The sequence below is a fragment of the Nerophis ophidion genome, linkage group LG25 (assembly GCF_033978795.1).
Source record: "Nerophis ophidion isolate RoL-2023_Sa linkage group LG25, RoL_Noph_v1.0, whole genome shotgun sequence".
NCBI classification, from domain to species: domain Eukaryota; kingdom Metazoa; phylum Chordata; class Actinopteri; order Syngnathiformes; family Syngnathidae; genus Nerophis; species Nerophis ophidion.
Genome location: NC_084635.1, coordinates 22,600,021 through 22,744,199, shown reverse-complemented (window position 1 = coordinate 22,744,199; position 144,179 = coordinate 22,600,021). Strand labels below are relative to the sequence as shown.

Genomic DNA, 144,179 nt, shown 5'->3' with positions numbered 1-144,179 from the left:
TCACTTATATTGCTTACTGTTTTGCTTCTAAAATCAGTAGCTCATCCTCCTTATATTCAGGTTCAAAAATATACAGTTCTGGATCATCATTTCTTCAAAGTGGTTTTAGCTTCTAAAATCAGTAGCTCATCCTCCTTATATTCAGGTTCAAAAATATACAGTTCTGGATCATCATTTCTTCAAAGTAGTTTTAGTTTGCTCTAATAAAGTCTGCCATTATTAGTAGTGTTGTTAAAGTTGGAGGAAATAGCAAATGTTGTGATGGGCTCTGTGAAATCAATGTGCCGCTGTAATGCTTAAAGGCCTACTGAAATGAGATTTTCTCATTTAAACGGGGATAGCAGGTCCATTCTATGTGTAATACTTGATCATTTCGCGATATTGCCATATTTTTGCTGAAAGGATTTAGTAGAGAACATCAACGATAAAGTTCGCAACTTTTGGTCGCTAATAAAAAAGCCTTGCCTGTACCGGAAGTAGCAGACGATGTGCGTATGACGAAACAGGTTGAGGAGCTCCTCATATCCTCACATTGTTTACAATCATGGCCACCAGCAGCGAGAGCGATTCGGACCAAGAGAGCGACGATTTCCCCATTAATTTGAGCGAGGATGAAAGATTCGTGGATGAGGAAAGTGAGAGTGAAGGACTAGAAAAAAACACACACAAAAAAAAACTAGACGGCAGAGCGATTCAGAAGTTATTAGACAAATTTACTCGGATAATTCTGGAAAATCCCTTATTTGCTTATTGTGTTACTAGTGTTTTAGTGAGATTATATGGTCGTACCTGTACAACCTGAAGGTCGGAGGGGTGTGGCCACAGGTGTGGTGACCGCCAGTGTCTCCGAGGGAAGCCACGTTTTTCGACGAGGTGAAGGCAGCCGATGCTTCCTCCACGTTGGAAGCATCCGACGGTCGGGGGCGTCTGGTGGAAGGAGGCAAGAGAGTCCGCAGCTGCCTCTTTGACAGGTGCAGGACGACGCAAGCTCTCCGCTCATGTCTACGGTAAGAGCCGACTTATTACCACCATTTTCTCACCGAAACCTGTCGGTTGACATGTGGTAGGGAACCATGTTCACTTGACCACCCTGTTCCATAGTAAAGCTTCACCGTCATCTTTCGGGAATGTAATCAAGGAAACACCGGCTGTGTTTGTGTTGTTAAAGGTGGCCGCAATACATCGCTTCCCACCTACATTTTTCTTCTTTGACGTCTTCATTATTAATTGAACAAATTGCAAAAGATTCAGCAACACAGATGTTCATAATACTGTGGAATTATGCGATGAAAAGAGACGACTTATAGCTGTGAACGGTGCTAGACCAAAATGTCCTCTACAATGCGTGACGTCACGCGCACACGTCATCATATCGCAACGTTTTAGCATGTTACTTCCACGCGAAATTTACAATTGCAATTTAGTAAACTAAACCGGCCGTATTGGCATGTGTTGCAATGTTAATATTTCATCATTGATATATAAACTATCAGACTGCGTGGTCGATAGTAGTGGGTTTCAGTAGGCCTTTAAAATGAACAAAATCCGAAAATATCACGTTATTAAAGTGCCTGTTACTACATTACATATTACAGCATGTACAGTATATAATATGTTAATGGAGGTTTTTTTAGAGTGCTTCATAGTCGGAATAGATCCAACCCCCTCGCCATGTCACGCGCACCTAGGACTGCCCAAAGTCTGCCGTCTTTGCCCAGAGTGTGTAGCTTTGACCAGTTTGCTATGGCACGAGGCCTTTCTCGCGGCTCCCTTCTGGTAATGGATCTTCTGCAGTTTCACCTACAGAGAGCTTGTTACCACATTTACTCTCACTCATCTAGATAGTCAAATTTGACAGTCTTCACAGTGCTGTGCCAGAACCAAAGCTGCAAATCATCCCATTTTCGCCGAGTTGCAATTGTGATGTTTATTTGTGGGATCCCCATTAGCTGTGCTCTTGAAAAAAACAAACAAAAACAAAAAAAACGGTAACAGAGATTTGACTATAGACAAAATCTGACCAATCAGATTTGACGGTAGAAACTAAGTCGAAGACAGACCCATCACAAATACTTCAGTTAGCAACACCTATCAATGTAACAATGTTTGTATTTTGTTCTAGCGTTCCGATAATATAGTAAAAGGTCAATCAAATGGTTCACTTTTTTTTAGAATTTTACCAATATTCACAATCCCTATGTAAGATAAGCACACGTATTGTATGATTTTCTTTTTTTTAATGCACTCTAATGCGTAAAAGCAAAAGTCAGCCAACAATGGGCCAATGAAAATCGCTCTAATATGCTTCCAAAAACCTGCATAAAAATGTTTAATATACATGCTGTAAGTACTGTACTGTATGTAATGTTTAAACAGACACATTTATAATAAGAAATATTTACATACTTTACTAATTTTAAGCATATGCCGGCACAATAATTTCAAAGAGCCATCACAGCATTCACTTTTCCCTTCAGCAACACTGATGACAACTCACGGCAGACTTTGTGAGAGACAACAAAAAAAAAAACTTACTGTACAATGTCTGCTCTTACAGTGATGACAACGGATGGTATGTTCATATCTTCTCATTTAGATGAAAAATGTATCATTATCCTCACAACAGTTTAAAGAAAGAAAAAATGGGTGCACACCAGCATCTTTTCATGTCTTTCTCGCCTATTCCGGGTCTAAATTGGCTGTCAAAGTTGACCAACTCCTCAGTTTAATGGCCACATCCTTTAACTATCCAGGGGAAACATGATTTATGATATATAATTAACATTCACAAGCTCAGAGGCGAGAGAGCAGCTCACCAGCTCATGTCAATATAGCACAATGGCTCGTTATCAATGCGGCACTAAAAGTAGGTCCGTAACATTAGTGCTTACAATGACAATATCGCTAATACTTGGTTAATATTAAGGACAGGAAATGTAAATGGAGTATTGTTGGTGGTTTTTGGATGTTTTTAATGGGTTTATTGGGCGCAATAGACGCAATTTTGTCATGACTCCCATTAGTTCAGTTGTTGCTGGCTTTGCTAGCGTTTAAGCGAGAAAAAAATAATAAAAAGTTGTGTTCTTGTCTTACATAAGGACTGTGAATGATGGGGAAAATTCCCCCACAAAAGAGCAGTTTGCCTGCTCTATTCATTCCAAAACCAATTATTGTTCTGTTGGAACACCAAACGATGTCCAAGTTTCAACCTTGAATTTGTAGTAAAGTTGAAGAATGTGGACAAAGTCCTCCTCTTTTATAATTTCATCCACTTTGTACAAAAAACATTTCCATATGAGTTGGGAAATTGTGTTAGATGTAAATATAAACGGAATACAATGATTTGCAAATCATTTTCAACCCATACTCAGTTGAATGCACTACAAAGACAATATATTTGATGTTCAAACTCAGACTTTTTTTTTTTTTTTGCAAATAATAATTAACTTAGAATTTCATGGCTGCAACATGTGCCAAAGTAGTTGGGAAAGGGCATGTTCACCACTGTGTAACATCACCTTTTCTTTTAACAACACTCAATAAACATTTGGGAACTGAGGAAACTTATTGTTGAAGATTTGAAAGTGGAATTCTTTCCCATTCTTGTTTTATGTAGAACTTCAGTCGTTCAACAGTCCGGGGTCTCCGGTATCGTATTTTACGCTTCATAATGTGCCACACATTTTCGATGGGAGACAGGTCTGGACTGCAGGCAGGCCAGGAAAGTACCCACACTCTTTTACTACGAAGCCACGCTGTTGTAACATGTGCCTTGGCATTGTCTTGCTGAAATAAGCAGGGGTGTCTATGATAACGTTGCTTGGATAACAACATATGTTGCTCCAAAACCTGTATGGACCATTCAGCATTAATGGTGCCTTCACAGATGTGTAAGTTACCCATGCCTTGGGCACTAATACACCCCCATACCATCACAGATGCTGGCTTTAGAACTTTGCGCCTTTAACAATCCGGATGGTTATATTCCCCTTTGCTCTGGAGGACACCACGTCCACAGTTTCCAAATATAATTGGAAATGTGGACTCGTCAAACCACAGGACACTTTTCCACTTTGCATCAGTCCATCCTAGATAAGCTCAGGCCCAGCGAAGCGGGCGGCGTTTCTGGGTGCTGTTGATAACAGGGTTTGGCTTTGCATAGTAGAGTTTTAACTTGCACTTACAGATGTAGCGACCAACTGTAGCTACTGACAGTGGTTTTATGAAGTGTTCCTGAGCCCATGTGGTGATATCCTTTACACACTGATTTCGGTTTTTGATGCAGTACCGCCTGGGAGATCAAAGGTCTGTAATATCATCACTTACGTGCAGTGATTTCTCCAGATTCTCTGAACCTTTTGATGATTTTAAGGACCGTAGATGGTAAAATCCCTAAATTCCTTGCAATAGCTCGTTGAGAAATGTTATTCTAAAACTGTTCGACAATTTGCTTACAGAGTGGTGACCCTCGCCCCATCCTTGTTTGTGAATTACTGAGCATTTCATGGAAGCTGCCTTTACACCCAATCATGGCACCCACCCGTTCCCAATTAGCCGGCACACCTGTGGGATGTTCCAAATAAGTGTTTGATGAGCATTCCTCAACTTTATCAGTATTTATTGCCACCTTTCCCAACTTCTTTGTCACGTGTTGCTGGCATCAAATTCTAAAGTTAATGATTATTTGCAACAACAAAAAATGTTTATCAGTTTGAACATCAAATATGTTGTGTTTGTAGCATATTCAACTGAATATGGGTTGAAAATGATTTGCAAATCATTGTATTCCGTTTATATTAACATCTAACACAATTTCTCAACTCATATGGAAACGGGGTCTGTACTTCTTGTCATTATGGTCAAGTAACTCAATCTTTTATAAGAACGCATCTCAAAATATGTCACAGATAAATAAATTACCACAAGGATTACTACGAACCCTGTTACTGTACCTTCTCCCAGTGGGTCCAGTGTGTGGATCATCAGCTGGAAAATGGTGCTCCTTAATAATGTGTTGTGGAGGGAGGCAGCGCTCCCGCCTCGCTGCAGAACAGGACGTACCTGCATAAATGTGGACAAAAAAAATTAGGGATGTCGACTAATCGGTCGACCGATGGAATTATACCGGCATCCTATAGCTTTGTGGTGTGAAATTGCTTACAATTTGCAATACAACTGTAAAGTGCTGGTTATATGTGGGGTGAGTAAAGTGGCTTCCTTCAATACATCTAGTCACTTTCAGCCAGTGGGGACATTTTGGTCCAGATTGGCCCACAAGAAAACACCAATTTATAAACAATGTAACTCAAACCAAAATTAATTTTGACACATTTTAGAGTAATAATATTGTGGGAAAAAATTTCCAAAATGACTAAATATATAAAAAATATAATAAAATAAAACAAATGACTATCTAGTACTACTCAGCTATAAACAGTTAAAAGACAAGACACAAGACAACAAGGATGAGTCGAAAGACGAATAGAGAAAATATATTTCTAGCTGTTAGATAAAGTTGTTATCTGCAAAATGTTACACATTTAATGTGTATCGATCTCAGAAACAAATCACAACTACTGAAGAAAAAACACCAGTGAAGCATGAAGAAATAAATATCCAAATCGTGGGATTTCTAAGATTTCTATTATATGATTTTGGAAGGGATTACAAACAAAAACCAAGGTACCACTGTGCTACAATTGGAAAATATTACACTAGATTGAAAACAATGTATGTCACATTAGTTGGCTACTGTAAGAAGAAAAGTTCAACCAGGAAATTGGAGGGACTACAGATCAAAATAATCCTGATGATGAAGAACTTCAAACTAGAAACTCAATTAATTTAAATTATTTAAAAGTTTCATGTCTTTCTTATGTGATGGAATACATTGTACGGATGGAAAACCTTCTAAAATGAGAAACATATTTGATAAGAAACTTTCAATTCACTGATGCATAAAAAAAAAAAAGCTTTTTGTACCCTGAGTTTGTCTTTGTCCTCTTGTAGATCAGGTGGCTTGCTTGATGGAAGAGGGCTCTGAAGAAGCTCCGATTGATGCTTGGATTTATCTTCTTTATTTTTCTCAGCGAAGGCAGCGGGACGAGGTGGAGGCGAGGTTGTTGGGTCCCTCTCCTGTTAGGTCAGGGTCAGCTATGGTTTGTCATTTTCAAGCATTCACATTTCTAGCTGTGATCACGTCACGACAATACACTGTTTAGTACAAGAGGTTAGTTCCAAAATATAAAGGAATTGTGCATTTTGGGATAAAAGCATGAAATTTGGTACATTTATAGCCAAAGGCATTCTCAAAAGATTTGGATGTAGAGCCATCATGAATTTTCAACATGGCCCCCATGGCAGCCATCTTTCAAAATGTCCGCCAGCAACAACTGTTTTCTTATGAATGATGAATTTAATATGATATTTCAGACTTACTTACCATTCATACTACTTGGTAAATGTATTTTGGATAGTGGAACATTTTCATAGAAAATTCAAAATGGCCGCTAACTGGTTAGATATGGATGATCTCTATGTTTAATTATACATTTATCTTGATGCAGAATTTGAATTGGGAACTTTGGAATTTCTAAGAATCTTCTTTCTATCTCAAAATACTTATGTTAAGCAAGGGAAACCTAGGGTCTATCACAGGGAAGACTAGTCACACTCGCCTTCACAGACACAAAGGGCTGTGCACGGTAAGTGGGATTTTTGGCACTTACACTGCCCAACACAACCCTTCTTGCATTTGCATGAGACAATTTTATAACTTGACTGTCCTGCATCTGGTAGGCATGTCCAGAAGGGTTCATAGTCCCCCTCAGGTGACTTTGAGCAGCCCCATTCGCACGGTGAAGGTAGTTCTGGTGTTGACACCAGGACTGTACCCCACACGTGCTCTCCTTGGTATACAGCTCTCTTAACATGCTCTTCTAGGGCAGCCTTGGTAGGGGGGATTGTTTGCACATTGTGCCTCTTTGCAAATAACTTCTTCCTTGCCGTATTGATTTCTGTACATGTGCTGGTTCGGTCATAGACAAAGATAATAAACCTCTCAATTGTGGTGGCCATTACCTCCTGTGGTATGTCATCTGGGGCTGAAGACACATTCAACAGGGCATGTGTAAGTTCTGGAAGCACAGACCATACAGCCCATGCAGTCTTTTTCCCATGGCCAACAAAGCTTGACACAGTATCACAACCCGTCAATGCCTGGAACCCTGGTAGTGCACATGCTGTCTCGGGCCCGAGCTCTGCTGCAATTTCATGGGCTGCCAAATATCGAAAATTCTTACCAGTACCGAAAGCCAACCAAAGCTCATCCTCTGTTGTAGAGTCTGAGCCACTGCCACAGCCAGCACCACAACATCAGTATCAACTGTTTGAATCACAATTTTGTGGTCGCCATTTCTTGCTGCATGGGCTACGTGCAATAACATGCGACTATCCGCTTCCTCGTGCGTCCAAGGAGCAATCGATGTCCTATCTGGGAGAGGTGGCTTGCTAAGGACTTCCATGTCACTTGTGATGACAAGCTGTTTATCCTCATGCACAAACCATCTGAGCAAAGCCTCTGAGAGAATGGCAAACAACTCAGTCTTATTGCTGTCAACTCAAAGAAAGTTTTGCCAGTTCCTGGGAATGGCTGCATCACCTACCACATGTCTCTGAATTCCAGTGCCACACTTTGCTCTCGTAGCAGCTTTCAGAGAGTCAGACAAGTAGCGGTCCCACATCAGATCAAGCCTGGACACAGTTTTAAACTTTCTGGTCAGATATGGAATGAAGATCACATGGGCATAGTCATTGAAGGTTTTTACTGAACTTGGTTTCAGCATCTGGATGATGGCTGCCCCATCTACAATGGTGCAGGTAACCTTTGGACTGTCAGAGTATGCACTGTGAACTTGTTCCAGGCATGGAAGCAGATCACTCTTCACTCCCAGTCGGAGACCTCCCCCATCAGAAAGAGCTGGTGGACATGGTTGGTTCTCGTGTCGAAAGAACTTCTCTAGGTTTCCATCTCGGGTCTGGCAAGCAATGAATAACCTTGAAAAGAGCTCCATGTCCTGTTTGAGAGAGACCATTTTCGGTTTCGGTTTTGATACTCTCCTCATGGTTGAAGTACAAAACACCAGAAGCTTATTTCTTGGTATGGTGTTGTCCACTGTCTTTGTTCTCTCAACAAGGTGTTCTTTGGCGAAAGCTTCAAATTGGTGCTCTCCTATCTGCCTCACCTTTCTGACTACCTCAGCAGCTGAAGGTCCAGCAAGTTCCTTTGAGTGGAGAACAATCAGGTCCTTGCTTTCCTCTTCAAATGGATTTCCAAAGTGTTCCATTGCACTGACCAAATATTGTACATCTTTGATGAATGGGACCTTTTTTTTCATTGGGTAACATTTCAATTACAATAAAATAGATGATAGTGTACTTGAAATGATAGATTTAATTTCAGAAATATGGCTGCCATCTAGTTGTAGGTGACCAGTGGTCACCAAGTGTGACTATTGTGATCACCATTTCTGAGTTAGAGGGAAGCTTTTGGCCAATTGTAAAGTTTCCAAATTTGAATTCTGCACAAAGAAAAGGAAATAAAAAATAATACTGGTTTGACAGTCATAAAAGTGATGGCTGCAATCTTGAAGATGTCAGCCATCTTGAATATTTAATGACACATTTAGATTATCCAAAAGACATTTACCAAGTACTATGTATGGTAAATAAGTCTGAAACATCATATTATATCCATCATTCATAAGTGAACAGTTGTTACTGACAGCCATTTTGAAAGATGGCTCCCATGGGCGCCATTTTGAAAATTAATGGTGGCTCCACATCCAAATCTTTTGAGAATAACTTTGGCTATAAGTGTACCAAATTTCATGCTTTTATCACAAAATGCATGATCGTTCTGGTTACCAGCTGCACTAGTTGTCTCTAAATGTTAAATCAATTGACTTTTGAAGAAGAACGAGACAGTCTAACAAAATAATAATCTAGTATGCATTTAGATTGAGGTTAAAGTTACGTAAGAAAGTCTTTATTAAAATGTGCAGTTCAAGTTTTGTTAGAGACATAATATTTCCTCCAAGCAATCCTAATACATCCCTTCAAGCATCGACTTTGCTTACACAAACTGCACACTTCACTGAGTACACTAGAGCAGTGGTTCTCAACCTTTTTTCAGTGATGTACCCACTGTGAAAATTTGTTTTAATTCAAGTACCCCCTAATCAGACCAAACATTTTTGTTTGAAAAAAAGAGATGAAGTAAAATATAACACTATTGCATCAGTTTCTGATTTATTAAATTGTATAAAAGTGCAAAATATTGCTAATTTGTAGTGGTCTTTCTTGAACTATTTGGAAAAAAAGATAAAAAATAACAAAAAATTGTTGAAAAATAAACAAGTGATTCAATTATAAATAAAGATTTCTACACATAGAAGTAATCATCAACTTAAAGTGCCCTCTTTGGGGATTGTAATAGAGATTCATCTGGATTCATCAACTTAATTCTAAACATTTCTTCACAAAAAAAGAAATCTTTAACATCAATATTTATGGAACATGACCACAAAAAAATCTAGCTGTCAACACTGAATATTGCACTGTTGCATTTTTTTTCACAGTTTATGAACTCACATTAACATTTTGTTGAAGTATTATTCAATAAATATATTTATAAAAGGATTTTTGAATTGATATTTTTTAGAATATTTTTTAAAGATCTCACATACCCCATGGCATACCTTCAAGTACCCCCAGGGGTACGCGTACCCCCATTTAAGAACCACTGCACTAGAACAACATTTCTGCCCCTGCAAAGATAATTACCATAGAAATGCGTGGTCACAGACAACCACGTTATAATTCCACCAGGCATGCTCGTGTGCGCTGGCCCTCAATAAGCGCACGCATTTGAGGCCCCCGAGCTGAAATTAAGCATAGATTTTGACCATCCAATTACACATACATCCAAATATAACCTGCAATGCCAGCAACAAGCACAATTCAAATAAATGTTCTTTCTCACATTTATTCTCACACCCATTCTCCTAATTTCGGTGAACCACTTATGCTGGCGCATCGACATATAGGTGTTTCACTGTATGTATAAATTATGCAAGAAGAACTAAGAAGTGTGCATCTTGTTGCAGAGAAGTCTTTCTCAAACTGTTCTATGAAAAATGGATCGACTTATGTCGACATGTGTGGTAGGACTGTTAACTTAATCATTATCACAAAGTAGCGTAGAAAATAATCACTGTCTCGTTAAGCAGCATAAAAACATGCACACAGGGATTTCGTTTTCATTGAGAAATTAGCAAATGAAAGATTTTACTACAGCAACTAACAAAATACACATATTTCTTTTTTTGGGGGATTGTTTGCCACTGTAAAAAAGATGTTCACATGTATGAAAGCTTTGTTGTCATTGTAGTCAAGAAATACAATTAAATTACGACAGCAGCTTTGTTAGATGGGAGTATAACATATATGAAAACACAAGAATCTAAAGAAAAGTATGTGCAAATGGAGGAAAACCATTAATGGAAAACCATTCTCTTAATGTCTGCGGTCTAAGTCACATGTAACTGTGCGACAGTGCAAGCATTGGCTAGTTTTGGTTCCGTTAATGTCAGTGACTGCCTATAAATCTTGACGTTAGTCAGCCATTCCGTGGGTGTTCCATTGTACTCTGACTGGCTATTTTATTACATACACCGGGGCAACCAATTCAATGCAAAAATCTGTATAAAAAATTAAGCTATCAACCAAATAATAATGCTTCTGTCACAGCTCAAGTGCATGCCGCTGCGCATTCCTCAACATGCTCCGTTGAGCAAGCCGCTGCGCGCTTTTGCTCCAGCTGCGCAACTCAATCTACAATCAACACACCTGACGCTGATGAGGCTCCACTCTTAAGCCAGCGCAACCTGCATTCCAGTGACATAACGTAGCGACTTGTATCATACCGTAAGCCTTCACGTCTCTAGCTCCCTCTCCATGTGCATTATCGCTCTCCGTGTTTCTCCTCATCTGTGCTCATCGTGTCTTGTCCTGTGTCGTCATCCAGCAGCCCCTCGTCATTCCCTGGTTTCGAGCTGTGTGCCACGTTTTCCCGGATTCCCTCTGGTCTTCTTGCTGCCTTCCTAGATCTCGACCTTTCGCCTCGCACCTCACTCCAGCCACTCCAACACGCACCTTCAACATTGTACGGTAACACTCACCAGCAAGACGCATCACATAGTCACACCATACGTATTTTGATTTATTACGCACATCATTTTATTATATTAATAAATACGCCTAGGGCTAACAAACATCCCTGCCTCAGTGCCGTCTTTTTCTCTCCTGTACAATTTCAGCTTCATTAGTATGGAAGGAAATCTAAAAGGTCATATGTAAATACGTTGACAAGTACATATAAAGAGTAGAGCACATCTTGCAATGCAGTAACAATCTGTCCACTTCAGAAAACAAGCACATGCAATCTGTGAATGTGCTTCAGGCTAATTGCAGAATGTGCTGGTGGATACCTCAAATACAGAAACACTGCCATGAATATAAATGACAACACGTATTCTGGATGCAATACAACTACATTTCTGATCCAAACATAGCAATAATAACACATTATTCATTTAGGTTAGCGAGCCCAATGCTGGTATTTTTGTTTGCATCACTTTATTCCTGTCACAACACCTGGAGTCCTTTCTGCTCAGCATCAAAGGCCTTTGCACACAAACATCACCTGCTCACACTGTAACAGTGTTCCCCTCACGCTGGATGTGAACAGGTCTTACTTGTAGCTGTGTGCAGATGAAAGCACAGATAATATACTTTGTACATTGGCTCTTGTGGAAGCACTGTGAAAGCACTGACAATGCTGAAGGTTGCATGATTTTGTCAAGATTAATCACATATGTCTTAAAAGCAGCTTAACAATACCACCAGGGTGTCCAAACTTTTGACATATGGCCGCCAACTAATGAATCAAAGAAAGTCAAAATTTAAATTTTGATTCGTAGTACACTCATTTTATATAAAGCACTAAAAACAATCAAATATGTTAGCAATTGCTATGACTGGGAAAAGGGTCAATCAATCAATCAATGTTTATTTATATAGCCCCAAATCACAAATGTCTCAAAGGACTGCACAAATCATTACGACTACAACATCCTCGGAAGAACCCACAGGATTAAATAAGATTTTCTTCTTCCTACTCCTTTTCGAACATGTTGTAAATAGATATGAACATAAGTAGTTTTTAAATTATGTATCCGAGCGTCCACCCTGAGATTGGTAGGTCGTGAGTTCAAACCCCGGCCAAGTCATACCAAAGACTATAAAAATGGTACCCATTTCCTCCCTACTTGACACTCAGCATCAAGGGTTGGAATTGGGGATTAAATCACCAAAAATGATTCCCGGGCGCAGCCACTGCTGCTGCCCACTGCTCCCCTCACCTCCCAGGGGTATGATCAAGGGTGATGGGTCAAATGCAGAGAATAATTTCGCAACACCTAGTGTGTGTGTGTGACAATCGTTGGTGCTTTAACTTAACATTGTATCTGTTAACATGTTCGAAACAAATTAAACCATAACCATAGCCATACTAAGGAGTGGTGTAAATTTAACAGGAATATGTATATCATACAGTGTATTTGGTATTAACATTAACATTTCTAACCCTAGTGGTGTAATAGGACATGTTTCAGTGCTTGATTCCTTGCCAGGTTTGCATCGGGATGGACATCCGGTTTAAAAAGTGAGGTAAATCATCAAGCAACTGTCTCGCTGAAAAAGCTGATACATAAAACCTATGAAAATTTTAACTTAATATTACATTTCACCATTTTCCTTTTTTTTTTTTTTTATGTACGGTGCCGAAAATTATATTAGCTCCAGGGACGCATTTTGGGCACCTTTGGTGTAAGCCAGCGGTTCTCAAATGGGGGTGCGCGTACCACTGGGGGTACTTGAAGGTATGCCAAGGGGTACGTGAGATTTTTTTTTTAAATATTCTAAAAATAGCAACAATTCAAAAAATCCTTTATAAATATATTTATTGAATATTCAAGAAAATATGAATGTAAGTTCATAAACTGTGAAAAGAAATTAAACAATGTAATGTTCAGTGTTGACAGCTAGATTTTTTGTGGACATGTTCCATAAATATTGATGTTAAAGATGTATTTTTTTTGTGAAGAAATGTTTAGAATTAAGTTCATGAATCCAGATGGATCTCTATTACAATCCCCAAAGAGGGCACTTTAAGTTGATGATTACTTCTATGTGTAGAAATCTTTATTTATAATTGAATCACTTGTTTATTTTTCAACAAGTTTTTTAGTTATTTTCATATCTTTTTTTCCAAACAGAAATACCACTACAAATGAGCAATATTTTGCACTGTTATGCAATTTAATAAATCAGAAACTGATGACATAGTGCTGTATTTTACTTCTTTATCCCTTTTTTCAACCAAAAATGCTTTGCTCTGATTGGGGGGTACTTGAATTTAAAAAAATGTTCACAGGGGGTACATCACTGAAAAAAGGTTGAGAACCACTGGTCTAAGCTATACCATAGCTTTTTTTTTTAATTAAATTCAAGTAAATTGTAAGAATGATATACTAATTAAATTAAATTCTTAGCATTAAAATTAAACTGTAATTCTCAAAAATATTTTTCTATAGACAAATAATGAGACGCATGTTTAACTTTAGGAACCTCTGTGAAAAGAGAGTTTAGCATATTAAACAAACAATAAGCTGTTATGTTAGATTAAATTAATTTAGCAACATATATACAAGTACATTGAATAAATACTCGCTTTAACGTTTCAACTTTTTTTCTAGGGACATGCCGAACAATTGGCCACCGATCAGAATTAGACTAATTTCGTAAAAAAGCATGTTATTGGTCCTCGCCAATTAATGCCTTTCTTTGCCGATCCCCTCTGTTTGATTCTTCGCTGAAAAAATATCTGCCCCCTGACCAATAACTTGTGTCTAAAAATACCATCATGGTTCCTTTACAGGCCTATAGCAATCCGCGCAAATAGTAAGAATTAAATGCAAAGAACATTGTTGATTGGGATGAAAATCAACATCTTCATGGTCCATGGTTCTCGCCCGGGAAAGGGTGGAGTGCCATCTCCGGGTTGTACCTCGGAGATGGCAAGTACCTCGGAGTCTTGTTCTCGAGTGAGGGAAGAGTGGATCGTGAGATCGACAGGCAGATCGGTGCGGCGTCTTTAGTAATGTGGACGCTGTATCGATCTGTTGTGGTGAAGGAGCGGAGCCGGAAGGCAAAGCTCTCAATTTACCGGTCGATCTACGTTTCCATCCTCATCCATGGTCATGAGCTTTGGGTTATGACCGAAAGGACAAGATCACGGGTACAAGCGGCCGAAATTAGTTTCCTCCGGGTGGCTCGGCTTTCCCTTAGAGATAGGGTGAGAAGCTCTGCCTTCCGCGGGGAGCTCAAAGTAAATCCGCTGCGCCTCCACATGGAGAGGAGCCAGATGAGGTGGTTCGGGCATCTGGTCAGGATGCCACCCGAAGGAGGTGTTTAGGGCACACCCGACCGGTAGGAGGCCACGGGGAAGACCCAGGATACGTTGGGTAGACTATGTCTCCCGGCTGGCCTGGGAACGCCTCGGGATTCCCCGAGAAGGGCTGGACGAAGTGGCTGGGGAGAGGAAAGTCTTGGCTTCCCTGCTTAGGCTAAGTGGAAGAAAATGGATGGATGGATAATTTTAATGAGAAACGTTGTAGAATGATGTTGGACCCTGGGCTGCACCTTGGGACTCCTGTAATAAACGAATGATGGTGACTAATTGTCAACATCCCCCCAGGAATGGTTGCCTGTATCGCATACATGGATTTTAACTTTGATGCTCCCTCTCAGTGACTGACCTTAGGGTCCTGGGTGCTCCATGCTTGCACGATGCTCATGTGCTTGTTGAGCTGCGTCTTGACCACCTGCTCGATGTGACTGTTGAACTTCATGAAGCACACATAACTGACGTAGCCCAGCACCAGCATGGCGCTCTCCCACCACAGAATCATGTTGTCCAGGAAGAAGACGATAAGCATTATGAGGTCCAGGGTGTAGAAGGACACGTCCCGGAAGAGCGGCCACCATGTCAGGTGCAGCACTTCGCGGGAAAAGATGGCACACATGCCTATCACAAAGAGGATGTTGAAGACGGCCGAGCCTATGATGGTGCCGATGCCTACGTTGCTGTGAGAGACGAAGACGCCGATCAGTGACGTAAAAAGCTCCGGAGCCGAGCCGCCAGAAGCCATGAATGTGGCGCCGGCCACATCGTCGGAGATGTCCAGCTTGTTTGTGATGACCTCTAAGGCCGGAACGAAGAACTCATCGCAGACTATAGCGAGGGCCACAAACATGTAAATCATCCCGCTGGCGTGTAGCACCACCCAGCCTTGGCGTCGCTGCTCCACTGAGAAGATGTCCTCTGGGTATTCACCCTTTCTGTGAGGCGGCTGTGGTGGAGGACGTGGTGTGGGCGTGATGGTGGTGGGAGGAGGTTGTGGTTCAACGTAAATACACTGTTCGATATCCGTCCTGTTGACGATGATAACTACAGGGGTGGATGGGGTGCTTGCAGGCAACGTGACCTCTTCTTGCGTCACATTTCGTGCAATCGCCTCCCGAACCTTGACCTGTAAAACATCATCACCTTCTTTTTCTTCTACGTTTGTCTGGGTGGAAAGCTCCGACAGCCTGGCTCTCAGCATCAGTGAGTAGAAGAAGCACAGAAGCACGCCTATGATGAAAAAAAGGACACGGCTGCACCTGAGTCTCCTCTGAGGTGGATGAACATTTATCGTCCTCATGGTCCAAAAAGTAAATTATGTCCAACACATTGGACAAAGTGCCGCTAAGTGCTGAGAAGACACGCATGGAAGTGTCCAATATGGTTCATCCTATGGCGGATGCTGCTACCTGTGGTAAAAGAATTCAAAACATAAGATAAATACATCTGATTTTTAATAGGGTTGATACTGCTAACACCAGGCCAATATTGTAAATCCCAATACTCTTTACTTGTAAATTTTTAAGAAAAATAAATTACTTTTTTACTTTTGTGGCTATGCATAGAAGTGGCTGGTTGCATCAGCTTTGCTCTTTTAATGTATTTAATGTCCTTTGTGTTCTTTTATGTTTTCCTGTTACACACGTGTTTATGTGTGCTATGGCTATGAGTTTTTTTCCCCCCGTCCTCAGTCTGGATCCCCTCACAAGGGGCCTTACCAGTTTGTCACCTTTTTTATAAGGGCCGCCGGAAGTTGGCAGACTCGTCAGCAATCCTGTTCTGTCTCCCTGTAATATTTGTCTGCTCTTGAATGGGATTGTGCTGAAAATCTTAATTTCCTCTCAGGGATTGTTAAAGTATTTCTGATTCTGATTCCGAAATACGCCTTTATTTTGTTGATGATTATATACAGAATAAAACAAAGGACAATATTGTGTGGCAACAGTTTGGTTGCCAGTTAGAGCCGCTAGAAAAGTTGCTACTGTAAATAGTGTTGGGATATACAGAGGTCCCTTGGTTTTTGTACACTTCGTACAATTCAGTTTTCCCTGTGGAGTTTGCATGTTCTCCCCGTGACTGCGTGGGTTCCCTCCGGGTACTCCGGCTTCCTCCCACCTCCAAAGACATGCACCTGGGGATAGGTTGATTGGCAACACTAAATTGGCCCTAGTGCGTGAATGTGAGTGTGAATGTTTTCTGTCTGTGTTGGTCCGCCCGAATGCAGCTGAGATAGGCTCCAGCAACCCCCCGCGACCCCAAAAGGGACAAGCGGTAAAAAATGGATGAATGGATGTACATGTTTGCCATCAATTTGTCCCGTTTTTTCCCATATACCGTCATTTTTATTGTACGGCTACACATTACACATCACAACCTAGTCCGTATCATTCCTTGGAATTGAGTTCCCAAACAAAACATCCCCCATTGCAACTGTAATATCAGCCACTTACAGGCCATAAGAAATTGTTAGTGACAGCACTTTGATGAAGAAGGTGACAAACACATAATTAAATTCAACAACAAACTCAGAGTGAACAATAAAGTATAATGGTGCTGTCCCCTCGGCCCTCTACGTCAACAAGAATCAAATGAATGTATTTTGCGTTAATAATTTAGGGTGTCTGGAACAGATGCATTTGATTTACTATACTTCTTATGCCTCCTCTCTGAGCTGCTACCTTACCGTGGTAGAGGAGTTTGCGTGTCCCAATGATCCTAGGAGCTATGTTGTCTGGGGGTTTTCATGCCCCCTGGTAGGGTCTCCCAAGACAAACAGGTCCTAGGTGAGTGATCAGACAAAGAGCAGCTCAAAGACTTCTATGGAATTACAACGAAATGAACCCAGATTTCCCTCGCCCGGACGTGGGTCACCGGGGCCCCGCTCTGGAGCCAGGCCCGGAGTTGGGGCACGATGGCGAGCGCCTGGTGGTCGGGCCTGTTCCCATGGGGCCCGGCCGGGCACAGCCCGAAGAGGCAACGTGGGTCATCCCTCCAATGGGCTCACCACTCATAGGAGGGGCCATAGAGGTCGGGTGCATTGTGAGCTGGGCGGCAGCCGAAGGCAGGGCACTTGGCGGTCCGATCCTCGGCTACAGAAGCTAGCTCTTGGGACGTGGAACGTCACCTCACTGGGGGGGAAGGAGCCTGAGCTAGTGCGCGAGGTAGAGAAGTTCCGGCTGGATATAGTCGGACTCACCTCGACGCACAGCAAGGGCTCTGGAACCAGTTCTCTCGAGAGGGACTGGACCCTCTTCCACTCTGGCGTTGCCGGCAGTGAGAGGCGACGGGCTGGGGTCGCAATTCTGGTTGCCCCCCGGCTCAAAGCCTGTACGTTTGAGTTCAACCCAGTGGACGAGAGGGTAGCTTCCCTTCGCCTTCGGGTGGGGGGACGGGTCCTGACTGTTGTTTGTGCTTACGCACCAAACAGCAGTTCAGAATACCCACCCTTTTTGGGTACACTCGAGGGAGTACTGGAAAGTGCTCCTCCGGGTGATTCCCTTGTCCTACTGGGAGACTTCAACGCTCATGTTGGCAACGACAGTGAAACCTGGAGAGGCGTGATTGGGAAGAATGGTCGCCCGGATCTAAACCCGAGTGGTGTTTTGTTATTGGACTTTTGTGCTCGTCACAGTTTGTCGATAACAAACACCATGTTCAAACATAAGGGTGTCCATATGTGCACTTGGCGCCAGGACACCCTAGGCCGCAGTTCCATGATCGACTTTGTAGTTGTGTCATCGGATTTGCGGCCTTATGTTTTGGACACTCGGGTGAAGAGAGGGGCGGAGCTTTCTACCGATCACCACCTGGTGGTGAGTTGGCTGCGATGGTGGGGGAGGATGCCGGACAGACCTGGCAGGCCCAAGCGCATTGTGAGGGTCTGCTGGGAACGTCTGGCAGAGTCTCCTGTCAGAGAGAGTTTCAATTCACACCTCCGGGAGAACTTTGAACATGTCACGAGGGAGGTGCGGGACATTGAGTCCGAGTGGACCATGTTCCGAACCTCTATTGTCGAGGCGGCTGATTGGAGCTGTGGCCGCAAGGTTGTTGGTGCCTGTCGTGGCGGTAATCCCAGAACCCGTTGGTGGACACCAGCAGTGAGGGATGCCGTCAAGCTGAAGAAGGAGTCCTATCGGGTTCTTTTGGCTCATAGGACTCCGGAGGCAGTGGACGGGTACCGACGGGCCAAGCGGTGTGCAGCTTTAGCGGTCGCGGAGGCAAAAACTCGGACATGGGAAGAGTTCGGGGAAGCCATGGAAAACGACTTCCGGACGGCTTCGAAGCGATTCTGGACCACCATACGGCGCCTCAGGAAGGGGAAGCAGTGCACTATCAACACCGTGTATGGTGCGGATGGTGTTCTGCTGACTTCGACTGCGGATGTTGTGGATCGGTGGAGGGAATACTTCGAAGACCTCCTCAATCCCACCAACACGTCTTTCTTTGAGGAAGCGGTGCCTGGGGAATCTGTAGTGGACTCTCCTATTTCTGGGGCTGAGGTCGCTGAGGTAGTTAAAAAGCTCCTCGGCGGCAAGGCCCCGGGGGTGGATGAGATCCGCCCGGAGTTCCTTAAGGCTCTGGATGCTGTGGGGCTGTCTTGGTTGACAAGACTCTGCAGCATCGCGTGGACATCGGGGGCGGTACCTCTGGATTGGCAGACCGGGGTGGTGGTCCCTCTCTTTAAGAAGGGGGACCGGAGGGTGTGTTCCAACTATCGTGGGATCACACTCCTCAGCCTTCCCGGTAAGGTTTATTCAGGTGTACTGGAGAGGAGGCTTCGCCGGATAGTCGGACCTCGGATTCAGGAGGAACAGTGTGGTTTTCGTCCTGGTCGTGGAACTGTGGACCAGCTCTATACTCTCGGCAGGGTTCTTGAGGGTGCATGGGAGTTTGCCCAACCAGTCTACATGTGCTTTGTGGACTTGGAGAAGGCATTCGACTGTGTCCCTCGGGAAGTCCTGTGGGGAGTGCTCAGAGAGTATGGGGTATCGGAATGTCTTATTGTGGCAGTCCGCTCCCTGTATGATCAGTGTCAGAGCTTGGTCCGCATTGCTGGCAGTAAGTCGGACACGTTTCCAGTGAAGGTTGGACTCCGCCAAGGCTGTCCTTTGTCACCCATTCTGTTCATAACTTTTATGGACAGAATTTCTAGGCGCAGTCAAGGCGTTGAGGGGTTCCGGTTTGGTGGCCACGGGATTAGGTCTCTGCTTTTTGCAGATGATGTAGTCCTGATGGCTTCATCTGGCCGGGATCTTCAGCTCTCACTGGATCGGTTCGCAGCCGAGTGTGAAGCGACCGGAATGAGAATCAGCACCTCCAAGTCCGAGTCCATGGTTCTCGCCCGGAAAAGGGTGGAGTGCCATCTCCGGGTTGGGGAGGAGACCCTGCCCCAAGTGGAGGAGTTCAAGTACCTAGGAGTCTTGTTCACGAGTGGGGGAAGAGTGGAGCGTGAGATCGACAGGCGGATCGGTGCGGCGTCTTCAGTAATGCGGACGTTGTATCGATCCGTTGTGGTGAAGAAGGAGCTGAGCCGGAAGGCAAAGCTCTCAATTTACCGGTCGATCTACGTTCCCATCCTCACCTATGGTCATGAGCTTTGGGTCATGACCGAAAGGATAAGATCACGGGTACAAGCGGCCGAAATGAGTTTCCTCCGCCGGGTGGCGGGGCTCTCCCTTAGAGATAGGGTGAGAAGCTCTGCCATCCGGGAGGAGCTCAACGTAAAGCCGCTGCTCCTCCACATCGAGAGGAGCCAGATGAGGTGGTTCGGGCATCTGGTCAGGATGCCACCCGAACGCCTCCCTAGGGATGTGTTTAGGGCACGTCCAGCTGGTAGGAGGCCACGGGGAAGACCCAGGACACGTTGGAAAGACTATGTCTCCCGGCTGGCCTGGGAACGCCTCGGGATCCCCCGGGAAGAGCTAGACGAAGTGGCTGGAGATAGGGAAGTCTGGGCTTCCCTGCTTAGGCTGCTGCCCCCGCGACCCGACCTCGGATAAGCGGAAGATGATGGATGGATGGATGGATGGATACTTCTTATGGAACAATTTGCCTCCGCTTTTGTAGAATTCAGTTTTTGTAGGACGTTTTGAAACGGATTACTATCAAAAACCAAGGTACTTCAATACAGTGCTGTTACGGAGATGCCAATAAAAGACTGATTTTATCCTGCCGACATTACAACAATAATGAATCTTACAAATATAATAGGGATGTGCATTGCCTACGGAAAGTATTCACAGCGCTTCAGTTTTTTTCACATTACAGCCTTATTCAAAAATGGAATCAATTAATTTTTGTCCTCAAAATTCTACAGACAATACCCCATTATGATAAACCAAAAAGGTATTTTTGGTTTTCAACCAGTATGTCTCTGTACATTGCTCAATTAATCTTTCCCTTTATCCTCCCTAGTCTTCCAGTTCCTGCCGCTGAAAAACATCCCCACAGCATGATGCTGCCACAACATTTAACTGTAGGGATCGTATTGGCCTGGTAGTGAGCGGTGCTTGGTTTAACCCAAACATGATGCCGGCATTCACGCCAAAGACTTCAATCTTAGTCTTATCAGACGAGAGAATTTTGTTTTGTCATGGTCTGAGAGTCTTACAAGTACATGTTGGCAAACTTTTAATTAAGACATGGCTTCCGTCTGGCCACTATATCATACAGGCCTGATTAGAGGATTGCTGTGGAGAGGATTGGTCTTCTGGAAGGTTATCCTCTCTCCGCAAAGAAAAGCTGTCGCTCTGAAAAAGTGACCATCGGGTTCTTGATCACTACCATGACTAGACTACGATGAATGCCGCAATGTATAGACACATCCTGGATGAAAACAAACACTTACCATCCAACCTGATGGAGCTTGAAAGAGGAATGGCTGAAACATCCCAAAGTTAGGTGTGCCAAGATTGTGGCATCGTACTCAATAAGACTTGAGGCTGTACTTGCTGTCAAAGCATGAACAAAAGATTGAGCAAAGGCTGCAAATACTTTTTTTGATTCTAGTTGTACTAAATTTGCCAAATTACAAAAAAAAACCTTTGCACATTATCTTTATGTTGTATTGTGTGGAATTGTGAGGAAAAAATTGTATTTATTCCATTTTGGAATAAGGCTGTAGCATAACAAAATGTGGGAAAAGTGAAGGGCTGTGAATACTTTCCGGATGTAGTGTAACAATAAACAGTAATTATTATAACCGCTGCAAAGCTTCCAATGGTTAGAATTAGCGTCTTAAATTAAAATGATGGAAAAACTGATTGATAACTGCACTTTGATATACTCACAGACTGACTGACTGACATATACCAGTACTCAGAGGAATAAGACACAGACATGTTTTTACGTTGCATTAATCCATCACTGACCAAAGTAGGACACCACAACGCCTGGCAGAAACAATACATAGTTATAGACTTTATAAGTTGCGCACTTTTTATTTAAATAGATGTTAAAGGCCTACTGAAACCCACTACTACTGACCACACAGTCTGATAGTTTATATATCAATGATGAAATATTAACATTGCAACACATGCCAATATGGCCTTTTTAGTTTACTAAATTGCAATTTAAAATTTCCCGCGAAGTGTCCTGTTGAAAATATCGCGGTATGCTGACGTGTACGCGTGACGTCACGCAGTGTAAGGAAATATTAGCGCTGCGCACACGCACAGCTAAAAGTCGTCTGCTTTAACCACATAATTACACAGTATTTTGGACATCTGTGTTGCTGAATCTTTTGCAATTTGTTCAATTAATAATGGAGAAGTCAAAGTAGAAAGAAGGAGCTACGAAGCTTTAGCCTTTAGCCACACAAACACACTGTGATTCCTTGTTTAAAATTCCCGGAGGTGAAGCTTTACTATGGATCAGAGCGGTCAAGCGAACATGGATCCCAACCACTTGTCAACAAGCAGTTTTCCGTGAGAAAATGTTGGTAAAAAGTCACCACTTACCGGATCAACTGAGCTTGTGTCGTCCGTACAGCTGCCGTCGACTTCCATCAGACACTGGCGTCAACACACCCGTGGATACACCCTTCCGACTATCAGGTACTATTAAACTCACTAAAACACTAGTAACACAATAGAAAGAAAAGGGATTTACCAGAATTATCCTAGTAAATGTGTCTAAAAACATCTGATTCCGTCCCAATGCAATCGCGTTTTTTTTTTACTTGAATTTTTTATTTATTTTTTTTCTAGTCCGTCCCTATCAATATCCTCAAACACGAATCTTTCATCCTCGCTCAAATTAATGGGGAAATTTTCGTTTTCTCGGTCCGAATAGCTCTTTTTGTTGGAGGCTCCCATTAAAAACAATGTGAATATGTGAGGAGCCATCAACGGGTAACATCATCGTCTGCGACTTCCGTTAAAGGCAGGGCTTTTCTGTTACCGACCAAACGTTGCGAACTTTATATACTAAATCCTTTCAGCAAAAATATGGCAATATCGCGAAATGATCAAGTATGACACATAGAATGGACTTGCTATCCCCGTTTAATAAGAAAATCTTATTTCAGTAGGCCTTTAAAGTTCTACATACAAACCATTATTTTAAACAAAATCTTAGCCATTATAACAGATAAAATACTAACGACTAAAACACTTGTTGAGTTGAGTTTTTGTTTATTTTGAACATGAATGCATACAACATGATACATCACAATTTACAGTTTCTCTGTTCAACATGTTCGAAAAGGAATGGGAAGAAGCAAAGCTTATTTATTCCTACCCCTTTTCCCAGTGGTGTGCAGTCAGGGCCAGCAAGGCCTTCTTTGCTGGCCTAACATAACCAGAAATCGTGATCATAATTAAAGATAAAACTAATTTTTTATTTACTTTCCCTTAACATCTAAAAGTATTTCATATTGTGCTCCTTCCAGCACTGTTGTTTTTAGGATATACAGTTTTTATTCAATCAGAATTCAACTAGCTTATGTTGCCATGCTGTACCAAATCAACCTAGAGCCTTCAGAAATCAATAATGCAGGCGTCTATGCACTATAAGTGAACGAACACGAACATTTTACAGACGGTGGCAATAGCCAATCAGATCACGAGTTGTTGTCAGTAAGGCCTTCTAGATGGCTTAAGGCAGATATATAGTGATGTTATGAATTAGGTAACATATAAACTCCGTTACCAGCATGCCACTGTAGTGAAGAGCTTGCGCAGTAGCCCCGTTTAGGTTGTTGAATGTAGACATGCAGCGGGATGTTATTGATGAGCACGCTGTGGATTAAACTTTAAGTACTCAACCAACACGCCTCGTCTGCATCTTTTATGATTAGACAAGACAACACATATATTTGCAAGGCCATTTTCAAGAAGGACATTTAAAGATAAACTAAATCTTGTGAGACAATTTCAGCCAACCACGGAAGCTAGCTCAGCTGTCCTGGCAATTAAATGTGAGTTCAGATATTTATTTTCTTAATCTTTTCACGTCTAATATGTTTTGGGCAATTTTGACATTATCACATAAGATATGTTGTTATTCATATTGATATATATGTTATTGATTTTGAAATGCGCCAAAAAATAATCCATTTTGTACAATGCCCAGTAGTGCGTCTATATGTTTCTGTATAGCATTTCTCCAGCAATGGTCACGTGATGACATAAATGATGGTATGTTGAGAGGTAATTATTGAAGTCGGAAATCACTGAAGGTGGGAAACGCACAGCCCACCACTGCTTTTTCCTTGCTATCAATCAGCATAGGGAAAAAAGTGGATTTTCTAACAGTGTGTCTATTTAATTTAGTTGTTATATATATATATATATATATATATATATATATATATATATATATATATACACATTTTCACCGCTTGTACTGTTCGGGGTCGCTGGAGCCTATCTCAGCTGCATTCGGGCGGAAGGCGGTGTACACCCTGGACAAGTCGCCAACTCATCGCAGGGCCAACACAGATAGACAGACAACATTCACACTCACATTCATACACTAAGGACCATTTAATGTTGCCAGTCAACCTATCCTTAGGTGCATGTCTTTGGAGGTGGGAGGAAGCCGGAGTACCCGGAGGGAATCCACGCAGTCACGGGGAGAACATGCAAACTCCACACAGAAAGATCCCGAGCCCGGGATGGAACCCAGGACAACTCAGGACCATACATAAAATTTAGTCAAAAGATTTCAGTGTGTACAAATACTTTTTGGTGCACATTTAACAATACCGCGAAAAAAATAACCATGATAATTTAGGTCAGGAGATTGTGAAATTAAATTTTCAAATCGTTACATCCCTAAAATATAAAAAGAAAAAGACAACAGAAAATATCAAAATAATAACATTATTCCTAAATTCCGTTTCATACATGCAGTTATTTAGGATAGTGGTTCTCAACTTTTTGTCAGTGATGTACCCCCTGTGAACATTTTTTAATTCAAGTACACCCTAATCAGAGCAAAGCATTTTTGGTTGAAAAAAAAAGAGATAAAGAAGTAAAAAATAGCACTATGTCATCAGTTTCTGATTTATTAAATTGTATAACAGTGCAGAATATTGCTCATTTGTAGTGGTCTCTCTTGACCTATTTGGAAAAAAAGATATAAAAATAATTAAAACTTGTTGAAAAATAAACAAGTGGCTCAATTATAAGTTAAGATTAGTAGTAATCATCAATTTAAAGTGCCCTCTTTGGGGATTGAAATAGAGATCCATCTGGATTCATGAACTTAATTCTAAACATTTCTTCACAAAAAAAAGAAATCTTTAACATCAATATTTATGGAACATGTCCACAAAAAATCTAGCTTTCAACACTGAATATTGCATTGCTGTGTTTTTTTTCCACAGTTTATGAACATACATGCATATTTTCTTGAAGTATTATTCAATAAATATATTTATAAAGGATTTTTGAATTGTTGACGTTTTTAGAATATTTTTTAAAAATCTCTCCTACCCCTTGGCATACCTTCAAGTACCCCCAGGGGTACACGTGCCCCCATTTGAGAACTACTGATTTAGGAGACACTGGTATTGGTTCTGCATTCAAATACTTTGGGCTCATTTTCATCACCTCTAAATCCTAGTATTGTTGTAAGCACAATACCTATGGCGCGCAATTTGCAAAATGCGGTTGCGCATTTTGAAAATTTAATATCAAATCAAATCAAATGTTTATTGGTTTCATCACTATACACCAGGGATCACCAACCTTTTTGAAACCAAGAGCTACTTCTTGGGTACTGATTAATGCGAAGGGCTACCAGTTTGACACACACATAAATTGCCAAAAATAGCCAATTTGCTCAATTTACCTTTAATAAATAAATCTATATATATATATATATTTAAAAAATAGGTATTTCTGTCTGTCATTCCGTCGTACATTTTTTTCCTTTTACGGAAGGTTTTTTGTAGAAAATAAATGATGAAGAAAACACTTAATTGAACGGTTTAAAAGAGGAGAAAACAGGAAAAAAAATTAAAATTACATTTTGAAACATAGTTTATCTTCAATTTCGACTCTTTAAAATTCAAAATTCAACCGAAAAAAAAGAAAAAAACTACTTAATTCGAATCTTTTTGAAAAAATTAAAAATAAGAATTTATGGAACATCATTAGTAATTTTTCCTGATTAAGATTATTTTTATGACATGTTTTAAATAGGTTAAAATCCAATCTGCACTTTATTATAATATATAACAAATTGGACCAAGCTATATTTCTAACACAGACAAATCATTATTTCTTCTAGATTTTCCAGAACAAAAATTTTAAAAGAAATTCAAAAGATTATGAAATATGATTTAAATTACATTCTACAGATTTTCTAAATTTGCCAGAAACATTCTTTTGAATTTTAATCATAATACGTTTGAAGAAATATTTCACAAATATTCTTCGTCGAAAAAACAGAAGCTAAAATGGAGATTTTTAATTCAAATTAATTTATTATCCATACAATTAAAAAAAAATGCTTGAACATTGATTTAAATTGTCAAGAAAGAAGAGGAAGGAATTTGAAAGGTAAAAAGGTATATGTGTTTAAAAATCCTAAAATCATTTTTAAAGTTGTATTTTTTCTCAAAAATTGTCTCTCTGAAAGTTATAAGAAGCAAAGTAAAAAAATTAATGAATTTATTTAAACAAGTGAATACCAAGTCCTTAAAATATTTTCTTGGATTTTCAAATTCTATTTGAGTTTTGTCTCTCTTAGAATTAAAAATGTCGAGCAAAGTGAGACCAGCTTGCTAGTATATAAATACAATTTTAAAAATAGAGGCAGCTCACTGGTAAGTGCTGCTATTTGAGCTATTTTTAGAACAGGCCAGCGGGCGACTCATCTGGTCCTTATGAGCTACCTGTTGCCCGCGGGCACCGCGTTGGTGACCCCTGCTATACAGTGTACATCCACGACTAAACTACTGACTAAACTACTACCAAGTGTGGATTCAGGCCGGGTAGCCTATTTCAAGTTCCAGGTAACCCTATACATTATTATATTTTATAAAAATAGTAAACCAAGTTGTGGTAGTAGTTTAGTCATGGATGTACACTGTATGGTGATGAATCAAATAAACATTTGATTTTATTTGATTTGACATTAACTTGCACGCCATTGGTATTGTGCTTACAACAGTATCAACATGATTCTGACACTTACATGTTGTCAATCCACCCAACCCCACTTTCTATGCACTGCACTCCACTTAACCACCTGTTACTATGACTACACAAATCACTTGTTTTTAATTCCATTTAACATACTTTAGTCATGTTTGAATTAATTTATTATCTACTAATCCGAGTGCTTGTTTGAAGAGACGCAGGTGCCGCCAATGGCTATTAATTAGCTAGCCAAACACGTACGCTATTTTTAACGTTTTGTTTTTTTTTAATAATAATGTAATAGTGCTTTTGTTTTTACCCAAAACAAATCAAAGTTATAAAGAGAAAGTGATGGAAATGCAGCGGTCTTACCTGTGCGGCCAGCTGCTCGACGGGCTCCTCTTTCTCCCACGAGTGGGCTTCACTTGACGGCTCCCTGAGCTGCCGAGAGTCGTTGACGGTGTTTGTGGAGGAGCTGAGGAGATGTAACATAATAATGAACCTGAGCTGACTGGAACAATGGCTCACTGCATTTCAGAGCTGGAACAAAGCTCAGCATAAAGCCACTAAGAGGATTGGGAGCTCGCATCTGCCCTTTTAGACACATAGCTGTATCAATGAGACAACATCTGACAGGACTAATTGTGCTCTATATTGACGCTGTGCACATTGAGAGGTGTGGTTTGCTTTTCTTAATTTCAATTTAAGGGAGTTTTTTTTCCTTGTTCTTATTCAAATAAATATTACCTTACATTATTGCATTCATATTCCATAATGTGTCCAATTGTTTGGAAAGCAGATACAAACCCCGTTTCCATATGAGTTGGGAAATTGTGTCAAATGTAAATATAAACGGAATACAATGATTTACAAATCATTTTCAACTCATATTCAGTTGAATATGCTACAAAGACAACATATTTGTTGTTCAAACTGATGAACTTCTTTTTTTTTTTTTTGCAAATAATCATTAATTTTAGAATTTGATGCCAGCAACACGTGACAACAAAGTTGGGAAAGGTGGCAATAAATACTGATAAAGTTTAGGAATGCTCATCAAACACTTATTTTGAACATCCCACAGGTGTGCAGGCCGATTGAGAACAGGTGGGTGCCATGATTGGGTATAAAAACAGCTTCCCAAAAAATGCTCAGTCCTTTACAAGAAAGGATGGGGAGAGGTACACCCCTTTGTCCACAACTGCGTGAGCAAATAGTCAAACAGTTTAAGAACAACGTTTCTCAAAGTGCAATTGCAAGAAATTTAAGGAATTCAACATCTACGGTCCATAATATCATCAAAAGGTTCAGAGAATCTGGAGAAATCATTCCACGTAAGCAGCATGGCCGGAAACCAACATCGAATGACCGTGACCTTCGATCCCTCAGACGGCACTGTATCAAAAACTGACATCAATCTCTAAAGGATATCACCACATGGGCTCAGGAACACTTCAGAAAACCACTGTCACTAAATACAGTTCGTTGCTACATCTGTAAGTGCAAGTTAAAGCTCTACTATGCAAAGCGAAAGCCATTTATCAACAACATTCAGAAACGCCCCCGGCTTCTCTGGGCCCGAGATCATCCAAGATGGACTGATCCAAAGTGGAAAAGTGTTTTCTGGTCTGACGAGTCCACATTTCAAATTGTTTTTGGAAATATTCAACATTGTGTCAAAGGGGAAGCGAACCATCCAGACTGTTATCGACGCAAAGTTCAAAAGTATCTGTGATGGTATGGGGGTGCATTAGTGCCCAAGGCATGGGTAACTTACACATCTGTGAAGCCACCATTAATGCTGAATGGTACATACAGGTTATGGAACAACATATGCTGCTGTCTAAGCGCCGTCTTTTCCATGGACGCCCCTGCTTATTTCAGCAAGACAATGCCAAGCCACATTCAGCACGTGTTACAACAGCGTGGCTTCGTAAAAAAAGAGTGTGGGTACTTTCCTGGCCCGCCTGCAGCCCAGACCTGTCTCCCATCGAAAATGTATGGCGCACTATGAAGCGTAAAATATGACAGCGAAGACCCCGGACTGTTGAACGACTGAAGCGCTACATAAAACAAGAATGGGAAAGAATTCCACTTTCAAAGCTACAACAATTACTATTTTTCAGTTCCCAAACGTTTGAGTGTTGTTAAAAGAAAAGGTGATGTAACACAGTGGTGAACATGCCCTTTCCCAACTACTTTGGCACGTGTTGCAGCCATGAAATTCTAAGTTGATTATTATTTGCAAAAAAAAAATAAGTTTATGAGTTTGAACATCCAATATCTTGTCTTTGTAGTGCATTCAATTGAATATGGGTTGAAAAGGTTTTGCAAATCATTGTATTCCGTTTATATTTACATCTAACACAATTTCCCAACTCAAATGGAAACGGGTCTTGTACTTCATTTTTATCAGTGGTGTCCAAAATGTGGCATGGGTGCCACAGGTGCCTTCCTGTTCCCATATTTTAATTATTTAATTAAAAACAATGTTTTTATAAAGATAATTTAAAGGGGAATTGGTCGAGAAGGCCTGACTCTCAGTCTCTGTTCTAATTAATCCCAAAGGCGTTGTAGTGCAGTGGTTCTCAAATGGGGGTACTTGAAGGTATACCAAGGGGTATGTGATATTTTTAAAAATATTATATAAAATATCAACAATTCAAAAATTCTTTATGAATGTATTTATTGAATAATACTTCAACAAAATATGAATGTAAAACAAAATAATGCAATATTCAGTGTTGACAGCTAGATGTTTTGTGGACATGTTTCATAAATATTGATGTCAGAGATGTATTTTCTTTTGAAGAAATGTTTCGAATTAAGTTCATGAATCCAGATGGATCTTGATTACAATCCCCAAAGAGGGCACTTTAAGTTGATGATTACTTCTATGTGTAGAACTCTTTATTTATAATTGAATCACTTGTTTATTTTTCAACAAGTTTGTAGTTATTTTTATATCTTTTATTCCAAATAGTTCAAGAAAGACCACTACAGATGAGCAATATTTTTGCACTGTTATACAATTTAATAAATCAGAAACTGATGACATAGTGCTGTATTTTACTTCTTTATCTATTTTTTTTCAACCAAAAATGCTTTGCTCTGATTAGGGGGTACTTGAATTAAAAAATGTTCACAGGGGGTACATCACTGAAAAAAGGTTGAGAACCACTGTTTTAGTGGCTTCAGGTCAGAAATCTGTGCAAGCCAGTCAAGTTCATCCACACCAGAATCCGTCTTCCATGTTTTAAGAAACTTGCTTTGTGCACTGGTGCACAGTTTTGTTGGAAGAGGAAGGGACCCGCTCCAAGCTGTTCCAATCCAATCCAATGCACTTGATTTGTATAGCACATTTAAACAACATAAATGTTTCCAAACTGCTGCACAACAATATTAAAAACAATGTTCAAATATCCTTAGCTCCACCAATGACTGACTAAAAAATAAAACCAATACAAAATTAAATATGATTAAAAACTATTTTAAAGGGTAAAACCAATTAAAACAATAAATGTAAATCAAAATAAAATAAAAATAAAAACTACAGAGGACCAAAAAACTCACGTAGTGTTAAAAGCCAAAGAAAAAAAGTGGGTCTTTTAAGACGAGACTTAAAACACTCCACTGTGGGAGCAGTTCTAACATGGAGAGGCAGAGTGTTCCTCTCGGACCTAAGAACGTGTGCTGGAGTGTAAATTTGGATGAGGTCCGAGATATATTCCATGCTCCCACAAGGTCAGGAGCATGGACTCCAAAATGATTTGGTATCCTGGAGAATTCCAAGTTCCTTTCACTGGAACTAAGTGGCCAAGCCAAACTCCTGAAAAACAACCCCACCCCATAACTTCTCCTCCACCAAATTTCACACTCGGCACAATGCAATCCGAAATGTAGCGTTCTCCTGGCAACCTCCAAACCCAGACTCGTCCATCAGATTGCCAGATGGAAAAGCGTGATTCATCACTCCATAGAACGCGTCTCCACTGCTCTAGAGTCCAGTAGCGACGTGCTTTACGCCACTGCATCCCACGCTTTGCATTGGACGTGGTGATGTATGGCTTAGATGCAGCAGATCGGCCATGGAAACCCGTTCCATGAAGCTCTCTGCGTACTGTACGTGGGCTAATTGGAAGGACACATGAAGTTTAGAGCTCTAAAATACATGCTAGATTTTATGATGATTTGGATGGGTGGCCAAATACTTTTGGCAATATAGTGTATATTAACCAAGTTATAGTGATATTGTTAAAAGATCCAAGAGAGGAAACTAGATTATGCAGTTATTGACAAACTGAGCCGGGGGGCTGCTGCTTCGCCTCAAAATTGGTAAAAGTTAATTCCAGACTATCAATAATGCCTCTCACTTGTTTAGTAGAAAGTTGCTGCCATAAACCGGGAAGTTGGTCGCTTTTGACATTGAACTTAGTGCCGGACATGGCAAGAGAAACAAGAAGAGACACTTGTTTGCACCCACCTTTTTTTGCAAATCGGAGCAGACATTGTACAGAAAGTGGTTGTTTCAGCTTCTAAAACGTGTAGCTCATCCTCCTTATATTCAGGCTCAAAAATATAAGGTTCTGGATCAACATTTATTGTCGCTCATGAAGTCTGCCATGTTTAGTGGTAGCAGTTGTCCAAGGAAATATCGAACATCGTGATGAGTATGCTTGAAATGACTAAAATGCGTAAATATTACATGTGATTAAGAATATGCGTGTTACTACATTACATAGCATATACTTATAGTGTGTATATGAAATGCTGTTTGGAGATTTTTGAATGTTTTTTTAGAGCACTTTATAGGCGAGATTGAGCGAATCTCATTAGCTCCATTGGGAGCTGACTCTTGCCAGCGTTTATTTACGAGTTAAAATGCATAAAAAAAGATAAACATATGTGTGCACATAAGGATTGTGAATGATAAAGAAAATTCCCCACCAAAAAATGAAGGGCCCCTTTGAATAGAAAGTGTTTTGATGGCACTATCTTTACGGATTATAAAATATTACTGCAGCGATGAAGAGCCCCGCATCACGTTGTGTAAATTTACGTTTTGTACTTCCAAAACCATACACTGTGTGCCTGTAACTGTCCCTAAATGAGTAATTGAATTTAAAAAGTATTGGATAACTGTGAATAAAATAGCATTAGGTTTTGAGTACCAAAAACAAGGTGTTTTTTTTTTTTAGCTTTTTATTGGTGTGTCCACTATTAATATTTTACCTGTACTTTTCTATTCTACGAAATGCAAATAAACAAGTAAAACACTTTAGGAATTTAAATATTGAAACAAAAAAAATCACGATCGTCACATTTAGCACAAAGCTGAGATGCAGGCTGTTTTCTCTTTAAATATTAAAAAATATTAGTATATTTACACTGCATTTGTTGTAAATATCAAAAAGGCCATCGCATCCTTTGATTTTTCATTTGGAAAAAAATGTTAAGACACCTACAGTATGTAGCTTTGCAACTCTATTATGGACAAATATAATTGTGCAAAATGTTGTTTTTAAATTATCTTGTTCATTTAAGTGTGCCCTATTTGTCAGGAAAACGCATGGCTGCCGTTTTGGCCACCCCAAGATGCAAGAACCAGGGGGAGGATGAGCAGGCAAGATGACTTTAATGACCATCAAACAAAAACATGAAGCAGTCTTGCAAACATAAATACCAAATAGAGAATTATCTTCGAGCACTGAGGAGTGCTCGAGTGAAAATATAAAGAGACATATGTTGATTGGCAGCCGGTGTGGACCGGCTGCCAATCAACGGCAAGTGAGGGGAAAACAGTGCTCCGCGGAACAAACAGGAAATTTAACAAAATAAGAGCACTGACGGGAAGTAAATACAAAAACAAGGAAAACCAACAGAAATGAAGTGACGGATCGTCACCCTATTATGGTCAAGTAATGTACGAGGAGGTCTGGACACAAGCATCCATATATCCATATACAGTAGTTTCAATTATACAAAATATTACATTTTATATATATATATATATATATATATATATATATATATATATATATATATATATATATATATATATATATATATATATATATATATATACACATTGTAGGAATTTTAGATAATTTATTTGTAAATGATGGTGGAAAATAAGTATTTGGTCAACCATTCAAAGCTCTCACTGATGGAAGGTTTCGGCTAAAAATCTCACGATACATGGCCCCATTCATTCTTTCCTTAACACGGATCAATCGTCCTGTCCCCTTAGCAGAAAAACAGCCCCAAAGCATGATGTTTCCACCCCCATGCTTCACAGTAGGTATGGTGTTTTTGGGATGCAACTCAGTATTCTTCTTCCTCCAAACACAACGAGTTGAGTTTATACAAAAAAGTTCTATTTTGGTTTCATCTGACCGCATGACATTCTCCCAATCCTCTGCTGTATCATCCATGTGCTCTCTGGCAAACTTCAGACGGGCCTGGACAGGCACTGGCTTAAGCGGGGGGACACGTCTGGCACTGCAGGATTTGATTCCCTGCCGGCGTAGTGTGTTACTGATGGTAACCTTTGTTACTTTGGTCCCAGCTCTCTGCAGATCATTCACCAGGTCCCCCCGTGTGGTTTGGGGATTTTTGCTCACGGTTCTAATGATCATTTTGACCCCACGGGATGAGATGTTGCGTGGAGCCCCAGATCGAGGGATATTATCAGTGGTCTTGTATATCTTCCATTTTCTGATAATTGCTCCCACAGTTGATTTTTTCACACCAAGCAGCTCGCCTATTTTAGATTCACTCTTCCCAGTCTGGTGCAGGTCTACAATTATTTTCCTGGTGTCCTTTGACAGCTCTTTGGTCTTGGGAATAGTGGAGTTTGGAGTCTTGACTGTTTGAGGCTGTGGACAGGTGTCTATTATACAGATAACGAGTTCAAACAGGATCCATTAATACAGGTAACGAGTGGAAGACAGAAGAGCTTCTTAAACAAGAAGTTACAGGTCTGTGAGAGCCAGAGATCTTCCTTGTTTGAAGTGACCAAATACTTATTTTCCACCATAATTAACAAATAAATTCTTTAAAATTCCTCCAATGTGAATTCCTGGATTTTTTTTCACATTCTGTCTCTCACAGTTGAAGTGTACCTATGATGAAAATTACAGACCTCTGTCATCATTTTAAGTGGGAGAACTTGCACAATTGGTGGCTGACTAAATACTTTTTTGCCCCACTGTATATATATATATATATATATATATATATAGTAAATACACCCTGTTTTTATGTATTAATTGGACTATATTAATATTTGTGTTTATTGTCCCAAAAAAATGTCACTTTTTTGTATTTAAATGTGTGTGTATATCATATCCGGACTTCATTGGACACACTGTACAAGTTAATTATTGACCATACAGTAGTACCTGATTATAATACTAACATATACTTTTTGATGTGTCAGCAATGCACAATCTTAAAATACTTTTTTATAAGAACACAGTTCCTAAATATTCAGCCATAAAATAATTCTCAAACAAGCCACGATAAAAAGTTTAATATGCTTTTGACTGCAGTAGCACTATACAACACAACATGTCAATCCAATAAGTGAAGAGGGAATACTGTATACTGAATTTTTGCATATATGGTTTCATATATGTCAGGGTTGGAGGGTTGACATGTTCCTTGGAAAAGGTGACCATATTATTTATGGCTGTAGTTAACAATAAATAAACAAGTTGGATGTTTTTAATACTCTCAATTCGTAGTCAAGCTATGAAGTCCCATGTAGAGAACATCCAGGAAATTAAGGAACAATGTAAGTATCCAACTCCGTGTGTGTACAGTAAAGGGAATAAGAAAAGGAAACATCGCGTCTTAAGAGTGTGAGTGACGTCCTGATTCATTAGTGGAGCTTGCGTTTCCTTGATCGGTATCGTCTCTGTCTCTGCTTGTATAGATATCGGAAATTGATGAAGAGTCCTGTGGAAGACAAGGTTATTATTTAGTTGATGGATGCAAATAAGCCTTACACACATGATCACAAAAATAATTAAGCATAATCCATAAAACAAACCAACTTTACACATCGAACACACGAAAAAAGGAGACCATTCTCGATTAAAGTAGATCCCAGCCTATTTGCGATTCTGCACTCGCTCTAAGATTGTGCAATATGAACGATAAAAATGTACATTTGTAAATGATATGGTGATAATGCATGTTGATGCTACAACCTTGTCATGTGCTGCAAAATGTAGAGACAAGCTGCAACACCTTGTCAATAATTGATTGAAACTTTTATTAGTAGATTGCGCTGTACAGTACATATTCCGTATAATTGACCACTAAATGGTAACACCCGAATAAGTTTTTCAACAAGTCAGGGTCCACGTTAATCAATTCATGGTACAAATGTAAAACAGTCATCACACAAGTTAATCATCAGAGTATATACATTGAATTATTTACATTATTTACAAACGGGGGGTAGGATTTAGAGGGGGGGTTAGGTTTGGTTGATATCAGCACTTGTGAAGTGAAGTGAGTTATATTTATATAGCGCTTTTCTCTAGTGACTTAAAGCGCTTTTACATAGTGAAACCCAATATCTAAGTTACATTTAAACCAGTGTGGGTGGCACTGGGAGCAGGTGGGTAAAGTGCTTTGCCCAAGGACACAACGGCAGTGACTAGAATGGTGGAAGCGGGGATCAAACCTGGAACCCTCAAGTTGCTGGCACTACCACTCTACCAACCGAGCTATTCCACCCCACTTCAGTCATCAACAAATATATCATCTGAGAAATGGACATTGAAACAGTGTAGGTCTGACTTCGTAGGATATGTACAGCGAGTAGTGGACATAGAGAGATCAGAAAGCATAAGAACAAGTATATACATTTTAATATTTACATTTGATTATTTACAATCCGGGGAGGTGGGATTTAGAGGGGGGAGGGTGTTAGGCTAGGGTTAAAGTTGCCTGGAGGTGTTGTTTTAGTGCAGTTTAAAAGGAGGCTATAGATGCACTTTCTTTTACACCTGTTGGGAGTGCATTCCACATTGATGTGGCATACAAGGAGAATGAGTTAAGACCTTTGTTAGATTGGAATCTGAGTTTAACGTGGTTTGTGGAGCTCCCCCTGGTGTTGTGGTTATGGCGGTCATTTACGTTAAGGAAGTAGTTTGACATGTACTTCGGTATCAGGGAGGTGTAGCGGATTTTATAGACGAGGCTCAGTGCAAGTTGTTTGACTCTGTCCTCCACCCTGAGCCAGCCCACTTTGGAGAAGTGGATAGGAGTGAGGTGTGATCTGGGGTAGAGGTCAAGAAGTAACCTGACTAGCGTGTTCTGGGATGTTTGGTGTCTAGATTTGAGGGTTTTGGAGGTGTTGGGTACCAGGAGGTGTAAGCGTAATCGATATGGGTTGAATAAGAGTTCCCGCTAGAATCTTCAAGGTGCTTTTGTTGATCAGAGAGGAGATTCTGTAGAGCAATGTGGTTTGTTGGTTGACCTTTTTAATTACCTTGGTTGCCATTTTATCACAGGAAAGATTAGCGTCTAGAATAGAACCTAGGTAGGTGACCTCATCTTTCCTGGTGATTACAATGTCACCCACTTTTATAGTGAAGTCACTGACTTTCTTAAGGTTGATGTGGGACCCAAATAGGATGGATTCCGTTTTACCCTAGTGTATGGATAGCTTGTTGTCAGCGAGCCAGGTGCAAAATCTACAGAGTTCGGCAATGAGGATTCTTTCCACCTGTGACTTGTCCTTGTGTCCTTGCCGGATACCAGCAGGGCCGAGTCATCCACAAACAATTCTGATAGAGGTGGAAAAAGCATGTCCTTCCACATTGCAGAGTCCTTACTAATCCCTACCTCCATGATGGCAGATAAACTACATTTTTATTACACGTATCATTATCACTGGAGGATGAAAAATAGCTTCAAATGCGACACGCAAATCTAGCGAGAAACCATGCTAACCACTAAGCTAGCTTCAATGGGACGGTATAGCTCGCTTGGTAGAGTGGCTGTGCCAGCAACTTGAGGGTTCCAGGTTCGATCCCCGCTTTGGCCATCATAGTCACTGTCGTTGTGTCATTGGGCAAGACACATTACCCACCTGCTCCCAGTGCCACCCACACTGGTTTAAAAATGTAACTTAGATATTGGGTTTCACAATAAGTCACTAGAGAAAAGAGCTAAATAAATATAATTCACTTCAATGTAAAGTAACTAGGACAATTAAACAGAAGTGTAGCTTGAACTGTGTTACAGCGGAGAGTAACCAGCTGTGAACAAGACCTGCAGATTGTACTATTGCACAAGCCAATTCACTCAACGTTTTCAAGCTGGAAGGTGTTTTGGAAAGATGTGAAGTTGTGTGACTACACATTCTGTAAGTACAAAACTGTATACTGTGAGACTGGAATTATTTCCTTGTGGGTGAAACTGAATGTAATAACTGAGAGGCATAATTATAGAGTTTAGAGTATGTATAAAAAGTTGAGATTTTAGGGATTTGCAAATATTGTGGTTTGCTTTGCAATAGTGGCGATCTACTGTACATTGTAGTGTTGTCCCAACACCAATATTTTGGTACCGGTACCAAAATTATTTTGATACTTTCGATATTTTTCAAAATAAAGGGGACCACAAAAAAATTTAGTGTTGGCTTTATTTTAACAAGAAATCTGAGGGTACATTAAACATATTTTTCTTATGACAAGTTTGTCCTTAAATAAACATACGAGACAACTTGTCTTTTATCAATAAGTAAGCAAACAAAGGCTCCTAATTTAGTCTGTTGACGTATGCAGTAACATATTGTGTTATTTATCATTCTAATATTTTGTCAAAATTAAGGACACGTGGTAGAAAATTAATCATTCATCTACTTGTTAATTTACTGTTATTATCTGCTTACTTTATATTTTAACATGTTCTGTCTACATTTCTGTTAAAATGTAATAATCATGTATTCTTCTGTTTGGATGCTATACATTAGTTTTGGATGATACTACAAATGTTGGTATCAATATTATACCAAGTTGTTACAGGATCATTCATTGGTCATATTCAAAGTTCTCATGTGTCCAGGGACATATTTCCTGAGTTTATAAACATAACATACTTTTAAAAACACGAAAGAAGATGTTGTGATGCCAAAAAATATCTACGTGATTATAGTAGTAGCGACTAGATACGCTCCAGTACTTGGTATCATTACAGTGGATGTTTGGTGTAGATCCACCAATCCTGTTTGTTTACATTTTGATGGCAGGAAGCTACGGTGTGTAGTGAAGCATGTTGAGCTATTCCTCGTCCTCCAGGGATGATACTTGTAAGAAACTAACTTTACTTGACTCAATGTACACGAGGATTAGGGATTTAGAAGTAGCAGACTGCGGCTGAACTATACCGGTGGGCAATTCAGTGTTATAGCTTCACCTTTATCTTTGGTTTTTAAGGCAAAATGCATCCGTTCTCCCTTTTCTGTCTACACACATTGTCTGCTTGCCATACCGAAAATACGGTACTCCTCTGCTTGTAAACCAGCAATAACACGGCGTGCCGATGACAGGAGCGTGGGGAGTGGTGGACCGGTACTTTTCAGAGGTGGTATAGTACAGAATGATTCATTAGTATCGCGGTACTATACTAATACCAGTATACCGTACAACGCTCACACATTGCTTGATCACATCACTATAAGGCAGGCCTGGGCAATAATTTTGATTCGGGGTTCACATTTACAGAAAAAAATGTGTCTGGGGCCGGTATATCTATTTATATGAACACTAATACAAAACCTCAAAATAATGTCTGATTGAATGCTAAAAACATTATGACAGACCACTAAAAAACATAATGGAATTTAAAATTTTTCTGTTAAGGATAAAACACTGACTATTGACAAAATATGAACGTCACACCCCCTTTCGATCGACACATTTTACAATTAATTGAAACGCAACAAAAATGCAACAAACACTGAAATATGAACGCGAAGGGTACAAAATAAACCCACCTACAATCTGACATATCTGATATATCACTAAGCTTTAGAACTTTGTTGTGAAAATCTCCTTCCGCATCTGTGGAAACGCTCCCCACCCACACTGCTTGGTGCCTCGTCTGAGCTGCTGTGACTTACATTACCATAGTAACTAATTAGATGACCATAGTAACTATTTAGATGACCATTGTAACTGCTTTATCATCCATAAGCGCAGATGCCAACCATTGAAATACTTTATGTAGTTCAAGACTTACGGTCATTAGAAAACATCACTGCACATCATAATGGCAGCTACAGTTTCCATCTTAAAGATCTAAAAAAAATATTTGGGAATGTCCGCCGGGCCAGATTGACAAGCGCTATCAAGCTTAATGTGTCCAGATCTGCTATAAGGAGCCTCAACATGTCACCAAAACAAACATAGAAATAAAAAATATAATTTACTCGGTCAATAAATGAGCTGGTTGAATGAAAATGTATAAGACAATGACTTAAAGCCTGCGAGAAAAACAAAAATGATGCAAAGTGTAGCGGATGGCTCACCTAAGAACATGAGCGCCAGGTAGAGCTGCAGAGTGTACGAGAAGCTTAAAGAGTGCCCCAGCACTGCGGGCAGCGGTAGGCTAAAGAGACGGGTCTCATCAAAGATGGGTAGGGACTGGATCAGAGCCACCGCTGGAGAAATCCATAAAAAGACAAGCTGTCGACAACAACAAAAGAACAAGTATGGCCTGTAATCATCTTTGCCAGCAGGAGGCACTAACCTTCAGCAACAACCCCCAGTGGGTAGAGAGGAATCCAAAGGCTGTATCTTAGCCAGGTCAACAGCTTCCACTCTGTGCCCATGCAGGCCAGCATATAGAAAGGGTACCTGCCACCAAGAAACCATGGTCAAGTCAGGAATATTATCTCGTCAGCAGGACAGCGGCGTGTTGGAGCTGACCTGAACACCTCGATGGTGCTCCACAGGTAGAACACAAAGAAGACAACAGGTCTATTCTGCATCTCTTCCAGGCTGCCAAATATGACAAACAAAATGACGTTCCTCCCCGCAACCTGCGACACGATATAGATTAACAGACTATTAAGCATAACATACAATCAATGTTTTAGAGAGTACCTGTATCATGGCGGGGAAAACTCCCGTCTTGACCAAGCCTAGCAAAGGATTAATAACTTCCAGCGAGGCCATCATCTGGCAGAAATACATCATATCAGCCGTGGTGTGAAAGGTGTCATAGAAGGAATCTGTGGAGGAACAAGCAGCGATAAAGAAACATGACCATAATCTTTAAATTACATCAATGAAAACATTTGCCCCATTTTACTTGCTCAATTTATGTAATAATTCAATCTTTTGCACATTCAGCCTTTTCATATAAAGCCATAAAGGAATGGAACGACCTCACGACAAACTTGAAAAGTTTAACAGATTACTCTTCATTTACAAACCCCATTTCCATATGAGTTGGGAAATTGTGTTAGATGTAAATACAAACAGAATGCAATGATTTTCAAATCCTTTTCAACTCATATTCAATTGAATGCACTATAAAGACAACATATTTGATGTTCAAACTCATAAAGTTGTTGTTTTTTTTGCAAATAATAATTAACTTAGAATTTCATGGCTGCAACAAGTGCCAAAGTAGTTGGGAAAGGGCATGTTCACCACTGTGTTACATCACCTTTTCTTTTAACAACACTCAATTAATGTTTTGGAACAGAGGAAACTAATTGGTGAAACTTTGAAAGTGGAATTCTTTCCCATTCTTGTTTTATGTAGAGCTTCAGTTGTTCAACAGTCCGGGGTGTCGTATTTTACACTTCACAATGCGCCACACATTTTCGATGGGAGACAGGTCTGGACTGCAGGCTGACCAGGAAAGTACCTGCACTCTTTTTTTTTACGAAGTCACGCTGTTGTAACACGTGCTGAATGTGGCTTGGCATTGTCTTGCTGAAATAAGCAGGGGCGTCCATGAAAAAGACGGCGCTTAGATGGCAGCATATGTTGTTTCAACACCTGTATGTACCTTTCAGCATTAATGGTGCCTTCACAGATGTAATACTAATAATAATAGATTAGATTTATATCGCGCTTTTCTATTGTTAGATACTTAAAAGCGCTCACAGAGAAGTGGGAACCCATCCTTCATTCACACCTCGTGGTGGTAAGCTACATCTGTAGCCACAGCTGCCCTTGGGTAAACTGACGGAAGCGTGGCTGCCAGTTTGCGCCTATGGCCCCTCCGACCACCACCAATCATTCATTCATTCATCATTCCTTCACCTGTGTGAGCGGCACCTATGTCCCCCCCTCCCTTGTGGAGGGGGTCCGGTCCGATGACCATGGATGAAGTACTGGCTGTCCAGAGTCGAGACCCAGGATGAACCGCTCGTCGGGACCCAGGATGGACCGCTCGCCTGTATCGGTTGGGGACATCTCTACGCTGCTGATCCGCCTCCGCTTGAGATGGTTTCCTGTGGACGGGACTCTCGCTGCTGTCTTGGATCCGCTTGAACTGAACTCTCGCGGCTGTGTTGGAGCCACTATGGATTGAACTTTCACAGTATCATGTTAGACCCGCTCGACATCCATTGCTTTCGGTCCCCTAGAGGGGGGGGTTGCCCACATCTGAGGTCCTCTCCAAGGTTTCTCATGGTCAGCATTGTCACTGGCGTCCCATCGGATGTGAATTCTCCCTGCCCACTGGGTGTGAGTTTTCCTTGCCCTTTTGTGGGTTCTTCCGAGGATGTTGTAGTCGTAATGATTTGTGCAGTCCTTTGAGACATTTGTGATTTGGGGCTGTATAAATAAACATTGATTGATTGATTGATTGAAGTGTCCTGCCCAAGGACACAACGGCAGCGATTTTTTAGATGTCAATAGGTGGGAAGCAAACCTGCAACCCTCAGGTTTCTGGCACGGCCGCTCTACCCACTACGCCATGCCGCCCCCAAAAGATGTGTAAGTTACCCATGCCTTGGACACTAATGCACCCCCATACCATCACAGATGCTGGCTTTTTACCTTTGCGTCGATAACAGTCTGGATGGTTCGCTTACCCTTTGGTCCGGATGACACAATGTCGAATATTTCCGAAAACAATTTGAAATGTGGACTCGTCAGATCACAGAACACTTTTCCACTTTGCATCAGTCCATCTTAGATGATCTCGGGCCCAGAGAAACCAGCGGCGTTTCTGGACTTTGGTGATAAATGGCTTTCGCTTTGCATAGTAGAGCTTTAACTTGCACTTACAGATGTAGCAACCAACTGTATGTAGCGACAATGGTTTTCTGAAGTGTTCCTGAGCCCATGTGGTGATATCCTTTAGAAATTGATGTCGGTTTTTGATACAGTGCCGTCTGACGGATAGAAGGTCACAGTCATTCTATGTTGGTTTCCGGCCATGCCGCTTACGTGGAGTGATTTCTCCAGATTCTCTGAACCTTTTGACGATATTATGGACCGTAGATGTTGAAATCCCTAAATTTCTTGCAATTGCACTTTGAGAAACGTTGTTCTTAAACTGTTTGACCATTTGCTCACACGGTGGTGGACAAAGGGGTGTACCTCGCCCCATCCTTTCTTGTGAAAGACTGAGCATTTTTTTGTTTGTGAATTACTGAGCATTTCATGGAAGCTGCTTTTATACCCAATCATGGCATCCACCTGTTCCAGATTAGCCTGCACACTTGTGGGATGTTCCAAATAAGTGTTTGATGAGCATTCCTCAACTTTATCAGTATTTATTGCCACCTTTCCCGACTTCTTTGTCACGTGTTGCTGGCATCAAATTCTAAAGTTAATGATAATTTGCAAAAAAAAAAGAATGTTTATCAGTTTGAACATCAAATATGTTGTCTTTGTAGCATATTCAACTGAATATGGGTTGAAAATTATTTGCAAATCATTGTATTCCGTTTATATTTACATCAAACACAATTTCCCAACTCATATGGAAACGGGGTTTGTACAGTTGATGTTAAAAAGTGGCTTTGGAGCAATCAAAGCTGCTCACACGGTCACTAAGGTGGGCACTATGTTTGACAGATCAACTTAATATGTATTATATTGATCCATGACAGCATTTTTGTTGCAAATTGTGAGGTGTGTTTGTTAAAATCATGGTTGTTTTTACAAATTATGACAGATGTGAACAAGGGCATGTATTGTCTTTGTGTGATGATGTAAATGAGATGTGGTTGTATTGTACATTATGTGTCCATGAAAGGGCATTTTATGACTTTTCTTAATTTGATTATGTGATATGAAATAATTTTACTGTCATAATTTTATTGCATGATTTTTGTATCCCTTTAATTTAGGTCGCCAGGGACTGCAGATGGAAATTAGCTGTAATCTGGTACAGAACGTATCCATCTTTGAGCTTAATGTTTCTGTGCATTGTCCCGCCAAATAAAGACTAAACAAACTAAACAAACAAATTAATACATTTGCCCTATTTTACTTGCTCAATTTATGTAATAATTCAATTTCACCTAAAACTGTTTTTGTATTTAAAATTAAATTACTGTAAAATAACACTTCCAGTGTTAATCAAAGAACTCTAAACTATTTGTGGCGGGGGTCATGGTCTAATTTGCAAAATTGGCATAACGCATGTAATCTTTGTAGACACTGTGGGATACCAAGTGAGCTAAAAACATTAAATTGAAATAAGAGTATTGTGATTCATCACAGGATTTTTACTACTTGCATAATTTGAATTAACAAAAAAAAGACCACAGTACTTTGACACTGATGCAATTGTATCGTCAGAATGTCATACAGAAACACTTTAAAATGTTTTTCTTAAAAGCCCGTCCTTTATTTTCTCAAAACTTGTTAACAGTATCATCTAAAGCAGAGGTCTTAAACTTTTTTAACTGGCGGCCTAACTTTTTAACTAAGGAATAATTTTTGTAGTTGACACAGTCACTTGTTTACGAGTACCACATTGAATTCGACTAGAATACAATTGTACAAAGCTGAAAAATATTGGCATTATTTTCGACTCGATCCATCCATCAGTGACGGTGTTTTTAATGAATACTAAGGCCTACAACGATACTGTATTCCAATGTCGGTCATTATGGTGGTACTTGGAGAGCCAAGTGTTTTCTGAAATGGCTTCCAGTACACTTAGGAAGCAATTTAAAGTTTTGATTACCCTTGTACAAAATACTTTTTGAGTCTGCAGGCTCTAGACCTTTTTCTATTTGGGCTCAGGTACTCTAGAATGCCTTACCGGCATTAGTTACAGATGTTACTTCAATAGAAGCATTTAAGTCCCACCTTAAAACTCATTCATATAAAGTTAGCTTTTTAAATAGACTCCTATTTAGACCAGTTGATCTGTCACTTTTCTTTTCTGCTCTGCTCCCCTCTCCTGCATAGAGAGTATACTAGGTGGCCACGGATCATTTCTGGACAGGTACCCGTCTGGAAGAGGCGCTAGCTCTCACAAATCGTAACCCAGAGTGGACCACTTCTCTATGCATCAGTGGGGACGTCTCTGCGTTGTCAACATGTTTACATGGAAGAAAATCTCCTTACGACCCTTTGCTGGATTCCCGATGGACTGGACTCTCACATGATCATAAATGTAACTCAATAATGTACCCCCTCGGTGTCCACTGAAGCCAGTCACTCAGGAGGTATGTCCCCACATCTGCGGTCCCTTCTTAAGTTTTCTTCCTTTCCCCGATCTTGGGCTTTTGAAGATTTTCAAAAGAGACTGGATATGGGTTTAGATCAGGGATGTCGTTGTTTTTTGTGAAGCCCTTTAAACACTTATGATTAAGGGCTATACAAATAAATATTGATTTATTGATTGTATTTAAAATTTAACTACTGTAAAATAATACTTTTAGTGTTTCTCACATACCTGTAACCTATTTGTGGCGTTGGGGATATATTATTGTACTTATATAGCACTTTTCTACCTTCAAGGTACTATGAAGTCATGGTCAAATTTGCTAAATCGGCCATGACGCATGTGCATGTAATTTTTATAGACACTGTGGGATACCAAGTAAACTAAAAGCATTAAATTAAATACGAGTTTAGAAATTAGTGCTGTCAAATGAGGTTTTTTTTAAATCAAATTAATCACACCTCTGAATTTGGATTAATCTTGATTAATTGCAGGTTATAGTCGCTTGCATAATTCGAATTGACTCAAAAAAAGACCTCAGTATTTTGACACTAATGCAAATGTATTGTCAGAATGTCAGAGAGGATAATTTTCATTTATTTTACTTGAAAGCGTGTCACTTATTTGTTTAAAACTTGCTAACAGAATTGTCTAAAGCACAGGACTTCAACAGGGGTCTGCGACTCCGCTGGGATCCGTAGCGGTACTGCAGGGGGGGTGGGCCAATTTAGTGAAGTAAATTATATTTATTTACTTCATTTCTAGTTGACAAGACGTTTTTAAATATATACTTTTGTATTCACCCTTTCCTGCAATTTATCCACAAATTAAATGTCTTTAAATACACATTTATATAGAAAACACACCGGTTGTGTAGTTTATATTTGGCAGTGTGTTTAAAATACATTTAGAATACATGAATAACTACATCATTATTTTCATATTAGCATGTAAAATCGCTAGCGAGCAGTGCTCCGGTTGCCAGCAAGCGATTAGTTGGCAGCTGGCTATTAGCAGCGCTATATTGAAAAAAATTTAATATCTTCGCATTGCGCATTAATAGGATACCTTTAAAACCAGTTTAATCAAAATCACAATTTTATAAACAAAATATATAAAAGTTGGGGGACCTCACTCCATCACCTTAGGGGTCTTTGGTCTGGAAAACGTTGAAGACCCTGGTCTAAAGTACAATTGGGGACTCGTGGTGTATTTTGAAGTAAAATTTTACAGCGAACACACCAATCAGGAGTCGCTCATCTTTGGACTGCCGTATTACTATTCCCAAAAGGGAATAAGCGGTAAAAAATGAATGGATGGATGGATGGATAGTTACATTAATCTTTAGTAATATAGCAGCCTAGTTTTGAATGGCGTGGTCCCTGCTATCATATGTTGATAAAAATATAACATTTATTTAATAAAAATCAACTACAGGCTTCCCAAATGCTGTAATAAACTAAGCATGATGAGTTGAGCATATGTCAGCATGTGGCATAATGCCGCCATACTTAGTATCTGAGGTAACTAGTACTGTTTTGTTTTTACCTTATGGAAAAAATATTGAGGTATATATCATATATCGCCATTCAGCGTATTGAGCAGAAAACACAACCAAAAATTGTAGGCTTCTTCACGTCCCCCCGGCTGTAGTGGCAGCGACAAGATGGAGACATGATGGCGACACGCCAAGTTACACCCATCCTACCACCCACCCACTTCCCCGGTCTGTCCGCCAGAGAGACACCACCTTAAATAACACATTTTCTGGGGGAAACACTGAGCCAGGATGAAACTCTTTAGCATGCAATTTACAGCAGGCATGATTTAGTTTGAGAAGAGTGTGTACAATTAGGTGCTACATGCGTTTATAAAAATCTGAATATTTTTTACGCATAAGTACATTTTTAGGTTTGTGCCTACGTAATGCTTTACAAAGGAATCCACACACTATTACATAAATGAAGCCCCTGGTTTGCTCGAGAATAAAAAGACGTAGCAAGAGGGATCCCCGTTGCCAACTTAGTGGCTTTGTTGTTGTTCTTTAGTGAGTAATCAGACCCCTTTATAGACTCGTTTTCAAAAAAGCGACTAAACATAAATCTATTGAGGAGACTTTTGGAAAAATTAAAGCACATCGCAATGTGCAGTGTCAAGAAAAAGTGTTAAGTAAAAATAAAAGCAATGTTAAATGTTCATTTATCCAATCAATTAGGGGTTTAATGCATTTTGCATTGTTTTCTGCATGTAAAACTTGAATTTTTCCTTCAAAAAAGTGTTAATTTGGATGTCTTGAGTGGATTACCTGATTTCCATTTTTTCATATGGAAAAAAATAGTTTCAGTTTTTATCTGACCATTTGCAACAGATTAATAACGACAACTGTACATGTACATATCATCAATTATACAACAGAGAAAGCACTTACTCCTCTCTTAAAGCACTAAAATAAGGAAATAAATGATCTCCATGGATTTAGAAAATTGTAAAAAAAAATTATGACAAGCAAGGTGTCTTATTTACTCCAATTTTAGTCTGCCTCTTAATCCTAGACGTGTCACCTTGATTGTGGTCGGCAACAAAACATTGCTCCAATGGCAGCACCTTACCTTGACCAAGAATGAAGAGTCGAACCGTCATGTTGACAAAGATCCATGAAAATCCGAGGAACTGCACCAGGTTGTACATAAATAGGTAGCCTTTTTTAAGCCCGAGGTAGTCTATGGGTGGAAAATAAAGTTAAAATATTTTGATGAAGGTGTTGTGTTTGACAATTGCATTGTTTTATGGTGAACGTGACTCACGGTCTTTACGAACTCTTGACTCCACACTTATCTTGTTTATCCTTTCCTCCTCCTGAAAGGAGACAACACATAATATTTGTCACTAAATAACTTTTTTTTTTAAATGTAAACTATAAATGCCAAGTTTAGTTTTTTGTAGAGATGTCCGATAATGGCTTTTTTGCCAATATCCGATATTCCGCTATTGTCCAACTCTTAATTAGCGATACTGATATTAACCGATACGTATATATACAGTCGTGGAATTAACACATTGTTATGCCTAATTTTGTTGTGATGCCCCGCAGGATGTATTAAACAATGTTGCCATATTTATTATTGAAGTCACAAACTGCATTATTTTTTTTAACATGCCTCAAAACAGCAGCTTGGAATTTGGGACATAATCCCCCTGAGAGAGCATGAGGAGGTGGAGGTGGGCGGGGTAGAGGGTATCTATATTGTAGTGTCCCGGAAGAGTTAGTGCTGCAAGGGTTCGTGGGTATCTGTTCTGTTGTGTTTATGTTGTGATACGGTGCAGACATTCTCCCAAAATGTGTTTGTCATTCTTGTTTGGTGTGGGTTCACAGTGTGGCCCATATTTGTAACAGTGTTTAAGTTGTTTGTACGGCCCCCCTAGTGTGACCTGTATGGCTGTTGACCAAGTATGCTTTGCATCCACTTGTGTGTATGAAAAGCCGTAGATATTATGTGACTGGGCTGGCACTCAAAGGCAGTGCCTTTAAGGTTTATTGGCGTGCTGTACTCCTCCCTACGTCCGTGTACACAGCGGCATTTTGAAAAGTCATGAATTTTACTTTTTGAAACCGATACTGATAATTTGTAAACAGATACCTACAATCTCCGATATTACATTTTAAAGCATTAATCGGCCGATAATATCGGCAGTCCGATATTATCGGACATCTCTAGTTTTTTGTCCAACTAGTTTTTAAAAAGAGGAACTGCACATTTTGGGGGGAATTATACCAATCATCCACAATCCCTATGAGAAACAAGTATCTTTCCCTTTTTTGTGTATTCAAAATATTGAAAAACTGCTAGTACAAGGGAGCTAAAAATGTAGGTAATGGGATTAATCTGCTTTTAAAAACATCCAAAAACCTCCAACATCGCCTAATTTACATGCCGTGACCTGCATATTAACCAAGTTACATTGTTTTGTATGTTGTTGTTGTAAGCGCTAACAACAAGGAACTACTTTTCTGGAGTAGTGACTCGTCGCCTTGCTCACACTGGTCCTCTGACCACAAGCGAATAGCCAGATACTAGCAAGCTTGAGCTGCTAATAACATTGGCTGAGAAACTGCCATAAATAAAGAGGGAGACAAAGGACTTGAATCCTGTTGTATTTTCTTTGAGTTAGCGAAAAATCATGCTAGGTTATAAATCATACCAAACCGAGAAGCTGGTCAACTTTGAAAATCCTCACGCCGAATTGATACTACACAGCTCAATTTGGCTTTCAAATGGAAATCATCATAAGACCATCGCAACATCATTAGGAATAGTTGTTTTTTATCTGAGGAGTTTAGGATTATTCTGAATTTGGCAGCCTTAAGAGTTTTGTGCTGAAAGATACAACGTATCAACAGTGTATGTATCCCAGTGAGAACGGACATTGTAAGTCATTGTTTATGTTCCTATTTGAAATCTTTAGCACATAGCAACAAACGCTATCCTTCTGTGAAATCATGCCAGGAAATAATTTTCTGTAATACTTAGTGACCAAAATCCTGTAAACATTACAAATGTTCATGAATATGCCGGTTACAACATTTCATACATACTTACAGCATGTTTATAAAACAGCGTTGGAGATTTTTTAGGGGGCTTTTTTGGTAGAATAGATCGTACCCCCATAATTAAAGGGGACCGATTATGCAAAACTAACTTTTCTTTCCTATTAGCAACTGTTTGTGTGTATTTGGGGTAGAAACTTTTTAATTCAAACCATGGAGGCATGGCCGAGATACAGTATTTCTAAAAAACATCATGGCTTCCCTCATACTTCCTCCAAATGAGCTGTTTGGAATTTGCCCCATTTGTGACATTTTGACGTCAGCGTATATCTCCATAAGTGGTAAAGTTTTATCGGTAGAGCTTTACGCGAGTCTACCATTGTAGTCCAACGTTGTAGTCAATCATTCTTTTTCTGCATTCTCTTCTTGTGAGGCAGACCGGCTCGTACATGCACATGCATCCTCGGCTGCATCCATTTCTAATACAAAGTAGCTAATTGTTCAAACTTCTATATGTCAGTAGACTTGTTCAAACTTATATATGTCAGTAACCGCTAAAAAATACAATATGGCTGATGGGGAGAAGTCCCAGTGGAAGGTGAGCCACGTAAATAAGACGGCACATCCTGAAGAGATGGTCAGAAAGCGGCTGGAAAATAGTCCGTAAAACATAATCTATGCAAAATGTTGACCAAAGAACCACCATTACATGTTATGTAGAGCACAAAGAAAGTGTTACAAAAGTAGGAAAAAAATAAAACGGCATTGGTACCTGCTTTTTACAGGTAATATTTCACACTGCAAAAACTCGGTGTTCAAAAAAAAAGTACAGAAAATAAGGATTATTTTACTTAAACTAAGCAAAATTATCTGCCAATTAAACAAGAAAATTTGGCTTGTCGAAACTTTCCAAAACAAGTAAAATTAGCAAATTTTCTCCTTAATAACAAGTGCACTTTCCTTGATAGAAAAAAACAAATATTAGACCTTTTGTCTCAACATGTTGAAAAATATTCTTAAATTAAGTAAATTCTAGTGCCATTATCTTGACATAATGATATGCGCTCGGCATTACATTTCTCGCATTTTACCATCGATAACATTCAGTCAATTAGTGTGTAATGAATATATATATATATATATATATATATATATATATATATATATATATATATATATATATATTCACACACACACATACATACACACAGCCCGCCCCCGACCCAATTTTTTTTTATTGTAATTTTGAAGAATTTATCTGAATGTACATGAACTATTTTGGTTCAAAATTGTTTGAAATGTCATATGTTAAATGCCATCCATCCATTTTCTACCGCTTATTCCCTTTCGGGGTCGCGGGGGGTGCTGGCGCCTATCTCAGCTACAATTGGGCGGAAGGCGGGGTACACCCTGGACAAGTCGCCACCTCATCACAGGGCCAAATGTTTAAATATTAACTGTCAGTTTGCAGTACTGTGCCAACTGAACTACTACATGAGTACTTATGTTTTATTGTTTCATTGAAAATAAAACAGCAAAGTCCATTTGGCTGTCATCTGTTTTAATGAGACACAATTGTGTCAAAGTCAAGATTTTTTATTTCATGCTTGAAATAATAAATTCTGACTTTGAAAAAGCAGTTTTATACTTGTGAGTGTTGATGACAGCTTTGCAACAGTCGATATTCTAGTTTCAAGCATGTTTTACTCAATATAGGTCATAGAATCTCAGCAACAAGCTGTAATACCTTACTGAGATCATTTAAATAAATGATAAATGGGTTGTACTTGTATAGCACTTTTCTACTTTCAAAGTACTCAAAGCGCTTTGACACTACTTCCACATTTACCCATTCTCACACATTCACACACTGATGGAGGGAGCTGCCATGCAAGGCGCTAACCAGCACCCATCAGGAGCAAGGGTGAAGTGTCTTGCTCAGGACACAACGGACGTGACGAGGTTGGTACTAGGTGGTTGAACCAGGGACCCTCAGGTTGCGCACGGCCACTCTCCCACTGCGCCACGCCGTCCCATTTAGGACCAAAACACTTAAAACAGGTAAAACATGAACATAAAATCTGTTTAGTGAGAAGAAGTATCTTATCAGACAGAAAATAAGTAAATATCACCCTTATTTGAGATAGTCAATCTTACTTACATTTCAGTTTTTACAGTGCACAATTTAGAATACACAGAAAAGGTATGTTCTTGTCTCACATAAAGATTTTGGGTAAAAAAAAATAATCCCAAAAAAGTGCAGTTCCTCTTTAAGGCACTGCTAAAACATATTGTGAACATTTCTTATGGTGTTTAGCTAAAACTGAGGAACTGTGCATGATAGGCAATTAATCGCCTTTTGTGATGGACAAGAACAGAATTATTTGTGATTTCGAGCAGCCAAGCTGATTTTTTTTTTTTTTACCTTAGCCTGAAGTTCCATCTCGGCATCAGACTCGTCCAGCCAGCGGTTAAAGTCAGGGGCCAGAAACAGAGGCCTCTTCTCCTGCAGCGTCAGACGGTTCCACCAGCGCTCCTCCTGCTTCTTGATTTTTATGTCCACCTGACGCTGGGTTGACTTATTTTCAATCTGAAGGGGACATACTGTAGTAAAGATCACCATGTCTACAGGATTGATTGATGTGTGAGACTAATTCGCTGAAAGAAATTAGTTGTATCGGCCGCAGGCTACCAATAAGCCAAGCTAACCAAGCAGTTAGAAGTTACCTTAACCTGGAAATGGAAATGCAATCGTTTACCGATCGTCACAACATAGTAAGACATATACTGCACTGTTATACATATAAGACGTAAATATGACCTACCGGTAATTTAGGCCGAAAATATATGAACATGCTTTGAAAAAAATATGCCATATTTTCGTTCGCTTTTGTCAAAAAGCGCCAAATTTGGTACAGGTGTAGCTTAGGTCATACCGTATTTTTCGGATTGTAAATCGCAGTTTTTTTCATAGTTTGGTGCGACATATACTGCGGAGCGACTTATGTGTGAAATTATTAACACATTACCGTAAAATATTAAATAATATTATTTATCTCATTCGCGAAAGAGATGAAGAAAATGTCAGCAATCATCACACACACGTCAACCAATAAGAATTCTGCGGGGGAGGGTCATGGCAGAAGTGCATTGTTGGTCATGGGATTCTAACTGCTATATGCTATATGCTACTGCTGTAGCTATTAAAATGGATCATTTCAACGTTGGGGGTAACTTATAAAAACTGAGAAGAGCTGAACAAAAATGGCCCCGAAAAGGAAATCATTTACAGCAGATTACAAGCTGGACGTAGTGAAATATGCAGCAGAAAACGACAAGAGGAAGCGGCGCATACCTTTGGAGTTGGCAGAGTTGTTTAGAAGCGACATTGAGGAAGAAGATTTCATCGGATTTATAGATTAGGAGTGACAGATTGTTTGGTAAACGTATAGCATGTTCTATATGTTATAGTTATTTGAATGACTCTTACCATAATATGTTACGTTAACATACCAGGCACCTTCTCAGTTGGTTATTTATGAGTCATATAACGTACACTTATTCAGCCTGTTGTTCACTTTCCTTTATTTATTATAAATTGCCTTTCAAATGTCTATTCTTGGTGTTGGATTTTATCAAAAAAATTTCCCCCCAAAATGCGATTTATACTCCAGTGCGACGTATATATGTTTTTTTTTCCTTCTTTATTATGCATTTTCGGCCGGTGCGACGTATACTCGAGCGATTTTTAATCCGAAAAATACAGTAATTTAGGCCGAAAATATGTAGAACATGCTTTGAAAAAAATATGCCATATTTTCGTTCACTTTTGTCTAAAAGTCCCAAATTTGGAACAGGTGTAGCTCAGGGCATACTTAAATGATTTAGCTAGGGCACCCGCGCCGGTGACGATCTGACAATTAGAAATGTGTTGGAATGCTCATTTTTATTTTTGGGTGTGTCTAGACCCCTAATTTACATATTTCCAAGTGGCGTTTTGCTATTCTGAAGACATTGGATGTAACTTGGGCATTGTCATGAGTAAAACCTGGTGCAACATGCAGGTTTCCTTTCTAATGTTTATGTGAAATGTTCACATATCACACAATGAATACCACTGGCTTGGGGATGACTTGATCGAAGCTTTTTAGGACTTAATAAGGAGGGGACAGCATGATCCTCAAGCTTTGTAGGCCTTTTAACACGAGAACTACTACAGTAGCTTCTGCAGTGTTTGTGGTATTTGGCCTTATTTACCGTAATACAAGTGTTGATGCAATACCTCAAACATCATTCAATGAATCAATTGTGACATTTATACAATAAGGTATAGCAGTAAGTCCGACACATTTCCAGTGAGGGTTGGACTCCGCCAAGGCTGTCCTTTGTCACCGATTCTGTTCATAACTTTTATGGACAGAATTTCTAGGCGCAGTCAAGACGTTGAGGGATTCCGGTTTGGTGGCCGTGGGATTAGGTCTCTGCTTTTTGCAGATGATGTGTTCCTGATGGCTTCATCTGGCCGGGATCTTCAGCTCTCACTGGATCGGTTCGCAGCCGAGTGTGAAGCGACCGGAATGAGAATCAGCACCTCCAAGTCCGAGTCCATGGTTCTCGCCCGGAAAAGGGTGGAATCCCATCTCCGGGTTGGGGAGGAGACCCTGCCCCAAGTGGAGGAGTTCAAGTACCTAAGAGTCTTGTTCATGAGTGAGGGAAGAGTGGATCGTGAGATCGACAGGCGGATCGGTGCGGCGTCTTCAGTAATGCGGACGTTGTACCGATCCGTTGTGGTGAAGAAGGAGCTGAGCCGGAAGGCAAAGCTCTCAATTTACCGGTCGATTTACGTTCCCATCCTCGCCTATGGTCATGAGCATTGAGTCATGACCGAAAAGACAAGATCACGGGTACAAGCGGCCGAAATGAGTTTCCTCCGCCGGGTGGCGGGTCTCTCCCTTAGAGATAGGGTGAGAAGCTCTGCCTTCCGGGAGGAACTCAAAGTAAAGCCGCTGCTCCTCCACATCGAGAGGAGCCAGATGAGGTGGTTCGGGCATCTGGTCAGGATGCCACCCGAACGCCTCCCTAGGGAGGTTTTTAGGGCACGTCCAACCGGTAGGAGGCCATGGGGAAGATCCAGGACACGTTGGGAAGATTATGTCTCCCGGCTGGCAGGGAATGCCTCGGGATCCCTCGGGAAGAGCGATACGAAGTGGCTGGGGAGAGGGAAGTCTGCTGCTTAGGCTGCTGCCCCCGCGACCCGACCTCGGATAAGCGGAAGAAGATGGATGGATGGATGTATTAGTCTAACTGATCTTTTTCTTAACACAGTTAGTGAATGAAATCTACTTTTGTAATCATTTCCCCATATTTGTACACAGTAACTCATATATAGTAACACTAGCGAGCAGTAGAGAATATGAAGTAATTTTTGGTCTAGAACATGTTTTGCTTTATTCATTATTAACGTGTTTCTTTCTACTTTGTTGTATATTTTTTACGTGAGATTTCCAGTTCAATTTATCATCAATCATTATACCTAGAAATTTGGTTTCATTTACTTTTTCAATTTCTATTCCGTCTATTAGTATTTGTGTTTCACTTTCTCTTCTACTGTTACCAAAATAGCAATAGTTTTACTGAGATTCAACAATAGTCTGTTTTTGTCAAACCATCTTTTTAATTTGTTCATTTCTTCTGTTAATATTTGCCTTATCTTCTGTGTGTTCTTTCCTGAACAAAACGCTGTTGTATCATCCACAAATAATACTAACTTTAAATATCTTGTAACTTTACAAATGTCATTTAGATAGAGATTTAATAATTTAAGTCCTATTATTGATCCCTGAAGTACACCACCGGACATATTTAGCGTTGTAGAAGTGTGTTCGCCTAGCTTCACGTATTTTTTCCTTTTTGTTAGATAACTTCTTATCCAGTTTAAGACTAACCCTATGCCGTATCGTTCTTGTTTTTTGATTAAAATATTGTGATTAATTATGTCAAATGCTTTGGTTAGATCCATAAACACTGCTGTCGCACATTTTTTACTATCTTTTGCATTGGTAATTTCTTCTGCAATTTCAATTAAAGCCATTGAAGTTGAAACATTAGCTTTGTATCCATATTGGTTTTCTACGAGTATTCTATTTTTATTTGTGAAACTGTAATCTGTTATTGAAGAGTTTTTCAATGATTTTAGAAAAGGGTGGAACTAAAGAAACAGGTGTGCACCTTATGACACGCACAGGCAATTAAAACAGAATTCTGATCTATGTATATGTGCTCTGATTTTAAATATAGTGTACACATCGTAGTACATGTAATGTATCACAATATCGATGCAAAGATGTGTTATCATAATATAAAATCAGCTGAATGTGGAATAGAATACACCTGAAAGTGACACCATTCCTGCATAGTTCAAGTAGTACAAACCCTGTTTCCATATGATTTGGGAAATTGTGTTAGATGTAAATATAAACGGAATACAATGACTTGCAAATCATTTTCAACCCATATTCAGTTGAATATGCTACAATATTTGATGTTCAAACTGATGAACATTTTTTTTTTTGCAAATAATCATTAACTTTACAATTTGATGCCAGCAACACGTGACAAAAAAGTTTGGAAAGGTGGCAATAAATACTGATAAAGTTGAGGAATGCTCATCAAACACTTATTTGGAACATCCCACAAGTGTGCAGGCTAATTGGGAACACTTGGGCGCCATGATTGGGTATAAAAACAGCTTCCCAAAAAATGCTCAGTCTTTCACAAGAATTGATGGGGCGAGGTACACCCCCTTTGTCCATAACTGCGTGAGCAAATAGTCAAAAAGTTTAAGAACAATGTTTCTCAAAGTGCAATTGCAAGAAATTGAGGGGTGTTAACATCTACGATCCACAGTATCATCAAAATGTTCAGAGAATCTAGAGAAATCACTCCACGTAAGCCGCATGGCCGGAAACCAACATGGAATGACCGTGATCTTCGATCCCTCAGACGGCACTGTATCAAAAACCGACATCAATCTCGAAAGGATATCATCACATGGGCTCAGGAACACTTCAGAAAACCACTGTCACTAAATACAGTTCGTCGTTACATCTGTAAGTGAAAGTTAAAGCTCTACTGTGCAAAGCGACATCCAGAAATGCCGCCGGCTTCTCTGGGCCCGAGATCATCTAAGATGGACTGATGCAAAGTGGAAAAGTGTTCTGTGGTCTGATGAGTCCACATTTCAAATTGTTTTTGGAAATATTCGACATCGTGTCATCTGGACCAAAGGGGAAGCGAACCATCCGGACTGTTATCGACGCAAAGTTCAAAAGCCAGCATCTGTGATGGTATGGGGGTGCATTAGTGCCCAAGGCATGGGTAACTTACACATCTGTGAAGGCACCATGAATGCTGAAAGGTACATACAGGTTTTGGAACAACATATGCTGCCATCTAAGCGCCGTCTTTTTCATGGATGCCCCTGCTTATTTCAGCAATAGAATGCCAAGCCACATTCATCAGAACGTGTTACAACAGTGTGGCTTCGTAAAACAAAGAGTGCGAGTACTTTCCTGGCCCGCCTGCAGTCCAGACCTGTCTCCCATCGAAAATATGCGGTGCATTATAAAGCGTAAAATAAGACAGCGGAGACCCCGGATTGTCAAACGACTGAAGCTCTACATAAAACAAGAATGGGAAACAATTCCACTATCAAAGTTTCAACAATTAGTTTCCTCAGTTCCCAAACGTGTATTGAATGTTGTTAAAAAAAAAGAGGTGATGTAACACGGTGGTGAACATGCCCTTTTCCAACTACTTTGGCATTTCTTGCAGCCATGAAATTCTAAGTTAATTATTATTTCCCCCCCCAAAAAAAGTTGATGAGTTTGAACATCAAATATTTTGTCTTTGTAGCATATTCAACTGAATATGGGTTGAAAATGATTCGCCAATCATTGTATTCCGTTTATATTTACATCCACACAAGTTCCCATCTCATTTGGAAACGGGGTTTGTAGATACACGTTGTTTAAAAAAAGAAAGAAAAAAGCATTGGCAACACTAAAAACAAAACATATGACCATACAGACTTCTCACATGTACTTAAGTTTATTATAAACATTTTATCCTATTTGTTAGAAATAATCCTTTATTTAAAATGTTTCAATATCACAAGCTACACCCGGCCAAATTTTGTGACAGAGTGAGGCCTCTTTTTGCCTTGACTACATATTATCTTGTGCAGCGTAGCAGTACTGATGTTGCTCTCTGATAACAACAAGAAGAGGGCGAGGCAACTTGCAGGTAACAGTAGACATTCAAAATTTGATTAACGCGATTAAAAAGCATAACTTGCTATTACAGTATTACATGTTATGACTGTAATTAAACACAACTAACACCATGATTTCATACTAATGTTTTCCACTACTAAGCAGACAAACTACGTACTATCATTCAGTCTTTATTATTTTCTTTAATAATTAACACATCAGTTTGAACAGGAAAGAGCCGAGCAATGTTGGAGCAATGTTATTAAGTTGAACTCGTAACTAGATCGATTCTGATAGGAAAGTCCGAACATGAACTACTAAAAATGTATGGAAACAGATAGTACCTCAGGTCTGATGGCTTCCAAGAACTCCAAAATAAACTTGTATTCATTATCTCCTTTTGCTCCATGGCCCTGTGCTATGGGAACAACAACACTTTAATATCCAATCACTATTTTACACCTCTTATATTGCAGTTACTTTCAGAAGATTTATGCAGGATAGACAGTAAAAATACATACATTTTTTTAGAAGTTGGGAAACTTTTTCAATCATACAAACCTCTGAACTGCATTGTTTTTTCATGGAGGTTGATTTCAAGATTCTGAAACACAAAAGGTTGGCACTTTAGGAGCGAACGCAACAGTAAATCTAAACCAAGATGTAACTTGAGGAGAAGACAAACACTCAAAACTAGCAAATTGTACTGTGACGAAAACTAAAGCATTCAAGATGTGTCCATCTTCAGGAGGTTATTGTGTGACTGTTAACTCTGTATTTGAGGTGTAATTAACATACTCTCTCCTTAGACCAAGGAAGATGAACCTGACCGGTGCTAACTGTCATCATGTTTCAGGTTTTTCATTGGAGAGCCTGAACCTCAGCTGACACTTCTAGTAAAAGTCTTGCATCATTTATGGCACACTGGTCCAACAGATGCTGTGTGATGATGATGTGTGTGGGTAACTTAATACACACAGAGCATAACGAGTGCATTGTAGAAAACAATGTCAACAATAAAAATTAGCAAACAGCAGTGAGTCTATTTTTTTGGACAAAATAAGACAAAAGTTGAGAGCTCCAGGTATATTAATAGTTATCAATGAATCTGAAGATGATATACGGCATAAGTGTGAGAGTTAATGTTTCCTGTAATTACTGTGTGGTTTCTGTTAGGTATGCATTTAGACTCATGCTTTTGTAGATTTGAAGAAAAAAAAATGTCCACACTTATTCGAGCCTGGGCTGCATACTGGAAAAAAAAATAAAAAAATTTAAAGGCCACCTTCATATTTTCAATATTTTTAAAAAAGGAAAATCAATCCAATATAAACGGAAAAATAAATTTAAATGTTGCTTAAATGTACATCAAATCAAATCAACTTTATTTATAAAGCACATTTAAAATGTGTCACAGGGGTAGCCAAAGTGCTGTACAATGGACAGGTTAAAAGATAATACGAGGACCGAGCAACCAACACAACACAAACAGAACATGATAAAAAATAAATAAATAAAACATAAAAACATAAAAACAGGTTCACAGCAGGTGTATAATGGGGCGCCATTGCAGGATGGATATCACTTAGTGTTAAAAGCCAAGGAATAAAAGTATGTTTTTAAGAGAGCTTTAAAAACAGGAAGAGAGGAGGCTTGTCTAACACTCGGAGGTAGGTCGTTCCAGAGCTTGGGAGCAGCAGCAGTGAAAGCTCTGTCACCTCTAAGCTTCAGCCTTGTGTCAGGGACCGCCAGTAGCAGCTGATCGGCTGATCTTAGGGATCGAGTGGGGCAGTAAGTAGGGTTTCTCAATGCAAAGTGCTTTGAGTCACTACAAAAAAAAAACGTTAAAGCAATATAATTAATTTCACTTAACAATAAGCTAAGAAGGTAGTGAAAAAGCTTTAAATTATCCACAATCCAACATTTTCTCGTTTTTAGTCTGATTTCTAGCGCACAATTTTGGAGCTGCAGGCCACAAATGGCACACGCATCAGCGCTCCAAACACAGAAATAATCCAAAATCAAAAACACTGAAATGTTGCAGATTTAAAAAAAGTTGCAAACACAAAAACACTGCAGGGTCAAAAACAAATAAATGAGGATGTTCCAATTAAAGTTTTATGCTGCCAATTCCAATACCGATCAACCAGGAGTGAGCTCAGCCGAAACTAATCCCGATCACTTAAATTACCGGTAAATGTACATTTTTCAATTTATTTTTATTTTAACAATTTTAACATTTAAAAAAGTTCCTTATTCTCTTTTATTACATACAATTGTATGAACAAAAACTACTATCCATTAGTCATTTAAATCCTTAGATCGTATCCCTGTGTACAGGGAATTATTCCCAGAGTTTGTAAAAATGTATAAAAAAAAACAAAAAAATAATTTGGAGAAAATAAAAATATCGATGTAATCACTCTAGTTTTGACCATTTTCTGTACTAATACTACTTTTGGAATTAACACCACCAGTTTATGGGTCGATCTGCTCTACCCTTTTGTGTAGTGTACTGACTGCAAAAATGCTGACACCCCAACAATTGTATTATATTATTCACTCTCTAGACTTTTATTAATCTACTTGTCAATTTCCTAGTAAATAGCTGCTTGCTTTCTGCTGCGATGCTGTTCCATCTACACTTCTGAAAAGTTTACTCAGCATTTATTTATTGTGTTTAAAACTAGCTCAGCAGTTAGCTTGGCTATTAGGATACCTTTCCCCCGGACTTGCTCTCAGTGTGCAACATGTTTAGCCTTGTCCTTCAGTGATAATGCTATGTGATAGTGACAGTTAAGATACTAACAAGTTTATTTGTCGTAAAAAACTCAGGGAAGCAGCTTGACACAGTGTAGAGTGACACATAATTGGCTGCTAGCTGCTTGTCAGCCAGAGGGGGATTGGCATTTATTATAGGACATTAAAATGTATTCATCAGCAATCATTATGTACATTTTCATGAAAATCGGCTGATTCTTATATGTCGCCTATGGATGGGCAAAAAAAAATAGTCCAAAAAAAACGACAACATGCACAAACCTCTTAACCAGTGGTTCTCAAATGGGGGTACGCGTACACCTGGGGGTACTTGAAGGTATGCCAAGGGGTACGTGAGATTCTTCAAAAATATTCTAAAATTAGCAACAATTCAAAAACCCTTTATAAATATTTTTATTGAATAATACTTCAACAAAATATGATGGTAAGTTCATAAAGTGTGAAAACAATGCATTATTCAGTGTTGACAGCTAGAATTTTTTTGGACATGTACCATAAATATTGATGTTAAAGATTTCTTTTTTGTGAAGAAATATTTCGAATTAAGTTCATAAATCCAGATGGATCTCTATTACAATCCCCAAAGAGGGCACTTTAAGTTGATGATTACTTCTATGTGTAGAAATCTTTATTTATAATTGAACCACTTGTTTATTTTTCAACAAGTTTTTAGTTATTTTTAAGTCTTTTTTTCCAAATAGTTCAAGAAAAAACACTACAAATGAGCAATATACAATATATATACAATTATTAAATATACAATTTAATAATGCAGAAACTGATGACATAGTGCTGTATTTTTCATCTTTATTTCTTTTTTTCAACCAAAATTGCTTTGCTCTGATTAGGGGGTACTAGAATTAAAAAAATGTTCACGGGGGGGTCAATCACTGAAAAAAGGTTGAGAACCACTGCTCTAAACAACTGCATGAAATGCTGCAAGTTCACAGAAGAAAATGGAAGTTTGGGAGGCAACCATTGGAGCCACTTGACTTTTTGTTTTACTTGTCGTCATCATCATATTGCAACTTGTCTGTGCACAAAAAGTACTAAATAAATAAAGTTTGATTAATTGAACGACAAGGCAGGTGCACACCTCTTTGGTAAACACTTACCTGTTGCACCATACGTAGCTGATGTTAGCGTTGAATGAGAACGAGACCCAAAACAAAATCAGATTTGCCCAGTGGCGGGCTGTGCGTTTCCCACCTAGGCCTTGTTGAGTTATGTCCGACTTTAATGATTATTTCTCAAAATACCATCATTGATGTCACCACATGACTATTGCTGGAGAAGTACTATACAGAAACAGATTTACGCACTACTGGGCACTATACAAAAAAACGGGTTATTTTATGGCACATTTAAAGATCAATAAACCCGCATCAGCAATTAAAACATCTCTTATGTGGTACTGTCAACATTAAAATTGCAAAAACATATTAAACATGAAAAAACTAAGGAATAACATATCTGAACTCACATTTCAGCTGAGCTAGCTTCCGGGGTTGGCCGACATGATCATCATACTTGCCAAGCTTGAAACCTCCGAATTCGGGAGATGCGGGAGGATGGTGGGGTTGGGGTTGAAGTGGGCGTGGGTAGCGGGAGGTGTATATTATAGCGTCCTGGAAGGGTTAGTGCTGCAAGGGATTATGGATATTTGTTCTGTTGTGTTGTGTTTGTTGTGTTACGGTGCGGATGTTCTCCCGAAATGTGTTTGTCATTCTTGTTTGGTGTGGGTTCACAGTGTGGCGCACATTTGTAACAGTGTTAAAGTCGTTTACGGCCACCCTCAGTGTGATATGTACGCCTGTTGACCAAGTATGCATTACATTTACTTGTGTGTGTGTGAGTGAAAAGCCATAGATGTTATGTGACTGCGCCGGCACACTGAATGTATGGCGGAAAAACGTCCGTGACGACAGGCTGTCCTCACTCATTTGCGCATGTTAAAGGGGTGTAGGTTTCAGGTGAGAAAGGACGCTAAAGGCAGTGCCTTAAAGGCACGCCCCCAATATTGTTGTCTGGGTGGAAGTCGGGAGAAATTCGGGAGAATGGTTGCCCCGGGAGATTTTCGGGAGGGGCACTGAAATTCAGGAGTCTCCCAGGAAAATCGGGAGAGTTGGCAAGTATGCGACAAGATGTAGTTTCTCTTTAAATATCCTTCTTGAAAATGGCCTTGCAAATATATGTGTTGTCTTGTCTAATCATAAAAGATGCAGACGAGACGTGTTAGCTGACTTCTTAAAGTGTACTCCACAAAACATCCCGCTGCGTATCTACAATCAACCTAAACGGGACTACTGCACATGCTCTTCACTACCCTGGCATGATGGGTAATGGAGTTCTTATGTTAATTAGTGCATAACATCACTATATACTGTATCTGCCTTAAGCCATCTAGAAGGCCTTACTGACAAAAACTTGTGATCTGATTGGCTATCGCAACTGTCTGTCAAATGTTTGTGTCTGTTCACTTACAGCAGGGGTAGGGAACCAATGGCTTGCGAGTGAGATGTGGCTCTTTTGATGACTGCATCTGGCTCTCAGATAAATCTAAGCTGACATTGCTTAACACGATAAGTAATGAATAATTCCACTTATAATCACATTGTTAAAAATAATGTTCAAAATATAAAGCATTCTCATGCATTTTTAATACATCCATCCGTTTTCTACCGCACCTGTTCAAAAAGTTGCGTTAATGGTAAGAAATTATTTATTTATTATTGGTTAGTGTGGGGCTTGCCCTCCTGGGGGTTCTTCAGACCACCAAGCACCGACATGAGAGCCTGTTTTATGGTTACAATATTGTTTTATTTTTCAATAAGTCTCTCATTTGCTTTCCAGCAATTGTATATTTCTCTTTCATTCTTGCTCGCGCTCTGGCTCCAGCCCCAACTTCACCTCTCCTCCTGGCTGTTGCTTATAACAGAGCGACAAGTGATTAGATAGCAAGGCCCAGGTGGGCCATCTACGCACCTGTTGCTGATTTCGAGGCCAGTCCTAGCACACCCCAGTTCGCTGCAGGCCCTCAGGCCACGCCCCCTCCACAGTTGGCTTCAGCATAACAATGTTATTACAAACCTATTATACTCTATAAATGTTGGTCTTACTTAAAAATGCATGCGTTTATTTGTGTTTAGTGTTTAAAAAAAATATGATATGGCTCTTACGGAAATACGTTCGAAAATATTTGGCATTTTGGCTCTCTCAGCCAAAAAGGTTCCCGACCCCTGACTTACAGCATAGACGCCTGCATTGTTGATTCTGAAGGCTGTAGGCAGATTTGGTACAGCATGGCAACATAAGCTAGTTGAATTCTGATTGGATAAAAACTCTATAACCAAAAAACAACAGCGCTGGGAGGAGCATAATATGACATGAAGAAAATATAAATACTTTAAGATATTTAAGGAAAGTAAATTAAAAAAATAAATGTATCGTAAATTATGATCATTATTTCTAGTTATTTTAGGCCAGACGGCACACCACCGGATTTTCCCCATATCGGCCACCGTCCAAAAGGACTCGTGGGCCGCACTCTGAATACCCTTTACTCTCCAAGTCAGACCTAGGCAATTATTTTGACTCCGGGGCCAAATTTTCACAAACAAATGTGTCTGGGGGCCGGTATATCTATTTTTAGGAACAAAACCTCACAATAACATCTGATTGAAAGCTAAAAATTTTATAACACACCGCCTTCAATAACGGAATAGAATTTTGGTTTTTTTTACTGAATGACACACCCAGAATGTACAAGAAAATAAAGAATGTGGGATTTACAATATTAACGATGACCGATAAAACACTGAATATTGACTTGTGAACGTCACACCCCCTCTCGATTGACATATTTTACAATTAAGCAAAAAGCAACAAAAATGCAACAAACACAGCGAAATACGAACATAAAGAGTAAAAAAAAGAAAACATACCTACAACGTGATATATTTGATATGTCACTGAGCTTTAGAACACTGTTGTAAAACTCTCCCCTTCAGCGTCCGTCCCTGACACCCGCATTTTAGGCTGGCTACTCTGGATACACTCTGTGGAAATGCTCCCCACCCACACTGCTTGGTGCCTCGTCTGAGCTGCTGTGACCCACATTACCATAGTAACTAATTAGATGACCATAGTAACTAGTATATCATGCAAAAGCGCAGATTTCAACCATTTAAATCAGGGGTCTCAAACTCAATATACCTGGGACCCACTATATGCAGAGTCTGGGTGAGGCTGGGCCGCAAGAAAAGATTTCTTAAAAAAAAATTGTGCATACTCCTCAGCATGTCTAGTTGTATAATGATGTTTGAAATTGTATCCCTTGTGCACCCCAACTTTCTCTGTGCAAATAAGACACGTCGGGCTGCCCCTGTGCTCAACAAAGAAATATTGCATCTCCCACATTTCCTGGAATTGTCTTTGCTCATCACTAACCTTTCTCTTCACTGCAGATTTTAAAAAAGACATGTTTGGGGTTGTGGGATATATTTCTATTTAGCCGACACACGGAGAATAAAGTTAATGTAATGAATAATGTAACAGCAACACGGCGGTCAATAACCGGGAAAGTACCGGGATAGCGAGCGCAAAAAAATAATAGTGTTATCCGGCGTCTTATAGAATTATATGTAATGTTCATCGTGTGAGGCAATGCAAATTAAACGATAAAAAAAACAAATAACGGTTTGAATTGGTCCCTGGTATCGGGGACTGTTATTACTGACGGACAGGTGTCGTGTTGTGACTGCAGCCAGGAACGTGAGAAAACCCTCGTCTCCATTGCAACATCTCGTTCGCTTTCACTCATTTGCCGCTTTTCCACTAACGCAGGGGTAGGCAACTCAGAACGTTGAAAGAGCCATTTTGGGCCCGAATAACAATGCTGTCAAGCGCCATTCATATAAAACCCGCGGGCCGCACTAACATTAAACTTTCAAAATAAGGGGGGGCCGCAAAATAACGTCTTGCGAGCAGTGTGTCTGAGACCCTTGATTTAAATACTTTTCGTAGTGCAAGACTTACGGTCATTGAAAACCTGACTGCACATCATAATGGCAGCTACACTTTCCCATCTGAAAGATCTAAAAAAAATATTTTGGATTGTCCAGCGGGTCAGATTGAAACGCTTAAAGGCCTACTGAAACCCACTACTACAGACCAAGCAGTCTGATAGTTTATAAATCAATGGTGAAATATTAACATTGCAACACATGCCAATACAGCCTTTTTAGTTTACTAAATTGCAATTTTAAATTTCCCGCGAAGTGTCCTGTTGAAAACGTCGCGGAATGATGACGCGCGCTTGTGACGTTATTGGTTGGAGCGGACATTTTATCCCAGCACCACTCACGGCTAAAAGTCGTCTGCTTTAATCGCATAATTACACAGTATTTTGAACATCTGAGTTGCTGAATCTTTTGCAATTTGTTCAATTATTAATGGAGACTATAAAGAAGAAATCTGTTGGTGGAAAGCGGTGTATTGCAGCTGCCTTTAGCAACCAAAACTCAGCTGGTGTTTCTTTGTTTGTTGAGAAGCTTTAATATGGAACAGAGCGGTCAAGCGAACATGTTTCTCTACCACATGTCAACCGGCAGGTTTCGGTGAGACAATTGTGGTAATAAGTCGGCTCTTACCGGAGACATGAGCGGAGCTTGCGTCTTCCTGCAACTGTCAAAGAGGTAGCTGCGACTTTCTTGGCTCCTCCATGGCTTCCATCAGAGACACTGGCGGTCACCACACCCCTCCGACGTTCAGGTATGACTTTATAATCTCTCTAAAACACTAGTAACACTATAAGCAGATAATGTATTTTCCAGAATTATCCTGGTAAATGTGTCCAATAACATCTGAATCGCTCCCACTGTTGTCGCCTTTTTTTTTCTTTTAGTGCTTCACTCTAACTTTCCTTATCCACGAATCTTTCATCCTCGCTCAAATTAATGGGGAAATTGTCGCTTTCTCGGTCCGAATCGCTCTTGTTGCTGGTGGCCAGGATTGTAAACAATGTGAAGATGTGAGGAGCCCTACAACCCGTGACGTCACGCGCACATCGTCAGCTACTTCCGGTACAGGCAAAGCTTTTTCATTAGCGACCAAAAGTTGGGAACTTTATCGTCGATGTTCTCTACTAAATCCTTCCAGCAAAGATATGGCAATATCGCAAAATGATCAAGTATGACACATCGAAAGGACCTGCTATCCCCGTTTAAATAAGAAAATCTCATTTTAGTAGGCCCACGGGCCGTAATTTGCTCTAAATTGACATTTGTTTCTCTCTGGCACTCATCGAGGGTGGACGTTCCCCTTTCCTCTCCCTTATCTCTCCTGCTTGCTTCTTTGTTTTGTCTTAACTTTCTTGTTGCCTCTTTTTGCACTGCTCTCCAAATCTAAACATTGGAACTATTTAACTGGCCTCAACAAAATTGACAAGATCTTGGGTTTGGGGGAACCTGCTGTCGTGACGAAGCGGTTGTTGCTGGACACACGACGGACTCTTGGGAGAAGAAGGAGTGTCGCGTGCCTGGCGACCCTTTTCTGTCGAGGACGTGAAGATATCCACCTATTCGGAAATATGACAACAGGACATCTGCTGATTGAAGTAAGCGTTGCTCTGGTTTGTCGACAAATTGGAAGTTGCTGGCAGTCTTCAAAGTACCCCAAAGCTGCCACAAATGAATTGGAGGATGCGGGAAGAACTGTGGATTAAATTGGACTGTCTACCCTGCAGTTTTTGAGGACCAGTCATAGACAATTTAGAGTGAAAAGCAAATTTTATTTTCACTCGCTTACAAATCATTCTAACTTGGATTGTTTCCCTGGCTTTGAGACTCTCCCGAAGGTCACTGTAGCGAAGACAGAACAAACTCCCTTCTTGACTCTCATGGACACACACCTGTTGTTGTTGACTTTGGACTATTGACTGCATAATACATCAAGGCCGCGGAACAGACACACACTGCGGGCTTACACACACACACACACACACACACACACACACACACACACACACACACACACACACAAACACAAACACACACACAAACACAAAAAAATATACGACACATATACCCCCCCCCCAAACCAATGCCCTCGACGCAAATCCCGTAGGGGTGATGAATGGATGGCCAGCGCCTGAGAGCTGCGGCCTACCACCATGACCTTGAACTACCTTCCCTCTGTTGCTAGATATCTCGAGATGTACAGTATGTTGTAATATGTATATGTGCTTTGCTATGGATGTTTTTTTCCCACTCCAGACTGGGCCCCCTTAGGAGCCCAGTCTAGATTGTAATTTTTCACTCATCCTTCCCGGGCATTTACCTTTTTCCCATCTTTTACAGCGTTCTTGTTCTGTAACCCTGTACACTGATTGTTTGTCTAATCTTGAACAGGTTTGTGCTGAAAACAATGTTTCGTTGTACTTGTGCAATGACAATAAAGACCTATCCTATCCCTATCCATTCCTATTTTTGCTCAACATGCTCTTAAGCTCACCAGCTAAAATATTCATATACCGACATTATCCACACCTGTTAATCGAGATGGGGGTTTCACATTGAGAATAAAAATATGAAGCTGGACCAATTGACTACTGTCTTACCTTAGCATCGCTCAACTCCACCCGGAGAAAAATCTCTCCGTGACGCTGGGCCCAGTAAACCTGAGGAGTGAGGATCTCCATCGTCAACTACTAGTTCCTTCTAGATATGGACATGCCAGTGTGTTCCTTTCAAAACGCTTCAAGACGCCATCAACGCCGCAGTAGTGATGGAACATCCGGGAGGAGGATTCTTCTTTGGATTTGAGCCGCAGCTTCCATCGAATTTAGTACATTACCGCCATCTATTGGACCGGAAAGTCGTGTAGTTATCTTGGCAGAGAAAGAAAAAAATAAACATTTGTTGATTGTATACATCCCGCGACCTCAAAAGCGACAAGCGGTAGAAAAATGGATGGATGGATTGTCTACATGGGCGGCACAGTGGGACAGGGGTTAGTACAGGGGTTAGTACAGGGGTGTCATATTAACGGCCCGACGGCCGGATCTGGCCCGCGAACAGGTTTTTTTCCGGCCCGGAGGATGAGTTCGCCAAGTATAAAAATCACTCTGAAATTTTTGAATGAAAGGAAACTGCTTTTCTCAATGTGTCCACTGGATGTCGCAATAGCAACTATTTGTATCCTTGTAGATCAGGGGTCGGGAACCTTTTTGGCTGAGAGAGCCCATCCATCCATCCATTTCTACCTTGGGTTCGCGGGGGGCGCTGGTGCCTATCTCAGCAACAATCGGGCGAAAGGAGGGGTACCATGAAAGCCAAATATTTTTAAAAAGTATTTCCGTTAGAGCCATATAAAACATTTTAACACTGAATACAACTAAATGCGTGCATTCTTAAGTAACACCAACATTTTTAGGATACAATAAGTCTCATATTCTTTTTAATAACATAGTTATTCTGAAGCGAACCATTAAAAAAAAAATACTGGTTAAAGGCCTACTGAAATGAGATTTGCTTATTTAAACGGGGAGAGCAGGTCCATTCTATGTGTCATACTTGATCATTTCGCGATATTGCCTTATTTTTGCTGATAGAGAACATCGACGAGAAAGTTTGCAACTTTTGGTCGCTAATAAAAAAGCCTTGCCTGTATCGGAAGTGGCAGACAATGTGCGCGTGACGTTAAGGGTTGTGAAGCTCCTCACATCTGAACATTGTTTACAATCATGGCCATTAGCAGCGAGAGCGATTCGGAAAGAGAAAGCGACAATTTCCCCATTAATTTGATCGGGAATGAAAGATTCGTGGATGAGGAAAGTGACAGTGAAGGACTAGAAAAAAAAAGACTATACAGTGGGAGCGATTCAGATGTTATTGGACAAATTTACTAGGATATTATGGACGCCGTCTGCTGCTCCACACACAGTAGGTCTTTGCTGTAGTCCAGCATTTCTTTTTTTTTTGTTTACTTTGTAGCCAGTTCAGTTTTAATTTGGTTATGCATAGCCATGCCTAAGCGTCAATGCCTTTTCTTAGCGGCACTCGCCTTTTGTTTATTTTTGGTTTCAGCATTAGACACCTTTTTACCTGCACACTGCCTCCGGCTGTCGTCTGCGTGTTTTTATCACGACAAACCATCGTCGTCTTACATGACCTGTTCCCGACATCTACAAAGCAATTAGCTACCTGCGCTGTACAGACACTCAACAACGGCACATGAATTGCGAATTATAATTACTGGTGTGCAATCCAATTAGATGAAATTACATAATCTCCCACGGCACACCAGACTGTATCTCACGGCACACTAGTGCAATGTTTTCAACCACTGTGCCGCGGCACACTAATGTCCCGTGAGATACAGTCTGGTGGGCCGTGGGAGATTATCTAATTTCACCTAATTGGGTTGCACTCCAGTAATTACAATTCGCAATTCATGTGCCATTGTTGAGTGTCTGTACAGCGCAGGTAGCTAATTGCTTTGTAGATGTCGGGAACAGGTAGTGTGAGACGACGATGATTTGTCGAGATAAAAACACGCAGACGACAGCCGGAGGCAGAGTGCAGGTAAAAAAGTGTCTAGTGCTTAAACCAAAAATAAACAAAAGGCGAGTGTCGCTAAGAAAAGGCATTGACGCTTAGGCATGGCTATGCATAACCAAATTAAAACTGAACTGGCTACAAAGCAAACAAAAAAACTGATTGCTGGACTACAGCAAAGACTTACTGTGTGTGGAGCAGCAGACGGCGTCCATAAAGTACATCCGTACATGACATCACAATCAATAATGTCCCCACAAAGAAGGATAGATAAAGAAGTGTCTGGACAACTTGGATAGTCTCAATTGCAGAAACAAAGCAGGGCCGGGGAATAGCGCTCAAGGAAGACATGAAACCGTTACAGGAAAATACCAACAAAACAGGAAAAAAAACACCAAAATAGGAGCCCAAGACAAGGACTAAGACAGCAAAAAAGTGCAAATAAGTCAGGGTGTGATGTGACAGGTGGTGGCAGTACACCTGAGACAAGAGCTGCATGCTTGCTCATATTCAACAATTGCCAGAACAACTTTTTTTTGGTCAATATCGGCTGCTGAGTTTCGGTTTTTAATGATTTTGCTGGTGGTGTGCCTTGGGATTTTTTCAATGAAAACAATGTGCCTTGGCTCAAAAGATGTAGAAAAACACTGCACTAGTGTGCCGCGGCACAGTGGTTGAAAAAAACTGTCTTAAAGAAATGCAAACACACAGATTTACGTCAATCGGGAGATGTAATTGAATGCGTCTTGTCAGAGCGGTGATGTTTATTTCCTGTGGTGCAGTTTGAGGATTTCATGAGAAACACGCGTCATTTGTGTGTCGTTCTAGGCAATTACATTTGTTTTTGTTTTTCTTATTTACACCTTCTCCATTTTCTGTACACGCCCGTTTCCGTTCCAAAGTCCGCATATAATGCCTAACGAATTTGCAGTCGCCGTACCGTGAATCAAAGAAGGGCTTTGTAGGAAACCAAACGTCTTGTCCTCCATCTTGGGTCCACTTGAATATTGGAAAGCATAATTTATAATACTGAACAAGTACAGGACTTTGGTTTTGTTGTGCGAGGCAACATGACAAGGACAACTGAAAGCAGCGACGGACCTGCTTTTGTTAGCGCTCAGGCTAACGCTGTGACACAACTAAAGAAGAACAACATTCTCTACATCGTGTATGTGATCGCAGCCTTGGACATAACGTGGATGTTTTTGCAGTTCTCCATAACGCCTGTAAGTATGTCTGCTCTGTCGGCGGAGGAAACCTCTTTTTACGTGAGTGCCCTGAAGTAGACGCTGCTCCGGAAGTGCCCGTCTAGTGAAGTGGTTCTCAACCTTTTTTCAGTGATGTACCCCCTGTGGACATTTTTTTAATTCAAGTACCCCTTAATGAGAGCAAAACAGTTTTAGGTTGAAAAAAAGAGATAAAGAAGTAAAATACAGCACTGATTTATTAAATTGTATAACAGTGCACAATATTGCTCATTTGTAGTGGTCTTTCTTGAACTATTTGGAAAAAAGGATATAAAAATAACTTAAAACTTGTTGAAAAATAAACAAGCGATTCAATTATAAATAAATATTTCTACACTTAGAAGTAATCATCAACTTAAAGTGCCTTCTTTGGGGATTGTAATAAAGATGAGGGGGCGGCATGGCGTAGTGGGTAGAGCGGTTCGCTTCCCGCCTATTGACATCCAAATCACTGCCGTTGTGTCCTTGGGCAGGACACTTCACCCTTGCCCCCGGTGCTGCTCACACTGGTGAATGAATGATGAATGAATGATTGGTGGTGGTCGGAGCAGCCACGCTTCCGTCAGTCTACCCCAGGGCAGCTGTGGCTACAAATGTAGCTTACCACCACCAGGTGTGAATGAATGATAGGTTCCAACATCTCTGTGAGCGCTTTGAGTATCTAACAATAGAAAAGCGCGATATAAATCTAATCCATTATTATTATTATTATTATTATTATTATTAGATCCATCTGGATTCATGAACTTAATTCTAAACATTTCTTCACAAAAAAAATCTTTAACATCAATATTTCTGGAACATGTCCACAAAAAATCTAGCTGTCAACACTGAATATTGCATTGTAATATTTTTTTTCACAGTCTAGGAACTTACATTCATATTTTGTTGAAGTATTATTCAATAAATATATTTATAAAGGATTTTTGAATTGTTGATATTTTTTAGAATATTTTTTAAAAATTTCACGTACCCCTTGGCATACCTTCAAGTACCCCCAGAGGTACGCGTACCCCCATTTGAGAACCACTGCACTAGAACACCTTTGGGAGGAATTAGAACGGAGACTGAGAGTCAGCGCTTCTTGACCAACATCAGTGTGTGACCTCACCAATTCCCCTTTAAATTTTCATTATAAAAACATTTTTTTTAATGAAATTATTAAAATACGGGAACAGGACGGCACCTGTGGCACATTTTGGACACCACTGATGAAAATGAAGCATCTGCTTTCCAAACAATTGGACACATTGTGGAATATGAATGCAATAATGTAAAAAGGGTGCTCGTTCAGGAAGTAAGGTCATAGTTATTTGAACTCCCTTGAATTGCAACTCAAGAAAAGCAAAGCACACCTCTCAATGTGCATAGTGTCCGTACAGAGCAGTGGTTCTTAACCTTTTTTCAGTTATGTACCCTCTGTGAACATTAAATTCAAGTACCCCCTAATCAGAGCAAAGCATTTTTGGTATAAAAAAAAGAGATAAATAAGTAAAATACATCACTATGTCATCAGTTTCTGATTTATTAAATTGTATAACAGTGCAAAATATTACACATTTGTAGTGGTCTTTCATGAACTATTTGGAAAAAAAGATATAAAAATAACTAAAAACTTGTTGAAAAATTAACAAGTGATCAAATTATAAATAAAAAATTCTACACTTAGAAGTAATCATCAACTTAAAGTGCCCTCTTTTTGGATTGTAATAGAGATCCATCTGGATTCATGAACTTAATTCTAAACATTTCTTCACAAAAAATAGGAAGTCTTTAACATTAATATTTATGGAACATGTCCACAAAAAATCTAGCTGTCAACACTGAATATTGCATTGTAATGTTTATTTTTTCACGGTTTAGGAACTTACATTCATATTTTGTTGAAGTATTATTCAATAAATATATTTACAAAGGATTTTTGAATTGTTGTTATTTTTTAGAATATTTTTAAAACATTTCACGTACCCCTTGGCATACCTTCAAGTACCCCCAAAGGTATGCGTACCCCCATTTGAGAACCACTGCACTAGAACACCTTTGGGGTGAATTAGAACGGATCATGAGAGTCAAGGCTTCTCGACCCACATGAGTGTGTGACCTCACCAATTCCCCTTTAAATTTTCATTATAAAAACATTTTTTTAATTAAATTATTAAAATACGGGAACAGGACGGCACCTGTGGCACCCATGCCACATTTTGGACACCACCGATGAAAATGAAGCATCTGCTTTCCAAACAATTGGACACAATGTGGAATATGAATGCAATAATGTAAAAAAAAATGCTCATTCAGGAATTAAGGTCATAGTTATTTGAACTCCCTTAAATTGAAACTCAAGAAAAGCAAAGCACACCTCTCAATGTGCATGGTGTCCATATAGAGCACTGGTTCTCAACCTTTTTTCAGTGATGTACCCTCTGTGAACATTTTTTAATTCAAGTGCCCCCTAATCAGAGCAAAGCATTTTTTGTTGAAAAAAAGAGATAAAGAAGTAAAATACAACACAGTTTCTGATTTATTAAATTGTATAACACTGCAAAATATTGCTAATTTGTAGTGGTCTTTCTTGAACTCTTTGGAAGAAAACATATAAAAATAACTAAAAACTTGTTGAAAAATTAACAAGTGATTCAATTATGAATAAAGATTTCTACACATATAAGTAATCATCAACTTAAAGTGCCCTCTTTGGGGATTGTAATAGAAGTCCATCTGGATTCATCAACTTAATTCTAAACATTTCTTCACAAAGAAAGAAATCTTGAACATCAATATTTATGGAACATGTCCACAAAAAATCTAGCTGTCAACACTGAATATTGCATTGTTGCATTTCCTTTCACAGTTTATGAACTTACATTCATATTTTATCGAAGTATTATCCAATAAATATATTTATAAAGGACTTTTGAATTGTTGCTTATTTTAGAATATTTAAAAAAAAATCTCACATACCCCTTACCCTTGGCATACCTTTAAGTACCCCCAGGGGTATGCGTACCCCCATTTGAGAACCACTGGTCTAGTGCAATGAAATACATCAAATATGAAATATTCTCATTTATTTCATCATGTGAATTAATCATTTATAATGGTTATATTATATCTGTATTTATTAAATATGTTTGTGTAAAAAAAAAAATGAGCAAAGGAAGTGAACAAACAAACGTGTTATGCATTGCTATGAAATGGAAAAGGGGTGGTTGAGTTGAGTTTGACCCTGCGATGAGGTGGCAACTTGTCCAGGGTGTACCCCGCCTTCCGCCCGATTGTAGCTGAGGTAGGCACCAGCGCCCCCCGCGACCCCAAAGGGAATAAGCGGTAGAAAATGGATGAGATGGGTGGATGGAGTTGAGTTTGAATTTATTTCGAACAGCATACAACATAATACATCAGGCCTGGGCAATTATTTTGACTCAGGGGCCACATTTAGAGAAAAAAAAAAGTGTCTGGGGGCCAGTATATCTATTTTTAGGGACACTAATACAAAACTTTACAATAATGTCTGAATGCTAAAAATGTTATGACAGACCGCCTTAAAAAAACGTAACGGAATTTTACATTTGTCTATGAACGATAAAACACTGAATATTGACAACATATGACTGACACACCCCCTTTTGATCGACATATTTTACAATCAAGTGAAACGCAACAAAAATGCAACAAACAGTGAAATATGAACACAAAGGGTACAAAATAAACCCACCTACAATGTGATACATCACAAAGCTTTAGAACAGGGTTGTCCAAACTTTTTCCACTGAGGGCCGCGCACTGAAAAATCAAAGCAAGCGGGGGCCATTTTCATATTTTTTCATTTTAAAAACCAATGCAATATATAGATAAAAAATATACATTTAGGTCTCCACTCAGTTGTGATCCCGGGGACCCCGAAGGGTTTTGGTCCAAAAAAAAATATTAAAAATGTGTCATCATTCAGTATTACTATTTTATTATTATTCAAGTTTTAAATCCCTATATCAACATTAGGGAAAAAAATGGAAAAAACACAAAATATGCAATATTTTCACCCAATAACTTTTTTAGGTCGAATATTTGAGATTATATAATAATTGGAGCCTTATTTTTGGCTTTTAATTCATTATTATTTTTTGAGCAATGATACTCAAAAACAAATCACACTAAAATAACTGGTGATCCAATAGTGTCCTACTCATTAAAGTGTTCAAAAATAAATTCTACATTTTTTTTTACTGTTTATTTTTAGCGCAATAATCTCGAGATCAACTTCAAATATATCCGTCAATTTTAAGTTTTATTGTTGTTTACGTTTTTTTGTTTGTATGTTTTAGGCCCTTCTTTAAAAAAAAACAGCTCAGTTTTTTATATGGCAAACCACAAAATATGCAACATTTTCCGCAAAATATATTTCAAAGTGGAATATTTAATGTGACGTAATCGGAGCCTTGAATAGGTCAATAATTCAAAATGACATTGATTTTGATTCATTATTATTTTTTAAAGAAAGAAACAGCCTGCATGGCAGCATTGTGTTATGAGAGTATAAGCATTGCAACAATTTAATGTTACATCTCACCTGTCTGTTTCTTCATACCACTTTTTATTTTTTCAAATTGTATTCTTAAAATGTGCCATGGGGCCGTTAAAAAATAACCCGCGGGGCGCAAATGGCCCCCGCGCCGCACTTTGGACACCCCTGCTTTAGAACTTTGTTGTGAAAAGCTCCTTCCGTGTCTGTGGAAACGCTTTCCGCCCACACTGCTTGGTGCTTCCTCTGAGCTGCTGTGACGTAGATGACCATAGTAACTAATTAGATGACCATAGTAACTGGTATATCATCCATAAGCGCAGATTCCAAACATTGAAATACTTTGTATAGTTGAAGACTTACGATCATTAGAAAACATCACTGCACATCGTAATGGCAGCTACACTTTCCATCTTAAAGATCTAAAAAAAAAATTTGGGAACATCCGGCGGGCCAGATTGAAAAGCTTAACGGGCCACATGTGGCCCCCGGGCCTTAATTTGCCTAGGTCCTGTAATACATCATAGACTGACCATACGTCCTCTTTTCCCTGGACATGCCCTGTTTTGCGGGACTGTCCGGGGTGTGCGGGCGGGGTTTTCCTAAATGCCTCAAATGTCCGGCGTTTTGTGTCAACGGTTGCGTGTATTTTTAATGTAGGTACAGGGTTAAGAGGGGTTAAAATCAAAACAATTTGTTGAAGCTCTGCGCACGCAGCAGAATTTGTGTAGGAGAGGCAGTGACCGCGAGAGGGAGATAATAGCTGTCACTGAGGGTGGCCGTATAAACAACTTTAACACTGTTACAAATATGCGCCACACTGTGAACCCACACCAAACAAGAATGACAAACACATTTTGGGAGAACATCTGCACCGTAACACAACATAAACAAAACAGAACAAATACCCAGAATCCCTTGCAACACTGACTCTTCCAGGATGCTACAATATACATCCCCCCCACCTCAACCCCGATTACGTCACATCAAATATTCCACTTTGAAAAATATTTTTGGTGGAATATTTAGCATATTTTGTGTGTTTGCCATAAAAAACTTAGTTTTGTTTGACAAAAAAGGGCGTAAAACAAACAAAAAAACAACATAAAAAAAGTAAAACATTTTGAAATGAGGAATCGATGTGAAGTTGATGTAGACTCCAGAGATTTAAGCGTTAAATATAAAATGTATGTATGCCCTGGCACACCATTATAATCATTTCATGACCCAAGCAAAACACATTTTAAACACTTTTATGCTGAAATAAATACACCTACAACTTATTAAATAAAAACATAGAAAAAACTACCAGCAGCGGTAAAGTTTAGATCCATGAAGGAAATAAAAAAGTGAATGAATGTGTTATGTCTTATGGGGCGGCATGGCGTTCGTTTTCTACCTATTGACATCCCAAAAAATCGCTGCCGATGTGTCCTTGGGCAGGACACTTCACCCTTTGCCCCCGGTGCCGCTCACACTGGTGAATGAATGATGAATGAATGATAGGTGGTGGTCGGAGGGGCCGTAGGCGCAAACTGGCAGCCACGCTTCCGTCAGTCTACCCCAGGGCAGCTGTGGCTACAGATGTAGCTTACCACAACCAGGTGTGAATGAATGTTGAGTCCCACTTCTCTATGAGCGCTTTGAGTGTCTAGAAAAGTGCGATATAAATCTGAGTTATGTTTATAACTGAATACATTTACATGCATACAAATTTGTCTTCTTTTTATGTTATTTCTTTTAATGAATGAAGTAACGTTTATGACAACCTTTTTCCAAAACACAATATATAATGTGAGATATAACAGGACAATGCATACATTTATCATTTGTTTTCAAAACGCTTACAAAAAAGTGGGACCCCAAAAATTTACTGTGGGACATCATTTTTATGACTTGATGGGGTCCATTGGACCCCATTTTGAAAATTCCTAGCGCCAACACTGCTGTCAACAGAGGAGAAAAAATGCTTTATTTAAATAAATATATTATTTATAAAGCAAGTTCAAGTATCATTGGCAAATATTCACCTAGTCCCGGCCTTGGCACACATATATGTGTCCTCTTTTTGGGGGTTAACAATATGGTAAGCCTAATACATCACATTTTCCGGTTTCTCTTTTCAACATGTTTGAAAAGGAGTGGGAAGAAGAGCAGAGCAGAGCTTATTTAATCCTACCCCTTTTCTTTTACATAACAGTTGCTAAAACATTTGTTCACTTCCTGTTTTCAATTTATTCACAATATGTACCCCGCCTTCAGCCCGAATGCAGCTGAGATAGGCTCCAGCGACCCTGAACGGGACAAGCGATAGAAAATGGATGGATGGATACTCCATAAGTAATCGCAATAAAAATGAATAAATAAATAATAATTGGTAAGTAAGTTATATTTCATATGATAAAATAAGTAAGATTATTTTGAGGATGAAAGAATGGTTGAAATACATTCAGAATGGTTATCATGGTTCTTCTTCTGTGTACTTTGTAAACACTTTATGTTTGAAGAGTTTCTTGAAGTGGATCATATTAGTACATTGTTTGATTGCTTTGCTTAATCCATTTCATAATTTAATTCCACATGCAGATATACTGAAGGTCCTAAGTGGTGTACGTTCATACAAATGTTTTAAATTAACTTTTTCTCAAAAATTATATTTCTCCTCTGAGATGAAATGTTGTATATACACTCTTGGGTAGCTGGTTATAGTTTGCTCTGTGTATAATTTTAGCTGTTTGCAAATTCACTATGTCGTGGAATTTCAGTATCTTTGATTCAATATATAAAGGATTAGTATGTTCTCTCTATCCAACATTATTTATTAATCTAACTGATCTTTTTTGTAACACTGTTAATGAATGAAGTGTACTTTTGTAATTATTTCCCCATATTTCTACACAGTAACTCAGATATGGTCACACTAGTGAGCAGTAGAGAATATGAAGTGATTTTTGGTCCAGAACATGTTTTTCTTTATTCATTATTTACATGTTTCTTGCTACAGTATGTTGTATATTTTTTACATGAGATTTACATGAGGTTGGATTAAATAGGTGTGTCAAACTCAAGGCTAGGGGACCAGATCTGACCCACTACATCGTTTTATATGGCCCACAAAATCCTGGAATTAATGTGCATCAGTAAAAACACTTCACCTTCCATACTAAACATTTTTATTTCTTTTTAAACAGAAAACATGCATGTAGTGTATTGCAGACAATTATCCGACAATCCAAAACATTACATTACCACAAGGATAAACAAAGTAAGACCGGCAGCTCCAGTTTTGTTGTTATGCAGAAAATTGTTAGATAAAAACTAAAATTTAAAAATTAAAATTTAAAAAAGAGCAAATATGTGTGATGTCAGGGACGTGCTCATGATTATAGAGGGGCAGGGGCTCAAAGTCAGAAAAGGGCAGGACATTTTTTTTGGGTCCTTTACACAATATGGAAAATATTGTAAAATTAAAATTGCTAATAGGAAGCTAACTACTTAGCTGTGTGTCCTTTGTAGGTAAAAGTGATTGCCATTTCTTTTTTGTCAACAAATTATTGTCATAATGAGTTAATTCACATTCTCATAGGCTTGGAAGACATGAAAAGCAACAAAACACTGGTTTATTATTAGGCTATTTATTGTTAAAGAAAAGCAATTTAATATTGAACATTGAACAGTGCAACATGAACTTTGAAATAAAATAAATAAATAAATACCCAAATGGAAAAAACTTCAATGTGAAAATCTGTCCTTCTTCCCTTAACTTGATGAAAACACCATCAAGTTGTAACTTATGGTCTTTCTCACTTAATGCTCAGACTAAACAACTGAAACGCAATACAACTTTATATCTAAACCTCTACTGTGAGAGGAATGTGATCAGCCGTAAACAGTGCATTTTATTTTGAAAATTAACCCGGTGTTTTATTTTGTGTTTTGTACACTACTTCCTGTCCCGCATAATCCGATCTGCTCTGTGCGGAATTGATGTGCTGTGCTCAATTGATGCTCCGTGCTCCGACGTCCAGCAAAAACAGAAGCTGACACATTGAATAATAGAATAATACAGCGTTTTTCTGAAATATTACCCATATTAGATGCTGAATAAGTGGACGGCGACTAGACCATAACTCACAGGTTCAAGTTTTTCCACTGTCACGTGTCCTCAGGCTGCAGTTGGCTCTCTCTCCTCTCTCTCTCTCTCTCTCTCTGGCGGAAGCAGGCTCAAACAACCTGGTATTACAAGAAAACGTGGAGTTTTTGTACCGCTGTTTTTTTGTTTTGTTTTGTTTTTTTACATTCCTAACAGGAGTTTATTAATGTTGTTTAAAGAAAAAAATCACACACAGGCAGAGGGCACTTTTTAAGATGAGGCAAAAAAGGGCAGGGGCTCAATCACCCATAGGGCCCTATGTGTGCACGTGCCAGTGTGATGTAATGCAAAAAGCGAAATATTTTATTCTAATAACTCAGCGGTGTCCAAACTTCCTACACCAAGGGTCGCATAGTGAAAAGTCAAAGCATGTGGGTGCCATTTAAATGTAGTTTATATCGTGAAAAAAAAATAATATGTAAAAACAGACATTTTTTATACAGTATTTAAAGCAAGGGTGTCAAACTCATTTTAGATCGGGGGCGACATGAAGAAAAATTTACTCCGAAGTAGGCCGGACTGGTAAACACGGCACGATAACTTAAAAATGAAGACAACTTTAGATTGTTTTCCTTGTTTAAAAACTATTTTAAAACAAGGAAAACAATCCAAAGTAGTTTTTGTAAGGTTTTTTTTTTTACACTTACATCTTGCGGTTAATAGTATTCTGTTTTTATTTGTTGTTATTTATACTTTGTGAATGAATTATGTGATAATATTCATCAGTCAACTCATTGGTGTTAATTTTCAATCTACCAAGATAAAAAAATATCAAAATCTAATTACAGGATGTTATTAATGTAGTTTGATCATTTTCCTCGACTGGTGCACTAACATCATGTGTTTTTTTTTTTTTCCATCTGTAGCATCATCTGCAAAGATACAAAGAATTGCTATTGCGACATCTAGCGGAAACATTTAAAACAGCAGTTTCTTTCATTCAAAAATTTTGGCTCATTTTTATACTTAGCAAACTCATCCCGCCGGCCGAATTAAATCTGTTCGGGGCCGGCCGTACGTTTGACACCCCTGATTTCAAGACTAGCGTATCTATAAACTTACCTTTAACAAAAAGTTTTGTCTTTAATTATATAATTTTTTTAATTATAGCAAATTTTCATTAGAATATATCAAAATGGCCTCTGCATACTTTTGTCTTTTTAGTATGCGGTCCTCGTTGAAAAAAGTTGAAACACCACTGTATTATTAAAATACATTCAAAATATTTTTGGGGGGAATAAAATGCTTGTAACAAGCGGCCCTCTGAGAGCAGCCATAACTGCAATATGGCCATCAATGAAAACGAGTTTAACACCCCTGTCCTTCTCTGATGTGTTGATAAATTGGAAATATGTTTGTGATGTACCATATTGTAACTTAATGCATCCATCCATCCATCCATCCATTTTCTACCGCTTATTCCCTTTTGGGGTTGCGGGGGGCGCTGGCGCCTATCTCAGCTACAATCGGGCGGAAGGCAGGGTACACCCTGGACAAGTCGCCACCTCATCGCAGGGCCAACACAGATAGACAGACAACATTCACACTCACATTCACACACTAGGGCCAATTTAGTGTTGCCAATCAACCTATCCCCAGGTGCATGTCTTTGGAAGTGGGAGGAAGCCGGAGTACCCGGAGGGAACCCACGCATTCACGGGGAGAACATGCAAACTCCACACAGAAAGATCCCGAGCCTGGATTTGAACCCAGGACTGCAGGAACTTCGAATTGTGAGGCAGACGCACTAACCCCTCTGCCACCGTGAACCCCAACTTAATGCATGTCCATAAAAAAAAAAAAAACATAACCACAAGTGGTCATTAACTACATTTGCCAGAACAATTTATATAAATATCAATACCGTTGATACCAGATTTTTGTGCTGTAATATCGATTTTCAAATCAAAATATCAATACTAACCATACCTTAGTTTTTTTGGATAAAGTATATCAATACCAGGAACTCAGTGTAAAGTAACTAAATCATCGAGATCTTGATTAAATAAAACGTGATAGGTGGAAACTACTTTTTCTTCCACCCAGGTAAGTTATTAATGCCCAAGCAAGAAAATGATATACAATTAAAGGCCTACTGAAATCAATCAATCAATCAGAGATTTTCTTATTTAACCGGGGATAGCAGGTCCATTCTATGTGTCATACTTGATCATTTCGCGATATTGCTTTATTTTTGCTGAAAGGATTTAGTAGAGAACATTGACAATAAAGTTTGCAACTTTTGGTCGCTGATAAAAAAGCCTTGCCTGTGCCGGAAGTAGCAGACGATGTGCGCGTGACGTCACTGGTTGTGGAGCTCCTCACATCCTCACATTGTTTACAATCATGGCCACCAGCAGCGAGAGTGATTTGGACCGAGAAAGCGACAATTTCCCCATTAATTTGAGCGAGGATGAAAGATTCGTGGATGAGAATAGTGAGAGTGAAGGACTAGGAAAAAAAAAGACAGGGCAGGGGGAGCGATTCAGATGTTATTAGAAACATTTACTAGGATAATTCTGGAAAATCCCTTATCTGCTTATTGTGTTACTACTGGGGCAGTATGGGGCGGCATGGCGTAGTGGATAGAGCGGCCGTGCCAGAAACCTGAGGGTTGCAGGTTCGCTTCCCACCTATTGACATCCAAATCGCCGCCGTTGTGTCCTTGGGCAGGACACTTCACCCTTGCCCCCAGTGCTGCTCACACTGGTGAATTAATGATGAATGAATGATTGGTGGTGGTCGGAGGGGCCGTAGGCGCAAACTGGCAGCCACGCTTCCGTCAGTCTACTCCAGGGCAGCTGTGGCTACAAATGTAGCTTACCACTGGGTTCCCACTTCTCTGTGAGCGCTTTGTGTATCTAACAATAGAAAAGCACGATATAAATCAAATCCATTATTATTATTATTAGTGTTTTAGTGTTTTATAGTCGTACCTGAACGTCGGAGGGGTGTGGCCACGGGCGTCGTGACCGCCAGTGTCTCTGAGGGAAGCCACGTTTGTCGACGAGGCGAAGCGAAGGCAGCCAGTCGGGCCGGGCTGAGCTTTTTTTCCCCCTCCTTCATGGTGGAAGCATACCACGTTCGGGGGCTGCCAATCGGAGGAGGCAAGAGAGTCTGCAGCTGCCTCTTTGACAGGTGCACGAGGAATGGCGCAAGCTCCGCTCATGTCTACAGTAAGAGCCGGCTTATTACCACAATTTTCTCACCGAAACCTGCCGGTTGACATGTGGTAGAGAACCATGTTCGCTTGACCGCTTTGTTCCATAGTAAAGCTTCTCCTTTGGGAATGTAAACAAGAAAACACCGGCTGTGTTTGTGTTGCTAAAGGCAGGCGCAATACACCGCTTCCCCCCTCCATCTTTCTTCTTTGAGATCTCCATTATCAATTGAACAAATTGCAAAAGATTCAGCAACACAGATGTCCAAAATACTGTGTAATTATGCAGACACCCCTTCTTAACTGTCTATGTGACGTCAAGGCTTGGTTAGCCCAGAATTTTTTAATAATGAATGAGGGAAAAACGGAAATTTTTGTTTTTGGTCCGGCCCTCACTGACTTGGGACCATTGCAAAATTATGTGCGTCCCAAAGTCACCAGCCTTGGCGTCACTATAGACAGCGATTTTAAACTAGACAAGTCAATGGCCTTTTAAAATCGTGTTTTTATCACCTTCGTCTTTTAGTAAAGGTTAAACCGTTTTTATCTTTTAACCTTTTTGAACAAGTCGTGCATGCTTTTATTTCAAGTCGCCTGGACTACTGCAATGCACTTTATGCTGGCATTAGCCAAAAAGCTCTCTCCCGGTTGCAGTTAGTCCAGAACGCGGCAGCACGACTTTTAACAGGGGCCAGGAAAAGCCAGCATATAACCCCAATTCTTGAGAGTTTGCACTGGGTCCCTGTTCATTTTAGAATTGATTTTAAAACATTGCTGTTTGTTTTTAAATTTTTACATGGACTGGCACCTCAATATATCTCAGACCTTATCCAAATTTACATTCCTGCGCGTGCTCTGAGGTCCGAGAGCCAGTTCAAGCTCGTGGTGCCCAAGACCAGATTTAAGACCAGGGGAGACAGGGCCTTCTCTGTGGTCGGCCCTAAGCTCTGGAACACTCTGCCGCTCCATGTTCAAACTGCTTCCACAGTGGAGTGTTTTAAGTCTCTTCTTAAGACCCACTTTTATTCTTTGGCTTTTAACACTACGTGAGTTGTGTGGTTCTCTGTTGTCCTCTGTGTTTTTTATACACTTTGATTTCTATTTTACTGTTTTAATTGATTTTACCCTTTAAAATAGTTTTTAATCATATTTGTTTTTATATTGTTTTTATTGGTTTTATATATATATTTTTTTACAATTGTTTTTAACACGGCTGTGCAGCACTTTGGAAACGTTATTGTTGTTTAAATGTGCTATATAAATAAAGTGGATTGGATTGGATTGGATTATAGCTGACGATTTATAGCTGGGATCGGGCTGGAACAAAATGTCCGCTACAATCCGTGACGTCACGCGCACGCGTCATCATACCGCAACGTTTTCAACAGGATACTTTGCGCGAAATTTTAAATTGCAATTTAGCAAACTAAAAAGCATTGGCATGTGTTGCAATGTTAATATTTCATTGATATATAAACTATCAGACTGCGTGGTCGCTAGTAGTGGGTTTCAGTAGGCCTTTAAAATGAGTCACTCAGTATTATAACACAGCAAGTGTATGTAGGGTTTTATTGTGGGCTATTTGAACACACCAAATACAGAGTTAAATACAAATAAAATTACAGATTTAGTGCAGCATAATGCCATAATTAGTTTTGCCCTGTGATTTTATATTGTTTGAAGATGATTCCCTATGAGCATAAACAGTTGAAATACACTACTTTTTAAATTTTACCAGACACATTAGGTATTTTTGCACAACGTATGAAATCAGTATTGCGGTATCGGATCAAAAAACAAATCAGTAGTATTTTACATCATTGCTGTTAATGGGAGCCAAATGCCGGATATTGTATTCAAAGTAATGTATTATCATGTATATAATTTTTGTAATACTTAGCTTTTATCAGTGTAAACAGCCTTATAATACCTGTATTAGAGCAAGCAGCAAGACTCATAATGCACCAAAAGTAATATTAAAGAAGTACAGTGGTACATCGGTTTCCGATGGTAATCAAAAAGTCTGACAAAAATCAAAGCAACTTTTCTATTAAAAAAATATGTAAATACAATTTATCTGTTCCAGAAAATCAAACACAAAATAAATAATTATATTTTTACATAAACACTATGTAAAATACGTAAATGGATAAATGAGCATTTCCATATTACTTTTACCTTTTATTAAAGACTCTTGTTGGCGAAGACGGTAATGAGTAGAGATGGAGGAGAGGTAGTGGAAGCCACGCTGTTGTATTTTTTTCTCATTTTCTTTATCGAAGTGATAGTACTCACAACTTTCTTTGGCCCCATGGTGGCTTAATATTCATATATTGCATTCAGACTCAATAAAAAGTACAGAGACTGCGTCAATATTTAGTCAGATTCCTTGTTCAGGTTCTTGATTCCGCAGAATGTTTTGTGGCAACGAGCACAAAGAAATGTTTGTTTGGCTGTACGATAACTAAGACGATAAAAAAAAGCTGGGCAAAGTTTTGCCGGTAATGTCAAAAACTGAATGTGCTCGTGGAAAACGAAGGTACAAATGTACCTAAATTAGGCCTGACTACTGCATCTTTATTGTTTATATTTAAGTCATGTAACATGTGTTTTTGTTATTTCTCATACAGTATCTGGCAAGAAACCTGGGTTTTGACACCTTGTGGTTTGGTTATTTGCAAACTATGGTCGGTGTACTCCAGCTTTTTGGGGGTCCTTTGTTTGGAAGGCAAGTAAGGGCAAGCGTACTTAAGATGTTTTATGACTCATTTGTTCACTGCACAAGATAAGTTTACTCTTTTTCTTCCTCTGTGATGTGGCAGGTTTGCAGATATTTTTGGGGCCCGAGCAGCGTTGTCATTGTCCTGCGCCGCAACAATTGTTTTCTTCATTCTGTTGGCGGTAGCAGACTCTCCTGCCATGCTTTTTATCCATAAGATCCCCACAGTCATCATGCATGTCCTACCAGGTCAATATCTTCTATTACAGATGTTTCATTATAATACAGTGGTACCTGCTTATGTTGACAGCCCTACAACTAGCTGACTGAAACCATAATAATTGGTTGACAACATAACCAAAACTGAAACTAGCCATTTGTTATGTTCTGTGGTCACGTCTTGTTTAGTTATGTTCTGTTGGTTTAAGACTCTTTTTAGTTCCTATTAACGCTCCATTGTTTTGTCACCATGACGACCAATTAGTTCACCTGTGCTTGTCAGAACTCACGCACCTGTGTTAATCATGTCGCCATTATTTAAGCCTGTAGTTGCCAGGTAGTCGGCCTGGCGACATCACTCCTTATACCCCTGAAATATTCGTGCTCTTCTCTTTATGACACTCTTTTTATGCTCATTCCATGCCATTGTTCCATGGTGTTTTTTTCACGTCACAGTAAGTGTTTTCATTTTTATGTCCATAGTTCTGCCTTTGTGCTAGTTTTTGTTTTCTTAGCTAAGTTTGTTCTGCGCCTTGTGCGCGCCTTTTGTTTGTTTCTTTTTGAGTAAAATTAAATCATGCCTTTACCTTCACGCCTTGTCCAGTCCAGTCGCTTTGCACCATGGGAAAACAAACCGCACCAAAGTCCAAGTCATGACAGATGTCGTCAGGCCGACTACCTGGCAACTACTGGCTTAAATAATGGTGACATGATTAACACAGGTGCGTGAGTCCTAACGAGTACAGTTGATCTAATCGGTCGTCATGGTGACAAAACAATGGGGCGGAAACAGGCACTAAAAAGAGTCTTAAACCAACAGAACATAACTAAACAGAACGTGACCACAGAACATGACACCATTGTTTGCAAATTTATAGTGCCTCAGGAAAGTATTCACAGCGTTTCACTTTTTCCTCAATTTGTTATGTTATAGCCTTATTCCACAATGGAATAAATTATTTTTTGTCCTCAAAAACCCCATAATGACAATGTAGTTTATTTTTCATTGTTTGCAAATTAATTAAAACAAAAAAAATCACATGTACATAAGTATTCACAGCCTTTGCTCAATACTTTGTTGATGCATTTAGCAGAAATTACAGTGGGGCAAAAAAGTATTTAGTCAGCCACCGATTGTGCAAGTTCTACCACTTAAAATGATGACAGAGGTCTGTATGGTGGAAAATAAGTATTTGGTCAACCATTCAAAGCTCTCACTGATGGAAGGAGGTTTTGGCTGAAAATCTCACGATACATGGCCTCATTCATTCTTTCCTTAACACAGATCAATCGTCCCGTCCCCTTAGCAGAAAAACAGTCCCAAAGCATGATGTTTCCACCCTTATGCGTCACAGTAGGTGTGGTGTTCTTGGGATGCAACTCAGTATTCTTCTTCCTCCAAACATGACGAGTTGAGTTTATACCAAAAAGTTCAATTTTGGTTTCATCTGACCACATGACATTCTCCCAATCCTCTGCTGTATCATCCATGTATACATTTTGGTATAAACTCAACTCGTCGTGTTTGGAAGAAGAAGAATACTGAGTTGCATCCCAAGAACACCATACCTACTGTGAAGAATGGGGGTGGAAACATCATGCTTTGGGACTGTTTTTCTGCTAAGGGGACAGGACGATTGATCTGTGTTAAGGAAAGAATGAGATTGTGATCGTGAGATTTTCAGCCAAGACCAAATACTTATTTTCCACCATAATTTACAAATAAATTCTTTAAAATTCCTACAATGTGAATTCCTGGATTTTTTTTTCACATTCTGTCTCTCACAGTTGAAGTGTACCTATGCTGAAAATTACAGACCTCTGTCATCATTTTAAGTGGGAGAACTTGCACAATTGGTGGCTGACTAAATACTTTTTTGCCCCACTGTAAGTATTCACAGCTTTTGCTCAATACTTTGTTGATGCACCTTTGGCAGAAATTACATAACCTCAAGTCTTTTTGAATAAGATGCCACAAACTTGGCACATCTATCTTTGGGCAGTTTCGACCATTCCTCTTTGCCCATTTCTTTTAGCAGCACCTCTCAAACTCCAGTGAAGCATTGGTTTTCATTCAGAATTTATCTGTACATTCATCTTCACTTCTATCCTGATTCGTCTTTCAATTCCTGCCACTGAAAGACATCCCCACAGCATGATGATGCCACCACCATGCTTCACTGTCGGGATGGTGTTGGCCTGGTATTGAGTGGTGTCTGGTTTTTATATTTTTCTTATTCTGCCAATCCTATCTGCAGCTTCTCAGATGGTTGTGGCAGACCTATCAGAACCAGACAAACGGGCCGCTGCGCTTTCCAAACTTGGTCTGTGTTTTGGCATTGGGATGATAGCCGGCTCCACTTTAGGCGGCCATCTTGTCACACACTATGGGTAAGTGTCAAAAATACTTATTTTCTTTCCATGCTTTCCATGTTTACTTTAAGCCTTGGAGAACAGCTACCAAATTGAGTGATATTGCTTTTTTTATGTTTTTCTTAGCAAACATTCTATGTATTTATTCTTTTTGATCTATCTATATCATGGGTTCTCAAACGTTATTCACCAAGTACCACTTCAGAAAAAACCTGGTTCTCCAAGTACTCCCCCCCCCCCCCCCCGCCCCCCACCCCCGTAATGACCGACACCAAAATACTGTAGCAGAGTATCATCGTCAATCAATCAATGTTTATTTATATGGCCCTAAATCACAAGTGTCTCAAAGGGCTGCACAAGCCACAACGACGTCCTCGGTTCAGATCCCACACATCAGAGCAAGGAAAAACTCAAACCAGTGGGATTACAATGCGAAACCTTGGAGAGGAACGCAGATGTGGTTGACCCCCCCCCAAACCCAGGGCGACCGGTGCAATGGACGTCAAGTGGATCTAGCGTAATATTGTGAAAGTCCAGACAAAAGTGGATATAACATAATAGTGAGAGTCCAGTCCATAATGGAGCCAGCAGGAGACCATCGCGAGCAAGGGAGAGGGGGGCAGATCAGAAAAAGAAACGTTGGATCAACTGGTCTTAAAGGGGGGACTATTTAAAGGCTAGAGTATACAAATGAGTTTTAAGATGGGACTTAAATGCTTCTACTGAGGTAGCATCTCTAACTGTTACCAGGAGGGCATTCCAGAGTACTGGAGCCCGAATAGAAAATGCTCTATAGCCCGCAGAGTTTATTTGCCTTCTGGGAATTACCAATAAGCCGGAGTTCTTTGAACACAGATTTCTCACCGGGACATATGGTACAATACAATCAGAAAGACTGGATGGAGCCAGACCGTGTAGTATTTTATACGTAAGTAGTAAAACCTTAAAGTCACATCTTAAGTGCACATAAGCCAGAGCAGGTGAGCCAGTATGGGCGTAATGTGATCAAACTTTCTTCTTCTTTTCAGAAGTCTAGCAGCCGCATTTTGTACCAACTGTAATCTTATAATAAAGACATAGGGAGACCCGAAAATAATACGTTGCAGTAATCAAGACGAGACGTAACAAACGCACGAATAATGATCTTAGCGTCGTTAGTGGACAAATTTATTTTTATTATTTTTGTTTTGTGATGTGCAATGTCTATATGTTTAAATGTACGGCAGTGAAAATGAATTTCCCCACGGGGACCAATAAATCTAAATCTAAAATGGAACGAATTTTTGTGATATTACGGAGATGAAAGAAGGCCATTTTAGTAACACTCTTAATGTGGGACTCAAACGAGAGAGTTGGGTCGAAGATAATACCCAATTCTTTACCGAGTCGCCTTGTGTAATTGTCTGGTTGTGAAATGTTAAGGTGGTATTAATAAATAGGTGTCGGTGTCTAGCAGGATCGATAATCAGCATTTCCGTTTTCTTAGCGTTCAGTTGCTAAAAGTTAGTGGACATCCATTGTTTAATTTCATTAAGACAGAACTCTAGCTGACTAGCTGAGTAGGCATAGGTACTCATTAAAAACAAGGCAGGGGTTTTGTTTAACAATTATTTATACTATTTTGGTCACTTTGACATTACACACACTGCACAAACATCATCAACAATAATACTCCATATACAGTACATATTTACAGATGTATTTAGTGTACTACTACAATTTGAGAATCACCGAACTATATTATATCTTCTTATATCCATCATATCTTCAGGATGTGTCGTTTTTGTGGTCTTGTTTTGGTGTTATTTTACGTGCCTATTTACGTCGGACTACAAAGCAAAGCATTTTGGGTAAATATATACCATATATCAGGGTAGGGAACCTATGGCTCTAGAGCCAGATGTGGCTCTTTTGATGACTGCATCTGGCTCTCAGATAAATCTTAGAAGACTTTGCTTAACACGAGAAGTAATTAATAATTTCACTGGCAATCTGTGTAAAATAACGTTCAAAATATAAAACATTCTCATGCATTTTTATCCAACCATCCGTTTTCTACCGCACCTGTTCAAGAAGTCAAGAATGGTAAGAAATATGTTTTTCATTATTAGTTAGCTTCAGAATAAAAATGTTATTAAAAAGAATAACAGACGCGTTATATCCTGATGTTGGTTTTACATAAAAATGCACACATTTAGTTGTATTCAGTGTTAAAAAAATATTGTATGGTTCTCACAGAAATACATTTTAAAATATTTGGCTTCCATGGCTCTCAGCCAAAAAGGTTCCCGACCTCTGCCATATATGGATAATCCGCAGGTTAGAAAATGTCACAAATGGAGACTAAATGATGTACACAAAAGAGTTGTTGGTTAAAATATTTTTATTATTATGCTTTTTCTTGATGTCTCCGCGTATGTTGACTACAGTGAGTCAGTCAGAGGGTTGTCGACATAAACGGGTTTCACTCTATTGCTCGATGAGCGCAACACCGAGAGTAACTTCAACACTTTTTAGTGTTGTCCAGTTAACGCTTTTTTTCGTCTTTGTTTCTACAGCGAGAGATTTGCTGCATATTCTGGTGCAGCAGGGAGCGCATTAAGTCTCGTGTTGGTGTTAATCTTTATCCCTGAAACCACGAAAGTTCAAGCTCCGGGAACCGACACAAAGTGTAAGGACACTTGAGTTTTTACACACATCATGTTATGCTTTGGGAAGACAATTCTTACTTTGTGCTGCAAGAGTACTAAATATATATTTTTAAAGTACAGTAGTACCTCAATTTATGAGTTTATTTCGTTCTGTGACAAAGCTCTTAACTCAAAGGCTCAAAAGACTTGTACAAACCCCGTTTCCATATGATTTGGGAAATTGTGTTGGATGTAAATATAAACTGAATACAATTATTTGCAAATCCTTTTCAACCCATTTTCAATTGAATGCACTACGAAGACAAGATATTTGATGTTCAAACTCATAAACTATATATTTTTTTGCAAATAATAATTAACTTTGAATTTCATGGCTGTAACACGTGCATAAGTAGTTGGGAAAGGGCATGTTCACCACTGTTACATCACCTTTTCTTTTAACAACAATCAATAAACTTTTGGAAACCGAGGAAACTAATTGTTTAAGCTTTGAAAGTGGAATTATTTCCCATTCTTGTTTTATGTAGCGCTTCAGTCGTTCAACAGTCCGGGGTCTCCGCTGTCGTATTTTACGCTTCATAATGCACCACACATTTTCGATGGGAGACAGGTCTGGACTGCAGGCGGGCCAGAAAAGTACCCGCACTCTTTTTTTACGAAGCCACGCTGTTGAAACACGTGCTGAATGTGGCTTGGCATTGTCTTACTGAAATAAGCAGGGGCGTTCATGAAAAAGACAGCGCTTGGATGGCATATGTTTTTCCAAAACCTGTATGTACCTTTCAGCATTAATGGTGCCTTCACAGATGTGTAAGTTACCCATGCCTTGGGCACTAATGCACCCCCATACCATCACAGATGCTGGCTTTTGAACTTTGCGTCGATAACAGTCTGGATGGTTCGCTTCCCCTTTGGTCCGGATGACACGATGCCGAATATTTCCCAAAACAATTTGAAATGTGGACTCGTCAGACCACAGAACACTTTTCCACTTTGCATCAGTCCATCTTAGATGATCTCGGGCCCAGAAAAGCCGGCGGCGTTTCTGGATGTCGCTTTGCATAGTAGAGCTTTAACTTGCACTTACAGATGTAGCGACAAACTGTATTTAGTGACAGTGGTTTTCTGAAGTTTTCCTGAGCCCATGTGGTGATATCCTTTAGAGATTGATGTCGGTTTTTGATACAGTGCCGTCTGAGGGATCGAAGGTCACGGTCATTCAATGTTGGTTTCCGGCCATGCCGCTTACGTGGAGTGATTTTTTCAGATTCTCTGAACCTTTTGATGATATTATGGACCGTAGATGTTGAAATCCCTAAATTTCTTGCAATTGCACTTTGAGAAACGTTGTTCTTAAACTGTTTGACTATTTGCTCACGCAGTTGTGGACAAAGGGGTGTACCTCGCCCCATCCTTTCTTGTGAAAGACTGAGCATTTTTTGGGAAGCTGTTTTTATACCCAATCATGGCACCCAGTGTTCACAACTTGCCTGCACACCTGTGGGATGTTCCAAATAAGTGTTTGATGAGCATTCCTCAACTTTATCAGTATTCATTTCCACCTTTCCCAACTTTTTTGTCACGTGTGGCATCAAATTCTAAAGTTACTTATTATTTGCAAAAAAATAAAGTGTTTAGCAGTTTGAACATCAAATACGTTGTCTTTGTAGCATTTTCAACTGAAAATGGGTTGAAAATGATTTGCAAATCATTGTATTCTGTTTGTATTTACATCTAACAATTTCCCAACTCATACGGAAACAGGGTTTGTACCTCAAATCATCGTCTCCTATTGAAATTAATTGAAATACATTTAATTGGTACTTTGCCGTCTCAAAACACCACCATTTTAACATGTCCTTTTAAAAGAAAAAAATAAACTTTTAGAATACAAATATTGTATGAGAAACTATCAAATGTAATGTGATCAACTACAGTAGTTTTATTAAGTAATGTAGCGAGTGTGGGGAGGGCAGGTAGAGCAGAGTCTCAGGGTTGGGGCAATGAAGGTGTTCAGGTCCTCAGCCAATTGTTACCTGAAGGGTGGGGTGTGGGTTTCCTGTAGTTGGTAACCTCTTGTAGGCCTTTCAAAACTGCTGAGGGGTTGTTAGCTAATAACTTTTTGTCCTCAATACAGGCTTAGCAGTTTTTAAGGATGAATTAGACAGTGATTAGAGGCTCCTAAAGTTGCAAAGTTAACAGAGCGATCAGAGTCCTTTATTGCTGTGTAGCAGTAGTACAGCGTGTTAGCTCCCCTGGTGAGGCACTTAATATGCTGTTTGTATTCTTAAAGCCCCCCGGAATGATCAGCAGGGAGACAGGGTGTTTTTTTTCCACGTCTGCAATATGGTCAGCCAGGTGCTGTGACGCCTATGTTCTGCAGGCCTTAGATGGTATGTAAACATCGACTACAATACACGAACAGACCTTCTACGGCAAGGGTGAGCAATTAATTTTTACCGGGGGCCGCATAAGCAACCCCGAGCACTGCTAGATGGCCACATCGATAATATTTCAATTAAATTTTGCTCAATATTATTTTTGATAAACCGCAAGATAAATAATAATAATAATAATAATAAATAATAGTAATAATAATTATAGGGATTTCATTTAACCTAACTTAACTTTATACAAAAGCAGATTGCTTTTGATGGTTTTATTTTTAACACTGTCTTACACAACACTTCCTGATGTATAATACAATGAGAAAATGTCAATTTCTGCACAGGGTTCATTTCTGTCACTTTATCCTGCATCCTCTTTAAAAGTCTAACATTTTTCACCGTCAGATTTGGACAACCATCTGTTGTCACACCTGCCAGCTTGTCCCATTTCAGTCCTAACATGTCCAAATACACATTCACCTCTGTGAACAAGTCATTACCTGTGGTTGTCTCTTTAATTGACTGCATGGCTGCCAGCTCCTCCTTGATTTGAAAGTCTGCAGTTATCCCACGTAAGATGAGCAGCTGGGCGGTGTCACGTACTTCGCAGTTCTCATCCAAAGCCAGCGAAAACAGTCAAAGTCGGCCGTTCTGTTTTTCAGCTGAAGCTCCAAGTTTCCAGCGATGGTCTCAACCCGCCTCGTTACAGTGCGTCGGAAGAGTGACCCGTTCTCAAATACGCCCCTCTTCTTTGGGCATATCAGTGCAACAGAGTCCAATAAGCACTCCTTTATGAACTGTCTGTCAGAAAACACCTTTCTGGCGATTTTGTGAGAAATGACGAAACCTGTCCCGACGACTGCATCTCGGGGGATGTGAAATTTGGCAAAAAGTCCTTGTTGTTGGGTTTGCCGTTTTACCATCAGCGCATCAGCCTCCCTTGCGCGCTCTTCAGGCAGATTCTGGTATTTTTCCTCGTGCTTCGTCGTGTAGTGGCTTTACCTTTAATTTCTGTTAAATACTTGGCAGTTAATGTTTTGTTGAAAACACGGCATTCGTCATCAACTTTTCTTTTTTTTAAAGTGAGCTGACATCTCAGCGCGTGGCACAGTGGGAGAGTGGCCGTGCCCAACCTGAGGGTCCCTGGTTCAATCCCCACCTAGTACCAACCTCGTCACGTCCGTTGTGTCCTGAGCAAGACACTTCACCCTTGCTCCTGATGGGTGCTGGTTAGCGCCTTGCATGGCAGCTCCCTCCATCAGTGTGTGAATGTGTGTGTGAATGGGTAAATGTGGAAGTAGTGTCAAAGCGCTTTGAGTACCTTGAAGGTAGAAAAGCGCTTTACAAGTACAACCCATCTTGGGGATAACCGGGCATCACTTGTCGCTGTGCACCTTCACTCACAGGTTACACACCGACATACGTCCATAAATAACACTTTTCAAAATAAAAGCAGCACAGTTGTTTTGCACGCACGACATATATGTTTTTTAAAGTTCACATTGACTCACAATCACGGAAGTAATACACATAACGCTTTTCAAAACAAAAGCAGCACCGTTGTGTTGCACACTCGACATAGATACTTTTTTAAATGTATTTTGTAATTTAGAATTGGCCTCACGCGGGCCGAACAGGGACGCACAAAGGATGTGGCCCGCAGGCCGCAGAATGGTACTCAGCTGCTTCAACACTGAGACATCTGTGCACCAAACTTTATATAGAAACATATACCGCCTCTCTTCGTCTTCCCTGAGAACTCTATAACAGTGGTTCTCAAATGGGGGTACGCGTACCCCTGGGGGTACTTGAAGGTATACCAAGGGGTACGTAAGATTTTTTTTTTAAATACTCTAAAAATAGCAACAATTCAAAAATCTTTTATAAATATATTTATTGAATAATACTCCAACAAAATATGAATGTAAGTTCATAAACTGTGAAAAGAAATGCAACAATGCAATATTCAGTGTTGACAGCGATATTTTTTGTGGACATGTTCCATAAATATTGATTTTAAAGATAATTTTGTGAAGAAATTAAGTTCATGAATCCAGATGGATCTCTATTAAAATCCCCAAAGAGGGCACTTTAAGTTGATGTGTAGAAATCTTTATTTATAATTGAATCACTTGTTTATTTTTCAACAAGTTTTTAGTTATTTGTATATCTTTTTTTTCCAAATAGTTCAAGAAAGACCACTACAAATGAGCAATATTTTGCACTGTTATATAATTTAATACATCAGAAACTGATGACATAGTGCTGTATTTTACTTCTTTACTTTTTTTTTTTTCAACCAAAAATGCGTTGCTCTGATTAGGGGGTACTTGAATTTGAAAAAAATTTTCACGGGGGTACATCACTGAAAAAAGGTTGAGAACCACTGTGCTATAACACAGTGGCGGGCCGTGAGTTTGTCACCTAGGCCTTCAGTGCTGTCCTACTTATTTCGACCTCACCTCTCAAAATACCGCAATTTATGTCACCGCATGGACACGGCTGGAGATACTATACAGAAACTCACTTGCACACTACTGGGCATTGAACTCAACAGTGTACAAAAGGGTCTATTTTTCAGCGCATTTTACATTGAATACCACAGTACCACATATCTTACGTGGTACTGTCAAAATTAAAATAATTGTATAAAAACAAATGAAACATGAACAAATAAAATATTTGTACTCACAATTTGTAGCACGCATCCGACGCCGTATAAGCCAGTGGTACCACTCGTAGTCGTTTGATCCGTGTGAAAGTGGCGGGGAAACCATTTCTCCGCCGGTGTGCCAAAATGTGATTGCCTGCCAAAAACTGATTTCCTTCACGGGAGCGCGCACCGCTCTCTAAACCTGCTTTGCTTGGCTTCGTCAGTCCACAGCAGATTACTAGGTGTAAGACAAACATTTTATCTTCGTGGTTATTGTACCAGCGAGATTTCTGTGGTTTGCTATGGCTCGTGTGGTTCCGGTGCCACTTACTATTTTCGCAACTTGTGATAGTCCCAAGTGAGTATTCAATCTAGAAGGCCTTACTGACAACAACTCATGATCTGATTGGCTATTGTAACTCCATCCATCCATCATCTTCTGCTTATCCAAGGTTGGGTTGTTGAGGCGTTCCCTGGCCAGCCGGGAGACAGTCTTCCCAACGTGTCCTGGGTCTTCCCCGTGGTCTCCTACCGGTCGGACGTGCCCGAAACACCTCCCTAGGAAGGTGTTTGGGTGGCATCCTGACCAGATGCCCAAACCACCTCATCTGGCTCCTCTCGATGTGGAGGAGCGAGCAGCGGCTTTACTTTGAACTCCTCCCGGATGACAGAGGTTAGATCGACAGGCGGATCGGTGCGGTGTCTTCAGTAATGTGGACGCTGTATTGATCCGTTGTGGTGAAGAAGGAGCTGAGCCGGAAGGCAAAGCTCTCAATTTACCGGTCGATCTACGTTCCCATCCTCACCTATGGTCATGAGCTCTGGGTTATGACCGAAAGGACAAGATCACGGGTACAAGCGGCCGAAATGAGTTTCCTCCGCCGGGTGGTGGGGCTCTCCCTTAGAGATAGGGTGAGTAGCTTTGTATACAAACTGAACTAAAAATTACTTTTATCTTTATGATCCTGACTTCAGGTTATGTTTGGCCAGGTCCCCTCTGAGGAGCTGAGAGGTACAGTAAGCTATCCAGGATGTCTTCACTTAGCCAGATTTCGTTAAAACAGGGCGGTGGGTCAGCAAAAAACCGGTTTCTGGTGTTTAGGAGCACCAATTCGTCCATCTGATTAGTCATGGAGCGAACATTTGCCAGGTGAAAAAATGGAAATGCAGTGCGTAATGTCGCTGCCTCAGCTTACTAAGGACATCTGTTCTTTTTCCCCGTCTTTGGCGTATCCGGCATCGTCCAAATAAAGCAGCTGCTCCTCCGTTGAGAATCTCCGTGTAACTCTCTGGTTCCATAAGAACCGGTGAAAAGAGTTCAGCAGAGGACTGTCCAATGTTTAATAGTTGTTCTCAACAAGGCGCCTACTTAAAGATATAGGTCTGTGGGGCAAGGAGCTACACAAAGCCACAGAGGAGCTGGCTGAAGACACAGAGAAGGCAAGTTTCTGGCTTCAGGTGAGGAGGCAAGACAAGGCAAGGGGAGTAAGCAAATCCTGAAAAAGACTAGTTGAGGGGGGTGACTGGGAGACGTGCCTGTTCATTACACCCGCCACCAGGAGATGTTTCGGAATAAGAAGCGAAATGAATGACAGTGAATTACCATGAATTGAATAACGTGGACACCGACTTAAACAAGTTGAAAAACTTATTCGGGTGTTACCATTTAGTGGTCAATTGTACGGAATATGTTCTGTACTGTGTAATCTACTAATAAAAGTTTCAATCAATCAATCAAATGGGCCCGGACTGATGACCCCGCAGCAAGCACAATAGGTGGAAGTGGAGTTGCGGTCAGCTGAGAACCTAGAAGGTTTGTACATCTACCCAAACAAACCAATCGCTGGTAAAAGAAACCAGAGAAGGGCAGCAAAGTACTGCAGAAATAAAGAAAGATGATACAAATACAGGAGAGTGCAGTCCTGTGGCATCTGATCAGGGTTCATCAGTTCATGTTCACAGATTTAGATAGGACAACTCCAGTTGAGCCGGAACCAAAGTATTTATCCTCTTCAAGAGGAGACATGCCCCAACAAACGACAAATAAGATACACATATAAAACCACAAAAAAACCAAATCATTATTGTCGGAGCGTGTCCCCTCTTGTAGGGGATAAATACTTTGGTTGGATCTGGCACCTGGCTCTTAGACTACAGCAGTCCTCTCTAAGTCTGAGAGCATGAACTGCTGAAGCCGCCTCGGATCAGAGACTAAACGCCTTATAAGACAACCTGAAGAGTCCAGTTGCGATCGATTCAATGCCCTGAGAACACAATGACTCAATGAATGAGAACATTCAGAGGAATGACAGGGTGTTGTGGATCTTTCCGTGATTCCATGAAATAGTCTTAGCATGCTAGGTTGTTCAGCAGTGAATAACAACATCATTTTTAGATTCTGTGGCATATTGCATGACATGATTCATTACTTCTGTCAGTACTTTCAGTTATTGTTTGTCCTTTATGTTTAAATCCACTCCAGCCGAGATGAAAAACAAGTCAATATTCAACGTGGGACAGATTACAAGACTCATAAAGTATCCAGGTGTGCTGTCCACTTTTGTTGTGAAGATTGTTGCAGGTTTACCTTCAGGTGAGAACTTACTTTCTTTCCTCAGTTTCAGCATGTGATCATTTACTTTACTTAGACTTGTTTGTCATACAGTAAATCCGGTTTATTCGCATATGTTTGTGTGTATTTTATATATATATATATATATATATATATGTAGGTGTAGGAAAAAATCACAAGACTACTTCATCTCTACAGATCTGTTTCATGAGGGGTTCCCTCAATCATCAGGAGATTTTAATGGAAGCATTCACATACAATGGTTTATATAGAGCACAGAGTGGGTGGGTACAAGCAGGCGTAGGGTGTGGTGATTGGCTCATGTGTTACCTAGGAGGTGTTTCCGTCTATGGCGGCATGTTAAAATGATTTCACTGCGCTTGTTGAGGGATGATAGATCTGGATGGTATATAATAAACAGTTTCTCTTTTAAGCATAGGTTGCATCTTTTATTACCACTGTTGTAAGGTGTGCTGGATGCAAGAATTTGCCATGTTATTGAATATTCAACATTATTGTCTTTGAGGTTCCAAATGTGTTTGCTGAGTTCTGTAGAATTCTGCAAAGTCTGGTTTCTAAAGGAGGCGTTGTGATTATTCCATCTTGTTTTGAACGCTCCTTCGGTTAATCCTACGTACGTGTCGGATGTGTTAATGTCCTTGCGTATTACCTTTGCTTGGTAAACGACTGATGTCTGTAAGCACCTTCCGTTGAGAGGGCAATCAGGTTTCTTGCGGCAGTTACATTCATTATTGGTTTCAGAGTCGTTTAGTCTGGGGGTAGGCAGTCCTTTTGCAATTGCTTTGTTGTGGTTTGAAATGATTTGTTGCATGTTATTCATACAGCTGTAGCTCAATTTAATGTTGTTCTTGTTGAATATTTTTCTTAGGGTGTTGCCTTTGGGGAAGTGTTTGTCGATCAGAGTGAGGAACTTGTGGCCGATGTTGGTTGAGACGTCTTTGCTGAATGGCGGATTGTACCAGATGATGTTGTTTCGTTTTCTGCTCTTTTTTGGTTGGTTTCCTGGGGTGGGTTCATAGGTGAGGGTGAAGTTGTATCCGCTTTCATCAAGTGCTTTCTGGTACGGGGGGGTTGCTTGGTCGAATTCAGCTTTGCTGGATGACAGCATCGATAGTCTTTTATTAATTCCGGTAGGTATTCTTTTCGTGGTGGTGGGTGGGTGGTTGCTGTCGTGGTGCACGTATTGGAGTGTTGTGTTGGGTTTCGTGAATGGTTGGTAGCTGTTATTTCTCAGGTTGAAAGTGACGTCGAGGAAGTTGACGGTTTGCTTGTTGGCTTCAATCGTGATCCGTAGGCCGTTTTCTTTGAAGATTTGGCATATGCGCTTCTTGGTGTTCTCACTGCTCCTTGGCGAGGCGCGGCACTCTGCCAGTCCATCATCACGGTAAATACCAAGGTTCAGGTTGAGGCTAGCAAGCTGGGAGAGGAGGAAACTCCCAACGAGTTCGCACGTTTCTGCTCCGTCAAAACTCCCCATAGTAACGTCAAATGTTGAATTGTTCTTTTTTTGCCATGGTGTACTGTTGTGGATGAGTATGGAGTTCTTTGCGTGGGCAACGAAAGAAACATCATCACCCACGCAAAGAACTCCATACTCATCCACAACAGTACACCATGGCAAAAAAAGAACAATTCAACATTTGACGTTACTATGGGGAGTTTTGACGGAGCAGAAACGTGCGAACTCGTTGGGAGTTTCCTCCTCTCCCAGCTTGCTGGCCTCAACCTGAACCTTGGTATTTACCGTGATGATGGACTGGCAGTGTGCCGCGCCTCGCCAAGGAGCAGCGAGAACACCAAGAAGCGCATATGCCAAATCTTCAAAGAAAACGGCCTACGGATCACGATTGAAGCCAACAAGCAAACCGTCAACTTCCTCGACGTCACCTTCAACCTGAGAAATAACAGCTACCAACCATTCACGAAACCCAACACAACACTCCAATACGTGCACCACGACAGCAACCACCCACCCACCACCACGAAAAGAATACCTAGCGGAATTAATAAAAGGCTATCGATGCTGTCATCTAGCAAAGCTGAATTCGACCAAGCAACCCCCCCGTACCAGAAAGCACTTGATGAAAGCGGATACAACTTCACCCTCACCTATGAACCCACCCCAGAAAACCAACCAAAAAAGAGCAGAAAACGAAACAACATCATCTGGTACAATCCGCCATTCAGCAAAGACGTCTCAACCAACATCGGCCGCGCGTTCCTCACTCTGATCGACAAACACTTCCCCAAAGGCAACACCCTAAGAAAAATATTCAACAAGAACAACATTAAATTGAGCTACAGCTGTATGAATAACATGCAACAAATCATTTCAAACCACAACAAAGCAATTGCAAAAGGACTGCCTACCCCCAGACTAAACGACTCTGAAACCAATAATGAATGTAACTGTCGCAAGAAACCTGATTGCCCTCTCAACGGAAGGTGCTTACAGACATCAGTCGTTTACCAAGCAAAGGTAATACGCAAGGACATTAACACATCCGACACGTACGTAGGATTAACCGAAGGAGCGTTCAAAACAAGATGGAATAATCACAACGCCTCCTTTAGAAACCAGACTTTGCAGAATTCTACAGAACTCAGCAAACACATTTGGAACCTCAAAGACAATAATGTTGAATATTCAATAACATGGCAAATTCTTGCATCCAGCACACCTTACAACAGTGGTAATAAAAGATGCAACCTATGCTTAAAAGAGAAACTGTTTATTATATACCATCCAGATCTATCATCCCTCAACAAGCGCAGTGAAATCATTTCAACATGCCGCCATAGACGGAAACACCTCCTAGGTAACACATGAGCCAATCACCACACCCTACGCCTGCTTGTACCCACCCACTCTGTGCTCTATATAAACCATTGTATGTGAATGCTTCCATTAAAATCTCCTGATGATTGAGGGAACCCCTCATGAAACAGATCTGTAGAGATGAAGTAGTCTTGTGATTTTTTCCTACACCTACATATTGCGCTCTACCACGGTATCGAGCACTATTCTCTGGATAATCCAATCAAGACATATATATATATATATATATATATATATATATATATATATATATATTTAAATATGTATATATATAAATATACACATTTATATATCCATATGCACACATATATATATATATATATACAGTATATATATATATATTTAAATATATACAGTAAATGTATATATATATGTGTGTATATATATGTATGGATATATATATATATATATATAAATATATATATGTATATACATATATATATATACATATATATGTATATATGTATGTATATATATATATATATATATATATATATATATATATATATATATATACAAACCCCGTTTTCATATGAGTTGGGAAATTGTGTTAGATGTAAATATAAACGGAATACAATGATTTGCAAATAATTTTTAACCCATATTCAGTTGAATATGCTACAAAGACAACATATTTGATGTTCAAACTGATAAACCTTTTTTTTTTTTTTTTGCAAATAATCATTAACTTTAGAATTTGATGCCAGCAACACGTGACAAAGAAGTTGGGAAAGGTGGCAATAAATACTGATAAAGTTGAGAAATTCTCATCAAACACTTATTTGGAACATCCCACATGTGAGCAGGCTAATTGGGAACAGGTGGGTACCATGATTGAGTATAAAAACAGCTTCCATGAAATGCTAAGTACTTCACAAACAAGGATGGGGTGAGGGTCACCACTTTGTAAGCAAATTGTCGAACAGTTTTAGAACATTTCTCAACGAGCTATTGCAAGGGACTTAGGGATTTTACTATCTACGGTCCGTAAAATCATCAAAAGATTCAGAGAATCTGGAGAAATCACTGCACGTACTGCATCAAAAACAGACATCAGTGTGTAAAGGATATCACCACATGGGCTCAGGAGTTAAAACTCTGCTATGCAAAGCAAATCCCATTTATCAACAACACCAAAGAACGCCGCTGGCTTCGCTGGGCCCCAGCTCACCTAAGATGGACTGATGCAAAGTGGTAAAGTGTTCTGTGGTCTGACGAGTCCACGTTTCAAATTATATTTGAAAACTGGACGTGGTGTCCTCCGGAACAAAGAGGAAAATAATCATCCGGATTGTTATAGGCGCGAAGTTCAAAAGCCAGCATCTGTGATGGTATGGGGGTGTATTAGTGCCCAAGGCATGGGTAACTTACACATCTGTAAAGGCACCATTAATGCTGAATGGTCCATACAGGTTTTGGAACAACATATGTTGTCATCCAAGCAACGTTATCATGGACGCCCCTGCTTATTTCAGCAAGACAATGCCAAGCCACGTGTTACAACAGCGTGGTTTCGTAGTAAAAGAGTGCGGGTACTTTCCTGGCCCGCCTGCAGTCCAGACCTGTCTCCCATCGAAAATGTGTGGCGCATTATGAAGCGTAGAATACAACAGCGGAGACCCCGGACTGTTGAACGACTGAAGCTCTACATAAAACAAGAATGGGAAAGAATTCCACTTTCAAAGCTTCAACAATTAGTTTCCTCAGTTCCCAAACGTTTATTGAGTCTTGTTAAAAGAAAAAGTGATGTAACACAGAGGTGAACATGCCCTTTTCCAACTACTTTGGCACGTGTTGCAGCCATGAAATTCTAAATTATTATTTGAAAAAAAATAATAAAGTTTATGAGTTTGAACATCAAATATCTTGTCTTTGTAGTGCATTCAACTGAATATGGGTTGAAAAGGATTTGCAAATCATTGTATTCCGTTTATATTTACATCTAACACAATTTCCCAACTCATATGGAAACGGGGTTTGTATACCGTATTTCCTTGAATTGCCCCGGGGCGCTAATTAACCTCTTCTCACTCCTGCGCTTACCAAAGGCATGCGGTAAAATGAGCATGCGCTAATTATTTTAAAACCTCTTCTCACTCCGGCACTTACCAAAGGTATGCAGTAAAAATTTGAGTGTGATGTAAGCTTGGACCTTAAATCCTACTGAATAGCTCTTAATTTTCTTCGCTTTATGCGATTTCAAATTACCGGTATTGGAATCAGCCTTCTCCATTTTGAAAATGATGACAGGGGAAGTGTCACTCGTGACGTCACGAGTTTGACCAGGCAGTAATTCAAGGCAGGCGCATACTATATGCCCTGCGGCAATTCAAGGAAATACGGTATATACATATTTACATATTCATATATTCATATATTTATATATTTATATACACATACATACAAACCCCGTTTCCATATAAGTTGGAAAATTGTGTTAGATGTAAATATAAACAGAATACAATGATTTGCAAATAATTCTCAACCCATATTCAGTTGAATATGCTACAAAGACAACGTATTTGACGTTCAAACTGATAAACATTCTTTTTTTTTGCAAATAATCATTAACTTTAGAATTTGATGCCAGCAACATGTGACAAAGAAGTTGGGAAAGGTGGCAATAAATACTGATAAAGTTGAAGAATGCTCATCAAACACTTATTTAAACATCCCACAGGTGTGCAGGCTAATTGGGAACAGGTGGGTGCCATGATTGGGTATAAAAACAGCTTCCCAAAAAATGCTCCGTCTTTCCCAAGAAAGACGGAGATTTGTTTGGTGTGGGTTCACAGTGTGGGCGTATTTGTAACAGTGTTAAAGTTGTTTATACAGCCACCCTCAGTGTGACCTGTATGGCTGTTGACCAAGTATGCTTTGCATTCACTTATATATGTGCGCGTGTGTGTGTTAAAGCCGCAAATATTACGTGACTGGGCCGGCACGCTGTTTCTATGTAGGAAAAGCGGACGTGACGCAAGGTTATAGAGGACGCTAAAGGCAGTGCTTTTAAGGCATGCCCTAAATATTGTTGTCCGGGTGGAAATTGGAAGAAATTCAGGAGAATGGTTGCTCCCTGGAGATTTTCGGGAGGGGCACTGAAATTTGGGAGTCTCCCGGGAAAATCGGGAGTGTTGGCAAGTATAAGTATTAGCAGTGAAGAGCGGCACTGCTGCTGTATAATACCAGCGGGCCATTTCTAGTGTTAATTTGATATTGCCTCAGGGGCCAAATAAAATTACACAGCGGGCCAGAGTTTGACACCCATGCTCTAGACTCTGGCTTGCTCTCATTACATGTTTAGCCTTGTCCTCCTGTGATAATGTTACTTAAGATAAAAAAACAGTGTATTTAATGTAATGAATGTGATTATTATTTGCTTGGAAGATACATACTTTTTTGTGAAACTCATCCGATGCTGATCTGTCAGCACATCTCCATTAGTCGCTGTTCTCTTTCTTCAGGAATTTTCCAGGTGATGTTTTCTGTCATGGCAATGGACTTTTTTAAGCTGACGCCTAAACAAAATGGCTACTTAATGGCATATTTTGGGATAACCCAGATGGTGAGTATTATTTCTTCCACACGTTTGGAACACGAAGACTAACTGGCATGAAAAAATCCATCAACTGCCAACATGTATCCAGGTGATGCAGGGAGGGGTGATCGGACATCTTACGGCGAGGTACTCCGAGAGCTCGCTGCTACTTCTGTCCATCGGGGTTTCTGCTTGTGTAGGCCTGGCTCAGGTACACACCTGCAATCACACACACCATGTGCTGTAATGATTCATTTGGCTCTTGAAACTGTCATCTGGAATGTTCATTTTGTACATGCTTAGTTGCTTTTAGCAAATGCCCAGTTTTTTGCAAGCTCAGGAAGTTTTATTTTTGAGTCATTCCGAGTCGCTGCAATTTGCTTGTTGTAACTATAAAAAAACTCAAATAGTTGTCTTTTTTTTTTTTTTTTTACTCTAAATCCGATAATACACATATTGAACTATTAATTTTTTATTTGAGTTTTTCACAAGGTCCCTACAATGAAGGGAATAGACTTTTATTTATCCCACAAAAGTAAAAATTATGTTGCTGCAGTGCAAGTTTTTTTGCAGTTCAGTGCGTAATGATAAACCAAAAAATAATAATACGTACTACATATTTCTCACTAATATGTAAAGGCAGAAAAGATAAAAAATTACATAAACCCCCCCCCCACAAAAACATTCGTATTTCACACCACAAAAAAAGACTCGTTTGAGTAGGACTGTGTTTTTAGCAGGTAATTGTCAAACAAATAAAATAAAACGACATGGCATTCATGCTAATGGCGTGCTGACACCAAGCACCTTACAGTGATACAACGACAAAATATAAAAACAAAAAGCAGAAAAGCTGATATTTTAACCTCCTGCCAGGATCTGAAAGACGCAACTTCCTGTTGACCATGTAGAACAGGGGTGTCAAATCAATCAATCAATCAATCAATGTTTATTTGTATAGCCCTAAATCACAAGTGTCTCAAAGGGCTGCACAAGCCACAATGACATCCTCGGTACAGAGCTTACATTAGGGCAAGGAAAAACTCACCCCAGTGGGACGTCGGTGACAGTGACTATGAGAAACCTTGGAGAGGACCGCATATGTGGGCAACCCCCCCCCTAGGGGAGACCGAAAGCAATTGATGTCGAGCAGGTCAAAGTCAAGGCCCGCAAATGAATTAACTATGGCCCACTGGATATTTGATTAGTATTAGATCCGGCCCACAGGCCACAGCCGCCTGCTGCTGTTTTGCACGCACTAATACTCCATCAGTGTTGATGCTAGGAATTTTCAAAATGGGGTCCCAGGGACCCCATCAAGTCATAAAAATGGTGTCCCACTTTTTTGTAACAGTTTTGAAAACAAATGATAAATGTATGCATTATCCTGTTATATCTCACATTTTATATTGTCTTTCGGTGTCATAAACGTTACTTAATTCATTAAAAAAAATAATACAAAAGAAAACAAGTTTTTGTGCATATGCAAATGTATTCGGTTGTAAACATTCATTCACTTTCTTCTTTCCTTCATGGTAGTTTTTTCTACATATTTATTGTAATATTTTAAGAATGTTTTTGTTCTATTTTTGGCTAAAGAAAGACAAAGAAAACAATCTGGAGTTGTCTTTATTTTTTAGTTTTAATGCCATGATTTTAGTAGTCCGGCTCGCGTGTGCACACATTTTCCTCCATGCGGCCCCTGAACTAAAAAAAATGTGACACCCCTGATGTAGAATGACCCACATATTCTGTAAATCAGTGGTTCTCAAATGGGGGTACGTGTACCCCTGGGGGTACTTGAAGTTATGCCAAGGGGTACATGACATTTTTAAAAAATATTCTAAACATAGCAACGATTCAAAAATCCTTTATAAATATATTTATTGAATAATACATCAACAAAATATGAATGTAAGTTCCTAAATTGTGAAAAGAAATGCAACAATGCAATATTCAGTGTTGACAGCTAGAATTTTGTGGACATGTTCCATAAATATTGATGTTAAAGATTTCTTTTTTTTGTGAAGAAATGTTTAGAATTAAGTTCATGAATCCAGATGGATCTCTATTACAATCCCCAAAGAGGGCACTCTAAGTTGATGATTACTTCTATGTGTAGAAATCTTTATTTATAATTGAATCGCTTGTTTATTTTTCAACAAGTTTTTTTTTTTTTTTTTTATATACCTTTTTTCCAAATAGTTCAAGAAAGACCACTACAAATGAGCAAAATTTTGCACTGTTATACAATTTAATAAATCAGAAACTGATGACATAGTGCTGTATTTTACTTCTTTATCTCTTTTTTGTAACCAAAAATGTTTTGCTCTGATTAGGGGGTACTTAAAAAAAATGAGAACCACTGCTGTAAATCACGTCTAATAAAACCCCTTTCCATATTGGTGGCCTTAATGCCAGAATTCTTCTTCCTGCAGGCGTACATGCAGAATGTGTTCCATTTCTGCCTCATTGTGGTCCCCATGATGTTTTCTCTCAGCACGTTCAACGTCATCACAGACAGTTTGCTCACCAAGAGCGTACCTTCCACGGACACAGGTAAGATCCTTCTGATCCCATGTAAATCCCTTTTTGTCACGTTAGCAACACTTTTTCATCTCCGAAACCGATGCTCATACTGATACTAAAATCTATACCAACCTCATTTTATCTTATCTTCCTAGAGTAATTTTTTGTATGCATGCATTTTACTTAAAAAAAACATACAGTATGTTTAAAGGCCTACTGAAATGAGATTTTCTTATTCATACGGGGATAGCAGGTCCATTCTATGTGTCATACTTGATCATTTCGCGATATTGCCATTTTTTGCTGAAAAGATTTAGTAGAGAACATCGACGATAAAGTTCAGAACTTTTGGTCGCTATTAAAAAAGCCTTGCCTGTACCGGAAGTAACAGACGATGACGTCACCGGTGTGAGGGCTCCTCACATTGTTTATAATGTGAGCCACCAGCAGCAAGAGCTATTCGGACCAAGAAAGCGACAATTTCCCCATTAATTTGAGCAAAGATGAAAGATTGGTGGATGGGGATAGTGAAAGTGAAGGACTAGAAAAAAAAAAAAGAAAAAAAATTGCAATTGCATCGGGAGCGATTCAGATGTTTTTAGACACATTTAATAGGATAATTCTGGGAAATCCCTTATCTTTTAATTGTGTTGCTAGTATTTTAATGAGTTAAATAGTACCTCATAGTGGGAGGGGTGTGTCCATGGGTGTCTTGACGCCAGTCTCTGAAGGAAGTCACAGCAGCTGTACAGACGGCACAAGCTCAGCTGATCTCCAGTAAGTGGAGACTTTTTACCACAATTTTCTCACCAAAAACTGCTGGTTGACAAATGGTCGGAATCCATGTTCGCTTGACCGCTCTGATCCATAGTAAAGCTTCACCTCCGGGAATTTTAAACAAGGAAACACCGTGTGTTTGTGTGGCTAAAGGCTAAAAGCTTCCTACCTCCATCTTTCTACTTTGACTTCTCCATTATTAATTTAATAAATTGCAAAAGATTCAGCAACACAGATGTCCAAAATACTGTGTAATTGCACGATGAAAAGAGACGACTTTTAGTCGTAAGTGGTGCTGGCTAATATGTCCCCTCCAACCAATAACGTCACATACACACGTCATCATTCCGCGACGTTTTCAACAGGAAACTCCGCGGGAAATTTAAAATTGCAATTTAGTAAACTAAACCGGCTGTATTGGCATGTGTTGCAATGTTAATATTTCATCATTGATATATAAACTATCAGACTGCGTGGTCGCTAGTAGTGGGTTTCAGTAGGCCTTTAAACTATGCAACAAATATCCCACATAACGATAAAGCTGCTCATTGTAGCATTTTTCATCCAGATCGGTTGTTTAGATTGTGTCTAATTCTACACAACAGCGTATTTGAAGGTATACAATCCTTTGCAGTAAGCAATCACTTGTAGTGTGGAGCCCTAGGACCTCTAAATTGACACGTACCATGGCAGCTTTTGCTATTCTTTAAATGGGCGCCGAATAGATGAGGGGGAAAAAGATTCACATTCATTCAAATTAGAAGGATCTGGCAAACTGGGTAAAAACGATTTCCTCAACAATAGGCAATATATGAGGCAAGGAGATGACACATCTGAGTACTTGAATGTGGTGTACCCCAGGGGTCATTGTTAGTACCAGAATTATTCTATTTATACACCCAGGTAAGGCTGGGCGATATATCGATATACTCGATATATATCGAGTATATACTGTATATATACTCGATATATCGCGGGTTTGTCTCTGTGCGATATAGAAAATGACTATATTGTGATATTGGAGTATATGTTCTCACACAGTTGCTTTTAGCTGCAGGCATTACACCACAGGCTCTTCCCACTCCTTCTTGTGTCACCTTCTCAGACAGCAAGGGCAGGTTCTTACATAGGTCACATACTGTCACGTCATACGTCACATACGTATACGCCCCCGCGGAGCAGAGAGGTAACGGCATGGGTAAGGTTAGCTGTGATTCTAGCGAAGATGTGCGAGTGGTAATATGAGAGAAAGATGGTGCAAATCTGGTAAAAAATTAAGGAAAATTTGCCAAGAAAAACAGCAGGGGGTCCATCGTCTGGCGGTGGTTTGGCTTCAAGTGGGAATATGTCGAACAGACCACCGTAATTTGTGAGGCAAAAGCGTTGCTACAAAAAGTAGCATTACTGCTAATATGTAGCATCATTTCAAAAGTCACCTGCTAGAGAATGAAGAGTGATTACTCTGCATGTCAACATCTCTGTTCAGTGCCACACCAACAAAATGCAGAGGCAACAATTTCCACATCAAAACCTTTTGAAAAGAATAGTGATTTTTCTTTTAGTTGTGATTTCCTTCCCTGCATGAAAGTTTAAAATGAGCATATATTAATGCAGTATGAACAAGAATGTTTTAATGTAGAAACATAGAATCATCATACTGCTGTGATTATATGCATCAAGTGTTCATTCAAGGCTAAGGCAAAATATCGAGATATTTATCCTGTTTCGCAATATGGCCTAAATATATTGCGATATTAAAAAAAGGCCGTATCCCCCAGCCCTACACCCAGGACATTTGTAGAGACTTAAAGCGAACATTGTTCGCAGATGACACGGAAAACTCACGGGAAGTGACAAAAAGTGATTAAAGCAGAAAAAAACTAACTAAAAAGATTGTTTGATTAAAAAAAAAAACTAAAAAAAACCACATTATCCTTGAATTTAAATAAAACCAAAATAACGTTATTTACAAATACAAAAAATTAAGATACTTATTCACAAATACAAATCCATTGTGTAGTGTAGATATTGACATTGCACAGGAAACGTTTTAGGAGCCAAAATAGATAATAAAAATAAGCTGAAACCCACATATTGAGTACATACAACATAAAGTGGCATTAAAAATATCAATATTAAATAAGGCTAAAATAGTTATAGTAGGGCCCTGCGATGAGGTGGCGACTTGTCCTGGGTGTACCCCGCCTTTCGCTTGATTGTAGCTGAGATAGGCACCAGCGACCCCAAAGGGAATAAGCGGTAGAAAATGGATGGATGGATGGATGGATAGATAGTTATAGTGGTATATTACTTACAAATAAAAAATTCTCCAAGGCAGAAATGTATTTGAAAGTATCCAGTAACAAACGGGTCCACAGCTTTCAACTTACTGCATCATGCCTTTCCTGTATTGAATTTGGTCACAATAATTAACACTTACTTCATTGCATTAATCTGTCATAAAGATGTTCCCATCTTCCATTGTTCTCAGAGTCATTGTACTTGATTTAACCGTTTCTAACATTCTACACTACAGAATAATCAAAGTTTGTATAATTCCTGCTGACATAGATGTATATATCGGTGTCAAAAATGAGTACTGAGACAAGCAGAATTAAAATATTTAAAAAATGTGTGGAGATCAAAAGCAATCACATGACTTAGTGTTTACAGTATATATTTAAACACAGGAGTAAAATGAGCATTAACAAGTATTTTTAATCAGGATGTTAAGTGAAACCTTTGTGCTTTCTCACCAGGCACGATGTTGGGACTTTGTGCATCAGTTCAGTCCCTCCTCCGCACGGTCGGCCCGACTATCGGCGGCTTCCTCTACGTAGATTACGGTATTTCCTCCATAGGCTTTCTTCAGTTTACCGTGAATGCTGCTGTGTTCGTGTATCAGCTGCAACGTCCACTCAAGAACAAGAAAGTGGAGCACAAACAATGAAACAGGAGGTGAAACCTGCTCTGATTTGTATAACTACTACATCCTGCCATTGTGTAAGATTTTTGTAAAAACTTTTTACATTGAATACCTTCTAAGATGATTTTGTACACACTGAACACATATTGAAGGGTTGCTTTTGTTGACAAATGAATGAGTTACTCTGTGATCTCATATCCACAAATACACCCACAGACAGCGGAAGCTAAAATAAAATGAAATGTGGCAGAATGTGTGTAATGATGAGTGTTTTGGGGTAACTTTTAACACATGGTTTTTATTAGCATTTTTTATTTACATGAATATTGTTGTCCTTCTAACCAGGGACAGCCAAAAGCCAAACACACAAGTGGTTGCTTTGTGTGCGCTATAAGGAAGAGGGGTTACATCACTTCTTCTCGGGGGCTTTGTCTCCGGCTTCCAGTGTGGGCGGAGCCTCCTTGCTCTCCCTGTGAGCAGGGAACACCTCCCACGGTGTGTTCAGGTCAAACTTCCGGAACTCCTGCGACAGCTCCACTGGTTCCGCCACCACACGTTTCAATTCGTCGTCATAGCGCACCTGCACACATTTTTTTTTTTTTTAAATGCATTTTTCGGATTATAAATCGCTCCGGAGTATAAATCGCACCTGCCGAGAATGCATAATAAAGAAGGAAAAAACATATGTAGGTCGCACTGGAGTATAAATCGCGTTTTTGGGGGAAATTTATTTGATAAAACCCAACACCAAGAATAGACATTTGAAAGGCAATTTAAAATAAATAAAGAATAGTGAACAACAGGCTGAATAAGTGTACGTTATATGACGCATAAATAACCAACTGAGAAGGTGCCTGCTATGTTAACGTAACATATTATGGTAAGAGTCATTCAAATATCTATAACATATAGAACATGCTATATGTTTACCAAACAATCTGTCACTCCTAATCGCTAAATCCCATGAAATCTTATACATCAAGTCTCTTACGTGAATGAGCTAAATAATATTATTTGATATTTTACCGTAATGCGTTAATAATTTTACACATAAGTCGCTCCTGAGTATAAGTATAAAAAACTGCAATTTATAGTCCGAAAAATACGGTAATTTGATACTAATGTGCCTGAGAAAACAAATATAGGATTACTGCACCCCACCCGACTCATCCAAACACCAGTCAGGACTCAACCTGTATACATTCACGGCCCCACAGACAGAACTCTTTATACTATGCACAGACTTGTAATGCATGTGTATCCTCTCAAACTCACCTCAACATATCCTGAGAGAGGGAAGTCCTTCCTGAAGGGATGACCCTCAAAACCATAGTCAGTCAGAATACGCCTCAGGTCGGGGTGGTTGGCAAAGAACACACCAAACATGTCCCAAACCTTTATGGGGAAAACAAGCAACACAAACTTAAACAGTTAGTGTTTCTTGTCAAGGTAATTATTACATTGGAACTTCAATTTACAAACTTAATAGGTCCTTGACGGAATTCGTAAATGGAAAAGTTTGTATAGTGCAGCAAATATCTCCATAAGAAACAATGTAAATAAGAAAAATAGGTTACAGTCTTGAAAAAGTTCATCTTTTAGTGGAGATTTGTGCACTTTGGACTAAATATAAAGTGCTATACAGTAGTGTATATTAACTGTGGATCAACTTTCTCTTTATTAACAAGCTGAACCGAGCGAACGCACACACAGAAGTCACATTGGTGCCCTCACAAATCATCAGAAATCCCCAAAATTCTGAACAGTAACAACCATATTGCTACAATAACAAACATTTTAAAAAAGTAAAAATCCACCCACATTAATATCATTAGGGAGATATGGGGCGGGCGTCTGTGTGCTCTCGTGCTGCTGAACAAGAGGTAGAATTTCCCCTTACTGTAAAATAAGTCTGCTGTAACTAGGGCTGGGCGATACGGCCTTTTTTTAATATCGCAATTTTTTAGGCCATATCGCGATACACGATATATATCTCGATATTTTGCCTTGGCCTTGAATTAACACTTGATACATATAATCGCAGCAGTATGATGATTCTATGTGTCTACATTAAAATATTTTTGTTCATACTGCATTAATATATGCTTATTTTAAACTTTCATGCAGACAAGGAAATTACAACAACAAAAAATCACTATTTTTTCATAACGTGTTGATCTGGAAATGTTTGCCTTGGCATTTTGATGGTGTGGGCGTGTGGCACCGAATGGAGATGTTGAAATGCGGAGTAATCCCTCTTCACTCTCTAGCAGGTGACTTTTCAAATGATGCTACATATTAGCAGTAATTCTACTTTTTGTAGGCCGCTTTTGCCCCACACCTGACAAATTACGGTTGTCTGTTCGACATATTCCCACTTGAAACCAAACCACCGATGGACCCTCTGCTGTTTTTATTGGGAATTAATTCTTCCTTCATTTGTTACCAGATTCGCACCTTCTTTCTCTCGTATTACCACTCGCACGGCTCCCCTAGCACCACAGCTAACGTTACCCATGCTGCTACCTCTTTGCTCTGCGAGGGCGTATACGTATGTAAGAAGATACACTTGTCCGTGAGAAGGAGACAGAAAAGAGAAGAACCTGTAGTGTAATGCCAGCAGATAAAAGCAACTGTGTGAGAACATATACTCCAATATCACGATATAGTCATTTTCTATATCGCACAGAGACAAACTTGCGATATATCGCCAGCCCTAACATCTTTTTTCAGAAAATTTCAGTCTCATCCCAATTAAAACTTGCTGTAGTACGAAGCCTGGTTCATCAATTCTTCCATAATTAACTAGTATTGTTTGAAGACGACACATCTGTGATTCGGAAAGGAGAGAACATACACAAGCTAATAAAAATAATAGAAAAAAAATCAACAAAATAAAGAGATGGTTTAATAAAAAAACAATTAATTTTAAACCTCAGGAAAACTAAAATAATGCTATTCGGTAACAGTAGAAGAGACAGTCAAACACACAGTGAGAGGGCATTAAAATAATACAATAAACCAACGTTTGGGGTATAATAATAGATAACTAAATTAACTTCAAATCTAATATGAAAAATATGCAACAAAGCGGCAAGAAATACATCAATGAATAAAGCAAAATATGTACTGGACAAAAAAAAATGACTTCATATTCTCTTTACTATATCTGAATAATTGTGTAAAAATATGGGGAAATTACCTACAAAAGTACACTTCAATCACTAACCTTGTTACAAAAAATGTCAGTTAGAATAATACGTAATGTTGGATTTACAAAACTTTCAAACCTTTATTTATTGAATATATTAAAAAAATCAATGATTTGGTTAATTTCGCAATCAGCTAAACTTATGTACAAAGCAAACTATAACCTGCTACCCATGAATGTACAATTCTTCTTCTAAAAAAAAAAAAAGAGAATTACAACCTTAGAGAAAAACTGAATTTGAAACATTTGTATGCACTAACAACACTTGAGCATATCAGTATGTTGAATTATGTATGTGCCTCCTCAATAAAATGATGTGTGGTCGCACATGGAAGCACATTTGGCTTTATCTAAAAATTCATAATTTGAGAAGTTTGCAAAAAGAGGGGTTTGTGAATAGAGGTTCCACTTTATCATAGCGGGGTTGTGACTCACCTCCCTCTCGTACCAGTTGGCAGCTTTGTGGACAGGAACTGCAGAGTCCAATGGTGTGAGTTCATCGGTGTACGTCTTCACACGAATACGAGAGTTATAGCGCAGCGACAGCAGGTTGTACACAATCTAAAAAAACCACAACATAAAGTCATTGTGTTGTTTATGTAGGCTTCTGGTCTGACTCATTCACAGTTTGACGCGATGTAAACAAAAAGGCAGCTGATGCAGGGGCCAGATAAGAACCTCCCTACCTGTCCCAAAAAACGCACCTACACCTTCAACCAAGTTTTTCAGTAAATGTTTGGTGCTCAACTAGTTGTAGAAATGTGTATGATATTAGAAAAAAATCAAATTACGTGACGGATTTAGTCCAAACTCAAGTCCCTTAAGAAGAATGTAAGTTGAAGTTTCTTTAGAGAAGAACAAACATGTCCTAAAAGAGTCTGAGAGCCTATATTAATGTTCACAATGAAGTTCAATTACGATTTGTTTGCCCTCATTGTATTACGTATATTGTAGCGTCCCGGAAGAGTTAGTGCTGCAAGGGTTTCTGGGTATATGTTCTGTTGTGTTTATGTTGTGTTACGGTGCGGATGTTCTCCCGAAATGTGTTTGCCATTCTTGTTTGGTGTGGGTTCACAGTGTGGCGCATATTTGTAACAGTGATAAAGTTGTTTATACGGCCACCCTCAGTGTGACCTGCATGGCTGTTGCATAAAGCCATAGATATAATGTGACTTAACAGGCACGCAGAAGAAGTGCCTATAAGATGCTCTGGATCTCTGCTTACGTCCGTGTACACAGCGGCGCTTTACAAAGTTTTTACTTTTTGAAACCGATACCGATAAGAAACCGATACCAATCATTTCTGGTTTTATATTTTAAAGTATTTATTGGCTGATAAAATCGACAGTCCGATATTATCAGACATCGTTGTTATTGTCAATATTATTGTCAAATGTTACATACATTTGTCAATATGTGGTGTGGAATGTCAGAAAAGGTTTGGTAAAGTAAAAAGGGTCAAACAGAGAACAATATTAGGTATGAAAACACTAATCAACACTAGTTCTAACTTGTGTTTTGCCCACACTTTGAGGTCATAATATTTCATTATTTTTAAGGGTATGATTCAGGAGGTTAAAATGATCCAGACATGTTTGTTTGTGGATATTTTGTCCTGTTTTAGACTGCATTATTGTTTAATTAAGAACATTTATTACGCATGTTTATCTTCTGTGCTTAGCTGTTGTGTAGCAGCTAGCCCGCTACAAGTAGCCTATAGTCTACTATGTTTACAAAATGTTTTTACCTCAAAGCGGTTCTGCCGTGAAGGAATGTCGACAGCGGTCAGGTCGATCATGCTTCGGAACTGTGCGTTGGTGTGGTCCTTCAGGAAAGTCAGCACAGGGACCACACCGTCAGGATGGATCATCACCTCAAGCTCATTGTAACATGTCACCTGCAGAGACACTTTTTTTAATCAAAACGAGAACTATACCGCTCTGAAAATGACAAATGACATGAATACATAAAAAAACATACATCCTAGACGTTTTTGAACTTGTTTATTTCTAATAAAGACTTACCAAGCGACAGTCAATTTCAAACTCAAAGTGTTAATTTAATACGCAGAGCGGTTGATTGAAGCAAATTAGTGAAACTACAGACCTTCTTGAGAAAGGGGACCTTCTAAACATATGGCCTGCAGCCCGTGCTGGAATTTTTTAATGAAAGAAACTGCTGTTCTAAAAGTGTCCAATGGATGTCGCAATAGCAATTCGGTTAGGCAAGCAAACAGGGCCACGCAAGTCAGCAAAGCAAGAGGTACACAGTGAAGCGTGGCTACGGATCCTGCCCCTCGACATAAATGAAACATAAAACCTGCTTTTTTACATCTTCTGCTTTGAAAAACATTGTGCTTTGGCATCCTCATTTTCCCAAAATGTCTGTCAAAATAGAGAAATTTGGATGCAGAGTTTAACTCAACGCTCTTGAATAATTTCTACCTCCGTTTGAACGGTTTGTTGAGTTAGCACACAATAAATACGTGGAAATGAAAAATGAGGTATTTGATACCTAGAAGAGTTTTTATTATTTATTAATTGATCTCTTTTGTTCAATCCCAGATAGGCTATGACTATAAGTTGAATGGCTTTGTAGATACACTGAGACAAGATTTAAGTTCAGTGTGTCTTTTTAAACTCCACCATTTTTTCCTCTGAATTTTCAAGTACCACTAACGAAGTATTTTGGCAAGAAGATTATTTGTGATATGTACATAAAATGTGCTTTTTGACCAAAGTAAAACAAAGAAAAACAATCTGAAGTTGTCTTTATTTTCAAGGTATTGTGCCATTTACCAGTCCGGCCCACTTGGGTATAGATTTTCCTCCATGTGGCCCCTGAGGTAAAATGATACACCAGTTCTAGACATAGCAGCATCCTGTTCCGGCCAACCAATACGATCATTGGCACACTTCAATAATAACTATTATCAATTACTTTTTCTGGCCAGCTACTAGTAAATTTGCACTGCCACTGAAAGTTGCTAGCTGCTCGTCCTTGCTTGCAAACTTAATAATGGTCCAGTCTGAGCAGCTTGTAGTTACATCTCCAGACAGTAGATGGCAGTGTTAGTCTGCATCGTCAGAGCCACATCAGCTTATGGAAGGTGCTCCAATTTGCAAGTGATAGAACTACACCGAAGATAGCTGTCTTACTCACATGTAGGGTTCCGACTAACAATTATTTTGATTGTCGACTAATTATCGATTATTGACCAGTCAACTAATGGGTTTATTAAGAATACATTTATACAGTGGTTCCTATTTTAGCCACCAGCTTTTAAATTCAGCTTTATGCATTTTCAGACGTGTTAATAATTATAAATTTTATTTACAAAATATGCCTTGCTGGGAACTTAAGAACATACCAATAGAAAAATAAGGACCAAAAAAACCTTGCAAAATTAGAAAAGGAAATCTTAAAACACTATATGTAATTTGCAGGTGTTAACTAAAAAACAATACATAGCGAAAGGCAGTGAATAAATAACACTGGAATAAGTGTTTTCAGTCTCGATTTGAAAAGGATAAATTAGGCTATATTTCAGAGGTCAGGGGGTAGTGACTAATATCTGATTAAAAAAAAAAGGTATGTGATTGCCCTTGCTGATAATGCCTTTCAATGCTGATCACAAATGCCAATTCCTCTGGCTTATGTATTTAGCTAGCAGCTAATTGTGTCTTCATATGTAGTGTGGAGCCTAGTGTACCATTATCACTGGAGAACAAGGGTGAACATGTTACACACAGAGCAAGCAAGAGCAGGCATGCTAATAGCTAAGCTAGCAGCTAAGCTAGCTAGAAACAACGGATGAAATGAGTGCTTAGTAAATTTTAAAACGTGTAGATGGAACATTAGCAGAAAGTAAGTAGACATTAGCAGAAAATTAACAAGTAGATTAATAACAGTTTAGAGAGAGGATAATATAACAACAAATGGTGTGTCAGCATTGTCAGTGAGTACACGACACGTAAGATGGAGGATTGATCCAGAAATCTGAGGTGCCGACAGCAAGGGTAATATCAGTATTATGATCAATAATAGAGTGATCCATCCATCTTCTTCCGCTTATCCGGGTCGGGTCGCGGGGGCAACAGCCTAAGCAGAGAAACCCAGACTTCCCTCTCCCCAGCCACTTCGTCTAGCTCTTCCCGGGGGATCCCGAGGCGTTCCCAGGCCAGCCGGGAGACATAGTCTTCCCAACGTGTCCTGGGTCTTCCCCGTGGCCTCCTACCGGTTGGACATGCCCTGAACACCTCCCTAGGGAGGCGTTCGGGTGGCATCCTGACCAAATGCCCGAACCACCTCATCTGGCTCCTCTCGATGTGAAGGAGCAGCGGCTTTACTTTGAGTTCCTCCCGGATGGCAGAGCTTCTCACCCTATCTCTAAGGGAGAGCCCTGCCACCCGGCGGAGGAAACTCATTTCGGCCGCTTGTACCCGTGATCTTATCCTTTCGGTCATGACCCAAAGCTCATGACCATAGGTGAGGATGGGAACGTAGATCGACCGGTAAATTGAGAGCTTTGCCTTCCGGCTCAGCTCCTTTTTCACCACAACGGATCGCTACAACGTCCGCATTACTGAAGACGCCGCACCGATCCGCCTGTCGGTCTCACGATCCACTCTTCCCTCACTCGTGAACAAGACTCCTAGGGGCAGGGTCTCCCCCCCAACCCGGAGATGGCATTCCACCCTTTTCCGGGCGAGAACCATGACTCGGACTTGGAGGTGCTGATTCTCATTCCGGTCGCTTTACACTCGGCTGCAAACCGATCCAGTGAGAGCTGAAGATCCCGGTCAGATGAAGCCATCAGGACCACATCATCTGCAAAAAGCAGAGACCTAATCCCGCGGTCACCAAACCGGAACCCCTCAACGCCTTGACTGCGCCTAGAAATTCTGTCCATAAAAGTTATGAACAGAATCGGTGACAAAGGAAAGCCTTGGCGGAGTCCAACCCTCACTGGAAATGTGTTCGACTTACTGCAGGCAATGCGGACCAAGCTCTGGCACTGATCGTACAGGGAGCGGACCGCCACAATAAGACAGTCCGGTACCCCATACTCTCTGAGCACTCCCCACAGGACTTCCCGAGGGACACGGTCGAATGCCTTCTCCAAGTCCACAAAGCACATGTAGACTGGTTGGGCAAACTCCCATGCACCCTCAAGAACCCTGCCGAGAGTATAGAGCTGGTCCACAGTTCCACGACCAGGACGAAAACCACACTGTTCCTCCTGAATCCGAGGTTCGACTATCCGGCGCAGCCTCCTCTCCAGTACACCTGAATAAACCTTACCGGGAAGGCTGAGGAGTGTGATCCCACGATAGTTGGAACACACCCTCCGGTCCCCCTTCTTAAAGAGAGGAACCACCACCCCGGTCTGCCAATCCAGAGGTACCGCCCCCGATGTCCACGTGATGCTGCAGAGTCTTGTCAACCAAGACAGCCCAACAGCATCCAGAGCCTTAAGGAACTCCGGGCGGGTCTCGTCCACCCCCGGGGCCTTGCCACCGAGGAGCTTTTTAACTACCTTAGCGACCTCAGCCCCAGAAATAGGAGAGTCCACCACTGATTCCCCAGCCACTGCTTCCTCATAGGAAGACGTGTTGGTGGGATTGAGGAGGTCTTCGAAGTATTCCTTCCACCTATCCACAACATCCGCAGTTGAGGTCAGCAGAACACCATCCGCACCATACACGGTGTTGATAGTGCACTGCTTCCCCTTCCTGAGGCGGCGGACGGTGGTCCAGAATCGCTTCGAAGCCATCTGGAAGTCGTTTTCCATGGCTTCCCCGAACTCCTCCCATGTCCGAGTTTTTGCCTCCACGACCGCTGAAGCCGCACACCGCTTGGCCTGTCGGTACCTGTCCACTGCCTCCGGAGTCCTATGAGCCAAAAGGACCCGATAGGACTCCTTCTTCAGCTTGACGCCATCCCTCACCGCTGGTGTCCACCAAGGGGTTTTAGGATTGCCGCCCCGACAGGCACCAACTACCTTGCGGCCACAGCTTCGATCAGCCACCTCGACAATAGAGGTGCGGAACATGGTCCACTCGGACTCAATGTCCAGCACCTCCCTCGTGGCATGTTCGAAGTTCTTCCGGAGGTGGGAATTGAAACTTTCTCTGACAGGAGACTCTGCCAGACGTTCCCAGCAGACCCTCACAATGCGTTTGGGCCTCCCAGGTCTGTCCGGCATCCTCCCCCACCATTGCAACCAACTCACCACCAAGTGGTGATCAGTAGAAAGCTCCGCCCCTCTCTTCACCCAAGTGTCCAAAACATAAGGCCGCAAATCCGATGACACAACTACAAAGTCGATGATGGAACTGCGGCCTAGGGTGTCCTGGTGCCAAGTGCACATATGGACACCCTAAGGTTAAAAATGGTGTTTGTAATGGACAAACTGTGACGAGCACAAAAGTCCAATAACAAAACACCACTCGGGTTCAGATCCGGGCGGCCATTCTTCCCAATCCCGCCTCTCCAAGTTTCACTGTCGTTGCCAACATGAGCGTTGAAGTCCCCCAGTAGAACAAGGGAATCACCCGGGTTAGCACTTTCCAGTACTCCCTCGAGTGTACCCAAAAAGGGTGGGTACTCTGAACTGCTGTTTGGTGCGTAAGCACAAACAATAGAGTGATGACATCGATATTTTTATTTCCCTCAAAATATATATTTTACTAGGATTGTAATGATATCAATATCTCACGATACGATATTGTTACTGTATGAAGGCCACAGTACAATATTTTTGTGGTATTATTTTTTTCAAAAAGGCTACGCTGACAAAGCCCTTAAAAACAGATGCGGTGATGTCACGACTAATATTGACAAATGAATTAGCCAAAGACATATTTTACTAATAAATTGTATTAATTGTTGCAGCCTACATACACTTTCTCAGCACAACATGTAACAGGTAAGTTAACACACAGTAACAAACAACCATTTGTAACAATGATTAAGTGAAGAATAGATGTATAAAGTGCCCCCAAAGCATGCTGGGTACAGAGGTAACTCACCTTGATGATACAATCGGGAATGTATAGCTTTAAAATCAGCGCATGCTTGCATGTTTTTTTAAATCACTTGTATTATTTATAAGGTGTTCAGTTTTACTCGTCCACACACAATCACAGAGTTTTGCGTCATGGCCAATTATGCAAATTAAGACAACTCCCAGAATTGGATTTAACCAAGACTGTGAACAGTCAAATTGCGATCAGTTCAATGCTCGAAGAATTTCCCAAGCATATAGCCTGATTGTAGCGGAGATAGGCTCCAGCACCCCTGCGACCCTGAAAACGTTAAACCGTAGAAAATGGATGGATGGTTGGATAGCCCTAATTTTAACTCAGCCTGCAAGTGTGGGGCATTGCAAAAAAATGTTAGGTACTCCATTAACAGTACAAATGCATGAAGTAAATACACATATATGATCAGATAAGTCATCAGTTCATTTAAAATCACTAATCTGGGATTGGCCCATAAATCCTAAATGATTATTGTTGCACAGAACTGACCTGAACTTGCTGGATGTATTTGGGCATCATTTCAGCCACATACTCTCCAAATGCTGCTAGCTGGTTGTGGGCAACTGCATCTTTTGGTCGGACGGTGGCTGTGGAGAACACATGTGTATATATAAATGATATAAGGTTAATGATCAGGTCAATTTCATCAGTACAAAGATGAGTGAGGAGACTTCAACTTGTTAAATATTGAGCAAATAAATGACGTGCATTCAAGAAAAACCTTTTAGAAAAAAATACTTGGAGGACATTCTGACATCAAAATAGCATTGGTGTCCAAATATTGGGGTCATTTTAGTTCATTTGAATCATTTATGCAAGTAATAACCTGTATTAATGATTAGTCTGGTTTAAAAATTCTAAAATAATAAGGACACAAAGATTTTTCTTTAAAAAAATGTACATTGTTTCTTTATCCTGGTTATTAGCCTGTTTCATTACAAAATCACGATAAAATCAGCAAACCCCATCCCATCCCTTTGTAGTTTTTACCCAAAATTCGAAATCAGAATCCAAAATAATTTTTCAGTAGGGATATAACAATGTCAATTTCACAGTACGAAATTGCCACGGTATTGAAGGGGAACTGCACTTTTTTGGGGAATTTTGCTTATCATTCACAATCATTATGAAAGACATGACAAAAGATTAGTTTTTTTTATGCATTGTAACTCATATATAAATGTAAATAAAAGTCAGCTTATAAGAGGGCCAATGGGAGGTCCTCTATTCCGCCCAAAAAACCCAATAAATAACTATCCTAAAAAGCCAAAAACACTATTTACATTTCGTGACTTGAATATTAATCAAATATTAGTGATATTTTTATAAAAGGCGCTAACACAGGAAAAACTATATACAGTATAGCGGCGCTGTGATCGCAAGTTTGTGTGCCTATATTGACATCAGTGAGTGGTAAGTTGCTTCCTCGCTTGTGGAAGTTTATTGTAGATCATAAATCATGTCTCTCACCTGGATAGTAGAATGATGCAAACTTATTCCAACAAGTTTGTCAACTTTGACAGCCAATTTAGACCCAGGAAAGGTGAGAAAGGCACGAAAACACACTTGGTTTAACCCCCTTTTTCTTCACGAGAAGTACGCGTCATTCTGAATCTAAACAGGAATATATGAACATCCTAACAGTTGGCATCCTAAAATCAGCAAATATTGTACAGTAAGTGAATTTTAATTATATGTGTTGGCTCTCCTGAAGTCTGTGGTGAGTAATAATCCGTAATGCTGTTAAAAAAAAAATAATGTAATGATGCATTTTTTTTAATTAATGCAAAGCATATGCTTAAAATCTGAAAAATATGTAAATATTAAATGCTATTACAAATGTGTCCGTTACTACATTACTTATATACATACATCATGTATATAAAACTTTAATGAAGGTGTTTGGATGTTTTTTTAAGGGCTTCTATAGGCAGAACAGAGCGACTCCCATAAGCTCCATCGTGAGTTGATTTTTGATCGCATTTATTTACAAGCTAGAATGCATTTAAAAAAGTGTTCTTGTCTAGGCCATGGTACGATTTGATGGTGAATTATCAAAAAAAAAGACTTGGCAAAAATACCATACTGTGTGAAATTAAGTGGCTTCAGGAATGTTTCAGATAAACAGACTTACTGTAATTGAACACAAACATAATGCATAAATGTTCTAAACATATTTATTACTACAAACAAGTATTTTTAAATGCATTTGTGCAGGAACATCCACTGTTTCAATCAAATAAAAAATAAAAAAATTAAATTTTTAGTGTCTTTAAACTGACAATGTAAACATGCAGTAAAACAATGCTCACTTTAGTGTCTCAACTTTTAATTTCTCAGAAGCATTGTCCTCTGCAGTGAACGTTTTTTGATATCAGTTTAGAAAAGGCTGTTTCTCAACCGACAATTTAACTTTTTATAATGTAAATACCTCACAAATTGATGTTTAGCATTGCTGGTTTCAAATATATTTTCTGGGTGATGGTTCATCAAGTAACTTCTTATATTACTCGTATTTTCCGGGATGTCTAGTGTTCCGCGCTCAAAACCGGGCTCTTTCCCGCCGGCTCTGAGACGAAGGTTCAGAATTGGGCATTGCAGTACAAAGACTTTACCGCTGCCAAAGAGGTTGTGTTTTTGCCAGGGGTTTTTTGTCTCTTAGTAACATAACTCAAAAAGTTATAGACTGATTTTGATTCAATTTTAAGGAAAAAAAATACATTCCTTTTATCTGCTACAAAAACACTTCTCCCGCATGCTTCTGCATTTTGTTTCCTTTTACAGTGTTTCACACCCTCTCCTTGAGGGTGTGAAATATCGCGCTGCTCAAATTGCTCCAGGGCCGCAGTTTGGACACTGATAGTTTAGACATGTACGTAAAACAGTACTCACGGCTTGTCTCAATGGTGGAACTCTGCAACCTGGACTGCTGCTGCAGGAGACTTGATGTCCTTGCAACTAACAACATTACAAGACAAAGTTTAGACATCTGTTAGGTACACTTTACATATTAACACATGTTGACAGTGTTTGCCAAGCATTTATTTGTGATGGTCCATCAGAAAAAGATTTGAGGTCATTTTTTTTTTTTAAATAAAGATTTTGTCCTTGCTCGAAAATAATTCCTTCTACCTAGGCTTTAAACGGTATGTGTTTTTGTATTGAACCATTTGGTACGGGGAAATTAAGTAGCGTAAACAATACGAAAAATGCCGGACATTTGAGGCATTTAAGAAACTCTGCCCTGACAGCTCCGCAAAACAAGACATGTCCGGTGAAAAGAGGACGTATGGTCAGTCTATCGTAGCCCGGTCGCTGCTAGCAAAAGAGGACAGGTCCGGTGCTAGCAGCGATCGGGCTAGGATAGACTGACCATACGTCCTCTTTTCACCAGACATGTCTTTTTTTGCGGGGCTGTCCGGGCGGAGTTTCTTAAATGCCTCAAATGTCTGGCATTTTGAGTTATGGTTGCGTGTATTAACAATGTACATTCAAGGTTAAGAAGAGGTTAAAAACAAAACAAATTGTGCGCGCAGCAGCAGCATTCGTGAGGGCGGGGCAGAGAGCAAGAGAGTTATGATAAACGTGCATGCGTCGCCAGGCTCTGCTTTTTATCCATTGATTTATCAGATTTTATTTTTTATTATCTATAGCAGGGGTGTCAAAAGTGTGCCCCGGAGGCCATTTGCGGCCCACAGCTAATGTTTTAAAGGCCCACGGCACATTCTAAAAATACTATTAAAATAAAACATAAAAGTGAAATAAAAAAGCTTGAAGGTTAAATGTAATTTAGAAAAAGTTGCAATGTTGACTAATAAAACAAAGCTTTTTTTTTTCTTTCAAACTGTCATTGCTCAAAACATAATATTGAATCAAAGTCAATGTTATTATGAATTATTGACCCATCCAAGGTTCTGATTACTTCACATCAAATATTCCACTAAGAAAAATGTTTTTGGTGGAAGATTTTGCAAATTTGGTAAATAACCCAAAAAATATTTGTTTGTTTTCCTACTGTACCGAAAATGAACCGAAACAAGACCTCTAAACCGAGGTACGTACCAAACCAAAATTTTTGTTTACCTTTACACCCCTACTTCTACCTGCAGTAGATATTATAACTATGCCTCTTAACACATTTCATACACACATACCACAGCTGACCTGACGACACAACATGATGCATCTGTTGTCAATATAGTGATTAGATGATTAGAGTATGTCGTCCCGGGGTTTCCATGCCCCCTGGTAGGGTCTTCCAAAATAAACAAGTCATAGGTGAGGGATCCGACAAAGAGCAGCCCGAAGACCTCCATGAAAAATAAAAACAAAGGACTCAGATTTCTCTCGCCCGGACGCAGGTCACCGGGGCCCTCCTCTGGAGGCAGGCCCGGAGGTGGGGCACGATGGCGAGCGCCTGGTGGCCTGTCCCCGAGGAGCGCGAAGAGGCAACGTGGGTCCCCCCTCCAATGGGCTCACCACTCTTAGCAGGGGCCATAAAGGTCGAGTGCATTGTGAGCTGGGCGGCAGCCGAAGGCAGGACACTTGGTGGTCCGATCTTCATAGCTAGCTCTTGGGACGTGGAACGTCACCTCGCTGGGGGCAAGCAGCCTGAGCTAGTGTGGGAGGTGGAGAAGTTTGGGCTAGATACAGTCAGACTCACTTCGACGCACAGCAAGGGCTCTGGAACCAGTTCTCTTGAGAGGGGCTTGACTCACTTCCACTCTGGCGTTGCACGCAATGAGAGGTGACGAGCTGGGGTAGCAATTCTTGTTGCCACCTGGCTCAAAGCCTGCACGTTGGAATTCAACTCAGTAGACGAGAGGATAGCTTCCCTCCACCTTCGGATGGGGGGACGGGTCTTGACTGTTGTTTGTGTTTGTTTCTAGTCCGTCGCTATCAATATCGTCAAACACTAATCTTTCATCTTCGCTCAAATTAATGGGGAAATTGTCGTTTTCTCGGTCCGAATAGCACTTTTTGTTGGAGGCTCCCATTAAAAACAATGTGAATATGTGAGGAGCCATCAAACACGTGACGTCATCGTCTGCGACTTCCAGTAGAGGCAGGACATTTCTCTTAGCACCGAAAGTTGCGAACTTTATCGTGGATGTTCTCTACTAAATCCTTTCAGCAAGAATATGGCAATATCGCGAAATGATCAAGTATGACACATAGAATGGACCTGCTATCCCTGTCTAAATAAAAAAATCTCATTTCAGTAGGCCTCATAGTTGTTTATACAGCCACCCTCAGTGTGACCTGTATTGCTGTTGAGCAAGTATGCCTTCATTGACAAACAATTACTTACTTCGCGCTTTCTGTCTCTGCCCCTACCTTGTGAATGTTGCTGCGTGCGCACACCTTCACAATTTGTTATGTATCTTAACCCTGTACGTACATTGAAAATACACACAACATTGACTCAACACTAGCATTAGAGGCATTTAAAGACCTACTGAAACCCACTACTACTGACCACGCAGTCTGATAGTTTATATATCAAATATGAAATATTAACATTGAAACAGATGCCAATACGGCCTTTTTAGTTTACTGAATTGCAATTTTAAATTTCCCGCGAACTGCCCTGTTGAAAATGATGAGGTGTACGCGTGACGTCACGGACTGTTAGGAAATACAAGCGCTGCACACACACACAGCTAAAAGTCGTCTGCTTTAACCGCATAATTACACAGTATTTTGGACATTTTGTTGCTGAATCTTTTGCAATTTCTTCAATTAATAATGGAGAAGACACAGTAGAAAAACGGAATTGGGAAGCTTTAGCCCTTAGCCACACAAACACACGGTGATTCCTTGTTTAAAATTCCTGGAGGTGAAACTTTCCTATGGATCAGAGTGCGGTCAAGAGAACATGGTTCCCGACCACTTGTAAACTGGCAGGTTTCGGTGAGAAAATTGTGGTTAAAAAGTCAGTTCTTAGCGGAGAAAAGCTGAGCTTGTGCCGTCCATAGCTGCCGTCGAGTCCCCTGAGACACTGTGCGTCAAGACACCCGTGGATACATCCTTCCAACTATCAGGTACTATTAAACTCTCTAAAACACTAGCAACACAATAGAAAGATAAGGGGATTTCCCAGAATTAACCTAGTAAATGTGTCTAAAAACATCGGAATCCTTCCCAATGCAACCGCATTTTTTTTTTGTTTTTTTTTTCTCGTCCGCCGCTATCACTATCCTCAAACACGAATCTTTCATCCTCGCTGAAATTATTGGGGAAATTGTCGTTTTATCGGTCCGAAAGCACTTTTTGTTGGAGGCTCCCATTAAAAACAATGTGAATATGTGAGGAGCCATCAAACATGTGACGTCATCGTCTTCGACTTCCGGTAGAGGCAGGGCATTTCTCTTAGCACCGAAAGTTGTGAACTTTATCGTGGATGTTCTCTACTAAATCCTTTCAGCAAAAATATGGCAATATCTCGAAATAATCAAGTATGACACATAGAATGGACCTGCTATCCCCGTTTAAATACGAAAATCTCATTTCAGTAGGCCTCATAGTTGTTTATACAGCCACCCACAGTGTGACCTGTATGGCTGTTGATCAAGTATGCCTTGATTGACAATTAATTACTTCGCGCTTTCTGTCTGTGCCCCTCCCTAATGAATGCTGCTCTGTGCGCACACCTTCACAATTTGTTATGTATCTTAACCCTGTGCGTACATTGAAAATACACACATTGACTCAACACGCCGGACATTAGAGGCATTTAAGAAACCCCACCCGGACAGCCCCGCAAAAGAGGCCATGTCCGAGGAAAAGAGGACGTATGGTCAGTCTAACATGATGTGCCATAACCTCCATGGTCGTCACTTGCTAGCACTTACTAGCTCAAACTAAGGTCAAACGGCTTGGCGTATAGCTGTGGTAAAACAGACTATAACGTTGGCAGCGGCAAAAAATAAAGCTTTTCATTAAAATGTATCCTCAAGGACATAGGTGTTAACCGTAGACTTACTGTTGCAACTCCGGCTGAGACCTGCACGGACGCAGCGGACCAGCGACGCCGCCATGTTGATTCAATGACAGCGCTTCTATCACTTCCGGAAGAGGGTATCCTTAGTAGCGGTTTGTCGCCACCTAGTGGTCTGGAAAGTGTGGCCAGAGACGTCAGTCGGGACTGAATTGCTTTTTTTTTTTATTGGCTCATGGCATATCCTAAAACAGGGGTCACCAACCTTTGTGAAACCAAGAGCTACTTCTTGGGTACTGATTAATGCAAAGGGCTAACAGTTTGATACACACTTAAATAAATTGCCAGAAATAGCCAATTTGCTCAATTTACCTTGAACTGTATGTTATTATTAATAATTAATGATATTTATCTTTGTGGAAACACTGATCATCTTAATGATTTCTCACAATAAATATATATAGAAACAGATAAATATATATTTTTTAAAAAGGGTATTTCTGTCTGTCATTCCGTCGTACATTTTTTTTCCTTCTACAGAAGGTTTTTTGCAGAGAATAAATGATGGAGAAAAAAAACACTTAATTGAACGGTTTTAAAGAGGAGAAAACACGAAAAAAATTAAAATTAAATTTTGAAACATAGTTTATCTTCAATTTCCACTCTTTAAAATTGAAAATTCAACCGAAAAAAAGAAGAGAAAAACTAGCTAATTCGAATCTTTTTGAAAAAATTTAAAAAATAATTTATGGAACATCATTAGTAATTTTTCCTGATTAAAATTACTTTTAGAATTTTGATGACATGTTTTAAATAGGTTAAAATCCAATCTGCACTTTACTAGAATATATAACAAATTGGACCAAGCTATATTTCTAACAAAGACAAATCATTATTTCTTCTAGATTTTCCAGAACAAAAATTTTAAAACCAATTCAAAAGACTTTGAAATAAGACTTAAATTTGATTGCAAAGATTTTCTAGATTTGCCAGAATAATTTTTTTGAATTTTAATGAAGAAATATTTCACAAATATCCTTTGTCGAAAAAACAGAAGCTAAAGTGAAGAATTAAATTAAAATGTATTTAATATTCTTTACAATAAAAAAAAAAAAATGAACATTTCCTGTTAGCATTTAAAAGGTAAAATGGTTTATGTGTTTAAAAATCCTTCAATCATTTTTAAGGTTGTCTTTTTTCTCTAAAATTGTCTTTCTGAAAGTTATAAGAAGCAAAGTAAAAAAAAAAAAAATATCTAAACAAGTGAAGACCAAGTCTTTAAAATATTTTCTTGGATTTTCAAATTCTACTTGAGTTTTGTCTCTCTTAGAATTAAAAATGTCATGCAAAGTGAGACCAGCTTGCTAGTAAATAAATACAATTTAAAAAATAGAGGCAGCTCACTGGTAAGTGCTGCTATTTGAGCTATTTTTAAAACAGGCCAGCGGGCTACTCCTCTGGTCCTCACCGCGTTGGTGACCCCTGGCCTAGGGAATCTCTGGTGGGGTCTCCTATTTCTGGGGCTGAGGTTGCCGAGGTAGTTAAAAAGCTCCTCGATGGCAAGGCTCCGGGGGTGGATGAGATCCACCTTGGTTAACTAGACTCTGCTACATCGCGTGGATATCGGGGACGGTACCTCTGGATTTGCAGACTGGGGTGGTGGTTCCTTTTCTTAAGAAAGGGAACCGGAGGCTGTGTTCCCACTATTGTGGTCTCACACTCCTCAGCCTTCCCGGTGAGGTCTATTTAGGTGTACTAGAGAGGAGGCAACGCCGGATAGTCAAACCTCGGATTCAGGAGGAACAGTGTGGTTTTCGGCCTGGTCGTGGAGCTGTGGACCAGCTCTATAGGGTTTTTGAGGGTCCATGGGAGTTTGCCCTACCAGTCTTCATGTGCTTTGTGGACTTGGAGAAGGCATTCGACCGTGTCCCTCGGGAAGTCCTGTGGGGAGTGCTCAGAGAGTATGGGGTATCAGACTGTCTGATTGTGGCGGTCCGCTTCCTGTGCGATCAGTGTCAGAGCTTGGTTCGCATTGCCGGCAGTAAGTCGGACCCGTTTCCAGTGAAGGTTGGACTCCGCCAAGGCTGCCCTTTGTCACCGATTCTGTTCATACATTTTATGGAAAGAATTTCTAGGCGCAGTCAGGGCGTTGAGGGTATCCGGTTTGGTGGCTGCAGGATTACATCTCTGCTTTTTGCAGAAGATGTGGTCCTGATGGATCTTCAGCTCTCACTGGATCGGTTTGCAGCAGAGTGTGAAGCGACTGAGATGTGAATCAGCACATCCAAGTCCGAGTCCATGGTTCTCGCCCGGAAAAGGGTGGAGTGCCATCTCCAGGTTGGGGAGGAGATCTTGCCCCGAGGGGAGGAGTTCAAGTACTTCTGAGTCTTGTTCATGTGTGAGGGAAAAGTGGATTGTGAGGTCGACAGGCAGATCGGTGTGGCATCTTCAGTAATGCGGACACTGTACCGATCCGTTGTGGTGAAGAAGGAGCTGAGCCGGAAGGCAAAGCTCTCAATTTACCTGTCGATCTACGTTCCCATTCTCACCTACGGTCATGACCTTTGGGTTTTGACCGAAAGGACAAGATCACGGGTACAAGCGGCCGAAATGGGTTTCCTCTGCCGGGTGGCAGGGCTCTCCCTTATCAGATAGGGTGAGAAGCTCTGCCATCCGGGAGGAACTCAAAGTAAAGCCACTGCTCCTCCACATCGAGATGAGCCAGAGGAGGGGATTCGGGCATCTGGTCAGGATGCCACCGAACACCTCCTAGGTGTTTCGGGCACGTCCGACCGGTAGGAGGCCACGGGGAAGACATAGGACACGTTAGGAAGACTATGTCTCCCGGCTGGCCTGGGAACGCCTCGAGGAGCTGGACGAACTGGCTGGGGAAAAGGGGAAGTCTGGGTTTCCCTGCTTAGGCTGCTGCCCCTGAGACTTGACCTCAGATAAGCGGAAGAATATGGATGGAGTAAGCTTTAAAAAATTGAAGGTGAAGTTAATGCTATTCTACCAAAGATGTGGAACCTCAATATAGATCAAACATTTGATAATATCAAATTGGAAGGGAACACACTGCCAGAAAGGATTTTAATATTTTATTTAACAAAGAACGTCCATATTTGGAGACAAAGTATACAGGAAAAAAACATTTAAGAAAATTAAAAACAGGCCATTTAGTTGTGGACATTATATGACAAGTGGTTCTGCAAAACTGACGTACACATTGTAGGTTAACTGGTTTGGGAAAAGTCAGGACAGCAACTAAAACAAATATATGTGTGTGTTGGTGTACTGACTTTCTACACTTCACAAAGTTGGTATAAAATAGATATAGAATAATCTACTCAATAGCTAAAATGTGTCTCGTAAAACATTGAAAAGCTATATTTTAAAAATATTTTTTTGGTGAAATAACCCAGATGTTTTCCATTGAGTGTTCAAAACTGAATGAGATGGGGAAAAAAAGGCTCAAGTATGGGGAATTAGAGTCCTGCCCCCTGGCAGTAGGCACATCAAGTCATCCAAATGCTTTGTTACATACTTAATGAGACTGTCCAAACACGTGCAGGTGATATTTCCTCAGCATGTCCAGCTGAGCAGCACGTATCAGGATGTGTGGCCGGATAGACGCCAGTTTCTGACACGCTTCCTCAGGCGTCACACAATGTAGCTGCTGGCAAAGAACAATATCAGCATCACGCCGTGTCAAAACAGGCGCCAATCTATAGAATTTTAAAGGCCTACCGAAATGAGATTTTCTTATTTAAACGGGGATAGCAGCTCCATTCTATGTGTCATAATTGATCATTTCGCGATATTGCCATATTTTTTCTGAAAGGATTTAGTAGAGAACACCGACGATAAAGTTCGCAACTTTTGGTCGCTAATAAAAAAGCCTTGCATGTACCGGAAGTAGCAGACGATGTGTGCTTGACGTCACGGGTTGTGGAGCTCCTCACATCTGAACATTGTTTACAATCATAGCCACCAGCAGCGAGAGCGAATCGGACCGAGAAAGCGACGATTTCCCAATGAATTTGAGCAAGGATGAAAGATTCGTGGATGAGGATAGTGAGAGTGAAGGACTAGAGAAAAAAGAAAAAGAAAAAAAAAGGCAAGGGAAGTGGGAGCGATTCAGATGTTATTAGACACATTTACTAGGATAATTCTGGAAAATCCCTTATCTGCTTATTGTGTTACTAGTGTTTTAGTGAGATTATATGGTACCTGAAAGTCGGAGCGGTGTGGCCACGGGTGTGGTGACCGCCAGTGTCTCCGGTGGGAGGAGGTAAGAGAGTCCACAGCTGCAGGAGGACGCAAGCTCCGCTCATGTCTACGGTAAGAGCCAACTTATTTATTTATACTGCATTAATATATGCTACTTTTAAACTTTCATGCAGAGAGGGAATTCACAAATAAGTAAATTGACTAAAGCTGTATTTATTAAACAGTTATTAAGCAGTGGCACACACATTCGTCATTTCCAAAACAAAGTGCAAGATTGTCAGACATTTTAAAACGAGCTAGAAGTGCACTTTTGTGCATGATGTCACTAAGATGACATATCAAAACAACACTAAATTCAAGTGCACTTTTTGTACAAAACGCCACTACAATAGTTTAAAACAAATAAAGTGCACTTTAGTGCATGATGTCACACAAGACATTTCAATAACTGTCAAATAAAAATGAGCTGCTTTATAGGAAATCAAATAGTGTTCATCCTTTGCTATGTGGTAGGTTCCTACGGACTTTATCTCCTTATGTTGTTGACTATTTTTTCATACGGTGTTGATTTGGAAATGGTTGCCTCGGCATTTTGATGGTGTGGCACTGAATGGAGATGTTGACATGCATAGTAAGCACTCTTCATTCTCTAGCAGGTGACTTTTCAAATGATGCTACATATTAGCAGTAGTGCTACTTTTTGTAGCAACGCTTTTGCCCCACACTTGACAAATTACGGTTGTCAGTTCGACATATTCCCGCTTGCAGCCAAACCACCGCCAGACGATGGACCCCCTGCTGTTTTTCTTTGGAATTAATTCTTCCTTCATTTGTTACCAGATTCACACCTTCTTTCTCTCGTATTACCACCAGCACCATAGCTAACGTTACCCATGCTGCTACCTCTCTGCTCTGCGAGGGTGTATACGTATGTGACGTATGTAAGAAGGTGCGCTTGTTTTATGTCTATGTGAGAAGGATAGAGTAGAAGAGTGAGAAGTGCCTGTAGTGTAATGCCCGCAGCGAAAAGCAAGTGTGTGAGAACATATACTCCAATATCACGATATAGTCATTTTCTATATCGCACAGAGACAAACCCGCGATATATCGAGTATATCGATATATCGCCCAGCCCAAGTTACAATGAGCACTTTTTGTAGTGCACAGCTTTTTAAAATTAAGTTTGAAGAATGATAATGATAAAGCATGTTGACCACGGTCACATGCGCCACCCAGTGAGCCCACCCTACTATTTGAGAAGAACTGCTGTATATCTGTATTGCATGCGATATACGCTGTATATCGCATGCAATAGCATCTGTGTTTCCTCTTTATCCACGGCGTTTAAAGGGTGCTCAAGAGGTGCATATTTTTCCATAAGTTATATATTCAGACAAGGCTCGTGCAAAATTAGCTTTCTGGGATGTGGCGATCTTGATTTCCGACCTGGTAACTGGAACACTCATAAATCGGCTGTGAAATCTTTCAACTTCTGAGGTTAACGGAACTCACTATTGGCTGCACATTAACTGACGACGTTGTATTTTTGTTCGACCAAGTGCATCATGCTGTGAGTGACAGTTTGTGTTATGAACTGACCCGTATGAGATATGCAGCGACCAGCGTGGCACTGCGGGAGCGTCCGGCCTTGCAGTGGACGTAAACGCTGTTTCCTTTTTCTCTATGTTGCAGAGCAAACTCAACACCACGACGCAGGTTCTCCAAACTGGGAACGCCAGTTATGTCAACGGTGCTCAGCCTCAACTGGTCCACCCCTGAAGCCTGCCACTCCTGCAGCAAACACGTTATGTTTACATGAAGATTGCAAAACAGAACCCTCAGCTCTGAGTTTTCCAAAAATACTATCAAATGGTATAGCTCGGTTGGTAGAGCGGCCATGCCAGCAACTTGAGGGTTGCAGGTTCGATTCCCGCTTGTGCCATCCGAGTTACTGCCGTTGTGTCCTTGGGCAAGACACTTTACCCACCTGCTCCCAGTGCCACCCACACTGGTTTAAATGTAACTTAGATATTGGGTTTCACTATGTAAAGCGCTTTGAGTCACTTGAGAAAAAGCGCTATATAAATATAATTCACTTCACTTCACCCCCTTTATAATTCATGAGTGGTGCCAAAACAAATCCCACTCAGCAGTAGTTGACATTTTTCATCAAAGCTCTAAGTCAGTGATTCTCAACCTTTTTTCGGTGATGTACCCCTTGTGAATTTTTTTTTCAATTCTAGTACCCCCTAATCAGAGAAAAGCATTTTTGGTTTCAAAAAAGAGATAAAGAAGTAAAATACAGCACTATGTCGTCAGTTTCTGATTCATTAAATTGTAAAACAGTGCAAAAATATTGCTAATTTGTAGTGGTCTTTCTTGAACTATTTGGGAAAAAAAGGAACAAAAATAACTAAAAACTGGTTGAAAAATAAACAAGTGATTCAATTATAAATACAGATTTCTACACATAGAAGTAATCATCAACTTAAAGTGCCCTCTTTGGGGATTGGAATAGAGATCCATCTGGATTCAGGAACTTAACTCTAAATATTTATTCACAAAAAAATAAATCTTTAACATCAATATTTATGGTGCATGTCCACAAAAAATGTAGCTGTCAACACTGAATATTGCATTGTTGCATTTCTTTTCACAGTATATGAACTTATATTCATATTTTGTTGAAGTATTATTCATTAAATATAATTCTAAAGGATTTTTGAATTGTTGCTATTCTTAGAATATTAAAAAAAAATCTACTATTCCACAACTCAGCAGAGACAAAAAACAAGGAGGAAAAGGGGTACGAAGATAGAGATTAAATGTTTGAAGGTGTACGGGATGGTAAAATGTTTGGGAACCACTGCTCTAAGTCAACTCGCTGATGTTCTAAGACTATTTATATTTTATTTAGCATTTGACAGTGTGGTTCTTACACTTACAAAGACAGAATATTTAATGAACTCACCTCAGCTGAATTGCAGAAGTACTTGGTCTCATAGCTCTCATTCATAGTGATAACTCCTCGAACATTTTCCGTTTCCACCAGCTGTGGAAAGCAAAACAAACTCTCAGACCTTGTTTTCAGTTCCTGTCTAATCATGCAAAATATCTTTCTTAAAAATGTATTTAAAAGTTGGCACTGATGTAAAATTCACAACCAGCCATTCTGTGTGGGCAGAATGTAACAAACATTGATGTAATCGATACCAAGGGAGATAAGCATGATTAGATCTACAGTCCAGGCCAAACGTTTGGACAAACCTTCTCATTCAATGTGATCTTTATTTTGATGACTATTTACATTGTAGATTGTCACTGAAGACATCAAAACTACGAAAGAACATGTGGCGTTATTAGCGCTGCGAATCTTTGGGTGTCCCACGATTGGATTCAATATCGATTCTTGGGGTCACGATTGGATTCAAAAACGATTTTTTTTTCCCAATTCAACACGATCCTCGATTCAAAAACTATTTTTTTTCCCTATTTAAAAGGATTCTGTATTCATTCAATACATAGGATTTCAGCAGGATCTACCCCAGTCTGCTGACATGCAAGCAGAGTAGTAGATTTTTGTAAAAAGCTTTTATAATTGACAATGTTTTATCAACTGATTGCAATAATGTAAATTTGTTTTAACTATTAAACAAACCAAAAATATGACTTATTTTATCTTTGTGAAAATATTGGACACAGTGTGTTGTCAAGCTTATGAGATGCGATGCAAGTGTAAGCCACTGTGACACTATTGTTTTTTTTTTATTTTTTATAAATGTCTAATGATAATGTCAATGAGGGATTTTTAATCACTGCTATGCTGAAATTATAACTAATATGATACTGTTGTTGTTAATATTCATTTTTGTTTCACTACTTTTGGTTTGTTCTGTGTCGTGTTTGTGTCTTCTCTCAATTGAGCGGTTTATTGCAGTTCTGAGTGTTGCTGGGTCAGGTTTGGTTTTGGAATTGGATTGAATTTTTATGGTATTGCTGTGTAGTGGTTTGTTGGATTGATTAAAAAAATAAAAAATAAAAAATAAAAAAATAAAAAAATAGATTTTTGAATAATCCGACCTCGGATAAGCGGAAGATGATGGATGGATGGATGGATGGATTTTTGAAAAATGAGAATCGATTCTGAATCGCACAACGTGAGAATCGTGATTCGAATTCGAATCAATTTTTTCCCACACCCCTAGGAGTTTTGTACTTAACAAAAAAGGTGAAATAACTGAAAACATGATTTATATTCTAGTTTCTTCAAAATAGCCACCCTTTGCTCTGATTAGTTTTTTGCTACACTCTTGGCATTCTCTCGATGAGTTTCAAGAGGGATTCACCTGAAATTGATGCTTTTTGGTGTCATTTTAGACACGACGGACGGAGAATCCTACGTCCTACCTCTACGTTTTAAAATATTTGGATGGTCAGAAATTAAACATTAGACATTGTTTATTCAGCAACATTTTAAAATTTTATAGCTGCTATGATTAAGGGAGCTGAATAAAACAATTTCAATGGGTGCCTTTTGGTGTCATTTTTCACACGACCGACAGAGAATCCTCCGTCCTTCATGTACGTTTTATCATACTTGAATGATCAGAAATTAAAAATTAGACCATTTATTCAGCAACATAATTTTTTAATTTCATAGCTGCCATGATTAAAACGATTTTAATTGATGTATTTTGGTAACCTGACTCTCACCAGATGCTTGTAGTTCGCTGAGCTCCACACATTGATCTGGGAGTTCTCAATAGGAGATGTATTTCAGAAGGCGGGGCCTTGTAAAAAAAAAAGTAATTGTATGTGATTGGATAAACCACTTGTCCGTTATCTTGAATGACGTGCTACTTCATCCACTCACATCGAAATCAACCCGTGACGCTGATGAGATCGACGCTGGGAAATCCAAACCCGATCGGAATAGCCAAAACATCCTTGCCACCAATAAATCATGGCTTCAAAACAGTACTCTGTTCATCTATTAAAGAATTCATATTCAATAAATTCGACAAAACAGTTGCAATAGCAGAATCAATGTCAGCACACAACGCAGCGAGGACTTTCTGTCGCCATTGTTGTTTGAATCTAACAGGCGCTAAGTCACATCTATGAAATCCCGCCCGGCGATCCTTATTGGTTCATTATTTTTTGCTATCTTGAAGGAGTTTGCAATGCCTTCGAGCCCAGATCCTTGTGTGGAGCTCAGCGGACTACAAAGATCTGGCCAGAGTCAGGTTAGCATTTTGTTGTCATTTAATATTTTTAATGACTTTGTTCACATAGAATATATATTACTAACATATTTCTTATATGTCCAAAACTTCTTGAATAATGCATTTTTGTGTATGTCTTGAGCACATAAGTGCAGCCTCCCTCCCATGCACCTTCAGTGGTTTAAAAAAAAAAAAAAAAAAGGGTTGTCAATGATTGCACTTCACGACTGCGGTTAAATATCCCTTAAAAAGTGGTTACATGTCACCTGCTTTTTTGAAAACATAGCAAAACGCCACAGGTAGGATCATAACGTGAATGCTGAGTAAGTGAGTGTCCTCGTGGTGATGCCTCATATAGTACAAGCAAAATCATCATCTAAATAAAACGGTCTGCACCACCCTGTAATTGCACACGCAGTGTTAGTCAATCGCACAAAACACGCCTACTTATAGTACACGCTATGTTATAGATTGCACATGCTGCTTGTTTAGCGCAAAGTATTTAGAGCTCGGTAAACCAGGTCCATTGTATTAAAGCAGCTTGTTGTTACAACTCCGTACAGTAGGTGGCGGTACGCATTGTATGCTTCGTACATGCATGGTCTTCCAGAGGAAAAGACTTGGTAGAGCCGATCAGTGTTGCCAACTAAGCAACTTTATCACTAGATTTAACAAATATTCACCCTTTAAAAAAATACATAGCGATATACAAACCCCGTTTCCATATGAGTTGGGAAATTGTGTTACATGTAAATATAAACGGAATACAATGATGTACAGATCCTTTTCAACCCATATTCAGTTGAATATGCTACAAAGACAACATATTTGATGTTTAAACTGATAAACTTTTTTTTTTGCAAATAATCATTTACTTTAGAATTTGATGCCAAGCAACACCTGACAAAGAAGTTGGGAAAGGTGGCAATAAATACTGATAAAGTTGAGGAATGCTCTATATCCTGGTAGGAAATAGAATTCATAATGCCTTGAACGCGCTGGAGATTCCCGGTACCTGAGGCAGAGAAACAGCCCCAGAGCAGGATTGACCCCCCCACCATGCTTAACAGTAGGCAAGGTGTTCCCTTTGTAAGCTTCATTTTTTTCTCCTCCAGACATAACATTGATTCATAGGCCCAAATAGTTCAACTTTTGTCTCATCACTCCATAAAACAGTTTCCCAAAACCTTTGGGGTTTGTCCAGATGATTTTTGGCATACTGGAGTCTATTTTTCTAGTGCCTGGTAGTCAGAAGTGGGGTGCGCCTGAGAGTTCTGGCATGGAGGCCATCATCTCGTAGTGCGCGCCTTATTGTCTGGGACGAAACCTGCGTTCCCCCCTCTGCAATGTCCTGTTGTAGTTCCTCGGCTGTTACCCGGGGGTTTTTCACCAATGTACGCTTCAAATGCCGGACAGCAGTTGCACACAGCATCCTCTTTCTACCACACCCAGGTAGTGTTTCCACTGTGCCTTCAGCTTTAAACTTGCGAATTATGCTCCCAACTGTGTCTCTTGGATTGTATAATGTCTTTGCTATTTTCTTATATCCATATCCTTTCTTATAAAGAGAAATTACCTCCTCTCGACTTCTTTGACCACTCCCTGGACTTCACCATGTTGCAAATACACCATTGACCATCTACAAGAAGCTGAGAGTCACAGACTTTTTCCAATCAGTTTAATAGTTGCTCGTTATGGTTCTAATCACATCGACAGGTGTTTTCAACACCTGATTTGAAAAGACCTTATTCAAATTCTGTTCTTAAGAGTTATGATCTTCAAGGAGTTAAATAATTTTGTCAATGAGATATTAAGAGAAATGACAGTTTGGTATGTTACAAAATATAATGTTGTAATTCAAGTTGCATTTGTCTATTTAATGCATCTTTATTTGATATGACTATAAACAAAATACGGAATAAATGTCCTACTTGCTAAAACACCAAAATTGTGTGGGGGTTGAATAATTTTGATCACAACTATATATATATATATATATATATATATATATATATATATATATGACATACTTGACTTGGTGAATTTAGCTGTAAATATACTCCTCCCCTCTTAACCACGCCCCCCACCTCCCGAAATCGTAGGTCTCAAGGTTGGCAAGTATGGTATCAGGAGATTCAGGACAACACTCATCACTAAAATATCATGCTAAAGCGCAGATTCCAACCATTGAAATATGTTGTATAGTTCAAGACCTACGATAATTACAAACCATGACTGCACATCATAATGGCAGCTACACTTTCCATCTTAAAGATCTAAAAATATTACTTGGGAATGTCCAGCGGGCCAGATTGAAAAGCTTAACGGGCCGCAGGTGGCCCCCGGGCCTTACTTTTCCAAGAACTGCACTAAAGTATTAAGCAATTAATGGAGAGAAAATATCGGTTTTTAAACAGACGAGCTGACCAGTCTGACCTGTTTGGTCATGGATTTGAACGGCAGAGCTCCCAGCAGCACAGTCTCGTCCACTCGGTCAAACCACCGCCGCGAAGACACCTTCTCCATGAGCACATTGTAGGCCAGGGTCGGGTAGAAGAGCAGCCTCGCCAGCACGCCAGACATGTCCGAGAGTTCGTTATGTCCGCCGGTTTACTTCCACGCGGTGCGCTTGAGCCGGCGTGTGTGTGACGACGTCCGACTAACTTTACGTTTCCACTCATAAATCATCATAAGCCCCGCCCCCACACGTTACCGCTTTCAACACTGTTTCCGGGTTAGCTTTTCAAAATAAAGGTTGCAACCACGTGACCCAGAGGCACTTGCAGGTTCTACAGAAAACCGAAACCACCCGTCCCACTTTTCCAAAACCGGGGAATAAAACTGCACGTTATGCTGTTATATTTTATATATGATTTGTCTAACAGAGACATGTTATATTTGATTATTTTTGGTTGACGTTCCTGCAAATTTTCCAAAACATCCATTTTCTGTCGCTTGTCCACCAATCTCAGCTGCATTCGGGCGAAAGGCGGGGTGCACCCTGGACAAGTCACCATCTCATCGCAGGGCCAACACAGATAGACAACATTCACACTCACATTCACACATTAAAGGCCTACTGAAACCCACTACTACCGACCACGCAGTCTGATAGTTTATATATCAATGATGAAATGTTAAGATTGCAACACGTGCCAATACGGCCGGTTTAGTTTATTAAATTGCAATTTAAAATTTCCCGCGAAGTGTCCTGTTAAAAAGCGCATGCTTAGTATTACCGCCTGGTCAAACTCGTGACGTCACAAGTGACACTTCCCCTTTCATCATTTTCAAAATGGAGGAGGCTGATTTCAATAGCGGTAATTTGAAATCGCATAAAGCAGGGGTGTCAAACTCAAATACAGAGTGGGCCAAAATTCTAAATTGAACAAAGCCGAGGGCCAAAGTTGAACAACTTAACCTTTTAATAGGGACCCAAGCAAGTTTTGCATTGAATATTGAACAAGCAAGGCTTATATATATAAGGCAGTAGCCTGTTAATGTATAAGACAGTACCTCTTTATGAGCACTGGATGTCACTATTCTGTTGATTTTTACCTGTGGGTTCAGCACACCTCACCTTTTTGTCCCTCAGTGGACACCATAGTCTAGGCGCCATCTTTGACAATGTTCTTCTTTTCCACTGAAAAGATTAATGACCAGAGCCAGAGAGGACCACTACTGTGAGCAAATAAATGCAACAAGGTCTCATCCACAATCCAGAACCACTGTGTCCAGTGTCCAATCTCTCCACACAACAACCCACCTTATAAACACTAAAAACACAACGCAGAGTCCAAGGGTGTGTCGAGAGGCAGTGACAGTGTGGGTTACATCTTTGGTGCCGTGACCCGGATTGTGGTAATTCTAAGACCGAAGAGAGACTGACAGTAGCATCCCCAGACGTGCTGCTAAACTGAACAGTATTCTCTGTGAATGGACCGGTCCATGTGGTGGACTGAGCTGCTACTGAGCTGTAGGAGAAGATTATCCACCTTCAACATATCCTTTCAGTGCTATGAAAGTTATTTTCATTGAAGGACTTTATATGGTATCCTATAAACTGAACAGCTAATTGAATTGAGAAAGAACAAGAAAAGAAAAAAATGCTATATTTTGTGAGAGAATTTTGAAGTGACAACTATATGAGTATTATTTGTTGTCTACTTGGTTCATATGCCTTGAGTTAGACACACAGAGCGGTGTACTGACTAATTGTTTGGTTAATGTGAATTTTATGCACGGATTGATATTTGTTACTATTGTTGTTATTTTTTCTCTTTTCCTTTTTATTGTTTTCATTGCACTTCACTATACACCTACAACATACACAGACATACCACCTGGCAGTTTACGCCGCCACCCCCAACTCTGTCACCGCATACCCCAGCTAATGTGTCCACATTGCCGCGCCACCAGATCGGCAGGTCAGGCTACAGACTCCCAAATCCAGGCTGCTCATCCTAGCCCCCTGACCTACACCAGCAATTCAGATTCCACCCATGCACCCCAGCTCCCTACGCCAAATTCTCGAAACCCCCAAATGAACCTTTCGACCAACCCTCCTGTCCAACACCACTCTCAGTCCCTGGTCCATAATGAGATGACCCCCCGGCGCCCGCCTGCAACTGGTGAAAGAGGCCCTATCCCTATGAATGTGAATTATGGAAATGTTGATTACGCAACCCCTCCCATGCCTCTGCTCCAGCACATCTACAGACACCTGCTGCCCACCCCCAAGCCAGTCTGTATCCCCATGCCCTCCCACCAGCTATTCATGATACAGCTTCCCCTCACACCCCTGCCCCAGTATACTTTCAGATGCCAACTCCAGATCCTCAAGCCAGAATGTACCCCACTATCCTCACACAAACCCTTGATCATGCAGCCCCTCTCCATGGCCCCGCCCCAGTACATCCATGGACACCTGTTTCTGATCCCAGAGTCAACGTGTATCCTAATGCACTCCCCCAATCCACACCTCTACCTCCATTCTTCGCTCCAAACAGCGCCAAAGCCCAACCGAGTCCTCCCGCTGCCTATGGTGGCTTCCTGCAGACTCATCAGGTTAAAAAAGTCCAAATCTTCACTGGACATTCTGATAGCAAGATGCTTGTGGAGGACTGGCAGTATCTCCTGGAGGCCATAGAGCTTCCCATGCACCTCCGCTTTTCCACAGTAGTGCGACACCTGGGTGGTGAAGCCAGAAGATTGGTGTTGAACCTACCTCCCCATGACCAAACCCCTGAGAAAGCATTTGAGGAATTGAGGGCGGAATACAGTGACACATATGGCTCTCTAGATCCACTAGCCGACTTCTATGAACGAATCCAGAGGCCTGGAGAGTCTTGTTTCTCATATGCCATAGCACTGGAGGCAACATTGCGAGCTGTTGAAGACAGTGAGAGAGGAGGCAGGCCTTTCCCTGACCGTGATAGCAAACTCACCCGGCAGTTCTTAAGGGGGCTTGAAGATGAGGAGACGTATGCCCGAATTTCGCCAATGAAGCCCCGGCTATTGAGCTTCCGAGAGCTGCAACAGGAGCTCAGAGATCTAGCAAAAGAAACAAAGAAGTTCCAACCACAGCACAAGACAAAAAAAGCATATGCCCAGGTACATGGCGCACCTGAGTGTGGTACTAATGAGAAGACAGAGACAACGAAACAGAACTCAGAACTGTCAGAGGTGAGAGAGATTATACAGAAATTGGCTCTAAGCCAAGAGCAACAGATGGCCATGTTGTCTCACCTCGAATCAAGAATTTTGGTCCCACCCACTGTCCAGCCTGCTGTCTCACGCATTGTCCCTCCTGCAGCCCCCCCACAAAGATGCCAGTCATCACCAAGGACTACAGTACAGGGCTCCAGTGTGACATGTTACCGGTGTGGGAAACTAGGACACATTGCCCGGGTCTGCAGAGCAGCTCTCCCAGATCCCAGCCTGTCCTTGGCTCAGCAACCCCAGCCTGTGACCCCTGTGGAGGGAAACACAGCTCCCTCAGCACAACATTTAAACGCCTAGAGCCCATGGTTATCGGGGCAACCATGGGTGAGCAGCAAGTGTCCCCATTACAGGTGAGTGGAACTGATGATGGAGGAGAGGATACCCCCCTAGTGGGCCCCAGGAATGAGGGGGAGGTGGAAGTCAATGGGGTAAAATGCAAGGCACTCATAGACTCTGGCTCCCAGATTACCAGTATTACTCACAACTACTGGCGCAACCACCCCA

General features: G+C 40.0%; 5 protein-coding genes across 7 annotated transcripts in view; 1 reads left to right on the top strand and 4 right to left on the bottom strand.

Annotated features, from left to right (window-relative positions):
- LOC133542945 (sodium/potassium/calcium exchanger 1-like) overlaps window positions 1-27,690 on the bottom strand; it is a 54,439-nt gene extending 26,749 nt beyond the window's left edge. For both annotated transcript variants that reach the window (XM_061887221.1, XM_061887222.1), the window contains exons 1-4: window positions 27,556-27,690; window positions 14,940-15,996; window positions 5,983-6,135; window positions 4,953-5,061 (exon numbers count right to left, since the gene is read on the bottom strand). In XM_061887221.1, coding sequence (XP_061743205.1) covers window positions 4,953-5,061; window positions 5,983-6,135; window positions 14,940-15,887 — 1,210 coding nt within the window. In that variant the 5' untranslated portion in view covers window positions 15,888-15,996; window positions 27,556-27,690. The remainder of the gene's footprint in view (window positions 1-4,952; window positions 5,062-5,982; window positions 6,136-14,939; window positions 15,997-27,555) is intronic.
- Window positions 27,691-34,702: 7,012 nt separating this feature from the next.
- Window positions 34,703-71,247, bottom strand: LOC133543054 (very-long-chain (3R)-3-hydroxyacyl-CoA dehydratase-like). The gene is made up of 12 exons (XM_061887438.1): window positions 70,957-71,247; window positions 68,078-68,347; window positions 58,240-58,282; window positions 58,023-58,096; window positions 51,831-51,995; window positions 47,664-47,715; window positions 47,469-47,579; window positions 40,314-40,441; window positions 40,137-40,249; window positions 39,958-40,064; window positions 39,737-39,868; window positions 34,703-35,145 (listed from the first exon to the last, which is right to left on the bottom strand). Exons 2-12 carry the CDS (start codon window positions 68,156-68,158, stop codon window positions 35,069-35,071), a joined length of 1,083 nt encoding a protein of 360 aa, XP_061743422.1. The 5' UTR covers window positions 68,159-68,347; window positions 70,957-71,247; the 3' UTR covers window positions 34,703-35,068.
- Window positions 70,723-111,551, top strand: slc22a18 (solute carrier family 22 member 18). Its single transcript, XM_061887437.1, has 10 exons — window positions 70,723-71,242; window positions 85,726-85,823; window positions 85,918-86,063; window positions 88,292-88,424; window positions 90,965-91,077; window positions 98,580-98,690; window positions 104,994-105,094; window positions 105,177-105,278; window positions 107,506-107,626; window positions 111,133-111,551. Exons 1-10 carry the CDS (start codon window positions 71,087-71,089, stop codon window positions 111,321-111,323), a joined length of 1,272 nt encoding a protein of 423 aa, XP_061743421.1. The 5' UTR covers window positions 70,723-71,086; the 3' UTR covers window positions 111,324-111,551.
- A 26-nt stretch (window positions 111,552-111,577) lies between these two features.
- Window positions 111,578-128,692, bottom strand: ndufs3 (NADH:ubiquinone oxidoreductase core subunit S3). The gene is made up of 7 exons (XM_061887439.1): window positions 128,542-128,692; window positions 124,449-124,514; window positions 122,046-122,143; window positions 116,258-116,407; window positions 114,946-115,071; window positions 112,575-112,694; window positions 111,578-111,879 (listed from the first exon to the last, which is right to left on the bottom strand). Exons 1-7 carry the CDS (start codon window positions 128,594-128,596, stop codon window positions 111,709-111,711), a joined length of 786 nt encoding a protein of 261 aa, XP_061743423.1. The 5' UTR covers window positions 128,597-128,692; the 3' UTR covers window positions 111,578-111,708.
- A 2,887-nt stretch (window positions 128,693-131,579) lies between these two features.
- Window positions 131,580-140,682, bottom strand: ptpmt1 (protein tyrosine phosphatase mitochondrial 1). 2 transcript variants are annotated; one of them, XM_061887212.1, is made up of 4 exons: window positions 140,388-140,682; window positions 135,698-135,778; window positions 134,326-134,517; window positions 131,580-132,172 (listed from the first exon to the last, which is right to left on the bottom strand). In XM_061887212.1, exons 1-4 carry the CDS (start codon window positions 140,532-140,534, stop codon window positions 132,041-132,043), a joined length of 552 nt encoding a protein of 183 aa, XP_061743196.1. In that variant the 5' UTR covers window positions 140,535-140,682; the 3' UTR covers window positions 131,580-132,040. The 2 variants fall into 2 exon arrangements, with proteins under 2 accessions (XP_061743196.1, XP_061743197.1); XM_061887213.1 differs by having other exon boundaries at window positions 131,580-132,169; window positions 140,388-140,680.
- Window positions 140,683-144,179: the final 3,497 nt, after the last annotated feature.

What these genes read in the sequence shown, in the direction of transcription:
- LOC133543054 (XM_061887438.1), bottom strand. Translation starts at nt 68,158, where the DNA reads ATGGAGATCCTCACTCCTCAGGTTTACTGGGCCCAGCGTCACGGAGAG. An exon ending in AAAAACAATGCAGTTCAGAG is followed by an intron (nt 58,097 to 58,239) that starts GTTTGTATGATT and finishes TTGTTCCCATAG; the next exon opens with CACAGGGCCATGGAGCAAAA. An exon ending in AGCACCATCGAGGTGTTCAG is followed by an intron (nt 40,065 to 40,136) that starts GTCAGCTCCAAC and finishes TCTTGGTGGCAG; the next exon opens with GTACCCTTTCTATATGCTGG.
- ptpmt1 (XM_061887212.1), bottom strand. Translation starts at nt 140,534, where the DNA reads ATGTCTGGCGTGCTGGCGAGGCTGCTCTTCTACCCGACCCTGGCCTAC. An exon ending in TCAAATCCATGACCAAACAG is followed by an intron (nt 135,779 to 140,387) that starts GTCAGACTGGTC and finishes TGCTTTCCACAG; the next exon opens with CTGGTGGAAACGGAAAATGT. An exon ending in ACTTCTGCAATTCAGCTGAG is followed by an intron (nt 134,518 to 135,697) that starts GTGAGTTCATTA and finishes TGTTTGCTGCAG; the next exon opens with GAGTGGCAGGCTTCAGGGGT.
- slc22a18 (XM_061887437.1), top strand. Translation starts at nt 71,087, where the DNA reads ATGACAAGGACAACTGAAAGCAGCGACGGACCTGCTTTTGTTAGCGCT. An exon ending in ATTTTGGGATAACCCAGATG is followed by an intron (nt 105,095 to 105,176) that starts GTGAGTATTATT and finishes ACATGTATCCAG; the next exon opens with GTGATGCAGGGAGGGGTGAT. An exon ending in CGTACCTTCCACGGACACAG is followed by an intron (nt 107,627 to 111,132) that starts GTAAGATCCTTC and finishes CTTTCTCACCAG; the next exon opens with GCACGATGTTGGGACTTTGT.
- ndufs3 (XM_061887439.1), bottom strand. Translation starts at nt 128,596, where the DNA reads ATGGCGGCGTCGCTGGTCCGCTGCGTCCGTGCAGGTCTCAGCCGGAGT. An exon ending in TTCCACCATTGAGACAAGCC is followed by an intron (nt 122,144 to 124,448) that starts GTGAGTACTGTT and finishes TGTTCTCCACAG; the next exon opens with CCACCGTCCGACCAAAAGAT. An exon ending in CTCTCTCAGGATATGTTGAG is followed by an intron (nt 111,880 to 112,574) that starts GTGAGTTTGAGA and finishes AAATGTGTGCAG; the next exon opens with GTGCGCTATGACGACGAATT.